At 32.7% G+C, this 144,179-nt stretch overlaps 5 protein-coding genes across 5 annotated transcripts in view; all 5 read right to left on the bottom strand.

Annotated features, from left to right (window-relative positions):
• The window catches only part of LOC115879494 (putative nuclease HARBI1), a 5,009-nt gene extending 1,840 nt beyond the window's left edge, over nt 1–3,169 (bottom strand). Inside the window, exons 1-2 of the mRNA XM_030896396.1 lie at nt 2,261–3,169; nt 1,692–2,207 (exon numbers count right to left, since the gene is read on the bottom strand). Of these exons, the coding sequence (XP_030752256.1) occupies nt 1,692–2,207; nt 2,261–2,860 (1,116 nt within the window). The 5' untranslated portion in view covers nt 2,861–3,169. The remainder of the gene's footprint in view (nt 1–1,691; nt 2,208–2,260) is intronic.
• A 28,736-nt stretch (nt 3,170–31,905) lies between these two features.
• On the bottom strand, nt 31,906–32,304 carry LOC115879493 (PHD finger protein ALFIN-LIKE 4-like). The gene has a single exon (XM_030896395.1). The coding sequence runs from the start codon at nt 32,302–32,304 to the stop codon at nt 31,906–31,908; it is 399 nt and encodes a 132-aa protein (XP_030752255.1).
• A 102-nt stretch (nt 32,305–32,406) lies between these two features.
• Nucleotides 32,407–33,030, bottom strand: LOC115879492. Its single transcript, XM_030896394.1, has one exon. The coding sequence runs from the start codon at nt 33,028–33,030 to the stop codon at nt 32,407–32,409; it is 624 nt and encodes a 207-aa protein (XP_030752254.1).
• Nucleotides 33,031–58,223: 25,193 nt separating this feature from the next.
• Nucleotides 58,224–120,447, bottom strand: LOC115879489. Its single transcript, XM_030896390.1, has 4 exons — nt 120,201–120,447; nt 83,424–84,427; nt 58,407–58,513; nt 58,224–58,347 (listed from the first exon to the last, which is right to left on the bottom strand). Exons 1-4 carry the CDS (start codon nt 120,445–120,447, stop codon nt 58,224–58,226), a joined length of 1,482 nt encoding a protein of 493 aa, XP_030752250.1.
• A 97-nt stretch (nt 120,448–120,544) lies between these two features.
• LOC115879488 lies at nt 120,545–120,988 on the bottom strand. Its single transcript, XM_030896389.1, has one exon. It carries the CDS (start codon nt 120,986–120,988, stop codon nt 120,545–120,547), a length of 444 nt encoding a protein of 147 aa, XP_030752249.1.
• Between the last annotated feature and the right edge of the window lie 23,191 nt (nt 120,989–144,179).

Below are 144,179 nucleotides of genomic sequence, written 5' to 3'. Positions count from 1 at the left end.
ACCTTGTAGTACGTGTCGCACGTGTGCGGTAAAGCTTTGTTGCCGCTATCTCCCCGGCTGTATTAACGCATTTTCTTAGCTTGTAGTCCTTAAGTGTTTATTTTATTAACTTTTTCTGTTCAAAAACTATAAAATATGGTTCGCCAGTGCCAAATTTGCAAGAAATTTGACTTAAATAGCCCATTTAAGTCTTGAAACGACTTTTAACCGGTAGGCAACTCTCAATTTACCCATTGGGAGTCAGTGGCGTTGTTGTAGAAAGGCGCTTATTTAGATAATAGGTTTGTTCCATCAAGAAATACAAGACTAGTTAGAGACAGGTAATGGACAAATTGTAATCTGTCAAAAGTGCGCATGCGTTAACATTGACTAGTTTTGGATCAATAAATTTTTTGTGATGGAACAAATGACAAATGACTATGCGCGAAATTTGACAAGTAAATATAACCTACTTTTTAAAGTGCCTGCTGTTGTAGTGCTGGCCTAAAATCAACGTTTGTTTTTGTTAGTAAACCGAAGAATATTGTTGTGTTAAAAGATTTGCTATGGAATCTAATAATTATAGTAAGTGATTTTACCAAATTCGCTTTAATTAGGTTCTCATTATATCAGTGTTTTAATAGGTTTGAACGAATTTATTTTAATAAATGTACCACCTACCGAGCCGCCTACATTGCCTGAAGAACAGGCAACAACTGCCCAAGAACAAATAGTACTAAGGGAAGAAAATAATAATTGTAACTGGACCACAAATAAGACTAAAATTTTCATTGAATTATACCAAAAGTATAGAAAGAAAGTGGGAACAATGGAAATCAGAACACAAGATAAATTATTTTCAGTTATTGCTACTGAATTAAATAAAATATTGAGCACTAGTTTTAGTGCCAATCATTGCAAGAATAAGTGGCGTGTTTTGGTTGTGATAAAAAAAGCGTATAAAAAATATAATGAAGACAAAAACAAAACAGGTCGCGGTAGAAAATTCTTTGAATTTAGTGACGAAATGGACAAAATATTTGAAAAGAAAAGAAATGTCAATCCACTTATTCTGCTAGATTCAAACAGTAGGACACCTCTTGAAGAAGTAAAAAAACATTTTATCTGCAGATAAAGGTGATAATACACCATACCGATTAGATGATACAGCTACTTCATCAGTAACCTGTGACGAAAGAAAAAAACAGAAATCAACGATAATTAATCGTAATAAAATACTGGACAAAATAAGGGAACAGAAAGAACACTATTACAAAGAACGAATACAAATTGAAAGGGGAAAAATGGAAATTCAAAAACAAAAATTGGCAGCAATTTTAGAAAGAAATCAGTTGTTAAAGCAACAAATGGTGTTCCACAGTGGTAAAAAATAATTATAATTTGTTATTTAATGTTATATATGTTATTTAATGTTTTATGTCGTTTATTTTTAAAGATACTAAAATAATAGAATTATATTAATTCAGTATGGAGTTAGTTTGATTGTAAAATAACACTCTGGTGATTACTAAACATTTATTAAATTGACTTAATACCTTATTAAATATGTATTACCTTAACATTTACTATTAAAAAATTATACATAATTCGAGAATAATGACAAGAATACTAGTTAAACTCGTAATCTACAAAATAGAAATTTTATCGAGTAGTCTCATATTATAGATTTACCTTATATTTAAAATATTTACAATATCATTTCTTTTTTGGACACCATTTCTATCATCAGGTATGTCATCAGGATCCTCATAATTATTATCCCAAAGGTCACCCAAAACAACTTCATTCTGGTGTCCAATATCATTTTGATTCAAAGGCACATCATCTTTCAGTGCTAAGTTATGCAAAACACAACAAGCTCGAATAAAATGAACTATATCACGTACATTTCTAAGTTTAAAATGATACAACTGCCTATACTTCTGCTTAAGCAGCCCAAAGCAGTGTTCAATTATATATCTGTTAGTAGCCAAAGCAACATTGTAGTTAGTCTGAGCTCTTGACAATTGTCCACGATCCCTAAATGGTGTTAGTAAATTGGTTAAAAGAGGATATCCACTATCTCCCAATAGATGAAAGTTGACACATTTTTGTTGTAGTGTGGCACATAATGGTGAATTTCGGAACACGCGGCTATCATGTACAGACCCTGGAAATCCAACATAGATATCCCGAATTAGTAAGTTGTGGTCACAGACTGCCTGAATCTTAAAAATACTAACTTAGCCTGCTAAAAACAAAATATTAGAGGTTTTCTTACCTGAATGGAATAAAAACTTTTTCTATTCATGTATGAATCTGGGTCATCTGAAGGTTTATCAATCTTTATATGCGATCCATCTATAGCTCCAATTACTCCAGGAAACCCCTTCCTATTAAAATGAGCTGCAATGTCCTCTTTTTCTAGTTGGGTTGGCCACGTTATCACTTCCGGAGAAAAATTGCTCAAAAAATATGTAACTCGTCTAATAATACGAAATATTGTGCTTATTGTCACATCAAAACGATCCCCTACATCTCGATAACTTGCAGTTTGATGTCCAGCAAACCAAAGAAATATGTAAATGACATCCTGAGCGCTCAATTTTCCGTAACGGCCTGAACGATTTACTGAGTAATAAATACTATTTGCAAATTTATCAGCTATAGACATTGCGACATGTCGGCTTACTCGAAAGTGCTCTAGAAATAGCTCATTGCTGTATTGTGGGATAGTTTGATCTAAATAATGTGCGTTTTTAGGGCGAAGATCAATGTCTAACAATAATTCTAAATTTTCATCATCATCACTAGAATGACTAGCTTCACTCTCTGTAGATATGTCAAAAATTTCATCATCAAAAATAACATTGTCATCCATTTCTATAAAAAAAAAGCTTAAGACTTAAATCGACGCTACAAAGAAATAATTCAATTCTTACTACTGATTTCTGGGTAATTTCACAAAAATATACAGAAATTATGTAAAAAAATGGTTCACAAATTAGTTCTGTTATCTGTGGTTCACAACGAAAATATATTTTGATTCTAACGTTAACAGCTGTTAAAACGCAGAGTGCGCAGCCGCATGACAATTAGTTTCTGCAGTAGTCCAGTAACACTTTTGACAGTTCCGAAACTGGTTCGGCATCGTGATGGAACAGAGAACAACAATCATTAATCTGTCAGTTTTTTTGTCCGCAAAGTTGATGGAACAGAAAAATTTTAGTGCGCATGCTCGAGACATCCGCTAACTGTCGGCGACCGCTGATGGAACAAACCTAATATTTTAGTAAAATGTAAAATCTGAATTTTTTCTTTTACATTACATTATTTACTTACTTACATTGTAACAAAATCATAATTATAACCCTGTTAATAATTAATAATGTTTTTATTAAAAATATATTCCGGTTTATTCTAAAATTATCTTCAGAATCTAAAATAACATACAAGAATTTTAAAATGATATTACATTATGAAACAATATTTTTTAATATACCGGGTCGTCTCAAAAGTGGCTCACCCTATAACTTTTTTTTTTTTCAGATAAAAAACAGATTTTATGTTAGTAGGTATATGACATAAATTAGGGATTTATTGGACGTATTCAATTGTTTTGGTCTCTTCCTGTTTCACCGAAATGATTACATCTTTTGATTTTTAAAGGCACCCTCGGTATATTGCTACTTTATTCGATAAAAAATGACACTCTGAATAGAATGACATATCATATGACTAACTTTTGACATTGTCGCTTAAAAACATATCCTATTTTAAATTTCAATCCAGTTTTTTTCAATCCACTTTTTTAATCAAGGAGCCTTGGAAAAATAGTTTTGATCGTCTAATAGGTTTCGTGTCTTGTCTAGGCCGGTTAAAAGATGTACAAATCGTATTTTTAATCATACATATGTCAATTTTTTCAAATGGAACAAGGGTGACTCATTAGCATATTTGGAAAAAGCATTTTTTTATGAATATATTGATACCACACACATATTGCTATTATTATTTCGAGTCAAATTGTCGTTATGAACCGCGTGTTACGCACGTGCGATGGCCGCATGGCCATCCTATATATCAATTTTTATGAAAATCGGTTGACTTTGAAATTTTGACATGTCATTAAACTGTCATTTTTTCAAGATGGCCGCCCATATATTTTTTTTCATATGTATATACCCACAATATACCTATACAGGTTGTTAAATTGTTCATTACTCGCGGCAAGAGTTTTATGGTTGAAATAACCTCGGCCCGCTCGTCGATAGACGACGCGACGGGACGAGTCGGCAGAAAAATCAATAATGCATACGTTCTCAATAGGCAGTGTTGCCATTCTGTTTCCCTATAAGTAACTGTCGAGTTAACAACCTGTATATATATAATAATATATAATAATAATAATATATATATATATATATATATATATATATATATATATATATATATATATATATATATATATATATATATATATTATATATATATATATATATATATATATATATATATATATATATATATATATATATATATATATATATATATATATATATATATATATATATATATATATATATATATATATATATATATATATATATATATATATATATATATATATATATATATATATATATATATATATATATAAATTTCAGCCCGATCCATTCATAAATAGAATTTTAAAAAATCAAAAACCTCAAAAATGCCGCCATTTTGACAGCTGTCAAAAATTCGGGTCATGCCTTGCAAAAAAATGTATTATCATCGGGACTGAACCTACATGCCAAATTTCAATCTCCTACAATAAAAGAAAGTGGTTTTAATTTAGCTTACAAGATTTGCCCCGAACAAACATACATACATACATAGATAGTTACATACAAAGCAAGTTAAATAAAAGCTTATAAAACTAGCCTCCAATGAGGAAACTAAATAAAAAAATGGTCACTTGGCATTAGCAAGCCTCCAAATAAGTAGTCTTCATCGTTTTGAAAAGCACTAAAGTGTGAATATACTTTTGAATTGAACATTAATTTTGAATTGAATTGAAAATTAAACAGACTATATTTTGAATTATTTCCATAATTATTTGTGCAACCAGCAGCCGCACATCCCGGAAAACCTTTTCCCATTCCATCAATAAAAATAAAATTGAAATAAAAGCACAAATACCTATGGTTAAATATAAGAAACAAAATCGAATTAAAATCTTCCGTAATACGGCCCTACGCGCCACCGGTGGAGACTGCATCGACTGAATGAGGCTGACTGTCGGTCGCTTAATTCAGTTAGCGCATCGTCGGAGTGGGGCGTTTTAAATTCGAGCGTGGGAAAAATTGACGAGTGTCAAAGCCACAAAACACATACACAAGAAGAAGTGCGAGCGCCTTGCTAAATATTGGAAAGTGAAATTGACGTTTAAATTTGACACTGTTGACAAGTCTACTGCTACTAGCGCCCCCAATTTCGCTTGTAGGAACTACGGACTAAATTGGCACGCATGGCGGGAAGTTTAAAAAAATAAACAATTTTTTTCTTCATTTATTTTTAATTATGACATACACAAAAACACAAAAAATACACCATTTTTTAAAAATATGTTTAATATCAATATCAAATATACAACAGAAATTAATTTCACCACAATAAATTAATAAAATTAAAAGAATAATGTTACAAGTAGATCAAGAGACAAAATTAATTATAACAAAACTGAAAAAAATGGCGTCATAGATGGCTTAGAAATAAAAGATATATCATAATTTTGAAAGTAAAATTATATGGGAAATGTCTTCGATCATCATTTTTAAGCCAACTGGACGATTATTTCAAACATACAAGCTGAGTTCGTTCATAGTGCTCTGAGAAATCTAGATAAACAAAGAATAATAAATTAAAAGTATTCCAGGGGAAAAGAGAGGAAAAACCTGTATCGTCTCTGATATCTGTCAGGGTATTGTTGAAAGTGTCATCTTTTTGCTCGAAGTTTTCAGGTCGATCAAAAAGATGACATTTACAACAATACTTTGCTGTAACTTTCACAAATATCAGAGAGAGTACATACAGGTATTGCCTCTCTTTTCCTCTGGGATGCTTTATATCTGTTGTTCTTTGTTTATCTATATTTCTCAGAGCATAATGCCGAACACGACTACAGTATATAATAATTTCAATATCCGAAGTGGAAAGAAAAAAGATCACCTTTCTGTTTTGTACTATGGTCCCTTTCTTCCGATGGCTCATCTCGTTGATATTTAGGAAGGATAAATAGGAAGGAAAATATAAAATTCAATTTGATTTGATGATCCTTTTCTGTCACCTAAAATCAGGAGAACGACAATGAGCATGTTAAGATGAAAAAAAAATTATCAACACTTACCTACACGTTAGTCCGAGGAGTTTTATTAAAAACCTATATATTTGCCTAAATAATTTATGTATTAAATTTGCAAAGCAAAATGCAGCGTGTAAACAAAAGAAATAAAATGGCGACAGGTCAACGTCAACGACCCGACAAGGAGAAAAGTGGTGTTCGAATAACAAATTATGGGTCACAAAAAATTGTTTTTGTCTCCTTTCAACGCACACTTTCGAAAGAAAAAGAGATGAACTGGAATACTGAAAGAACGTCAAGGCTTTATCTGTCACTCTTGTCAATAATTTATCGGTAAGGAAGATTCCTAGAAAATCGCTTGTAGTCAAGTTTTCAACCATTTCCAGTTCTCCCATAAGAAGTGTCATCCACCTGGTCAAAGCTATGCTATTCTGTAAGCTGTGGTTCAGGTGTACTTGAGAAACGAAAGACAGCGTTGTGTTTCTCGGCAGAGTCGTCAGGGAACGACCGTTACGACAGAGACAACCTATCTATCGCTCGTGTCGCACTCGTTATAACCTAAAACAATAACACAACAATAACAAGACAGTGTCTGACCGCATGTTCCAGCTATTTATGAATGAGATGCTCAGTCTATATTTTATTTTAAGTCTATGCATGGTAGGCTTTGGAAAAAAGTTGCTTTTCGCGTAATAATATAAACGTCAAATTGTTACTAGATCAACATTTTGATAGTCTTGGCAGCGTTTTTTTTATCTTTTAAATGCTTTTTCAAAATGCCTTTATTATTGGAAGTAGTTGAAGTTGTTGGCATTTTGAAAAAGCAATCAAAAGATAAAAAACGCTGCTAAGACAGACTATCAAAACGTTGATCTAATAACAATTTGACGTTTATACTATTATGTCAAAAGCAACTTTTTTTACAAAGCCTACCATGACTTCACTGAATCATCGTTTCTTGTTCACTATTATTAATATCTTAATTATACTCTTGACTTTAACTACTCTAACCTTCCCTTGTTGTAAAAGGAATTATTATGTTTTGGTATTTATTATGCTAATATCTTCGGTTTGAAAGAAGATATCAAGATGCGGTTTTCGCTGACTTTTTAATCTTTTACTACTCTTTACTATCAGTTAAAATTACATATGTACATATACTATTGCGTTTAATTTTTTTGAAAAAACGCGCAATGTTTGTTAAATTGTAAGACAACGCCCCCTAGCGTCTACGTTCAAAAGCTTATTATTATTGTTTATATGGCACAATATAGAGTAAGAAACGCTCTTTTAAACGAGCCATCGCTTGTTGGGTTCCGGTCATCCAGTCCAGAGTTATTAATATTCAAATAAAAACAGATCTAGCCTTCCCCCACCACTTTATTTTGGTAGATAGGGGAAAATGGCTCTAACAAAAAATGTTCAAAATTTACTGAATATTATGAAGCTGTTACTTATAGTACACCTTATCTAGGCAAAATTGTGTAAAAACTCTATTTTCTTATTTTTTGTTGCAGTTGCGCCCCCTAGCGGTCGTTCTACAAACTTGAAAATAATTTCCAGCAATTTCCCATAGCCTCTTGATAGTTATAAATATTTTTTTCCGCAGCCGCTGCGGCTAATACTTTCCGAGATACAGCCGAGAGCTATTCTTATTGAGACACCCTGTACGTATAAACTCAACATATCAAAACTTTATAATTTTTTTTTCTAAATATGCTAATATCAACGTACTATATCCACGTAAGTATATATGATCTAGGGTGGTAATAAGTCAGTTCGTGTCAGTTCTGAACTCCATCGAAACTGTGTTAAAAATGGAGGATTCGAAAGAAACAAAATATGCCATTATTTATTATTTAGGCATGTATATAATAACATATTACAGTTGAGGGTTGGAACCTTTGGTGTTACACAGCAAAATAAAAACACTAAATCACCACAATACACCAAAACACTTTTACTTTTACACTGGACGCGCGTTTCGCTAACCATGTTAGCATCATCAGCAGATGATTATAAACTGAAGTTTATAATCATCTGCTGATGATGCTAACATGGTTAGCGAAACGCGCGTCCAGTGTAAAAGTAAAAGTGTTTTGGTGTATTGTGGTGATTTAGTGTTTTTATTTTGCTATAATAACATAGCTTAGATAAAGCTGTGATAGCATTTGATTTGTGACACTTAGCTTATAGTTAATTAAAATACATAAATAAAAAAAATAATACTATTAGTCTTCAGCATTGATTTATTTTAATATTATAATAAATATTAGTTTTACTACTTATACCATTAACCTTTGCAACAAAATATATTTATATACCTACAGTTTCGACGATTGTATAAAAATGTAGCTGTAACTGAAAAGAGTTATGTAGGCACTTACATTAGTTGCGTAAATATGCATACATTTTATATTTAAATGGTCAATTTCAGATTATTTTGCTATATCATTTAACTTTATCTGCTTTTCTTATTTCTAGGGCATCAGAGATATTATTTTCTACACTAATAAATAAGTATCACTATAAATAAACATTACATTGTTGTAAATATATTTAATTTATTCTTATGCGCCATTCGCGTTCTATATGTATCTCTATTACAGCTTATTTAATTACATTTTAATAAATTTGCATTTTTACGAGATAAGAATAGCATTAAGTTCATTTAGAAAAGCATTAATTACAATATTTATGTTTATTTGATAATGGGTATCTAGTGTATTGAATAAAACAATATAAATCATTCTTTTTATAAAATAAATATTTAAGTGTTAAAAATGAAATTGAATTCTGAACTTTATTCTTTGTTTTTTTAAGCCTAAGTCTATTAAATATTACACTAAAATACATATAAATGCCTCATATTAACTCTTTTATTTAACATTATTATAAGAACAGTTATACAGCAACATCCAAGTGTACTTTGTCCAAGGACCATAAAGAAACTTGAAGCCTTTGAGATGCGGCTATACAAACAAATTGCCTAGTTGACACGGTTAAAGTAAACTTGGATCAAATACTTCTTAAGTTTAATCTTTGACGCTGTTTGGATCATACCAAAGATATTAGAGTTTAAGACAAAGAGTTTAAATACCTTTGGATCATACCGATTTTATCATACGAACCAATGTGCGGCAAGACGCGGACGCCAGACGTCGCGCGTCATGTCGCCAAAAAATCGCACTTTTGGTGAGACGCGCGCAGCGTCTAGGTTTATTTAATCCAAGTACACGTGTTGATCGTGTCAACTAAAACTTAAAGCTTAGTCGATACGGTCAAAGTATACTTGCATTAAATATACTTGGATGCTGCGCGCGTCTCAATTGGACGTCATTTGGATCGTATCAACCGATTTTAAATCAGTACGATTCAAACGAATTTGATCCAAGTGATTTGAAGAAGTGTATTTGATCCAAGTACACTTTGAACATGTGCTGACCTATGCTGGTATCTGGAAACCAATTTCTTTTTACTGGTCATATTTTGGTGAGGAGAATCATATAACCCAGATGGTGGTGTCTTTTCGCACAAAATGATATTCTAAAAATAAAAGACCTACATAATATATTTGCTAATTTTTAAAATAACAAAACACAATATAAACATAAACATTCATTCACTAAAGTTACGAAATTAATTTATGTGAAAACAAGCTATAAAGGAAAACTATTTGAATAAAATGATCATATTTCGTTAAACGAGCTCTACTCGCCAAACCCATTAAGAGGAAACCTTTGCACGAACGAATGAACCGGGTAGAGAAATAAATTACAGAAAAATGGCGGTCGGAGTATAGTAAAAAAACGTAAACAAACAAGTAGGAAAGGTCAGAGGGTTTTCGTGTCAGAAAACTTTATTTGGAGCTCTTGCGTCAGAAAGTATTTTTTCCTGGAGGGCTTTAGGAAAACTGATTGTACGTTTTGTTACACGCAGCCATGACATATACATGGTTTGACGTCATTTTTTTAAATAATTAATAATGGAATTAGAATCGTTATATGCACGTACTTTTGGTGCAACAGAATCTGGGCTATTCAGAACGTGCAGTTATATAGGTTTTGAGGATGAAATCAATTTTTTTAACGTTATAATCTTAATAATATTCTTAGTAGGTTTTAGCGATCGATGAAATTGTTAAAAAGACGATGTAGAAAAAATATTAAACCACAAAATAGTATATAATATATACTATTTTGTATTATTGTATATTTGTATTATTGTATATGTATATGTTACTTATATATTATATAAATAATAATTGTTATAAGTCAGAGAAATAAGGTAAATCCAAAGAAAAGATATGTGAATAGTATTCTGGAACTGCAGCATGTCTCGTTTGAAAGTTATGAGAAAAATACGAACTAGAACTAATTTTACCTCATCCTATAGATATACAGACATCAGCCTACTAAAGTTCATGGCACGAACGGTCGTCGTCTCGGCGCACTCAGTGATAATGTGTTCTGGTGTTTTTCCATTTTTCCCACAGAATCTGCATTCGCCGTTGTCTCTCAGCTTCAGTCTACTGAAGTGTTCGTTGAGGAGACAGTGTCCTGTTAGAAACCCCGTGACAATTCGAAGATTGTTTTTACTTAAATCAAGGAAATCTTTGACTTTTCTCGGTCGTAAGTTCTAAGGACTTTTTTCGAGTGTCTTAGACCGTTGGAGGACTCCCATTCCAAGTTATCCAGGTTACGGATGGAGTCTTCCAGGTTCATCAGTTCTGTCTTTAGTATGTTTCCGCTTGAAAAACAGAACGGTTCTGGTCCAGTTAGCGGAGTGTTCGCTCCTTTTCTAGCTAGATCATTTGCTGTTTCATTGCCTTCTATCCCTTGGTGAGCGGGCACCCAGAGTAGGAGGACTTTATTTTCTTTGCCTAATCTGTTCAGCTTCTCTACGCATTCTTTGACCAACCTTGAATTGAAGGTTACTGATTTGATCGCGTTTAGTGCTGCTTGACTATCGGATAAGATGGGTATTTCGAGTTTTTGATAGTTCCTACCTAAGATTCCTATCTAATTCTGAAACTTTAATGAACACATATTCATTATATTAATGTACTAAATTATGGATTAATGAGTTGTACATTGTCACAATGAACAATGTTATTAATACAAGGAACACACTACATTATATTAATGTACGTGGTTATTAATATCAGGAATAAAATATTAGGACTTAAATGGTGGCCATCTTGATCGGTTACTTTGGCACTTTAATAACGTCTGTGTGGTTGTGTTATTCAGTGAGGCTTTAGTTTCATTAGAGCGGTAAGTGTTCTCTTCAATAATTTAAATATTTTAAATAAAAGTTCTGTCGTTTTGTAGTTAATTTGTTGTGTCGTCAAATTCCGCTGTGTGAGATCTCTGGCGCGGGCGTATTCATTAAAACAGCGGTTTCCAAATATGTTTCAGTAGATAAAAAACAAAAAGAAGAAAAACATAGTAACAAGTCGAGGCATAAAACTGATTAAGGTAAATTCCAATGTTCTTTTAATATTTGGCATTTTAATTATTTTGATATACGTCGCTTTTAGAACCGGAACAAGATGCTGAGACCTGTCTTCAAGCCCTCAAATTCGACAATTTAACATCGGACCCACTTGATGCGACTTGGAAGGCCTGTTGCAAATTCGTCTACACGTTATCAAGTCTAACGATCCAGCTAATATATTGAAGAATTGGTCTTTTTATAGAAATCCCTCAGGATATCGACTGGTAAATTAATTTTCTTATTATAATTTGCCCTAAAATTAATAATAACATTACTATTCTGTTCGTCGATTCTATTTTTTTTTAATTTTTAACTTGTATATGCTATATCAAGTTTGAATAAATTATTATTAGTTTATTGCACTTGTTTTTTATTGCCCTAATGGAAAAATTTACTGTGCTCGTAAGTAAGTCACTATTGGTAATTTTTTTACCTTTGCAGCTAAGGGCTTGTTCAAATAGAAATCTATTTATAGTAAAATTATTTAGGTAGTTGGCTGAGAAATAACTATCAATGACAGCGATCTTCATCATCGATTATACGGTATAACAAGAGTAACTAATAGTGTCGACTTTTAAATATATAACTAAACAGGTTATGAAATTATTTCATTGTATTAATGATACGGTTCATTAATATAAGTATTTAGGTACATTATATTAATGAAATCTGTTCATTGTACCAATGAATGTGTTCTTCAAATTAATGAACACTGTTCATTGATTTAATGAACATAAAGTTCATAGAGTTAATGAATTACTTTTCATTGTGCCAATGAAATCGTTCATCGGCTCAAAATTAATGATTTAATTCATTATATTAATGAACGTTTTCATTATATTTATGTCGACTTTTGGTTCAGTGTACTACAGTGAGGCGTTTCTCAAAGTTATAATATATTAAAATATATTTTCGGTATGTCATCCACTGGGAGTTGGAGAAAAATGACCATTCTAATTTCTAATCATTGTCGCATTGACATAACTACCGACGACAATGTACAGTGGTGTTAGGTCTAGGATGACTTCCATTGCTGCTGTTGGGTATGTTCTCATGGCACCTGTGATGCAGATGCATGCCAGTCACATTACTACATAGTGCTTTCAGTTAGAAATCATCATAAATAAATAAATAAACAACGCCTTATTGTAAAAAAAGCCAAAATAGCTTCATCGACAAAGCATTTAGAAAACAAACAAAAGCACAAAAAATATACAAATAATAAAAAATATCATACAATACAAGTCAATTAAAAAAAATTACGTCATTAAAATTACAAATAAAACCTACATGCAGAACACAAAAAAAGGCGTATCAATAAAATTTTACAATAGGAAAATTGTTAATCGATATAATCATGTAAGAGTAATAAAATATTAAACATTATCATTAATTTACAGTAAATATTACAGTAAATATACAATAAATATTAAATATTATCATTAATTTACAGTTTTACAATTTTGAATTAGATTTAAACATGCGGAGAATTTAGTTTGATTATGACCATGTTCGAAAAAATTATCTTTAACATCATAATCTTATAGCAATTTACTGAATTTCCTACATAATTTATCTATCCAATACCAGGTATTTCTCAAAAGTCGCTCACCCCTATACCTTTTTTTATTTTTTTTTTCAGATAAAAGACGAGATTTGGTACATTAGTATATAGACATAAATCAAAATTGATGGACGTATCCAATTGTTTTTTGACAGTTCCTGTTTTACCGGAAATGACTACAACTTTTGATATTTAAATGACACCCTCGGTATTTTTGTACTTTATTCGATAGAAAATGATACTCTGAATAGAATGACATATCATATGTCTACTTTTGACATTTTCGCTTGGAAAAAAAATTTAAAATTTCAATCTACTTATAGTATGTCCCCCGATTGTCTTTACAAGAGAAAAAAAAAACTTTTTGATTATTGATACATATATTGAGAAAATGAGAAAAATGCTTTCAGTACAAAATTTTTTGCTTGTTCTAAAATGGATAATTCCGTTTATACTTTTCCAAATTTCCATAGCGTTCTAGAGAAAATTTCAAAAACATGAAAATGTAGATAGTTAAATTTCTACTAAGTCCTAAAAATCAAAACACGTTTCTATGATAATATAAATTTAGTTTTCATTCTTTGATAGATTGTTATTGATATCATTTTAATTAACGTCATATTTTAGTTCGGTGCTACGGAAAGGATGATAATAGTTATCGGAAAATGTAATACTTTAGCAACAGAAAAAAATATGACGAAATTTAAAATTAGTAATAACGATCTATACAAAGAATCAAATCGAAATTATATTACCATAGAAACGCCTTTTGATTTTTAGGATTCGGAAAAAATTTAACCATATTTTTATCTTTTTTTTTTAATTTTCTCTAAAACGGTATGGAAATGTTGAAAAGTATAAGCGGGATTAACCATTTCAGAACAAGCAAATTTTTTTATGGATAATGCATTTTTTTCAAAAGGTCAATAATAAAAAAGTTTTTCCTCTTGTAAAAACTTTTCGGAAACACACTGTAGAGTGCCATCGCTGTGTTAAAAACACTAATCTATACTAATATACAGGGTGTCCCAGGAATTAATGCAAATATTTTAAGGGGTGGTAGATCTCGATAAAAGAAACATATTTTCTCTCTATCGTTTTTCAAATAAGTCCAAAATAACGGAGTTATTTTACTTTGAAAATTTCCAAAAAAAAAAGATTTTTTGCTAAAATTTTGACAACCACTGGATCTTTTTTGGATTTTCTTTCTTGTAAATTTAATCTACTACCTATGTTGCCATATTATCAAGAAATTATGTTTTTTAACTAAAAACTAAAAAGATTTCCAAAATATTTTCCAAAAAATTTCGAATTTTCAAAATTTTTTTTTCGCGAAAAAAACTTTATAGGCGTGTTTCTGGGGGTGTCAGTTAAAATATTTGCGCTTATTTCTGGGACACCCTGTATAAAATCCTTAAATGACTGACATACTGATTAATCACGATCCTGCTCAAACCACTCAACGTAAGAAGCTCAATTTTGGCATACAGGTTGACTCTAGGATGTAGAGGTTCGATAAGAAGGGATTTTTCGAAATTCCAGTTCCAGGAGGCTGAAACCACCCCTCACAGATTACAATATTTTTTATTTAAAAGATGGTCAAGTTTCAGAAAAAACGCTTAAACACGTATATTTTATTTTGTTTTTTACATATTTTAAGATTTTTTAAAAATGTATACAGGGTGTTTCGAAAAATCTGGTCATTGATTAATCACGATCCTTCTTAAAGCGCTTGACGTAAAAAGCTGATTTTTGGAAAACTTGACTTTAGAGTGTAGAGGTTCGATAATAAGGGATTTTTCGAAACTCGAATTCTAAGGGGGTGAAACTATCCCCCATATATTAAAATATTTTTTATTTAAAAACCGGTGAGTTTTTCGGAAAAACTCTTAAACAAGTATATTTTATTTTGTTGTTTTACATATTTTAAAATTTTTTAAAAATTTATACAGGGTGTTTCATAAAATATGACCATTGAGTAATCACGATTCTGCTTAAACTGCTTGACGTTTAAAGCTGATTTTTGGCAAACGGATTGACTGTGGGGTGTAGAGGTTCGATAAGGAGGGGTTTCTCGAATCTCAAATTCCAAGAGGGTGAAAACGCCCCTCAAATATTACAATATTTGTTATTTAAAAAACGGTTAGTCTTTCGGGAAAACGCTTGGACAAGCGTTTATTTGGTTTTTTTACAAATTTTGATTTTTTTTTAAAAAATCATACAGGGTGTTCTAAAAAGTTGGGTAATTACTTAAACACGATTCTGCTTAAACTGTTTGACGTATAAAAAACATATTTTTGGCAAACGGATTTTTCAAAAGTCAAATTCCAACGAGATGAAACTACCCAAACCAAACCAAACCAAATCAAATATTACCAAGTTATATAATAATATCGCCATATTGTTTTCTCTCATGCTGGCATAAATGTGAGAAAATTTTATCCAGTTTGTATGTTAATAGAAATTCTTGCTTTGCTTTATCATCACCATTACAAACGATTAATTCAAAAACTTGAAAAAACAGATTTGATCATCTAATTTTTTAAACTTTTTCGTGTCTTGTCCTGGCAGGATAAAAGATACTCAAATCGTATTTTTAATGATATCTCAATTTTTTTCAAATAGAACAAGGGTGGAACATCAAATAAGGCAACAGCATACCATTAGCATATAAATCTTTTTAAACTAAGGTCTTGTGTAATATTCACAAATTTATTCAAATATTCCAGCTGCTAACGAGCTAGGTCAAAAATTTAGAGAAACGGGTAATTTTCAAAATTGCTGCGCTATACTTCCACACAAGGTATAATTAACTATAACCGTTTATCATAACCTAAAAAAGAGACAAAGAAGGTACCGGAATAAACACCGGGAAACCAACAATTCGTGTCTCTAAATCCTAATAAAAAGGCCCGTATAAAATGTTCTAGTTTTGTACGGCGGCGGCGTTGGAATTTAAGTTCGTACATTATTGTTACGAAGAAAATTAGAACAAAAGAAAACATAACCGTTTAGTTTTATTCCATAATAAATTTTAAAGATTATTACTTAGAAGAACATGTATAAACTGTTAGGAAATAAAGCGTTTGCGTTTTCAACTTTACCATTTTTGTTTGTAAAAGAACATACATTTGACATACAGGGTGGCGCCTCTCATACGCCTCGGACGCTCCAAGGAAAACGGTATATCGAAGTGAAATTTTGGTAGCATACGTAGGTTAACTGAAAGCATTTTATAAAAATATATAGAATTATACAGGGTGTCCCCAAAAAAAGTTACATATCAAAGTTGTGTTTTTTCTAATGGAACACCCTATATTTAATTGATTTTCGCATTCTAGGAAAAAAATAAAGGTGAGTTTTATTAAAGAAGCATATAACAAAAATCTAAGGATTTTGACATATTTCACATTTTGTGAAAATAAAGAGTAAATTTTAAATTTCGATAACAGCTACCTAAATTTTAGTTGACCTTGTATAGCCTGATATTTAATTACAGTAACCATTGTATGTTAAACCAAATTGAAATTTGACCCGAAAAGTTATACAGGGTGAGACAAAATTAATATGAAACATTAGCCACATTTCAAAGCTAGTTACTCCTTTATTTTAAATGGAACACCTAGTATATTATTCCGGTGTTCAATGAGGAATTCAAATATCTTTAAAATATTATTAAGGTTGCCTACCTCTCAGACAAAGATTTTCCTAGATATTTTAATTATTACGATTTTGTGTCAGTAGATTTTCATTATTTGAAAAAATCTTAGTGGCTGTGATATACCTTTTGTTAATTTAACAAAAAATAAAGAATGTAGAGTAAAATACTCAACGGTAATAGAAAGATACACGTTTAAAACATATTTAGAATTAAAACTAGATATGAACCTGTAATTTATGTGACAAAAATTAGCTAGTTGAAATCAAATGCTCAAAATGCTTCCTTTCCTGTTAACTGCATAAAATTCATTTTAGAAGGCATATGTTCTATCTCGAAAAGCAGCTATAATAATTTCTCTCATGTTGTCGACAATAATAGTTGGTCGAGTTTTGTAAACACTGTCTTTAACATATCCCCATAAAAAAACCCAGACTAGATAAAATCAGGAGCTTTTAAGTATTCTATTAATTGGTGAATGTATTGATGCACTAATGTACGAAATGTTTGCATTTTCGGCAAATTTCTGAGAATTTTTTTTTTGTTTTAACTGACACAAAATGATAACTAGTTGTTAAAGTTGGACTAATTAGACAGCTCTGTTGAAATAACGTCAGACGTATCACAGCCACCTAGATTTTATCAAATAATAAAGAGCTGCTCAGATCAAATCATGTAAATGAAAATATCTAGGAAAATCTTCGTTTGAGGGGTAGGAAACCTTAGTACTTTGAAGAGACGTGAATTCTCCATTGAATATCGGAATAATATACTGGGTGTTCTATTTAAAATAAAAGAGTAACATGCTTTTAAAGGTGACCAATGTTCAATATTAATTTTGTCTCACCCTGTATAACTTTTTGGATCAAGTTTTAATTTGATTTAAAGTACAATAGTTAATTTAACTACATATTAGGCTATACGGGGTAAATTAGATTTATATATAAATAGCTTTTATTGTAATTTAAAAAATTGTTCTTTATTTTTAGAAAATGTTAAATATATCAAAAACCTTACATTTTAGTCATATAATTCTCTGATAAAACTCACCTTTATTTTTCTGCGAGAATCCGAAAATTAATTAATATATAGGGTGTTCCATTACAAAAAACACAACTTTGATATGTAAATTTTTGGGGGGAAACTCTGTAGAGCTCTCTATATTTTTAAAAAATTCGCTGAATTAACCTACATATGCTCACAAAATTTCATTTCAATACAAACTGTCATTCTCCTTGGAGCCCCGCGGCGTATGAGAGGCGCCACCCTGTACACATACATGAAAATTTTATTTATTAACAACGGTTTTATTTTAATATTTATCTCAAAATATTTGATGACAATTTTTATTTTTACTTACTGCCCATTTTCGCTTTAAACATCCCAAGTAGCATTTTTGGACAGATTTTTTGGTAATGTTTCTAATAATTGTGTCTGTTTCTTTACACAAAATGGAAACGGTAGGTATGCCACAAATAAGAAACATTTTCGAAACCTATATATTTTATATGGTTTATTACGTGTGTTACCAATGTTGTGGCACTAGCCGTTTCCTGAAATGTTTCGATGCAGAATTTAGAGGAAATATTTCGAAACATTTTCTGTAATTTGTGTCCAAGATGTTTCCTTTTTCAGCTGCCACTCTTTCTAAATGTGATAAAACAAAATACCAAATTAAGATCGTCTATGTCTGTGTGTGGATTTCAAAATGAAAACAACCATCAACAATGTCGACCTCCTCCATAATTTTTTTTAAATCTTTATTTTTAGGTTTTCTAGCACAAAAAATGTCTGGCAAAAGGCAAATTCATCGTTGAATTTAACAATATACTTTGATATTTTAATGCCCCTTCTATATATCATTATTTGTTGCTACAAAATACCTATATATACGATATATATTTTTTTTTTGGAAATATAGATTTTTATTTCTATATCATGGTTCTGAGAATAAAAATATATAAATCAATGTAAATAGAACGCGTTCTTATGAGTTTAAAAGCTCAACATCCGATAAAAACATATATTTTTGGTTAAAAACGTTATAACTAGCCAACATGGCGGTATTTTAATTCATTATTTTATAAAATTGAGATATACTAGCGTGTACCCGCGACTTCGTTCGCTTCGAATTAATAATTTGTAATGGTGATGATAAAGCAAAGCAAGAATTTCCATTAACATACAAACTGGATAAAATTTTCTCACATTTATGTCTGCATGAGAAAAAACAATATGGCTATATTATTATATAACTTGGTAATATTTGAGGGGTAGTTTCATTTCGTTGGAATTTGACTTTCGAAAAATCCGTTTACCAAAATAAGCTTTTTAGGTACGTCAAGTAGTTTAAGCAGAATCGTGGTTAATCAATTACCCAACTTTTTGGAACACCCTGTATGATTTTTTTAAAAAATTCAAAATATGTAAAAAAACAAAATAAATTATACGTGTCCAAGCGTTTTCCCGAAAGACTAACCGCTTTTTAAATAACAAATATTGTAATATTTAAGGGGCGTTTTCACCCTCTTGGAATTTGAGATTCGAGAAACCCGTCCTTATCGAACCTCTACACCCCACAGTCAATCCGTTTGCCAAAAATCAGCTTTAAACGTCAAGCAGTTTAAGCAGAATCGTGATTACTCAATGATCATATTTTATAAAACACCCTGTATAAATTTTTAAAAAAATCTGAAAATATGTAAAACAACAAAATAAAATATACGTGTTTAAGAGTTTTTCCGAAAAACTCACCGGTTTTTAAATAAAATATATTCTAATATTTGAAGGTTGAAGGTTTCACCCCCTTAGAATTCGAATTTCGAAAAATCCCTTCTTATCGAACCTCTACACCCTAAAGTCAATCCGTTTTCCAAAAATCAGCTTTTTACGTGAAGTGCTTTAAGCAGGATCCTGATTAATCAATGACCAGATTTTTCGATACACCCTGTATACATTTTTAAAAAATCTTAAAATGTGTAAAAAACAAAATAAAATATACGTGTTTAAGCGTTTTTTCGGAAACTTGACCGTTTTTAAACAAAAAATATTGTAATATTTGAGGGGTGGTTTCACTCTCTTGGAACTGGAATTTCGAAAAATCCCTACTTATCGAACCTCTACACTGTATGCCAAAATTGAGCTTCTTACGTTGAGTGGTTTGAGCAGGATCGTGATTAATCAGTGAGTCAGTCACTTAAGGATTTTATAATACATTAGTATAAATTTATGTCTAAAAAGAGAGAAAGTCAATAAACCTGTCACAAGGTATAGATGTTACGGTTAAGGTTCGATGTTCGGTTAATGTCGACATTACCCAGTTAATCTCGAGAATAACACACAACAAAACCAAAAACATAACTTAACCCAAACATTAACGTGTTAATGTCGACATTAACCGAACATCGGACTTTAACCGTAACATATACATTGTGTACAGGGTGGGTCAAATTCGACGCTTTTAAATGGAAACACCCTTTTCTATAGGAGATAGACGAAAACTAATATCGGTGTCTGGAGCTCAATTTTCATCAAAAATATGATGGTGAAAACCGCATATCAATATCTGTTACCGTTTCGGAGTTACGGGGTGTTTTTCAAAAATGTGCATTTTTAACAAATCGCTGTAACTTTTTTGTTATGGAAAATTTTGTATTTCTATGAAAACATTTCCAAAGCACCTTTTTACGTAGAATTTAATGGTTTAAGTATAATTTTTTTAACATTAATAATTTAAGAGTTATCAACAGAAAAATTGATTTTTTATTTGGGACACCCTCTATATTTTTAATTAACTGAAAAGAATTTAAAATTACCTTTCAAAAATATAGCACACTTGATATTTTGTTATAATCCCCTTCGAAATACAGAATTTTTAAGTTCGCCACTTTTAATTAGTAGGCTTTGAACCCCTTATTGATGATATGCCCGTAATGGAACTCGAAAACATATTTTTCCAGCAGACGACGCACCGCCTCTGAACGCTGAAGTTATTAGCAAATGTTTGCAACCAATTTCAAGAATAATTGGATAGCTAACCAAAATCCCAGCCGTTGGCTGTCGAGGCCGCCTGACTTAGAGCCCATGGATCTAATCCTATGGATATATTTGCGAATAAAGGTTCCTTATTCTTCCGTATAATCTAGACAAGAATTAAAAATACTTTAGCAGTTATGAAAGGGTATCTTTCACCCCTACTGAGTTAATGAATTTCGCGAGAAATGTTCAAAAACTGTCCCGTCTGTCCATAACAGATATAAGGTCGATATGTCGAACACCTGTAGCAAAATCTCATGTCTTGGTTTGCTATTTATTTTTATTGTTATTAGATATAGTTTAAATGCGTTGATGTTGGTTAAATATATTTTAAATTGTTATGAAATTCTGCATCTCTCATAGCAAATATTATTTTCGTTTTAATTGATGCTCACAGCTAGAATTTTTTTGCATTACAGCCGGTGCCGTTCAAAGCCTACTTATTTAAAGCGGGCGAATTTTTATATACTCTATATCTCGAAGAGCAAAATATCAAGTGTGTTATATTTTTGGAAAGGTAATTTTAAATCCTTTTCAATAAATTAAAAATATACAGGGTGTCCCATATAAAAAATCAAATTTTCTGTTGATAATTCTTAAATTATTAATTTAAAAAAAATTATACTTAAACCATTAAATTCTACGTAAAAAGGTGCTTTGGAAATGTTTTATAAAAATACAAAATTTTCCATAGCAAAAAAATTACAGTGATTTGTTAAAAATGCATATTTTTGAAAAACACCCCGTAACTCCGAAACGGTAACAGATATCGATATGCGGTTTTCACCATCATGTTTTTGACAAAAATTGAGCTACAGACACCGATATTAGTTTTTGTCTATCTCCTATAGATAAGGGTGTTTCCATTTAAAAGCGTCGAATTTGACCCACCCTGTACATTTTAGTTGCTTAATTATCAAAGGCTAATGACTAGTTCTGCCTACACTGTTCTTGGCCATACACATAGATAGAATTCATATCAATCATAATTCAGAATTTAATTCGTTATTCATATATTGAATAGACAATTAATGAGTTATTAATTATTTTATTTAATAATATTTAGTTAACAGGTTATTTCTTTCCAAATTAGCCATTCTATGATTTAATCTACCTAATTTGTAACCCACCAAGTATGTTCAAGATAAAATATTGTACGAAAAAAAATATTTATGTATAGACATTGTACTAAATATAAAATATAATTATTTCCTAAAGCACATTTGAACTGTGAATATTACAGCTAAGGCAGATGATATAAAAACTAATGTACCAGGCCGCTAATGTTTTTTTTAAACAAAGGCGTTGTCGTAATGTGCAATGTTAACTATGAAGTTTTTTATTTTCTTTTGTTTGAAGCACATATCTCCTGTTACATCTCTGAATTAATTATTTTCTTTGTTTTTATTATATCCAACAAATGGTCCCGCATCTGTTTGAAATAATGTGGTTCTCTCAAATAATAAAAATTGATACCCCATTGGCGTAACAAGAATTAAATTTCCATTTAGTTTTTAAGTCGGTGCCAGAGAGCCAAATGTATTTTGTATCTCAGATTAATCTATACTTACACTTACAATTACTAAAAACTTTTGATTGATGTTTAAAGTTATGACAGAATTATCTAAAAAGAGAATTTTACTAATAAAAAGTTACATGAGAACCTTTTTCTTTTGTACATATCGACACTGAGATGCAAAAAAAACGCAACGGGAAATTTTAAAATGTAATATCTTTTTTATTTTTAGACCTATATCCAGGGGTGGATGGGGAAGTGGAAATCGACCCGGGAAGAACAGGCATCCGGCCCAACCCACAAAAACAAAATGACCATAATGAAGAAACATATTTTATTTATTAATATATAAGTAAGGGTGTTTTTCTTTCGTGGGAAAAAGTTTTTTGCCTTTCGCGAAAAAGCTCTTTCGGTTTAAAAAAAAAATAAATTACCTTGATCAAAATTTTCATAAAGATCATTATTGGGTCGGACATCTGACATTTTTACTACAAAATGGCTCAGTTTTACAGGGTTCTACTGTTTTATTTCCATTATCGATAACGGTAATTTGATTTTGAATAGGCTACGATTTTGAGTCACGATTTTGAGAAACTTTATAACTTTCTGATTCATTCAGTTCAGCTGACCCAATCCTCTGTAAAATACATTATTTTTAGCTGTTCAGGTATATACTTTCTTACAAATTGTAGAAAGAAATTCCCTCTTTTCTGGTACAGCAGCAGCCTCGTCATGTATACATGTTTTAATTTTGGTTATAATTTTCATCACGTAACTTTTCCTAGTTTCTACATTTGGCATCTTGTATGATAATGCCATGACTCAAACGAAAAAAACCTAGGCAATACCTAAGCAGTGGATATAATAAAAGAATAGTGGTAAAACTATACAGAATGAATCTTAAATAAGTGCAATTCGTAGCTGTTTCGTTCATTCAGTTAAAAACACGTATAGTTTTTAACTGAATGAACCGCGGTCGCCATTAAAACTGCAGCATATTTTAAGTTATTATATAGTTCTTATCACGAAATTTTTCCTCTTACTTTTCTACATTACTCAAACGAAACTAGGCAAAACCCTAGCTGGTATGTTACAGTCCATAATAAGAATATTTGGATTTTCGAGACATATTAATATTTTATTATCTAATCTAGTTTAAACCTTATTTATCATCTGCTGTCTCAGCAATTTTTAGTAAATTCATTTTAGCAAGATTTTAAACAACAATTTAGACTTGGCTTTTAGTTCGTTCCCAATTCAAACCAAGCATAGAGCCAAGCAATTCAAACCAAGCCTGTATATTGCCAGACTTTCCTGTATATTTTAGAAAACTTTTTAGAAGTTCCTGTTCACCGCAAATTTTCCCACGGTATAGTTTCTTAATCTCTGATATTACGGCACTAAAAGAGATGCAAATACCGAAAAATTGAGATGGCTCAAATTTTTTTAAAAATAAATCTATTTTTTTAATTTCCAAACTTTAATAACTCGATTGGGGACTTATTTGAAACTCGGTAAAGAGAATATATTATGTTTCTTTTATTGAGATCTACCAGCCCTGAAAATATTTGCACTTATAGACTCACCTTGAATAGTAAAAATTTTCAAACCGAACAGACAACAGATGTTTATTAAAATTATAAGTGTCCCAGGGAAAGACATCTTACAATAGTTATTTTTTACAAATTGGTGTTTATGTTTAAAGACAACTGACGATTATACTGATGCAAATTGATTAGTGAGTTATGGAGTCACTAAGAATCTTACGTCACTTTAGTTACAAGATTAACCATTTAATTTTCGCTAATCCAATCTTTTTTTGAGCTCTGCTCGGGACCAGCCTACCGGCCCATCTTCCCACCGGCCCACCGGGAATTTTCCCGTTTTCCCATATGGCCCATCCACCCCTGCCTATATCCTTGATTTTTTTAGCAAACTGTATATAAATATCTCAACATTAATTCGTAAACTCAGTTTATTATAAACTTTAGTATTTGATTTATTATACAGGGTTAATCGCAGACTGGTTTTTGTCCTATCTTTAAAACACCTTGTGCAATAATTTCGTGAGGAAAGTTTTCTAAAACATTTTTTTCGGTCAGAACCATGTCTCCTGAATATTTAGTTTTTTGACTCATGTCAACACATGCCTTGGTTAATTTTTAAGAGCAAAATAAACTTGCCACAAACATTTTCCAATTTTTTCAATTATCGTTACTTTTTGATCTTATTCTTCATAATGACGGGGTGGCTTTGCTGATTATTGTTTTGTACCGAGTGTCCCACTAAGAATAGCTCTTGGCTATGTCTCGGAAAGTATTGGCCGTAGAACCTGAAGAAAAAAATTTTTATATGAATATGCCATGAGAAATTGCTGGAAAATATTTTCAAGTTTGTAGAGTGGCCGCTAGAGGGCGCAACTGCTACGGCAAATAAGAAAATGCAATTTTTACAAAATTCTGCCTAGATAAGGGCTACTATGAATAATAGCTTCATAATCTTAAGAAAATTTCTGACTTTTTTTGTCAGAACCATTTTTCCCTATCTGCTAAAATAAAGTGGTGGGGGAAGGTTAGATCTGTTTTTATTTGAATATTAATAACTCTGGACTGGATGATCGGAACCCAACAAGCGATGGCTCGTTTAAAAGAGCGTTTTTACTCTATATTGTGCCATATAAACAATAATAATAAGCTTTTGAACGTAGACGCTAGTGGGCGTTGTCTTACAATTTAACAAACATTGCACGTTTTTTCAAAAAAATTAAACGCAATAGTATATGTAATTTTAACTGATAGTAAAGAGTAGTAAAAGATTAAAATTTTTTTTTTTAAGTTGTTTTTTTTTGTTTTATTAACAATTTATTTTACTTTCTGACGGTTCAGATGACACTTCGCAAGTTATACATTTAAAGTCTTTTTATACCCGGTACAACATATTAAAAAACGACTTAACAATGGCCTAGGAAATAGCAGTTAATGAAAAATTCTGTTAGGTCGACATCCTGAGAGTAAATTTTATTGATGGGGAGAAATTAATTACTTTAACCATATAGACCAATTGTGTCCCCTTTCTTTAGTTCTAAATCATTATACAATTTAGTGTTTTGATAAAAGCCAGTATCTGAGAGGATTTTACAGTGGTTCTCCATCTCCGATATCAGTCGTATCAATATTTATGGAACGAATGGTTGTCGTGTCGGCGTACTCAGTGATGAGGTGTTCTGGTGTGTCCCCATTTTCCTAACAGAATCCGCATGCGGCGTTGTTTCTTAGCTTCAATCTACTGAGGTTTTTATTGAGGAGACAGTGTCCTGTTACAAATCCCGTGACAATCCGAAGAATGTTCTTATTTAATTCAAGAAAAGTCCTAGTCAATTTGTTCCTAGAGCTTTAGACCTTTTGAGGTCTTAGACCATGTCAGGACCTTCCAGGTTCTTGGATCCTGCTTTAAGTTGGTTTCTACTTATTACAAAATCACATTGAAGCTTAAGAAGCAAAACGGTTCTGGCTCTGTCATAACCTTCTATCCCTTGGTGATTAGGTTAGGTTAGGCTTCTTTAGGCAATCTTCGTCGACACCTATATTTCGTCGCTTAGAAATTTACAAGGAAACTATTACTTTAGATTGATACACACTTAACTGATTTTAATATAACTGTACTTCTATTACTGAAAATAATGGTTTTCCTTTATTTTCTAATTATTTATAACAACGCAACCGACGAAGACATAAATATAGTATTCTTTCACCATCAAATTTGAGTTGAAGTTAAAAACCACTTAAACTTCTCTACGTAAAATTTTAACGCTCTTACTTTTACATAAAAATAAAACATAAATTTTATGTTAACGAAGCGCAATAAACCTGACAAAATGATATAGAAGCGCTTACTGAAAGACTATTTACAAAAACAGTAAAATATGTTTTAGAAATGTGAAGAATGGATATAAATTATGTAACCAAATAAATAAACGCTCATGCATACTCGAATTTATAAGTTTAACCACATGTTTTAGATAGTGACAAAATTAGCGCATACCAAAAAAGCAGATATCTCGGTACTATATATAAGTACTTTTAAGTAATGGGGCTTTTCACGACAAAAAGAAAGTACCTATGTAATTCTTAGAATAACTGAGATTATAATATCATAGATTTTCTGGATTATACAACTCTATGTATATTTTTCCTATATAGAAAGATGTGATTAATAAGTGATAATCATTTAAGTGATTATAGCTTGGTGGCCATATTGTAATTGTCATTTTTTGAAATATCAATTCAGAAGTCATTTCTGTCAGTTCCACAAAATATCCCGTCAATTCTTATAACAAAATGACAAAATAAGAGAATATATGTACTCTATGTCGTTGTATAATCTTTTGAATACAACTCGATGTTTCGGGATTGCCTAAAACTTTTGCCTGACACTCAATGCGATACCGGCAACATTACTCCTCCTTCGAAGAAGATGAACAGTGCTTTCCATAAAATCAATAAAATGAAAAATATACGAAATAATATACATGTACCGGCAAAAAAAGAAACAAGCCCTATAACATAGGATACAACATTTTAATGAACAGTGCTTTCCAGAAAATCAATAAAATGAAAAACACACAAAATAATATACATGTACTGATTTCTTTCGAAAATCGACAACTATGAAACTATGATCCCTTCCCGGGCACAAACGGTACATTGTGAGACAGGAAATTGTAGAAAGAAACATGGCCCTATAACATAGGATACAACATTTTAATGAACAGTGCTTTCCATAAAATCAATAAAATGAAAAATATAAGAAATATATATACATACGTGTACTGATTTCTTTCGAAAATCGACAACTATGAAACTATGATCCCTTCCCCGACACACGGTACATTGTGATACAGGAAATTGTAGAGAGAAACAAGGTCTATAACATAGGATACAACATTTTAATGAACAGTGCTTTCCATAAAATCAATAAAATGAAAACATACGAAATAATATATATGTACTGATTTCTTTCGAAAATCGACAAACCAAACCAAATCCAACCAACAGCAATTTTAAATAAAAAAATAATGGTATTTAAGATAATTACTAAACACCTAATTTTAAAAAGTTTTAACATCCTGTAACTCTAAAGCTACCCATTTCCATGTACATGTTTATAGGAACTTTTTTTCATATTTTTTAAATCAGGAATGAATGAGTACTTATTTAAGACTTTCGCAAGTTAATGATTTAAATTTTTTTTAAAGGTTGCTATTAGACATGGATTAAGTCAAATTAATAAAAGTGCGTTGATCTCATCAAGGAGGCCGAAATCCACAGAATATCTAAAGACAAGTTTTAATCGGCATTAAACTACTTACACTAACAAGAGGAAAAAGTCAGTGGCGTACATGCTTTTTTTAGAAAAAATATTCCAGTGATAACCCATATGCACGTCCCTGGTGAATATGCCGACACTTTTTTAGCTTTAAAATATGTCGCATTTATGGTAACTTTTACTCTCAAAATTCATTCGACCTCTGAAAGTACTTGGAAGAAAATTATAATAAATCGAAAAAATATTAAGAAAACATTAATTAAATTTAACATCCTGTAGCTACGAAACAAAGCAGAATCGGACCTATGTTGATACGAAAAATAAATCTTACTTTTTCGTGAGGAATCTCCCCACGAGAGATGGCACATGTTTTTTGAGACACCCTGTATATTTTTTCTGTCTTGACTCATTTCACATAGAGAAATATTTTACTTTAACCTTACGATATTTATAGACTGAAAATATATAATGTAATATATTCATTAATAAGCCTGCTTTATAATAATTAGTGATGGGATAAATCGAGCGAAAATTCGCTCGAGTACTCGATTATTGAAATAACCGGACATCGCTCGATTATGAACGAGCGATGCAAGTGAGTACCAAGAGACGAAGGCAAGCGATCCTAGAATGAAATAAATTGGAATCCGATTTTAATGTGACATACTCGATAAAAAGCCGAGCGAATTTTCTACATATATTATTGGTAGCAAATTTATACGCCGCGTATATGTATATATTTATCCGTTGTATCTGAGGGGACAAAAATTTACGACCTACATCGACAATGCTTTGAAATAAACTAAATCAAGCGATCAAGCGAATCGCTCGCCGCTTGCTACTTACCATTCATCACCGAAAGAATGTGTGCCCTGCGTACGCAACTTACTGCTTGGCGCTTGGCGTTAACGAGTACTTACCTTACAACAAGCGACGGACGGATGAAAAACCGTATTTTTAAATACGAGTGATATATATATATTTCGCTCGAGCGATCATTCGGTTATTGCAAACCCTTGAAACTGGAGTACTCGATTATTGAAGTTAATCGGTTTTTACCATTACTGCTTATATTATAAAATTAACAAATTATAGTAAAACATTTAATTAACCGGAAACATGGTGATACCGTAATATACCGTCCGTAGATTTTCTATTCCTAAATCGACTAAATGAATATATTACTGTGCCCAAATTGGGAAGTTAAATTAAACACAAGGTATTTCAATAGGTAAAGTTAAACTTAATTAACAAGATACTCTTATATGGGGAGAGGATATGAAAAGCCGAAATTTCAATTATTAGAACATGCTGGCGGGATTGTTTCAGCAGCAAAGTTCAGTGCATAGTCAGCAATTTATTTGAATTAATTAAATTTAATTTCTTTATTAATGAAATGTGTTTAATACTTTACAGGGATGCCACGTCAAATGGTATAGCAACATAAAAAATATAGGTATATTCCTGAGTACAACGATGGACCACACTTAATATTTCTTTTTTGTCATGGGTACTTTAACAACACTATTTATCAATAGCGGCTTAACCATGAGGTCAAATGGTCAATGTCCCCCCCCCCAAAAAAAATTAGGAGAAAATTTGAAAAACTTATTTAAATTATTATTAAAATTATAGTTTTATTTAAATTATAGTTTTTGTCACTTTTTTTCGTCCTAAAATATTCAAAACTATTCCCAATTTATCCAATTTTCGCTTGAAAACATTTTATTTTACCCATTTTCTCTACTGCCGGTCAAAATTTCATTTTGTCCTTCGTTTCCGCTATGTTTTACACGCATTAAACTCCAAGTGCCGCGGCTCGTGACGCTCACAAGGTAAGGTATACTACGTATAGAAAATACAATGGGTTAAGGTGCGATAGATATAGTTTATATTGGTCATTGACCGCGTCAAGCGTCATTCAGAAAAGGATTTGTAAGGTAGGCAACTTTATACTCTGCTGGCGTTATGACAATCTAGTAAGTCGGAGTGAGCAAAAATACGAAGTATTTGTTACGTAACTACTATAATTTGACGCTAGATTCCATGCGCTTGAGAAAATACTCGCCTTCTGTCTTTATTCAGTACATCTTATTTTACTAAGCGTGTTGACCGTACTCTTCGTAGACATGAAAACCGGCACCCAAGACCAGAGATGCCGACCCTTAGTATTATACACTTGTATTTGGTGGTTTACTGACAGACAATATAAAAAGTGGCGGTTTTTGTCTTTGTCTAGAAACCAGCGTGTTATTATTGTAATTTGTAATATTGTTTATTAGTTGAGAATCAATATAGTTGACTAAAGAATATCAAGTGCATTATTTCTATATAAATATATTACTGGGTGTTTATAAAAACTTAAATTATAAAACAACCTAGGTTTTTGTATCGTTTATCGCGTATCGCGTATAATGTTTGGTTTAGTCAATACAGGATGTCATTGAAATGGTGTAAAAAAAATCAGGGAGTGATAGTACTCCTAAAAATAGTAAAAAACGTTCCTATAAGTATAGGGCGGAAAATGCATATTAAGGGAGTTAGGGGCACTGAAAGGGTGGATTTAAAAAACGGTTGTTTTAAAATATAATATGATAAATTTCTAAAAAAAATGCTCTGCCATAAATTTTGACCCTAAATTAAATGGTGATACTGAAAAATTATTTGGAAAAGCGGAAAGGGTAGTTTTTGCAAGCATAGGGGGTTGTTTTTTGAATAACTTTTTTGAGGTTATCTTTTCTGCAACGTGGGTTCATTTTTTGAAAACTACATACTTTTTCCTACAAAAAAAATACTCTTGTTGTACAGCGCCCAGAGCGATGGTTTTCGAGAAAATTGAAGGCAAAAAGTCTGCTCTGATGGGTTGCTAACTGGTTAATCAACATAAACTTATGAAAGTTATGGCGGTTCAAAAGTAACCAAGTATTATCAAATAATTAATTGAAAAATCAAAATTTCCTGATTTTTAAAACATCTTATTGCTTTAAATAACGAAATAATCCACTAGATTTCTACTTCTGGGCTACTTGAAAGCTTTGGTTTACTGAGTGCCGATTAATACTGAAGAGCAACTACAGCAACGAATTATTGACTGTTCCAGTCAAATTTGGATAACACCAAGGATATTCCACAAGGTACGCAGATCTTGGAGCAGATGTCTGCATTGAAATGAATGGTGGTCACTTTAAACATTTACTATGAATGAATTGAGGAAGGCATTATCTTAATAAGGAATTTTCGTAATTGGTTTTTAAAGCAATAAGATGTTTTAAAAATCATGAAATTTTGATTTTCCAATTAATTATTTAATAACTACTTGGTTACTTTTGAACCGCCATAACATTTATAAGTTTATGTTGATTAACCAGTTAGCAAAACCCATCAGAGCAAACTCTTTGCCTTCAATTTTCTCGAAAACCATCGCTCTGGGCGATGTACATATGTACAACAAGAGTATGGGAGAGTGGGCGAAGATGACGCACTTAAGGGCAAAGACTTGTATTATTATCATATTAAAGATAGAAAAGCGAATTAGTGAGCAATAGAAAGTTCGGAGCGATGTTTATCATTGTACTTATTAAAATCAATTTAATACTTTATTAAAAAGGGGCAATTTCTAATTCCATAAAAAGTAACACTGCGTCATCTTATCCAGTAGGTAAGGGTAAGATGACGTATTTAATAACAAGAAACAAAATCAAATAATATATCATAATTTAATTAATGAAATATATTTATTATTAATAACAGCCTCAAATATTGCTTAATGGTATATGTATTTTATTTAAATTTCAAAACAAATATAATATAATGTAATTAAAATAACATCAGTTGAGTTAAAAAAGTAAGATGACATTAGAAACAAAATTAACGTCAAAACCAACATAAAAAACTTATTATCATAAATGGCATCTATAATGCAAATGATATAATCGAAATAAACAACACAAAATAACATAAAATCCGAGAAATTATTAAATAACTCAGGATCTGCAGCTATCGCAAACAAAGCCTTCGGCTGAATCGCAGTCAGTGCACGCCATGTGTGCCCAGTAACCGCAAATCGTGCATCTAAACCACATTTCTCTGTTCTTTCCGATATCTCCACAAATGACACATTTTTCGTGCTCCGAAACATCGCTCATATTATCTAGATCGTCATCGTCGCCAATTTCTTTTTCATCAAAACTGCTCGTCTCACTATCACTGTCCGGTAGCTTTGTTCTTTTTCTTTTGAGCTTCTTGTTTGTTTTCCTACTTTTTTTGGCAATATTTTTCTTTGCAGCATTTCTTGCTTTTTCATTCTTTTTTTGTTCTTTCTTTTCCAAATCATCTTTAAAGGGGGTGCTCGTTATTATCTGTGAATGTTGTTTTTCTCGCATATTCTTCCTAATAGTAGTTCCCTTTGCCTTTGGAATAGGCAAAACTTGTGCAACGGTGATAGGCTCTGGGTCGAAATATAATAATTGTTCTTCTGGGGGCGGTTATTGCCTACTAGTAGAGGGTTGGGGTGATTTTCTTTGCACTAGGGCTGCAGTAAAAGGTGTCCCATTACGTTGTAGTGAACCATACAGATTTTCTTCCTGAGAGCCAGAATTGAAGCTCTCAGCTAGAGTGAAGTCGTCTTCGGTGAATTTTTCTGGATTTAGTGGAAATATTCCAGCGGCAGAAAAACTGGAAACTCCCTTTTCCACGTTTGCAACCTGTTCATATGCTAGCCTGAAAATTTCGGCAACATCGTAAGGCGTCAATTTATTTTCTTTTTGCTCATCGCTAATTTTACTTTTCAAAAATAAGTTGCATTGCCTACTGTAAGCGTTCTTCAGAGGCGCAAAAAAAGTCAGATCGAGCGGCTGCCACTTGTGCGAAGTATGAGGTGGAATGCTGACCATAACTATCCCGTGACTTTTGCAAAATTCGCAAATAGATAAGGATATATGGCTCGTATGTTTGTCTAATACCAATAGAACTGGATTATCAACAGAAGATGATACTTTCGCCTGAAAGTGTTTAAACCACATCATGAAAACTTGTTCATTGCTCCATCCATTTTTTGTGCAGGTATAAATTGCTCCACATGGTCCATTCCTTTCCAACTGAGGGCTCATTCTTAACCTCGGGAAAATAAATAATGGCGGCACAAAACTACCTGTAGCATTCACGGCACAAATAACCGTAATATTTTTTCCGCGTTCCCAAGAACAAATAGAACCAAATTGTTTAATACCTTTAGGTGCTAGTCTTTTGCTTACTTACTTTGGGGTTGTAGAGCATCCTGTTTCATCGACGTTATACATTCGATCAGGACCAAAATGATATTTATTTTGAATTTGTTTCAAGTTGGCGAAAAAATTACTAACTTCTCTTTTATTAAAAGGTGATACTCTGTTTACACTTGTAGCCTCTGACTTCCTCAACGAAATATCTGGATTTCTCTTTAGAAAATTACTAAACCAATCTGGTCCAGCCATGGCTTGTTCACGGTTAAAGTTGTGTTTAATATTTTTCATCTCAGCATATTTATAAGCAGCTTGTCGGAGTTCTATAGCAGTTATTCCATAAAATAATTTACCAAGATGTTTAATACGATCAGCGATTTCTCGTTCTTGTGTTCTTGAAAATACTGGAGCTCGCCCAAGTGAGTCAGACTTGCTTTCTAAAATATTCTTCCTAATTTTAGCACGACGTCTTAGAGTTGCTTCGTGGATATCGAAACTTACAGCTACCTCACGAATTTTACAACCTTGTTCTATAGCATTAAGTGCAGAAGTAAGAGCTTCTTCAGTAAATGACCGTCTTTCAGTTTTTCGTTTGTATTTACCCATCTGAAAGAAATACCACTCATAACAAATCTTTAGTTATCAACAAAAAGCATTTGTAGGCAAAGATGACGCAAGTGAGGTAAAGATGACGCGCGTCATCTTTGCCACTTCGCCAAGCGTCATCTTAGCCAATTTGCAACGGACGAAAAAAATGGCCGAATCTACTTTTCATATAATTTATCACTAGTTCTAAGAGCTTAAGCTGATAGTCATGATCTAGACTACTCACGTTACTAAGAAAAAGTAAGTTTCTCTGACAGACAAAACGTTTACACCGAATAGTTTTTGAACTAATTTTTACAGCACCTGACGTCCTTCACACTTTGGCGGCCATATAAAGACTGATTGACATCCGACTCGCTGCTAACTTCATAGGCGCGGTTGTGTTTACCTAATAGGCACACATGGATGGAAAAATTAGTTTATAAACACGGCGTGACCGAAATGTTAACATGCGTCATCTTTCCAACTGCGTCATCTTAGCCGACTCTCCCCTACCTTTTTTGTAGGAAAAAGTATGAAGTTTTCAAAAAATGAACCCACGTTGCAAAAAAAATAACCTCAAAAAAGTTATTCACGAAATAACTCCCTACCCTTGCAAAAACTGCCCTTTTTGCTTTTCCAATAATTTTTTTAATCACCATTTGATTTAGGGTCAAAATATATGGCAGAGGATTTTTTTTTCGAAATTTTAACTCGTTTTTTAAGCCTGCAATTTCAAAACAACCGTTTTTGAAATTCACCCTTTCAGTGCCCCTAACTCCCTTAACATGCATTTTCCGCCCTATATTTATAGGAACTTTTTTTACTATTTTTAGGAGTACCTACTATCACCCCCTGAATTTTTTTACACCATTTCACTGACACCCTGTATAAATCAATGTTCAAATTTTTAATATCGAAAATAAAATTAGTTTTAGTTGCCGTAGCTTTGTCGTAGCCGAGAGTTTGAGATGCAAAGCAAAATTTGTGTAGGTAATAATTCATAATTTTCTGGTTCTGGATAAATGATGAACTCTTGTTGATTGATTCTGGAATAGACATTTTCAAATAGACAACAGATGGTGTTTCGTTTGTAAAATCGTGCGGTTAAAAGAAAACAATTGCTTACATTTCGAAAAACGTTTAGAGAAAGAATTGACTTAAAATATAAAAAAATGCGAAATAAAACTTTTAGAAATGTGTATGTGTATATATTATGTATTTATATTTCTGTGACATTATTATTTAAGTATCTTTTAAATCCTACCGTGGAAAATTTGTGTAAAGAACATTGACTGGATTTTTAGTGAAATGGCACTAGACCACCTGTTTAAAAATGTAAGGGTAGGTTTTATTTTAACATAATTTGTATTTATTTTTAGATTTTTTTTCCTTTAACGGAACATACAAATACCTTGTAAGAAACCAATCAAATTTGGTCGCGTCTTGAAAAAAATCGACGCAATATTTTTAGATATTGACGTCCCTATAATCTACAATAATAACCACGAGCCGCCACTGCTATTTATACTATGTAGTTTCAAGTCCGGCTCTGGATTTTTAAATTATTTAAGCACATTATATTCATCGTAACAATATTGATGAGCGCTAACTAACATTGAATAAGTAAAATAGAGCCAATTGAAAGATTCAAATAAATAATATCCTACTCGTATCAAATCATAATGAACGATCTGATAATATGAGTAATATTAATTTTATTATTGTAAATAAATCAACTTTTACAAACTAGTTTCTAATGTTCTACATGTTCGAAAGGATTACTATCCTCCCTAATGCAGAAATTTATTTTTCGTTCAATTTTGTTGTACGTTGTCGTTCGTATTATTTGTTGTATTTTGATGTTGTATTGTTGATTTTTATATTGTATTTGTTGTTGTATTTTGATATACTCTTTCGCCATTTCCAATCCATCCAGGAAAATGATGTGATTTTTTATATAATATTATATATTTTATATGGGTACGACCCTTTATTATTTATATTATTTATTTTAGGGGAGTATTATTTTTTATTATTTTATTTTATTTGATTTTCCGTATTCAGTGTTTTACCACACGTCATTGCTAAGTTTTAAAGCTCATCAATATTTTTAAGAAGAATAGATTAAATATTTTAAAAACCCAGAGCATGATTTGAAGTTGTTTTAAATAAATTGTGTTTAACTGTCTAAAACAAAAAAATAAGTGTAGTACGTCGTTGTACTCAGGAGACCGAATTCTTTCAAAATCCGAAATATAAAATGCAGGTCCGTATTTAAAAAAAAAGTTGGCCTATGTATCTCACAAATTATCAATTTAAAAATCTAAAAATACTATCAGGTAGGCTTCATAAAGTGGCTATGAGAATGTGCAATTAGTTTTTGGATTTTGTAGATATATGTATGGATTTGTAACGACAGAGAAAAATAAAATTGGTTTACAAAAAAATAACTCAGCAATCCTTGAAATGTTTGAAACTTTTTTGATAGCATCTTGGTGAACATCCCAAGGCGCAAGTCTGCTTCAATTTAATCTTGTTCGTATTTATTACGGTTTCCGAGATACCAGTGCTCGTAACCTGAATTTCTAGCACCCGGTATATTACCATATGACGTTTCATCTTTATAGTGTGACCAACGGATCTGTAGCTACGGGGTATCGGCAGGGGAACGCAGTTGTAAACAAGACACGCCCAATTTCATTCATAAAATAGGCATGGGCGTACGGTGTTTTATGAAAATAATGTGTATCATAAATATAAATTCTGATTAATAATTTTTTTTTCAAAAAACTTTATCCTATTTGAATCGTTACTGTTGAGTTAGCAGATAAACACACTAAAAGCTTTTATTAAAGCTCCCATAAATATTTTGAATAATTTTATTATTATGTGTTGTTAATATAATAGAAGAAATAATTACAGCTGGGGGTTGGAACCTTTGGTGTCACACAGCAAAATAAAACACTAAATCAGCACAATACACCAAAACACTTTTACTTTTACACTGGGCGCACGTTTCGCTAACCATGTTAACATCATCAGCAGATGATCAAGACTGAGTCTTGAGATATATTTATTTATATATCTGTACTAACTATATTTTTTTCTACAATACATAATTTTAGATATAACTATTTCCAGCAAAAAAAAAATTTGAAAATAGTTAACTTTGGAAGCGCAAACAAAACATAATTTTACTCACCAGTAGATCCAATATTGCCTATTACACCAGATATGGTATCGCTCCGCCAGCACTTTTTAAAGGTTAGGTCATTGTCTACCCATGTTTCATCCAAATAGATAATACTTGGCGATATTTTCGAATTTCGCGTATATATTTATATCTCTCTCTGCAATATAATGGGCCGCTCCATTAATATTTATCTGTTATTTTGACATTTACGCCAAAAAAATCCATTTGATTTTAATAACCCCTTAAGCGTTTCCCTGTCAAAGGAAAATTCGATTCTTCCTGCAATTTTTGCAAAAGCTTTCTAATTGTGGGGACGACTTTGAATTCGAGATAAAATCTATTTATCAAATTCCTGACCACTTGGAAATCAAAGTCGTCGAGCTCACGTAGCCGTTTCTTTCCAGGACTGCATATCATTTTATCGGGGTAAGTTTCCAGTCTTTTTTTATCTTCTGTGTGAATTTTTTTATAGCCGACACGCTAACTCCGGTATAAAGAGATATCCGCTCAAGTTTACGTTTAAGCGGCAACTTAAGCGAACTCTCTGTAGCTTCGTCGCAAACCCTGTTATGAACACAAGGAAATAAACCAAATGAGATTTCATCCACGTTTATTTACATTTATTTCAGTTTAGCTAAAATATTTAGGTAAAATGTGGTGCTTTTCATTTTAGCCAATATTTAATTTTAGTATTCTAATAATTACATTATTATTATTCTACTTGCCTATATAAATTAGCTATTATTTCTCTTGTCCTGACTATGTAGCGTCTTACCCTTAACAAATTTATTCATTTTAAAACACAAATATACGATCAAAATTAATATTAATAATTAAAAACTACGAACGAAAAACATTATAACAAGATAACAAAAAAACACATTTTAACTATTAAATATACGAAAAACATAGGAATAAAGTTTAGGATAACCGGTATAAAATAATGAAAGAAAGTAATAATGATCAAAAGAATGACACCGCCACTGGATATTTCAATAGTATTCAATATTTCTACTCTTTTCAGAAGTAACCGTGAAGTTGGGGATAAGGCTAGCGAATAGGAAAGGCGTAAAAGCCATGGCAACCGCGTGGTAACAAATCCTGTGACGTACTCTCGCCAATCATGTTCGATGAATAGACGGTCATGCGCGTCGATGCCGGTTTGCCAATGATATCGTTGAAATATCTTCACCTTTCGTAATAAGCAGATTATACAGAGTGAAAGAAATAAGTTATTAAATAAAACATATCCAACAATATGAACTACGTTAAAATTCCTTAGTAATATACGTCAGAATATATGCTAAACACATTATATATAATAAAAATATATTAAATTTATAGTTCATGTCTGGCAATTTTGCAATTTTATAGATAAACGTGGCAATATCGATTTTTTTTCTCGCATTCCTGCCGTAGCTTCAGATCCGCTGGTCAAACAGTACTTGGTGCACGTAATTTAGTCGTAGCGGTAGAACCCAAATACACGAAAAACGTTTCAAATAATGATAGAAGCAAACCACTTGGCATAGGTGGTATATACACATAAACAATCGATTTGACCCGCAGCACCTTATTGTAAGTGGAGGCAAATTCAAAATGGCGGCGTTTTTTTTAGAATTTCTGTTTTATTGCTTCTTTTTTGTTTTTTTTTAAGTTTTTAATCGATTAAATTAATTAGTGTAATTTGAATTCAAATGCTAATAATAATAGGATTAATACTACACTAAGTATATAAAATTCACCTACGCGCGAGATATGTTTTGGTTCAAATCAAAAATTTATTACAAGCAGCAGCGCACTAAGAAAGTAATTGTGAGAAGATCCCCTTCCGTCCCCCTTCCCCCCCAAACAAAAAAACAATCCAAAGAAAAAATATTTTACCAAGCGATACTGATCCAGAATCATGCGATGGTATTGTTTACGATGGTGCAACTCTTGTACACTTATTCAGGTGGAAAATATGGAATTCGCAGAGCGATAAGGCAACCAAAACTTTTCAAGCGATTTGAAGCCCATCACTGTCTTCCATTCCGGACGATGTCGTCAAAGTTCTTGCTAGCTTCACCGTTCAGATGTACAATCCACTTAGCACTACAACCAATACTGACACCACAAGAAAATAATTATTTTGTTTTTAAAACAAGCCAATTAATTTGATACCTCCGACTTCTGCAGCACTGTATCAACATATCCTAAGGGCTACTTACCAAGCTGGTCAAGTCTGGGGTCGTTCTTATGATATGGGTGACGTAACACCATCACCTGGATGAGGCTGGGTTGAAAAGAATTCAAAGTGGACTCCTCTATGGTCTGATCTTCCAAATGTATGGCAGACATTCCAAGAGCTAGCTAAATGCTCCTGTAATACTGGATGTAGCAGTAGTCGATGTAAATTCAAAAGAAGTGGTCTTCCATGTACACTGCAATGCACTTCCTGCAAAGACATGTGCACCAACAGTGTAATTCAAAAGTTGGTATTTTTAAATATTTTTATATTTTTCCGAGCTAGACTAACAAAAAGTTTCTGAGTAGACTTATTCTTTTTAATTTTTTATTTTAGTTTAGAAGATTCCGAAGACTAAGGAATGGTATCCGGCGCTATTTTGTAAAAAATCACGCCATTTTTTTTTTCTTAGAAACGCTGTACTTTTAATAAATTATAAAAGTTAACATTGCTTATCTATTAATTTCAACCCCATTAGTCTCATAAGAATTAAGTTAAGCTGCGCCATTTTGAATAATTCCGCCATTTTGAATCCTCTCGTAATAAGGTGCCTCCACTCGTAATAAGGTGCTGCGGGCCAAATCAACCTACTATATGTAAGTAAACTTTCTGCCAAGCGGTTTTATTCTGTCGCGATTTGAAACGTTTTTTGGTCTACCGCTACGACTAATTGTTCAAACTGAGATTAAGATTTATATTGGCATTTTGGTTCACCCAGTATAACAAAATAACTTTATAGGAAAATTTGTAACGAAAAAAATATCTATTAAAAATTAAAATCCTTATTTATTTTTTAAAAACGAATCTAATTTTTTCTTCAATTATTTTTGAAATAAATTACAAAATATGCGTTTTTTTTATTACAGTTCCATTTAATGACAGCTACAAAAACAAACTAACGCATTTAATTAGATCTTTAAATCGCTCGAGAGCAGCTGTAACTTTCCCTGTTTAATGGGCAATTCGGTGCATCGTTATTATTTATCATAAACCCCCGAAGTACAAGCAAGGCCTTAATACTCTAATCTAATCTCGCGCCGTCTCCCTTATTATTTCCTAAGATAACGCGAAACCTCATCTGCGAATAGGTTTATATGTCCGAAGTTCTCGGTTAATTTTATTGCTCGATGTTGCTCTCGCGACTTCCAGATAAGCCCCGTCGGTTACCGAGCGGATTAAACAGTTAAAACCGAGTCGTAAAACCCGACCCTAAACAAACAAGAACGCGCTTCGGATCCTATTTTGCCATATCTTCAAACTCTAACTTTCGCTTTTAAGATTGTAATAAGTTTGAGATACGCAACTAAATCTAAAATGAATATCAGTACATATATACAGGGTGTCCCAGTTCAAACGAAACAAGGCAATTTAAAGGCATTTCTGGTGCGAAAAGGACAAAACGGTGAAACACGTCAACTTTATTTTCGAAGGCGAAATAAGATGCGACTATTTTGACATCCACCCTTAAAATCTTAAATGTAATGCGGGGTCGAGTAGCACATCATTTGAAAGGTTATTAAAGCCTCTTTTCAGCGCCGTCTCATTTATGGAGTTTTTGTGGAAACATTTGGTGGAATCGGGCTGAAAAACAAACTTTTCATAAATTGATGATGCTTTGATATTTGATTAATTGTACAGGAATCGAAATGGGTCTAAAATAAGAAATTTAGATTAAATCAACAAAAGAGTTTGTTTAATGAATAATACACAAAAAGTAGTACCCTGCTTTGAAATAATTGTGGCGATTTACTGTTCCGTAGATGAAAAATGTACATTCATCCGAAAAGCACATGTTGAAAAGAAGACGTGGACTAGCCGATAAGAAACAAAAATGTAAACAAGTTTTTGGTAGGTAAAAAATTGTTTTTATTAATATCTTATCTTCTTTTGAGGCAGTACTGCTAAATCATTTTCATCTTGTCATTTAGTTCGGAAGTATTCTTAATATCCAACTTAATACCCAAACATCCACACTGTAAAAAGCAAAGCTACATGACCAGATTGAACGTACGGGGTTTAGAGAACAACGATACCGCCGACGCCCTCCGGGAAGCCATCAAAGAGTCCCTTCCACCGATAAATTCAATCTCAATCGTGGATGACCAAGGCTGGACACAACTAAGAGATGCGATTCATAAAACCAGCGAAGCAGTACTGGGAAAATCCAACAAAATGAAACAACCAGACTGGTTTAACGAAAATCAACCGCATATACAGGCTTTGTTGGAACAAAAGCATAGAGCACATCAAGCCGTCACTGCAAATCCACACAATCCAAGACTAGCAGACAACTTTAAGGCAGCCAGCAACACGCTCCGAAGAAACCTGCGCCAACTAAAGGATAACTGGTGGTCGCAAACAGCTAGATTCAGGAGTATGCCACGCATCACGACTATCGTAAATTCTTCGAGGCTGTAAAAGAAGTATACGGTCCAACTAAGAAGGCAAGATGCCCAATCATGGCACAAAATGGCGAACTTCTAAAAGAGGAAGAGCAAATCAGAAACCGATGGAAAGATCATTACAGCCATATCCTTAACCAAGAAAACAACCCCAATATGGAAGCACTCAACATAATACCTCAGTATAACAGCCTTGATGTATTAGACATTCCAATAACAGAACAGGAAATAAAGCACTCCATAAAACAGCTTAAAAACAACAAATCAGCTGGCTGTGACGCGATTCCGGCAGAAATATATAAGTGTACAACTAAAGAACTGATTGGTCGTCTTAAGGCTCTCTTCGATTTCATATGGAAAAGCGGAAAGGTACCTCAGGACTTTTGCAACGCGAATATAGTGAATATATTTAAGAACAAAGGAAGTGCATCAGACTGCGGAAACTACCGAGGAATTTCACTACTGGCTATCGGAGGAAAAATTCTTGCAAAAATTATGTCAAACCGCCTGCACCCACATATAGAAAAAATCCTCCCAGAATCGCAAACGGCTTTTCGCATCAACCGCGGTACCATCGATTCCATATTCTCCATCCGCCAACTACAGGAAAAAGTAAAAGAGCAGCAGTCTAAACTTTACGTGGCATTCATCGATCTAACAAAAGCCTTCGACTCTGTGAACAGAGATGCACTTTGGGCAATTATGAAAAAGTTCGGAGTACCCAACAAGTTTCTTACAGTGTGTAAAAGCCTCCATAATAACAACAAGTTGAGAGTGTCATATCATGGATCACTGTGCGATCCCTTCCTAACAAACACTGGAGTTAGGCAGGGATGTGTTTTAGCGCCTCTCCTATTCAATATATTCATGGCAGCGCTCGCCATTATAGTGGACAGCAAACTGCAGGAGAGAGGTTTGTGCATTAGATACAGATACGACGGCGGTCTGTTCAACATAAAAAGACTCAGGGCAAAAACACGTACAAAATTCATCACAGAACTTCAATACGCTGATGACTGTGCTCTAGTTGCAAATACGTTACAGCAATTGCAAGAAATGTTGAATACATATACATGGGCATACGAGGCTTTGGGACTTAAGCTGAACATGGATAAAACTAAAATCATATGCACTCCCCCGGAAGATCACAACAATGCTATAAAAATCGGAGAGGAGCTATTGGAAGATGTAGCGGAATTCAATTACCTTGGCAGTTTGATTTCGGAAAAGGCCAATATCGATTCTGAAATTCAGCACAGGATTAGCAGCACCTCAAGAGCATTCTGGAAATTAAAAGACAGGGTTTTCTACAATCATGACTTGAGCACAAAAACGAAACTTGCAGTGTACCGAGTAATAATAATTCCCACCATGTTATATGGAAGCGAAACCTGGGTGCCGTACCGCCGACACACGAACGCATTAAACAAGTTTCAACAGAGACATCTTAGACAACTATTAAGAATAAAATGGTTCCATCATGTCTCAAACGTGTCGGTCCTTGAAAAAGCTAACTGCGAGAGTATTGAAGTCATGATAACAAAGTCCCACTTAAGATGGGCTGGTCAAGTATGCAGAATGCAAGAAAACCGCATACCAAATTTTTGCTTTACGGTGAGCTTGTAGACGGTAAGAAGAGGCCGGGTGAACAACTCAAAAGGTACAAGGATATTTTCCACGAAAACTTAAAGGGAATTAACAAGCAGAATGAGTGGGAAGAAGCAGCTCACAATAGAACGGAATGGAGAAGAATTGTAAAGTCAGTTAACAGCGACAACCAAAAAGTAAAGAGGCCACAAAGCAATGAGATTTTTGAATGTCTGGAGTGCGGTAGACAGATAATATCACGTATCGGGCTTTTTAGTCACAGAAAAGCTCATGAAAGAAAACGCCTTGCGTGACCATCTTCTGGTGCGTGTCGAATACTCGTCAGCGAGTAATGGCAGTATGTGTATGTATGTATATGTATGTATGTATTCTTAATATTTTGTACGGCTTACTGTTCTTAGTATTATCGTAAGAGTATTTAGTATTATTGTGAATTGACGTGATGGTTTATTCTACTGCAGATAAAGTTGAGATAATTGAAATCTTCTTTAGTCATGACGGATGTGGCAATAGATAATAGACGTGCTGGAAATATTAGCTAAATTTAGAGAAATTGGAAGTGTTCTTACGAGAAGTTCCACCTGGTGTAGTTAACAATGAGGCGATGCAAATAGTAATTCTGGGACAAATCCATGCCGAACTAAGAATGAGTGTTAGACAATTGGCAACAGCCACAGGAATAAGTAAGAGTAGTGTTCACAGGGTACTAAAGTTCCACAAATTCCATCCTTACAAACTTCATCTGGTCCAAGAATTGAACGAAGATGATTACGACAGACGATTATAATTCTGTGAAGAACTAAGTGAAATGCTCATTGCTACTCCACGTCTTCTTTTTAACATGTGCTTTTCGGACGAATGTAAATTTTTCCTCAATGGAATTTCTGAACTACTCTGTAGGAGTTAAAATATTTTCCTTCAGTTAATAATTCAGTCAAATTCAGTTAATAACGACAACCAAAAAGTAATGAGGCAACAAAGTAATGAGATTTTTGAATGTCCGGAGTGCGGAAGATACATCACGTATCGGGCTTTTCAGTCACGGAAAAGCTCATGACAGGAAACGCCTTGCGTAACCATCTTGTTAGCGAGTAATGGCAGTAAGTAAAATATTTTCCCGATATATAAAATTTGCACTATTGCCGGACCCGTATGTATCTGATAACAAACTTTGATGATTGATATTCATATACCTTTTTTCATGTGATTATGCATCCGTTGTCCGACGATACGATGATACGATATTAATTTTATTGGTTGAATTTAAAGACTTCGATTGGTTAACCGTTTCTAACCAATTGAAGTCTTTAAAGTCAACCAATAAAATTAATATCGGACCATCATATCAACGGATAACGGACGCATGAAAATCAAGCTTAAATCATAGTGATTTTCAAAAACGGCTGAATAGATTAAATGTTAAATGCTTTCTGATTTGTTGGATTCGTCTCCACACCGAATAACAGAATAACTACTAAAGAATTTTACAGATATTTTTTAAATGCTTGGAACTCCGTAATCTTCCGTAATTGACAGCTCACGTCACGTACACTTTTAGCTTATTCTAATATCCCCAAGTTTGATGAAATGTACTAGACAATAGTGTAAATATACTAGACATTACCCAATAGCAATTCAAGGAAATATATTGGCCATAGTGAGAAAATATCATATTCAACACAATCATTTTTGGTAAACTCTGTCCCTAATAGTTTCTGAAAAATAAAATTAATTTTTTTAAAAAGGTCCGATTAAATGAATATCTCCGAAAGTAAAGTTCCGAAAAAATTCGTAATATATCTACAAATTCATTTACCCACTAGTAGTTACAAAAAGCATTTTAGGTAAACTCTGTCTCTAATAGTTTCTGAAAAATAAATATAATTTTTTTAAAAAGGTCCGATTAAATGAATATCTCCGAAACTAAAGTTCCAAAAAAAATCGTAATATATCTAGAAATTCATTTACCCACTAGTAGTTATAAAAATCATTTTTGGTAAACTCTGTCTCTAATAGTCTCTGAAAAATAAAATTAATTTTTTTAAAAATGTCCGATTAAATGAATATCTCCGAAACTAAAGTTCCAAAAAATTCGTAATATATCTACAAATTCATTTACCCACTAGTAGTTATAAAAAGCATTTTAGGTAAACTCTGTCTCTAATAGTTTCTGAAAAATATTTTTTTTTTTAAAAAGTCCGATTAAATTAATATCTCCGAAACTAAAGTTCCAAAAAAATTCGTAATATATCTACAAATTCATTTACCCGCTAGTAGTAATAAAAAGCATTTTTGGTAAACTCTGTCTCTAATAGTTTCTGAAAAATAAAATTAATTTTTTTAAAAAGGCCCGATTAAATTTATATCTCCGAAAGTTAAGTTCCGAAAAAATTCGTAAAGCCGGGTCCACATATGTAGCACTCTATTGTATCAGGATCATGTATCACGTATCAAGAGCTTGTAAGTATGGACGTTTATTTGGGCTGTGTCGAGTGAATATGCATATCGTGCCAAAGTAAGCGTCCATACTTATAAAATTCATATGTATCACCGTACAAGCGTGCGTATCAGTGTATGTGGACGGTACAACAAATCACCTTGTATCGTCGTATCATATTCATCAATTCTTGTCAGCGAACCCTCGATGTCCCTTTGATGATCGGAGAAAAACCGCCTCAAGACGGGTCACGGCGTATCAAGTCAATTATATCGTTATACTGTATCAAAACACGTCCAAATGACAGATCGTAAGACGTGTATCCGATACGCAGTGTTAAGATACGCGCCAAAATTCGGATTGGCATGTATCAGATACGGTATCACAAAGGTGTACCATATGATCGCGTTAATTCGGCGTCCAAACTAGTCATCATGATATATGTTGGTGCAACGAGACGGAGATATGATACACCAAGATGCTACATATGTGGACCCGGCTTAATATATCTACAAATTCATTTACCCACTAGTAGTTATAAAAAGCATTTTTGGTAAACTCTGTCCCTAATAGTTTCTGAAAAATAAAATTAGTTTTTTTAAAAAGGTCCGATTAAATGAATATCTCCGAAACTAAAGTTCCAAAAAAATTCGTAATATATCTTGACATTCTAGAAAGATATTGCAAAAGATAGGGAACAAATGATAACTGTGAAGTCGATTGGTCTCGATCATTCCAGATCATCCGTACCACAACATGCTCAATAAAAAACTCTCGCTTAACTTCGTCGCTATTAAGTGTAACAAAGTTAGCCACGTCAGCTAGTAAATTCATAAATATTATTATATCAAAACCGAAAAGACAGCTTTTTTTTTCAAAACCAAGTAAAAATAATAAAATGTTACAGGAATATAAAATTTACGCTCTTATAAACTTCTTGTTCGGTGTAGTTAATTTATAGCATTCTTTACCCCCTGACTTAAACATAAACCTCGTCGGTTACCCAAGGATTAAACAGATCAAACTGACATATAAAATTCACCCTTTATCAATTTAACTTGTAGAAGGCGCCCTGTTTATCTCGAATATTTTCAGTGGTTTAAGTCTTCCAACTAGGTCAAGGGTCAAAGTTCAAAATTGTGTGTATTTTTTTTTCATTCGTTCCTTAAGTCAATATTTTTTGTCTCTTTTGGCGTGAACCGTGAGACAATTCTGAGTATTTAGTATTTTCGTTTCTGTTGTACAAAGAACACTTTTTTGTTATCTGCACTTTTTCTAAGGCACATGTGAAATTTAAGTCTCACCTAGGGATCTAACACAAGTTTTGTAGAGATAACTTTTGTCTTTTTATTTATATCAAAATTATTCTAAATGATATCCCAAAGTACGCTTAATATTCGGTTAGTTTTGTTTATCTGTTTCTTATTTCGTTACATTAATGCGAAATAAGGCTATTTGTTTTAGTATCTGAATGAGTGGGCTCTTGAATAACAAAATTTGTTCTATTGATTAGTTTTCCACAACTAGTTTGTGTTCTTCCATGGGTTAAAAGACCCATGGGTATCTCAGTTGAGTAAAAAATGTATATGTAATACTGCCAAAATATCATTGTACTGCCTGCAACTGTCAATGACTGCGAAGAAGATTACATTATTTAGATAGACATTTGCATATTGAAAAATTTTATCTATTTTTCATAATGGGTGCGGAAGCTGTAAGTAAATCGTAGAGTAAAATTTACTCACTAGATTGAGATTTCTCACCATCTCCAATCTCCACTGATAGAGAATACAATAAACTAATTGAAACCCATGCGATTAGCACCGCAGTCGTCAAACCCAAAATCTGGCTTTGATATATTGAAGATATCTTTATAATTTGGAATGGAACCGATAGACAGTTGGAATAATTTCTCAGTTATCCAAATTCATAACATAATTCAACCAAATTTACGATTGAGAAAGACAAGAACTTGTATCTGCAATTTCTGGATGTTCTTGTTAGTAGAAGTAATGGATCCAATAGGACCTCTGTTTAGATTAGAGTCTTCGAGGTAACTATCGGCCTGTTTTACTGCTACCTTTTTAAATATATTATGGTCCTCTTCTGCACCTTAGGTTACATTCCCCTGTCCTATCATTTTCACAAAGTCTATCAACTTGGAGATGACTGAACCCTTCAAACCTTGTCAGGCTGTCATACCGACATAGAATGTGTGGAGTGTGTCGTTTCTTCTTCAGATTGACTGAACCTGCACATGCTTTGTCCGTCAATACCATCTGCTTTACATACCTATTTTATTTTATTATGTTTAATGGAACTTCACTCTCTGGAATTTCACTCTTACAATCATTAACCATACAAATCATTAAAACAACACTGAACCTAGTGTTGTTTTAATATGTAAGATGTGAACGTGTGTGGTGTGACCCTAACTGTATATTTGTCTGATGATTCTCGTATGAGCGAAACACGTGTAACAATTTTACTTGTCATAATAAATGTTGAGACCGAGACTTAGAGTCTTATTGCTTTGTCTTTTGTATTAATAAACCTTATGGGATTAATGAACGCCTTTTTTATATTCCACTCTTCACATTATTTCCTTTGTGTATATTACGCTCAATAGTCGAATTCGGGCAATGCCCCAGAAAAATACGCAAATCTAGTTTTGAGCAAGGAATATTTCCCAAACCCGAAAAATTAATTTTATTCTATTATTTATTTTTGCTTATAGTGTTATTTGATTGCATTGGTTTCACTCTTTTTGGTTGGATTGGTTTAGTTATTTGGCGAGTTGGTTAGCGTTGTTATTTGGAGAGTGTTAATTCATTAGTTAGTTGCTTTTTCGGGTTTGGGAAATATTCTTTGCTCAAAACTAGATTTGCGTATTTTTTGCGGGCATTGCCCGAATTCGACTATTGAGCGTAACATGCATAATACATAGCTTTTATTGGTTATTTGATTACCAGCGTAGTTATGAACCAGTCAAGGACAGCTAGCTGAAAAAAAAAAGTTTACATACTGTTTTCTCAAAATCTGATTATGTAACAGAACAAGTAACCCCCCATATATAAATTTAATAAAATATATTCAAATTTTCCGCCTCATTAATCTATCCGTGAATGTTAGAAGCCAGACTTAAATATATAAACCGTAAACTAAAAAATACATGGGAATTTGCGTTCTTATTAAGTGTGTTCTGTGATGTATGTGGGTGTATTTAAATATAGTTTGTTTATTACATATCTGTATATAATACCATCATATGTATTTGCTTTAAAAAATGGACAGCCAAAATGACCTACTGAAGTACCTACTACTACTACTGCCATTACTCGCTGACGAGTATTTAACACGCATCAGAAGATGGTTACGCAAGGCGTTTCCTGTCATAAGGTTTTCTGTGACTGAAAAGCCCAATACGTGATGTTATCTCTCTTCCGCACTCCGGACATTCAAAAATCTCATTACTTTGTTGCCTCTTTACATTTTGGTTGTCGTTATTAACTGAATTTACAATTCTCCTCCATTGCGTTCTATTGTGCGCTGCTTCCTCCCACTGATGCTGCATAGTTATCTCCTTTAAGTTTTCATGAAAAACATCCTTGTATCTTTTGAGTTGTCCACCCGGTTCTCCCTTACCCTTGTAACGTTTTTAGTTCGTTACATGCCTTTTTTATATATAATATATGATGTCTGGGCCTATCATCACCGGATTCCCTCTCGTTCAGGCCGGATAGATTATTTGACGCGTAATTTTTACGTTCCCTGGTCGCCAACCCTGTGATCGTTCGACACAACCCTGTTACTATTCTGTGAAGGCGCGCGCTGTCAACATCGCTTCTGTCAACTCTCCGTGCTTAACCTCACTTTGTTTTGACGCTCGGTTTTATCCCAGCTTTTAGAAATGGTGATTATTTAAATCTTGCTGTATAATCTGAATCAGCTGCTATTTCAAAGCAACAGAGTAGAGTTACGGATGTCCCAACTTGTATTTGTGTTTTGCTGACACGTTGGCGTCCCTTTTCTTTTGTCCTCCAGAATGTCACATGGAAGAAAGGACATGTTGTTTATTATTTATTGAGCTCTCGGAAGTATTTCGAGGGTCCAAGTACGGACTGTGTCCAAGATACGGACTGTGTCCAAGGTACGGACTATTTCCAAGGTACGGACTGTGTCCAAGGTACGGACTGTGTCCAAGGTACGGACTGTGTCCAAGGTACGGACTATTTCCAAGGTACGGGTAGTGCCTTATGTACAGACATTATCTTATGTACAGATGTCCTGTGGACGAGTGTCCCCAGTAAGAACGATTTTTTTCTTACATATAAGTGCCACAGCGTGGATGTAGCTTGAGTCCCATGCTGCTTCACTCCCATTTCTAAGCCTAGTCAGTAGCTACGGCTGAAGTGATTCACGGTGTCCTCAATCTGGCCCCTTCTGTTGTTTTGGCCAACAGGATGGTCGACAGACAGTACAGAGATGCTAGACCACCTCACGCTGCTACTGTTTGAAGCAAGGTTACATAAAAGAACAGCTAAGTGTATATTTAAGTTCTAGTTATACATTTAACATCTAAAACATTTTCAGTCTTAAACAATAACGTACATCTTAAGTAATATCGTACAGACTATGTTCAGTGGTTAGATTGTTAAGAACATTCATGTCGATATAATCTTTAAAATATAATTTAGATCTTAGGTTTCATTGCATTACGTCTTGTAATAGTATTACTTTTATAGATATTATTGCACTATTTTAATAGATGGATAATCAAACATAGATTCTAGAATCTACAGGTTGTAACATCTTCGATTTAGCATCATATGGAATATATCGAATTAATTAAGGTAATGCTACATTTCATATTTTCTCTTAAACTTTACATGTCGTGTATTTTATCGTAGTTGTTTTCATTGATATTTAGTACGACTCTTACCACCACTTTCTTTGACATATAACCACTATATATTTACTAGAACTCTACAATGTCATGTATCAGCAAAGAACGTCATGAATAAATATAGTCATTAGTTTTAAGTATTATACAACTGTGTTTTCTTTCTCTGTACATGCCTGGCGCCCAATATCTATTTTTTTGTTTATTGTTATTAATTAGTTTTCTTTCCAGTGAAATACCTTATCCACGACTGCTCTCCGATGAAAAGCTGCCGTTCGCAGTGGTAGTTGTTTAAAAAACGCTACACCCTCTACAAGTTCACCGTAAAGAAGAGATTTCGGTAGGCGGTTTTCTTGCATCCTGCATACGTGGCCAGCCCATCTTAAGCGAGATTTAGTAATCATGACTTCAGCGCTCTCGCAGCTTGTTTTTTCAAGGACTGATACGTTTGAGACGGTGGTACCATTTGATTCTTAACAGTTGTCTAAGGAGTCTCTGTTGCAACTTGTTTAATGCGCTCGTATGCCGAGGTAAGGCGCCAAGGTTTCGCTTCATATAACATGGTGGGATTATTACTGCTAGATACACTGCAAGTTGTGTTTTTGTGCTCAAGTCATGATTGTAGAAAACACTGTCTTTTAATTTCCAGAATGCTCTTGAGGCCCTGCTGATTCTGTGCTGAATTTCAGAGTCGATATTTGCCTTTTCAGAAATCAAACTGCCGAACTAATTAAATTCCGATACATATTCTAATAGTTCTACTCTGATTTTTATAGCGCCGTTATGATTTTCCGGGGGTGCACATGATCTTAGTTTTATATCGATGTTCAGTTTAAGGCCCAAAGTCTCGTATGCCCATGTATATGTGTTCTGTATTTCCTGTAATTGCTGTAACGTATTGCGCAGTCATCAGCGTATTGGAATTCTGTGATAAATTTTATACATGTTTTTGCCCTGAGTCTTTTTATGTTGCACAGATCGCCGTCATACCTGTATCTAACACCCATTCCTATTTCCTATGCAGTTTGCTTTATAATAGAGAGTGCTGCCATGAATATGTTGAATATAAGAGGAGCTAGGACACATTCCTGCCTAACTCCTGTATTTGTCAGGAAGGGATCGCTCAATGATCCATGATGTGACACTCTCAACTTGTTGTTATGGAGGCTTTTACACACAGTAAGAAATTTGTTGGGCACTCCCAACTTTTTGATAATTGCCCAAAGTGCATCTCTGTTTACAGAGTCGAAGGCTTTCGTTAGGTCGATGAAAGTTACTCTGCTGTTCCTTTACTTTTTCCTGTAGTTGGCGGACGGAGAATATGGAATCAACTATACCGCGGTTGGTGCGAAAGCCCGTTTACGACCCGTTTGCGACCTGTGTTATAGGAACTAAGTAAATATAACACAATGAGCAAAGTTTTTTCACATTTAGGGAACATTAGGGAACAGTTACGTATCTCCGTTTTATTGTTTCTTATTAGGCACAAGAAATGCCTGGTAACATCACCTAGATCATTTTCTTTAAAGGAATAAAATGCTCACTGGGAAGTACCTGGGAAGACTAAATACTCGATTTTACTTGTTTCATTTCTCTCATAACCAATCCGAGAGACAAAGCTCGATCTATGGCGACAAGAAACAGGAAGTAAAGAAAAGACGTGACTTTGAAGTCGCAGAGCACGAAACTGGGACGTCGCGAGACAAAGCGAAAAGTTTGTAAAACAATAATTGCTTACGAACGTGTTACGTTATTTCGATGTTCTAATTCTCTCAATCCCTTAATTTAACAGTCGACTTAGAAGACGTTAGGGATAAAACTTGCGAGTAATTATATTTAACAAAAACGAAATCTTTGTAGAACACAGCGGTTCCAATCAATAACATTTGAATTACAGCTGTTAGCAGGGTAAAATTTGTTGTTACGCAGTCCATCGATTTTATTAATCATGTACGACACTTTCCTATGTAGGCAAAAATAAAGAAGTAGGAAGAGCAATTTTAAAATTTGGAGGTATGAATGGACTGAAGGGTCAAGAGAAATGTATTGGAGAAGTAGCAAGAATGGTTCATTCTCTAGGTTTTCACAAACAAGCAGGCGATATGGAATATTATACTAGAGGAACATACTACCCCATTATTTTAGACGGAGAGTCAAATGAAAGTACTGACGATAAAACTATTTTTGATGCCTTAAGTCAATCAAAGATCACACTACAACAAACCGAAAGACAGAACTATCAGTTCCAGAACTTGAAGGTATAGAAGCTAACAGGATTACCAGAATGATGGAATACTTTTTTTTTTACTTTTCAGACACCTCTGTTCAAATCACAATTTACAAGTCGAATATGACAAATAATAATAGACTACAAAGTACTAAACCCCTAAAAAAGTACGTCAGCTGTTCCGAGAGGAGGCGAAGAAACGACCTCGACAGGAAGCTGTCTCAGATCATATGCTGACCTCTCGAAACTAATTAAAGGCTCTGTAAATCCTTCCGAAATTAGGGTAGAAGTTAAAAACATCAATAAAACCCGAAAGGGGAAAGTTTTAACCATTATTGGAAATGGAACGAATAAGGCTGAAGTTCTGAAAAATAAAATTAAGGAGAAAGTACCTCAAGCTAATATAACTAGACTGTCAAATAAAAAGGTTTTACATATTAAGGGGCTTGATGATGTTACCACAGAGGAGGATATAAGGGAAGCTGTGGCCAAAACAGTGCTTGTTAAGCCTGATAGTTTTAAGATAAGAACAGTCAGGCCAGCTAGAGGAAGCAGACAGAATGCAACTATAATAATTGGCGATAACCACGCAGAAAGACTAATAGCATTGGAGAAAGTAAAGGTCGGGTGGACAAACTGCAGAGTTGAAGAAAGGAAAGATGAGCAGAAATGTTATAGGTGCTGGGAGTATGTCCACATCAAATCACAATAAACATGCCAACTTATTTATTAAAATATTTAAACTCTTATTATGCAATAACGCTTGGCTTTAGCTCCAATGGCAGGGTTCAGATGAATCTTGATAAATTAATCAGGGTATAATGTGCGTAACTCGCCAATGAACTCAATGTACTTCCTTCAATTTTCTTATTCTAGTAGGTATTACTAAAACACTGATAAAAAATTACACACTGTGACTAAAACAAATCGATTATCCACCATCTGCCATAGACGCATCCTGCAATAGTTCGGTCATATCACTCGCAGAGGTGATGAAAACCTTGAAAAACTCATAGTACAAGGCAAAGTAGAAAGCCGAAGACCCAGAGGACGATCATCATCAAGATGGCTTGACCTAATAGCAAATATTACAGGTCATCCATGCATTTCAATCAAATCTCCGAGAGGCGGAAGATCGCCAACGATTGAAGATCAAATAGCCATGGTGTCACGATTCTTCAGACATGAAGAAACGACGAAGAAGAAGAAGATTACTAAAACACAAGTATTATTACTATATTACAAAGTACATAAGACGCCCATGAAGCACAAATATAAACACCCGCAGAAATTTAAAAGAAAAACTCATTGAATATCTTGCTGCATCCTAAAAACGATTTCAGTTTTGAAAAAAGAAACTAAATTAAATCCTCGACGGATTTCTTCACAAAACGAGCATCTTTTGCAGTGAAAAACAGACAAAAGCCGTCTTTGGCTGCAACAACAGCAGCGGTTGCAGTAACGACAGTAGCGACACTTGTGTCTAGCCCTAGCAGACAGCTATTAAGCCCGACCAATCACGTTAGAGTTTTTGACAAACACAAATGAATTAACACACTTCAAATAACCACGCTAACCAACCTGATTGGTCAAGCTTAAAAGTTGACTGCTGGGGCTAGACACTTCTGTAGCTACGAGCGCGATCTTGAAATCCCCCCTCGTGTCTTACGTTGGCAATCTCTCCTTCATCTCTTTCTCTCTCCCTTGCTTGGTCCCTTCTCCTTCTCACCCACCTCTTCTTGACACACGAGTAGCTTCTAAGCACAAAAGTACAAAAATATGTTATTAAACTGATATTAGGTGTCAAAATCAACGAGTGTACAAATTGTTTCTCGATTACTGTTTGTATTATTTGAAATGTTTGAAATTGATTAAAAAATTATTTGTATCTAGTGTTTTACAAAAATAGTGTTTTATTCGGAGTAAAAATGTACTTTTTGTGCCTCCTTGTAACGGCGGAATATGCTTTACGGTGGTCCTTCAAATGTACAGCGTCTTCAAAAAACTATAATTTGTACTCTTAATAAAACAATACACTATTGTTCGGAAATAGTCTTAGGTCGAGAATGGAATTAGTATTATCTAATGTCAAAGTGTAAAGTACTTACTGCAAATCAAAATGTCGGTAAGAATTTGGAAACATACCAACGTTTAAAAAAAATATAAAACAACATATTTTCTGACAACGATTATAGGTTTTCGGCAATGAAGTATAGTCTCTATATCAGAAGAACCTAGTTCTGGCACTAGTCTGCCTAATTTTTGTTAATTAGACATAAATTTTAAAATAAATCCCTGCGTTTAGCGGTCTTATGAATTCACACAAAATTAGTTCAAAAATCGGTTCAACATTTAAGTTGATGAATATAGATATTTTTATACGAGTATAGTTTAATAAAATTTATAATTATTTTTCGATTTATTATCTGTTATATCTGTTATAGAAATATTTTTTATAGTTTTCTAGGACAGATTTTTATAACTTTTACAGTTATTTTTTGATTTATTATAAAGTTTTAATAAAATTAATTTTTTGATTTAAATCACATGATTAAAATTAAAAAAAAAATCACTTGATTTAAATCACGATTTAAACCATGCCAACCCTGGTAGTAAGTAAAGTGACATTATTTTCCTCGATAGTAGTTATTTCTGCTTCTTCACTTCTTGGTATTTTTTGGGGTGGTTCATCACTCTACAAATTACAAAGAAATGTTACATCACGATTAATCAAAGTAAAGCAAATAAATTATTAAAATTATAAGCTTTGGTCACATTTTGAATTTTTTAATACGACGACTTGAAATTCTAAAATTTTTGTAATTATTTGCATAAAAAAATCGATACCTATATTCTTATTCTATCTATAGTCACACATGCATTATCTAAACAGGTGCATGCATTATCTAAACATAGGTAAATATCTCTTACCTTCAAATATAGCAAATAAATGCTCTAATTTCCATTTTTCCAGAAACTCCTTTAAAGAATCCATATATCCTAAAATTTGTCCATAAAAATGACAATGCATGTTAATAACGATCACTAATTTGTTATACGATATGCGTTTAAAAAGCAAATTATGCAAAATTCCAAGTGGAAAATTCCAAGCAACAAAACCCGTGCGTACTATGACTGCCGACTGATTATATACATGATTATCACAACCAAACCGTCCTTCGTCATCGTCTTTGCGTGTTGTTATTATTTTTCATCAAAAGAGTATTTAGCTATTGGAAAAATGACCATGTTTCTTGAATGAAGTACTTCCTAGCGTATTTTTCTTATTATCTTAAAACAAAGTAACTTGCACTTGGTTGAATGAAAATAGATTCAAGAGAAATTTTCGAATTTTTCAAGAGAACCAACCAAACCAGTTCGCAACCAAACCAAACCAGTTTTCTTGAGTTAAGAGAGTTTTTCTTCAGGCGAAATATTTTCTTTTACGCTAAAATAAATTCTCTTGCCACTAAATTTTTTTTTCAAGAACGATGACGACTTTAGTTCAAGTCTATCTTTTTTATCAGTGCAGGTCATCCATTTCAATCAAACCTTCGAGAGGCGGAAGATCGCCAACGATGGAAGATCAAATAGCCATGGTGTCACGATTCTTCAGACATGAAGAAACGACGACGAAGAAGGAGATTACTAAAACACAAGTATTATTACTATATTACAAAGTACATAAGACGCCCATGAAGCACCAATATAAAAAACCGCAGAAATTTAAAAGAAAAACTCATTGAATATCTTGCTGCATCCTAAAAACGATTTCAGTTTTGAAAAAAGAAACTAAATTAAATCCTTGACGGATTTCTTCACAAAACGAGAATCTCTTGCAGTGAAAAACAGACAAAAGCCGTATTTGGCTGCAGCAACTGCAGCGGTTGCAGTAACGACAGTAGCGACGAGCGCGATCTTGAAATCCCCCCTCGTGTCCTACGTTGGCAATCTCTCCTTCATCTCTTTCTCTCTCCCTTGCTTGGTCTCCTTCTCCTTCTCACCCACCTCTTCTTGACACACGAGTAGCTGTTTCTCCTTTCGGACTGACGATAAATTCGGTTCGTGATGAATAAGTAAGCGACCACTCCTCGTCGAGTGAAAGGTCGGAATTAGGGAGGCAATATTCAAACGGTAAGAGAAAAACACGCTAACGACATCGCTAAATGTCAGGTTTGCCGTTAACATAATAAATAGAGGAAGTGAGGGTATTATTTTGGAATAGTAGTTACAAAAAAAATTGCAAAAAATTATATATTGTATGCCATACCAAAGTTTCAAAGTATTTAAAGTAATTTAAATGAATTTTTTCACTCATGAGAAAAAGTGCAGAAAATCTCTGTAGATATGTAGAATGTTGAGGAGGGGAGTTAATCACCGCGACCTTATAGATCTAATGTGTGTTCCCCTTTCTAGAGTTATAACAAATTATAACTCATCATACGGTCCCAGGGTTTTAACAAAAGTCAGTATCTGAGACGGCTCCACAGAGGCCAGCTCTCCATCCTCGACATCAGACCTACCAAAGTTCATGGCACGAATGGTCGTCGTCTCGGCGCACTCAGTGATAAGGTGTTTCCCCATTTTCCCCACAGAATCTGCATTCGCCGTTGTTTCTCAGCTTCAGCCTACTGAGGTGTTCGTTGAGGAGACAGTGTCCTGTTAAAAACCCCGTGACAATCCGAAGATTATTTTTACTTAAATCAAGGAAAGCCTTTGATTTTTCTCGGTCGTAAGTTCTGAGGAACTTTTTCGAGTGTCTTAGACCGTTGTAGGAGACCCATTCCAAGTTACGGATGGAGTCTTCCAGATTCTTCAGTTCTGCTTTCAGTTGGTTCCCGTTTGGAAAACAGAACGGTTCTGGTCCAGTTAGTGGTGTGTCTGTCGACGTAACATGCAGGTAATTTGATATACCACCAAAATAGTATCAGATATATATTGTTTATATTAAAAAGGTAGATAAAACGTTGTTGACTTCTACCTAACACAATTATTATCCGGACATAGATACTTTGAAGCTTATTTTAAACGCTTTCACCTTAAGGATACGGATACTTATATATACGGAACTGGTTGACCCTGTCCAACATACATTTTACCATTGCGCAAGATGGAGCTTCATTAGACATGCTGTAGAAGAGAAAGTGGGTAAACTAACACCAAATAACCTAATCGACATCATGCTGAAGAACGAAATATTCTGGAAGTAAATAAGCAAAATGGCTAAGGAATTCTTATGGAACAAAGAAAAGAGAGAGAAAGTATGATCCGATAGGTCCAATCCAGCCACATAGAACAGAACATCTACATAGAACCCTCCTTCTGAAATAATGCTAACGCGGTCCCAGAAGGAGACATGTAAAGGGTATGAGGGTTGTTTTAGTTAGTAAGTCTGACACTACTTCGGTTATCTTACCAATTACCCATGATGGGTTTTTTCTCTCTCAAAAAAAATAAAACTTTGTTGAAAAGTATCCAAATATTTATTAAGAGAAAATTACCCAGAATATTTACAGTAGTCGCACACATCTACGGTTCCGGTGTCATATCCGACACAGAGTGCACCCAGGATTCGCATGTGAGGCACTGATCCCACTATTCTTCCCTTGACCTTTTCTTCGCTGAAAAAAAAACATAATAGCTTACTTTAAATAGATTTCTCTTATTACCAATTCTGAACCATCCTATAGGACGGTGTAGAATCAGTAATAACAAGAACTCGAACAAAGCTACAGTCTCTTCTGGCTCTCTATTTAAATCAAATTCTGGAGCGGATTCTGAGAAGGTCTAAATAATTCAGCTTGCATTAGATTCACTATTTGTTCTTGTCTTCTGATTTTTGCTTATGTTACCCTATATCTCTCCTACAACTAAGACCAAATTAAGACAAATCTATCGACACCTTATATGTTAAAATCTATCAATCACGTTGAGCTACAGTGGCTGCCGAAGAAATTAACATACATTCACAGAAACGAAAAGCAGATGAATATAATTTGGACTATTCCAAATTTGCATCAGTTATAGTATTCCAAATTAGCAACATGAACATAAGTACATAAGCCGCCCATGAAGCACCATTGTAAATATCCGCAGAAATTTAAAAGCAAACTCATTGAATATTTTGCTGCAATTATCCATTCTGGTTGTGATAATGAACGTCCCTATCGATAACGTAACGACAAACATCTTTACACTCATTAGTTCTATATGTTAATGCCTCTGCTCCGTAATCACAGGATGAACTTCTGGCACTTCTGGCACAAATTACCTATATTTACTATATATACTATATTGTAGTTAATTTGTGCTTCTGGTTATAAACTGTATTTGCTGACTATATGATGACTAAATAACATGACGTCAAGGAGAAATTCGATCTGTACAGTATTTTTAAACTACATCTTGATATTTTATTTGGTATTGGTTAAAAGCATTTAGTAAAAATGCCATAAAAGGAATGAGTGGAAGTCTAGATATTTCATTACACACACAGGGACGGTTATTAATTTACCTAAAAAGTAAATCAATAAGAAAACTTCAGAATATTATTAAATGTTACAATGCTAACGAAACATGTGTCTACGAAACTGACACAAATGATCATTTTAATCTCTCCAAATTTTATAAGTATATTCTATCGTCATATGAAAAACTCTCATCCTAACCCAAAATATATTTTTCTAGAAAATATTATTATAAAATAAAGAAAAATCTCGAATATATAGCGTTTACTGTTACACTCCGATATATTTAGCATTAAGTAATTTACTGCGTCTCTTGTTTCATGTGCTGTTTTTCCCGTCCAGTCTATTGTTTCATCTCCTGTAACACCTAACCTGTCCTTTTATCCAAAATAACACGTAGTCTGTTTCTCACGTTTCTACTATCATCTTATTCCGTTGTTTACTGAACTTGTAGATTCAATCGCCATCGCATTTTACTTTATTTTATCTTCAAAACAAAAGGTCACTTTTATAATATTATTTTGCGTTTTATGTAGACAACGTAGTTATAGGAAACACATAACTATAAAGAAAATATTTCAATAGAGATATTTTTATATCATGCTTTATACCCGTTCCTTATGTTATTCCCTTTCCTTACATTAAGTAATATTTATTATTGAAATGGAAGAGAAAAATACCTACATAATGTTTACTTGGGCTTGTACAGAAAAAAATTTAGAGCGCACATTGTTTATAATTTATATTCTCTATTATGGATCCAGGGCAACACCTGTATCAGGTCTATGGAGAATGGAGATACATACATATACATACTGCCATTACTCGCTGACGAGTATTTGACACGCATCAGAAGATGGTCACGCAAGGCGTTTTCTTTCATTAGCTTTTCTGTGACTGAAAAGCTCGATAGGTGATGTTATCTGTTTACCGCACTCCGAACATTCAAAAATCTCATTACATTGTTGCCTCTTTACTTTTTGGTTGTCGCTGTTAACTGAGTTTACAATTCTTCTCCAATGAGTTCTATTGTGAGATGCTTGTTCCCACACATTCTGCATGTTAATTCCCTTTAAGTTTTCGTGGAAAATGTCCTTGTACCTTTTGAGCTGTTCACCCGGCCTTCTCTTACCGTCTACAAGCTCACCGTAAAGCAGAGATTTTGGTATGCGACTTTCTTGCATTCTGCATACGTGACCAGCCCATCTTAAGCGGGATTTTGTAACCATGACTCCAATACTCTCTCAGTTAGCTTTTTCAAGGACCGATACGTTTGAGACATGATAGAACCATTTGATACTTAAGAGTTGTCTAAGGTTGCAACTTGTTTAATGCGTTCATGTGTCGGGGCGGCGGTACGGCACCCAGGTTTAGCTCCCATACAACATGGTAGGGATTATTATTGCTCGGTACACTGCAAGTGTCGTTTTGGTGCTCAAGTCATGGTTGTAGAAAATCCTGTCTTTTAATTACCAGAACGCTCTTGAGGCGCTGCTAATCCTGTGCTGAATTTATGGAAATACCAACTAAAGAAGTGGAGAAAAAGAAGACTGTACTAAAAAAGAGACAGGAATCTATCTTCACTTTTTAAGTACTGAAATATGTAACACTTACAGCGGTTTCAGATGGAGCGGCCCTGAACATCCGCGCGGACGTTTTTTCAAGATAGCTCATCCGGACGGAGCATACGCGACCCATGTGAAATTGTTCATATGCCAAGTGAAATCATTCATGGTACTTGTTCGAAGTCGCAGACAGTCCATCGCGGACACTCCGCTCCATCTGAAAGCGCTGTTATAATAACTTCTATAGAAGAGAATTATAATAGATCGAAAAAAAATTAAGACTTCAACTCCGTGTAGCTACGAAACTAAAACATTAAGCTATGCCGCCTTGAGGCTATCCCCTTTGCGGGACAGTCGCCCTGTGGGCTTAGCTACAAAACAACAACGCTATGTCGCCTTGTGGCCTTAGCTTCAGCTATAGCACCTTGTGGCCATCCCTTTTGTGGGACAGTCGCCTTGTGGGCTTAGCTACAAAACAACAACAGAACGCTATGTCGCTTTGTGGCCATCTCCTTTGTGGAACAGACGCCTTGTGGCCTTAGCAACGCAACAACAACAAAACGCGATGTCGCCTCGTGGCCATCCCCTTTGTGGAACAGACGCCTGCTGAATTGCGTCAAATAATATAAAAGAGTAAGAGTTCCGGCCAAGGTAAGTTTCTTTTATTTTTGTTTTTTTTAATCCTTCTCACAGTTGTACATCACATGTTTCGTTCTTCTTGATATTCTATCGCTCCAAAGAAGAGAGTTTAGTTCCCGAATTATTCTTTTTCCCTGTCCAATTTTATTGGATATATCCTCATTACTTTTGCTATCTGAGGAAAAAGTTACTCTACGATTTAAATTTGGACCAGTGTTTTATTGTTTTGTCCAAGGACCAAATCACTAAGATCGTCGTTTCCTACAGACATATAATCGGTCTTTTTCATATTTACAATCAATCCAAATTATTCCAACTCTGTCTCAAGCACCCTCGGCAAGTAGCTAGCATCATCTCGGTCTCCTGTTATCAAAACTTAGTCATCGGCGAAGAGAAGAGTATAGAGCATAAAGTCCTCGATTGGTAGGCCCATTCCACCACATCTTTTCCATTTTTTCAGAACCTCTTCGACATATATTTTAAAGAGTAGAGGGGCTAAGGAACATCCTTGTCTGAGTCCCTTGGAAACAATAAATTCCTCCAAAAAATCCTATATGTGTACTTCGCCACTGCAAAAAATCTACAAAATAAAATAGTTATAGTTTTTTGTAAACACTGCTGCGTTAATCCAATGGAAACTACTTGTGAGCAGTTAGGTTTACTGATAAACAAATTTGCCTAACGAACAAAAAAATTTCTTAACTTTTCGGAAAGTTTATCTCTTTCCGTCGCCGTCGTCGGAAGCAAAAAAAAACAAAGAATGAAGAGAAAAACTATTTAAAATATTTAAATGCAACTATTCGAGAACACTTTAGTTATAAGTCTACTAAACTTGTTGACATGTAGTTTCCGTTGGATTAACGCCAGCAGTGTTTATAAAAAATATAACTATTTTATTTTGTAGATTTTCTTGCAGTGGCGAAATACCCATATTGATTTTTTTTGGAGAGATGAATTCGCCACATAGGTATAGACATTTTTTAATAAATTCCTCTTTCCTAATAATTTCCTAAATTTTCCTTTCCATACTAGTTTTATTTGGTTTTTAATTTATCTATATATATATAAAAATAAATTATTTTTTATTGACCAACACAAAATAAGACAGAATAGTGAAAATAGACGACTCTGCTGCGATATGTCCCTAATCTTACCAATACTCAACTTCGTTGTTTAGGATAATAAATTGTGTATCTAGAATGATCTCGAAGTGAAACATCAATTCTGATAAATGTTCACGCCGAGAATATAGCCGAGGGGGTGATGTGACGGAATAAAAGTACGAATTTGATTGCCAGACGAAAGAAATGGAAATCGGGCGTCACTCTAACGCCCTTTAAAAAAGTCGAATTCCCGTTCCAACTCCCTAAATAGAAAAACAAATTACATTTCGATATTTTATGTTCCGTCTTAACAATAAATCTTCCTGTTTTTTATTTCCGTCTGTTATGTACAGGGTGGCGCCTCTCATGCCGCGGAAGCTCCAAGGAGAACGGTAATTTATATCGAAATGAAATTTTGGCAGTATTTGTAGGTTAACTGAAAGCATTTTATAAAAATATATTGAACTAGCGTGTACCCGCGACTTCGTTGGCGCCGAATTAATCATTTATAATGGTGATGATAAAGCAAAGCAAGAATGTCCATTAACATACAAACTGGATAAAATTTTCTCACATTTATGTCAACATGAGAAAAAACAATATAGAGATATTATTATATATCATATTTGAGGGGTAGTTTCATTTCGTTGGAATTTGACTTTCGAAAAATCCGTTTGCCCAAAATAAGCTTTTTACGTCAAACAGTTTAAGCAGAATCGTGGTTAATCAATTACCCAACCTTTTGGAACACCCTGTATGATTTTTTAAAAAAATTCAAAATATGTAAAAAACAAAATAAATTATGCGTGTCCAAGCATTTTCCCGAATGACTAACAGTTTTTTAAATAACAAATATTGTAATATTTGAGGGGCGTTTTCACCCTCTTGGAATTTGAGATTCGAGAAACCCCTCCTTATCGAACCTCTACACCCCACAGTCAATCCGTTTGCCAAAAATCAGCTTTAAACGTCAAGCAGTTTAAGCAGAATCGTGATTACTCAATGGTCATATTTTACGAAACACCCTGTATATTAAAAGATTTTAAAATATGTAAAACAACAAAATAAAATATACGTGTTTAAGAGTTTTTCCGAAAAACTGACCGGTTTTTAAATAAAAAATATTCTAATATTTGAGGGGTGGTGTGATTCGAGTTTCGAAAAATCCCTTCTTATCGAACCTCTACACTGTAAAGTCAATCCGTTTTCCAAAAACCAGCTTTTTACGTCAAGCGCTTTATAGTTCAGTCATTGGGGATTTTTGCTTGGAAAAAAGTCCGGAAACAACTTTTTGCAACTTTGCAGGTTTATAGGTTTTGGGGTCCCTAACTAAAATCCATAAAATGCACATTTCCAGACTTGCCGCCGGCACCGCCATCTTGCCAAAATGGCGCCCAAAATCGGTATTTTCTGAATATCTCGGAAACTATGCGTTTTTCGCGAAAATTTGAGGAGAGCAAAATTAAAGAAAATAAAATTTCATATAAAAAAGGTTATATGAAAATTTTCGCTAAAGTCAACTGTTTAGGCACAAAATCCCTGGAGATTTTACAATTTTGCATAACATATGATATATTATGTATAGTCGATTTTCCGAAATCAAATGTCGATTAGTGTTCACTAAAACTAGTTTTAGTTTAGTTTCTTCAATTATTTTATAAAACAGTGGCGTATAATTAATTCGGTCATTAATTTATGAATAATTAATTTTCATTATTGAAAATGTGTACTTGTTTCCACACCACCCAAGAGGTAAAGTATATGGCGCGTTTATTTTAACGTGGTCTCTCCGGAGGCCTACTCCACTAAATAAATTAAAAACTTTTACTTATCTACACAAGCCCGACGGATCTGGCTCATTGATGTCAAAGTCGATCGTGTCTGCTGGGCTGGGCTCATCAGGGTGGTCTCTCAATACGTCCAACTCTTCAGCTTCAGCGGCCAGAGGGATATCTACAGGCAAGTCCAACTCCTCTTCATCGGATTCGTCGAGTGACACTTCAGTGACGTTGTCACAGGATTTCCCATTGCAGTATGCACAAATCATTGAATATTTTAATCCTGCTTTTCTGCATCCGCGGGGTTTACCACAGTTGTTGGTTTTGCATTTACAGGATAAAAATGCCAACAGGGATTTTGGAGCTGGATCTTTCAACGTTGTGACTGGAGTAATGCCTGTTTTTGTTTTCTTTTAACCCCATTCTTCGGCATCTTTGGTACAACGCAACCAGACCAATGCTGAACCTGGTGGTAAGTTCGCAATGAATGCTGTCCAGCACAATTAATTATTCATAAATTAATGAGCGAATTAATGATACGCCACTGTTTCATGACAAAATTGAAGACACTAAACTAAAACTAGTTTTAGTGAACCCTAATCGACATTTGTTTTCGGAAAATCGACTATACAAAATATATCATATTTTACGCAAAATTGTAAAATTTCCAGAGATTTTGTGCCTAAACGGTTGACTTTAGGGAAAATTTTCATAAAACCCTTTTCATAGGAAATTTTATTCCCTTTAATTTTGCTCTCTACAAATTTTCACGAAAAACGCATAGTTTTCGAGATATTCACAAAATACCGATTTTGGGCGCCATCTTGGCCAGATGGCGGCGCGGGCGGCAAGTCTGAAAATGCGCATTTTATGGATTTTAGTTAGGGACCCCAAAATCTATAAACCTGCGAAGTTTCAAAACTTCCGGACTTTTTTCCAAGCAGGCCCCTTTTTTGATCCCCATATGACTGAACTAAGAAGCAGGATCGTAATTAATCAATGACCAGATTTTTCGGAACACTCTGTATACATTTTTAAAAAGTCTTAAAATATGTAAAAAGGATATACGTGTTTAAGCGTTTTTTCAGAAACTTGACCGTTTTTTAAATAAAAAATATTGTAATATTTGAGGGGTGGTTTCACCCCCTTGGAACTGGGATTTCGAAAAATCCCTTCTTATCGAACCTCTACAACCAAGAATCAACCTCTATGCCAAAATTGAGCTTCTTACGTTGAGTGGTTTGAGCAGGATCGTGATTAATCAGTGAGTCACTTAAGGGTTTTATATATTAGTATTGATTATACAGGGTATCCCCAAAAAAAGTTACACATCAAAGTTGTGTTTTTTCTAATACACCCTATATATTAATTGATTTTCGGATTCTAGGAAAAAAATAAAGTTGAGTTTTACTAATGAAACATATATCTAAAATCTAAGGATTTTGACATATTTCACATTTTGTGAAAATGAAGAGTAAATTTTAAATTTCGATAACAGCTACCTAAATTTTAGTTGACCTGATATTTAATTACAGTAACTATTGTATGTTAAACCAAATTGAAATTTAAACCGAAAAGTTATTCAGGGTGAGACAAAATTAATATGGAACACACTCCTTTATTTTAAAGGAAACATCCAGTACATTTTTCCGGTGTTCAATGAGGAATTTATATATCTTCAAAATATTATTAAGGTTGCCTACCCCTCAGACAAAGATTTTCCCAGATATTTTAATTTTTATGATTTTGCGTCAGTAAATCTTTATTATTTGAAGAAATCTAGGTGGCTGTGTGATATACCCTTTGTTAATTTCTTAATTTAACAAAAAATAAAAACTGTAGAGTAAAATACTCAAGGATAATAAATGAAGGTTTAAATTTTAAACCTTCATTTATTATCAATTAAAACATATTTTAATTATTACAAAATTAAAACTAGATATAAACCTATAATTATGCGATAAAAATTAGCTAGATGAAATGAAATGCTCAAAATGCTTCCCTTCCTGATATTAACTGCATAAAATGATTGTCTTTTCAAAAGGATCTTTTTATTTGAAAAGGCATTATGTGGAGTTCTACCTCGAAAAGCAGCTACAATCATTTTTCTCATGTTGTCGACAATAGTTGGTCGAGTTTTGTAAACACTGTCTTTAACATATCCCCATAAAAAAACCAGGCTAGATATAATCAGGAGCATTTAAGTATTCTATTAATTGGTGAATGCACACTGCATTCACCAACTAATAGAATCATATAAATTCTTTCTTATGTAGGATAAGTTTGCATTTTCGGCAAATTTCTGAGAATTTTTTTGTTTCAACTGACACAAAATGATAACTAGTTGTTAAAGTTGGACTAATTAGACAGCTATGTTGTCGTTCGACATATCACAGCTCACCGAGGGTTCCGTACAAATTTGTAGGTATACAGGGTGTCCCAATATTCCATGGACAGAACTACTACGTATTTTTGGAATCAAAATAAGTTCATTGGACACAATTTACCTCTCTACAAAAGTTCTTCGTTTGTCCCCCAGGGCGCATCAGACTTTAAAAAAGTAAATACAATTTTTTCAGATATTTTAAAAACCGTAATTCCGATTTGAATGAGATTTTGGGTGTCTATGTTTTGCTAAGTGCTTTAAATATCTTTCACAAATCAAGAAAAAGTACGGGGAGGGTGAAAACTACCCTTACATAAATTTTAGTATAATTATTTTCCAACTCTACCCACCACCGATTTTTTTTTTTCGTAAAATGATCTTTCAAGTATTTTCTACATTATTTGTCTCTTGTAAAAAACGCCCCTGCGCATACTTTTTGAGAAAAAAAATAATTTTTCCGAAGCTGAGTTCAAAAAAATATTTTTTGTCACATCAAGCTATGGAGGCGCATAAAATCTATTATGCTCTAATAATCTAGTTGGCGAAAATATGTAATTTTATGTTAGTATCATAAATTATATTTGACAATAAGCTTCATAAAAAGCTTAAAAAAAATCAATTTTAAATTAATTAACGTTGGGATTTATTTTTGATTGATACCCTCTAACGGATAAACGAAGCACTTAATTATATACAACTAACTCGTTTTGATTCAAAAAAATACGTACTTGTTCTATGTCCACGGAATATTGGAACACTCTGTATATTTTGTAGTGGAAAAATAAATTCTGCAAAAATTTTTTTTTCGAAAATTATCCGATGCGGCGTCTTTTTACAAGAGACAAAAAATATAGTAAATACTAATGGGACCATTTTACGAAAAAAAAATCGGTCGTCGCGTCGGTTGAGTTGGAAAATATATACAGGGTGGTCCGAACTGTATTCCGGCAGCATATTCCTCAGATTAAAATAAGTAAAAAAGTTTTTATAAATGTATGTTCTAAAATGCTTAGTTTCGGAGATACAGGGTGTAGAAATTTCATTTTTATTTCGATTTTTTCCAAATAATTTATGAAGTAACGTCAATATTTGGATGAAAATTGGTGTCTGGAAGTTTTTTGACATGAGAAATTTGATTTTCGTGTAAATATGACTTCTACTTGTAGAGGGCGCCACCGACTTTTTTTTACATAAAAAAAGGTCTCTTGGTATAAATCGCTACGAGTAATGGTTCTCGAGATATTTGGAATCAAAATTATCAATGCCTGTCATCGTTGACATAAATTAAATATGTTGACTAAATATAGTTATTAAACTGAAATCATAAATTTGAAACTTTTTGTACCAAAAGTTCAACAGAAACTGTTTAATCATCATTTTTTCGCAAAAAAATTATGTTTAATTTAAAAAAAATAAAAATTTATTATTTCAGTCAAACAACTATACTCAAATTGTGCTTATTTTTTTGTCAATAATGACATGTATTGACTAGTTCCCTTCTAAATATACTATTTCCATTTTAAATATCTTGAGAACGGTTGCTCGAAGCGATTTTTACCAAAAGACCTTTTTTATGTAAAAAAAGTCGTAAATGTATATTTTTTACTCAGTAGTTTTATACAGGTATGGACAAAAAGTTGTTACTATTCAAACAAGTTATAAAATATGTAGGTGGCGCCCTCCACAAGTAGGAGTCATATTGACATGAAAATCGAATTTCTCATGTCAAAAAACTCCCAGACACCCATTTTCATTCAAATATTGACGTTACTTCATAAATAATTTTCAAAAAATCGAAATAAAACGGAAACTTCTACACCCTATATCTCCGAAATTAAGCCATTTTAGGACATACATTTATACGATCTTTTTTACTTATTTTTATCTGCAGAATATGTTGCCGAAGTTTCCGGAATACAGTTCGGACCTCCCTGTATACTAAAATGCATGTTGGGGTGGGGGTAGTTTTCACATTTCCCGTACTTTTTCTTCATTTTTGTGAAAGTTCTTCTCCTGACCAGTTAAAAAATGCCCAAATCGTATTTTTAATCATGTCTCAATTTTTTCAAATGGAACACGGGTAGCTCATTAACATATTTGGAAAAATCATTTTTTACAAATAATTTGGTAACACCAAAGACATTATAAAGATAGACCGAACATCTCATTCGTAAATACTCGTTAGTAGTGTATCAAACATTCCAATGTGTCAAACAAGGACAGAAGAGACAGAGAAGTCTAAAATTTCCGACCCCGGCAACTAGGCGCATTTGGGATTGTTCTTCTGGCCAGTGGCGTATCGTTTTTTGGAACGAATTTAATTAGTAAAGTAAAAGTAAAGTAATTAGTAAAATTTTTACTCCATATTAATATACTACATTAACACTGTTTCGTCAGATGAGTTTTGTTATAAGGTCTAATATAATAATACAATTAATATCCCACATATACTTATTTTGAAACGTTATTAGTTTTCGAAAATCACTCCAACGTCGATTTTCAATTTAAACTTTCAGTTACTTCTATATAAACTTTCAGTTACTTTTGAATATTTACAGGGTGACTCAGGCTTCCGAAACAGTTCTATATTAGGTTTGTGGTTGGTGACTTTTCTTTCAATTTTTTTTCAGAATATGGAGGCATTTAGGCACATTTTAGACATTTTTGTAAACATAGGTGGCCGGAACATATTTTCAAACCAAAGTTGTAGATTTGCCATTAAATTTCCATTCCAGAAATACCTAGGGTTGCCACTTGTCCTTTTTTGAAAAGGACAGTCCTATTTTGGAATAACTTGTCCTTTTGACTTTTTTTGACTTAAAAGTCATTTTTATTTACGTATTTTCCTTGAGAAAATTACCTACAGCAAACAGAAATATTCTTTTCGCCCATTATAAATAAATTTTTCTTGTTTAGAATAGGCAACACTATTTAGAACTTCCCGTTTAATCTCAAATGATAGTTTAGGTTTTAGTTTTACCTTTTTTTATCTTAAAAAGAACTTTTCAAAATTAGTACCTAATTAGTAACGATTTAGTTAGTTCGCAATGGATAGCTTCCTGTGAAGTACTGTGTAATAGTTGTTTAATCTTGTATTATTAATAACTTTTCCTATACCTAAAATCAATATTTAATGAGAAAATTGTGTTTTTTTGAAAATATAAGACAAGATTTGACTATCGGTCTCCTTCTTGTATTATGATGGCTCTGATACGAGGCAATTGCCTTTTAGTCTGGCAATAGAAGGCATTTATCATTAAAAGTATAACATCTGTGTGCTACAGTATGGGATTTCTGTCGCATAATAATGAATACCTATTACGTTTATTTACAAATCCATTACTTTTACAGGTAGCTTCATCAGATAATCAAATTTTAGTTAAATGTCCTAATCTTCATGAACTGTATTAAGCATATGTATTGCGGTTTGAATCACCCTGTATATTGACAAGAATATTTTGAAAATGTGCGTTACAATGGCCCCCATCTTATGTAAAAAATTAAAATAAAAATCACAAACCAAAAACGTAATAGGTAAAAAGCTTTTTTGGAGGCCTGGGCCGCACTCTATATAGGTATGTATAAAACTAGTAGCCTAAGAATTATTTACAGTTCGTCCTATTCTAAAAAAAGTTAAACACACCGTACAAATAACTCTAGGAAGATGTAATTGTACGGTGGTAAAAAATTGTCAAAACAAGGCCGAAGGGGCATAAATAATAAAGCAATAAAATGTAAAAAAGGTCGGGTAACACCTTTGTTTATTTGTTGAACAAAATTCGTTTAGAAAATCGTATATAATGACCAGAAATGACGCAATTTTAAGAAAAAAAAAGTCACTTTCTGGCTTATAATAAAATTTCAAATGCAACGTTTATATTCAAATTTGTTATGATCTACAACAGTTAGGTAGTCATTGAGACGAATTATAATTCAATTACCGGCTACTACGTTCTTGTTTTAATAGATCAAAATTCAACAAATATAATTAGAAATTATTTTAATTGTGAGAGGCTCCCTTGTGGGACGCCTATGTACAATTACGGGTGAAAAGACAAATTCGGGTAATTTGTGCTTATTTGTCCACACATTTGACACTGTCGTACCATATTGAAAATTCGCAGATTCAAAAGTAGGTACATTAAACAAAAACAAAAACTACTGAAAAACACTGAAAAGTTCACTTCGGACTTGATTCCGACTTCAAACACACCGTAAGCTAAACGTAGTACGCTATAACGGACCAAGGGCCGTTGCGAGGGGTGGTGGGACGGACGGCTCATTTCATTCTGGAAGACTAGCAGCGACGTTGCCAGTAGTTCTAGACGTTTCAGCACATTAAACAGTAAACATGTCTTTTAATAGTAACGCATATATCCTCTGGTTAATAACCATATTATTACGCATGCTTCTTTAAAAATAAACTATTAATTTAATTAAGAAATTGAGATTTATTGATATCCGGTGAAGGTTTTAAAGTCACCTTTTCTGCAAATCAAACTAAGTAGATAGGCGCAAATTTGATATGTGCCAATGTCGCCTTCTCTATCTCAGTTGATTTTTACAGTACGTAGTCAACCTCCGAATGTTTGATCGGGTTAAAATGCATAATGTGATATCTGTTCTTCCTAAATCTATGGGTAACACATATAACACTTGGTATTTCGAATCAAATTGTCATTATAAACGGCATGTTACAGTTTCAAATAAACCATATGCCAAAATATGTCATTCTATTCAGAGTGTTATTTTCTATCGAATAAAGTAAAAAAATACCGAGGGCGTCATTTAAAAATCAAAAGTTGCAGTCATTTCCGGTGAAACAGGAAATGACAAAAAACAATTGAATACGTCAATCAATCCTAATTTATGTCATATATTACGTCAATCAATCCTAATTTATGTCATATACATACCAAATCTCGTTTTTTTATCTGAAAAAATAAAAAAGTTATAGGGGTGAGCCACTTTTGAGACGCACCCGGTATATCAATTAATATTTTCCTCATCATATTTTTCTCAAAATTACACTTATATTTATACATACATACGTAAAATCTACTGCACTACATAGTGTGTGGTTTGTACATACATTTAAAAAGATTGATAACATCCCATCCAACAATCTCACATCTGCTAATTTGTCTTGCTCTCCCCTCTTGTTGAGTCCCCTATCATCGACTCCACGCCACGTTAACGTTTCGTAATTGTTTGACGTGCTCAGTGTTTCTCAGTTGAAAGCGAATTAAAAATTTACAGTAAAACATTATTAATTTTATTTTAAGTTGAATTAGATAAACTAATAATTTAATACAGTCATACGGAAATATTCTTAATTGCTGAAATAGTTTCACGTCGAGAGTTTATTGTTGTTTTTATAAACCAACGTTAGGCACTGCGTAATATATAACTAGTTGCCATGTTTCTCGTATTAATTACTGTGTATTGACTAAATAGATATGTTCTGAATACAAATAATCTCATCGTAATATTCAAAGTATATTTGCTTAAATTTCAGTGTTTAATAGTTAGTTCTTTGTCACCTCATTATAATCATTTTATGAAAAATCTACAATTATAATAATTTTAATTGTAAAATTCATTTGTAGATTGTAGACAAGGTTGCCAGACCTTCGGGATTTTTTTCTGGAAATCCTGGATGTCTTACTGGATTTAGGTACTAAGTTGTCGCGGATCACAGAAAATCATTATACTAACCCAGAAAGTGTCAATCAAATTATAAATAATAATTATAAATTTCACAAAGTAAAAAAATACATACTACTTATGCTTAATATTTTTCCATCTCAATTTTTCTATTTATGTTAGGGATTTTTGCTCTTGCATATTTTTCCTCCCGGAATTTTTGTGGCTAAAAATTCAGAAGCAAATACTTTCATATATAAACAAACAACCTATGATTGTCTTCTTTTTGTTTGAGTAAGAAACCTGCCTTCAAATTATACAGGGTGGTCCGAACTGTATTCCGGAAACTTCGGCATCATATTCTGCAGATAATAAGTAAAAAAGTTCGAATAAATATATGTTCTAAAATGCTTAGTTTTGGAGATACAGGGTGTTAAAGTTTCATTTTTATTTCGATCTTTTTGAAATAATTTAAGAGAGAGTAAGAAAGTGAACATCAATATAGAAGTAACGTCAATATTTGGATGAAAATTGGTATCTGAGAGAGTATTTTGACATGAGAAATTTAATTTTTAGGTCAATATAACTCGTACTTGTAGAGGGCGCCATCTACATATTTTTTAACAGGTTTGAAGAGTAATTACTACTTACATCGGTATCTGTATAAAACTATGAGTAAAAAAACTACAAGTAGAAAAAAATATACATTTACGACGTTTTTTAAGTAAAAAAGGTCTCTTGGTAAAAATCGCTACGAGTAATGGTTCCCGAGATATTTGGAATTGAATTTATCAATACCTGTCATCATTGACATAAATTAAACGCGTTGACTAAATAGTTATTATGATGAAATCATAAATTTGAAATGTTTTTGTGCCTAAAGTTCAACAGAAACTGTTTTACCATCATTTTTTCGCAGTGAAATTTGTGATTAATTTAAAAAAATAAAAATTTCCCAAATTTATTATTTCAATCAAATACAACATAATTCTTTGCTCAACGTTTTTATTTTTTTGTCAATAATGACATGTATTGACTATTTCCATTCTAAATATCTTGAGAGCGATTTTTACCAAGAGATATCTTTTTACGTAAAAAGTCACGGAGATGTATATTTTCTTACTCGGTAGTTTTATACAGGTACGGACGAAAAGAAATTACTTTTCAAAACAGTTAAAACACATGTAGATGGCGCCCCTACAAATAGGAGTCATATTGACATATTGACGTCAAAATTAAATATTGACGTTACTTCAGTAATTATTTGGAAAAAATCGAAATAAAAATGAAATTTCTACACTTCCCTGTATCTCCGAAACTAAGCATTTTAGGACATACGTTTATATAAACTTTTTTGCTTATTTTTATCTGTAGAATAAGCTGCCAAAGTTTCCGGAATACAGTTCGGACCACCCTGTGTATAAGGAATAACAATATTAATTATTCTGGATACCGACACAAAGTTTCACCGCTAGAATCATATCTAATCACGAAATCAAATCGTTTACAAATTCGTCTTTTCCTCCTACTGTTTCTCACCCTCTTGTCACCGATTCCCATCAACCCCACTTTATTATTTAGTCATCTTTCAATGCGGCGCACAGTGGGCCAGCGTAGCCTTATTTTATTGAAAAATTATTGTTCGCGTAGAAATTGGTCTTGAACGTGATACAAAAGCTAATATTGATTAAAATGTGAAAAATATCTAAATTGGACAAGTAGAAACATAATTATATAGGGTATAGTAGGAACTGAATATAATACCGGGTGTACAGGCCAACCCTTCAGCCATGCGACGTTGCCAATTTTCAAGATTACTCATAGAATTCCAAATATTCAACAAGACACACACCGCACCGGCACGAAAAACTGGCACCTTCAAATGTTCATGTACCTACTTTAAAGTTTTCTGCGTTTCTGTGTTCTGTGATTTTGAACATTTTTTAAACAATTTTTAGCTATAAATTCCCCAAAAACTAAACTAAACTATTTAACTTTTTAGTACCTTTTTCTAAATTAAACATGAAAGTTGCCATATGTCAATTATACGAGGGAAATCAAAATGTTGATATTTTGGTGAAAGTTTGAAATACGAGGCATGTTTTTTAAGTAAGTACCGTTTTGCGATTCCGCCGCCGCAGCGCTACGGTTGGCGTTCCGCGCATGCGCGCTGGTTACCTACATCTCTTGTCTATGCACAGACGCCAGTACAGTCTGATTCTTCATTGTATACGTTGTTTATTGAGTGTTTAAGATGCCTCCGACAATCGTGAGCCCCGCCGATTGTGAAGTACGGGCTGTCATACGATTTCTTAGTGCTAAAGGCGTAAAACCGATCGATATTCATCGTGAGATCTGTGAAGTTTACGGACAAACCATTATGAGTGATGGAATGGTAAGGAAAAGGGTGAGAGCATTTAAAGATGGCCGCACAAATGTGCATGATGAAGAACGGAGTGGGCGTCCTTCGGTCGTTAATGAAGATTCGGTGCAGAAAGTGGACAAAGAGGTGAAAGAAAACAGACGCTTTACAATTTCATCATTGTGCGACTACTTTCCTCAATGTTCTCGTAGTGTTTTGTATCGCATTGTGACCGAGAACTTGAATTACCGGAAATTGTGTTCACGTTGGGTTCCGAAAATGTTGATGGATTTGCACAAAACCCAACGTTTAGGCAGTGCATTGACTTTCCTTGAGCAGTACCACAATGAAGGTGAAGATTTTTTAGACAAAATTGTTACTGGTGACGAAACATGGGTGGCCTACGAAACACCAGAATCGAAACAACAGTCCATGGAATGGCGACATTCATCATCACCCAAAACAGTGAAGTTTAAGCAAACAATTTCTGCCCGGAGAATCATGTGCAGTTTTTTGGGACAGAAAAGGAGTATTGCTAGTGGAGTTTCTGCCTCGTAATGAGACAGTCAAGGCAGCATCTTATTGTGAGACATTGAACAATCTGCGCCGTGCAATCCAAAACAAAAGACGTGGCAAGTTGAGTAAGGGTATTGTTTTGCTGCATGATAATGCCCGTCCACATGTGGCTAATCGGACCAAAGATCTCATCAAATCTTTTAAATGGGAAACTCTGATCATCCTCCATACAGCCCTGATCTGGCGCCCAGTGACTACCATTTATTCCTGCACTTGAAATAACACCTGGGCGGTCAGCGTCTTCAAGACGATAACGAAGTCAAAAGAGTTGTGATACAGTGGTTAACCAGTCAGGCGGCAGAATTTTATGAGGAGGGTATTGAAAAACTGGTGCCACTTTATGACAAGTGCCTCAATATTCACGGAAATTATGTAGAAAAGTAGATTAAGGTACAGGCTTTCATGTAAAAATAAAATTATTGCGATATCTTTGCACGTTTTTTTTTAATTCCAAAACGGTACTTACTTAAAAAACATGCCTCGTACTATTTGGAGTACGTTAACAAAGGCTGGAATTTAAAAATAATTTCATCACCTAGATGTTTCTTTTCTCTATAGTTAGTTTATTGCTTCATCTCAATAGCCTTATTAGGCGACTATACCAATAGGTATGGTAGGCTATTAAGATCGGCAAAAAAAAAGTTTTTTTAATTTCACTCAAAATGAGTTATTTGAGTCATAAATGACCTAAATACAAAATATTTTTATGTTGTCTGTCTGTCTATCTGTCCGTCTGTAATACGATAACTCAAAAACCGCTAAACCGATTTTAACCCAATTTGGCACAAAAATATATTGGCACCAGAGAAGCTGGCCATTAGATTTTGGTGGTGGTGGGGGGTTGGTAAGAGGGTATGGAAGGGGGTTAAAAATTTAAAAAAATCGTAACTCCAAAATTACAGTAGCTAGCGAAACGCGGTTTTCAATTTAAGATTAGGAATAATATTTGCAACAAAATTTGTAATAACATCAAAATCAGTCAAATTCTCAGTTTTTGAAATATTCCGTGTTTCCGTAGTCCGTTTTTGAGAAAATCCGTGTGGAGAACTCCAAACTCCCAACGGACGCGACCCCAGGTGGCGGATAGGGGAAATAATCGCGGACCAAAATTGGAAAAATTCTTTTACTTTGAAACTAAAAGAACTGTCTACCAACTTTTTATTAACATATTTTAGTATGGGCGGCTATTTTGGAGATATTCGCTTTTGAAAAAGGCACTAACATTTTTTCGTATTTTTTACATTAAAACCATGCCTTTGCTTTTGGTCCTAGTCAGCAGACCTACAAAATACTATAAATACCTATAAAATACTGTGTGTGATTTATGTAATGTTACTGTCTTTAAAAAATCGTATCATTATTATCTGTTGGGCAATTACTCTAGCTGATATGGTTTGAAGTCCAAAAGTTCATCATGATTAATTAAAGCAGCGATAGCCGATATTTCAGAACTTAAAATCATCTCTCCTATAGTAAACGTCAATAAACAATAATAATATGACTTTTCAACAACAGTGACATTAAAAAAACAATAAACACTATTTTGTAAGTGTGTTGATGAGGACCCAAAATCAATGCTAAAATTGGTATAAATTGTTACTGTCTCATTCAAAAACGAATATCTCCAACAAAAATAAAGCTATTGAGATGAATCAAAAAACAAACTATATATAAAGACATACCTAGATGACAAAATTATTTTTAAATTTCCTTGCTTTATTAACATTTTCCACAAGGTGTGTCTAACTATCAGTATTTTGTTTTCACTCGTGTAATTGAGAGATGGAAACTCATTTTTAATTTAGAAGGAGATATTAAAAAGTCAAATAATTTAGTTACAAATTGCTAAAAAATTATCAAAATCGACAAAATATATTAAATTTTAAAATACATCAAAATTTTAAGGTGTCCATTTTTCTTGCCGGTGAATATATATCCTGTTTATTAAAACATTGATATTTTTGTGTTGCATCCCGCAGACTAGTTCGATTAAAAAAATGTTTTCTGATCAATTGGGCTGTTGACTTTGACAGTTAGTAGACTGTAGATTATTTGAGAGGGGGAAGTTAATCACCACGAGCTTACAGATCTATTGTGTTCTCCTTTCTTGAGTTTATTCAGTTGAATTGAAACATGTTTTAAGTCATCTATCTATAAGTAAAACGTCAGTTTTTTTCGCCTTTCCACTCTTTCATAGTATCCATAGTATGGTCGTAATCATTGTATTATTATTTAACTTAATATTTACTATAAACATAGACATTAGGATTGGGTTTGGTGAAATATCATCATCTCAGTTTGTAATATCAATTATTATTATTATACTTACATATACAGGGTAGTCCAAACTGTATTCCGGAAACTTCGGCAGCATATTATGCAGATTAAAATAAGTAAAAAAGTTCGTATAAATGTACGTCCTAAAATTCTTAGTTTCGGAGATACAGGGTATAGAAGTTTTGTTTTTATTTCGATTTTTTTCAAATAATTTCTAAAGTAACGTCAATATTTCGATAAAAATTGATGTCTGATAGTTTTTTGACATGAGAAATTTGATTTTGATGTCAATATGACTCCTACTAGTAGAGGGTGCCACCTACATATTTGTTTACTGGTTTGAAGAGTAATAACGTTTTTTCCGCTTCAAAACAGTTAAAACACATGTAGGTGGCGCCCTCTACTAGTAGGAGCCATAGGTATTGATATCAAGATCAAATTTCTCTTGTCGAAAAACTCCCAGACACCAATTTTCATCCAAATATTGACTTAAGAAATTATTTGGAAAAAATCGAAATAAAAATGAAATAACTTCTACACCCTGTACCTCCGAAACTAAGCACTTTAGGACATACATTTATACGAACTTTTTACTTAGTTTTGTCTGCAGAATATGCTGCCGTAGTTTCCGGAATACAGTTCGGACCACCCTGTAGAACACTTTAGTGATGTATCCGCATTATGATTTGGCAACACTGTCACTTCCAACCCTGTTCTCGTAATTTCCTCACGGGATTGCAGCCGATGCATTTCAATAATCTGTATTTGATGGAAATACATAATACAATAATATAATACAATAATATTATGTTAGATGTGTGCTGCTCTACCCCACAATATACGAGGAAAGATACAAAGGGAAATATGAATAAGATATTGGGATCAGGGTTTGGAAAATTACATACAGTTACTCTTAAAAACTACATAAACTTCATTACATATTGTTAATCGACGTACATGGTTTATGTAAATCAAATATCAAAAGTTTGCGGCTGGTTTGAGTTTATATTCACTTGAAGCTTTAGAAAGGAGAAGAAATATGGCTATAAATTAGCACTGAAATCAAATTGTTTACACCTCTCATACAGAGGAAAATTATTAAATGATAACCATATTATAAATCAGGTTGAAAAATATACTTTCTATAAAGTCTTAACAAATATTACTGACTAGGTAGGTAATTAAAACATCTTATAAGATATTTTATATGTATACTTATACTATTATAAATCAAGTTTAAACATTTACTTTCTATACAGTCTTAACAAATATTACTGACTAGGTAGGTAACTAAGACATCTTATAAGATATTTTATATTTGTACTTTGGTTATGTTAAAAAGTTTTTTTGAATTTTCGTATTTTATAATAACTTTAACCAAACTCGGCATGTGGATAGAGGTACCCGAATGGAGTCCTCAGGCTGGCAGACGGAAGTGAAAAGAAGTTCAAATATGCGCACATAGTGCACACATTTTTTTTTTTAATTAAAAGCTAAAAGCTTTAATACAAAAAGATATAAAACTTGAGACAACTCAATCCAGCAATATTATAAGAAGTTGAAAATATTGAAACTAAATTGTGTACACACAATGTTGAGTTTAGTTATGCTTTTCGAATGAAATCTTTTCATCAAAATTTTGATTCGAATTAGTCTAATAGAAAAATTCACGTAACAGTGTAAGTTGTTAATTTATTATGTTAGGATGATTTCATATACAGGGTGGTCCAAACTATATTCCGGAAACTTCTACAGATAAAAATCAGTAAAAAAGTTCCTACAAACGTATGTTCTAAAATTCTTAGTTTCGGAGATACCGGTTGTTGAAATTTCATTTTATTTCGATTTGTTCCAAATAATTTCTGAAGTAACGTCAATATTTGGATGAAAATTGGTGCCTACAAATTTTTTGACATGAAAAATTTCATTTTGATATCAATATGACTCCTGTTTGTAGAAGGCGCCATCTAAGAGTAATAGCTTTTCGTCCGTACCTATATAAAACTACTGGGTAAAAAATATACATTTATGACGTTTTTTACGTAAAAAAGTCTCTTGATATTACTACGAGTAATGGTTTACGAGATATTTGGAATCGAAATTATCAATACCTGTCATCATTGACATAAATTAAACATGTTGATTGATTAGTTATTAGACTGAAATCATAAATTTCAAATGACTTTGTCCCAAAAGTTCAATAGAAACTGTTTTATCATCATTTTTTCTGTTCCCAAATTCATTATTTCAGTCAAATAACTATCTACTCAGCATGTTTATTTTGTGTCAATAATAAGATATATTGACTGCTAAATATCTTGAGAACGGTTGCTCGTAACAATTTTTATCAAAAGACATTTTTTACGTAAAAAATCATGGAAATGTATATTTTTCACTCCCTAGTTTTATACAGGTACGGACAAAATGTTATTATTCTTCAAAACAGTTAAAACACATGTAGGTAGTGCCCCCTACAAATAGGAGTCATATTGACATGAAATTCAATTTTATCATGTCAAAAAACTCCCAGACACTAATTTTCATCCAAATATTGACATTACTTGAGAAATTATTTGGAAAAAATCGAAATAAAAATGAAACTTTTAAACTCTGTATCTCCGAAACTAAGCGTTTTAAGACGTACATTTATACGAACTTTTTTACTTATTTTTATCTGCAGAATATGCTGCCGAAGTATCCGGAATACAGTTTTAGCACTTAACGATAGTTCGTTTAAATCTTAAAAACTTTTCCTCGAAGTCAAAAATTGTTGATTAAAATCGGGACTTAAGTAGGACATTTTAAGCATTTTATGGTTGTTTAAAATCTGCGAAAATAATTAAGCACTTAACAAATTACATTTGTACCGATGGTATGGTAGGTAAATACATCTTAACACCGATCGAAATAATCGTCTTCGAGGCAATCGTAGTGCCCGAACCTGAAACAAAAGAAGACCGGTTCTGGCCTTGGCCACTGGAGTTACTCGGAGGAGAGAAGTAAGCCGAGCCGCTGCCTCTTTGTTCTTTTTTTTTTGACAGCCCCCGGGGTCGCGTTCGCCCGATCGTGATTATTTCGAGTGAACGGAAGGGGGAGCGGCGAGGGGACGCCTGATGTGCCTCTTGCTGTGCAGAGCAAGGTTGCCGAATTTCCGCCAACGTTGCAAAGTTTACCAATAATGCACATTATAAATAATAAAAAATATATTATCCCATCAAAAACACAGAACGTAAAAAATGCCAAGTCTCGCAACACAATTCTTCCACTATAAAAAGTTGCGAGATCTCATGTATAACCAATTCCGAACTGCCGTACAATCTTTTTCTCGAAGATATTAGCGGCACTTTTCACCACCCTGTAACGTCGTGGTGGATAAAGCAAAAATATTAATTTTCACTACACCCCAAGCAACACACAATGGTATATTATACGTTTAAACTGATCTAATACCGTCCGTCTTATCTAGGTATACGACAAAGAATGTTAAACGTATAATAAACTGCAAAATGTCCGCGACTTCAACGTATATATTTAAGGTTTCTATATTCCTTTTATAATCGTATATACATATACCAATATTATGCAAGATGGTAAACGTATATTAGCAATTTATGATATACTAGGATTACACGTAGACCCAATACGTGTATTAAATGTTATTTTTCTTTATAAATTTATACGTGAAACAGAACCGTTTATTAAATGTTATATTTACATACAAATTTATACGTATCCAGGAAATGAAATTTAGCAATATAACCACCTAGCATTATTGTTTTTCATTAATATGAAAGATTCTTGAACCAGTATAAACAAACCTTAGGTTACTCAAGAAATGCTACCCCCACAATGGTGACATAAATTATACCCTATAACCCCTTTATATAACATAATATTGCAATCTTTAAGTAACCTAAAATTAAAAAGTTTGTTTTTACTACTTCAAAAATTCTTCCTATTAATAAAAACAATAATGCTAGGTGGTTAAATTACTAAATTTAATTTCCTAATACATTTTTTATGGTTAATGGTAGGATTTGTTGTAATGAATAAGTATAAAAAAAATTAATTGGAAATCTTCTTTAATAACATCTTAAAAATTGGAGACATATACCATTGAGTGGTGTAAATACACCAGTCGTTTAGTCCGGAAACCTATGCTGTGTCGTATTCGCTTGCTGGAATGACATAGTGCGTGGTTATATGTTTCTTTTTAAAAACGGGTGTAGGATTTTTGTTGAACTTTTGAACTGTTATTTCTAAGTTTTGGTAATTTGTATATCTTATTTAAAATGGGATACAAATGTGTTTATTTATAAGGAAAAAAAAGATATTTATAGTATAAAAAATTAATTTATTTAACAAAATTTAATTAAAAATGTGACAAAATAGTACCTTTCTATTGGTTCTATCGGACTTTTTTCTTCTTCTTCTTCTTCTTCTTTTAGAAGGCGTATCGCCTGTTTAGTTCCGGTTTCCTCCTCGTCTAAGCAACTCTTGCGAGGTTGACTGCCAACTGTCTTGCCAACGTTTAGGTGGTCGTCCAGTAGGTCTTCTGCCATGGGGTACGTTGTTGCGAATTATTATGGCCATTCTGTCGGGGCCCATTCTATTGACATGCTGGTTCCATTCTCTTCTTCTCTGCCTTATCCATCTGACAACGTCGTTTGTTTGGCACTTTTCTCTTATGTCTACATTTCTCTGTCTGTCCCTCAATGCGTATCCAGTTATCATTCTTAAGGTCTTCATTTCAGTAGTTCGTAGGATTCTCTTTGTTACTGAAGTTTCAGCTCTGGTTTCCGCACCATATGTCATCACTGGTCGTATGCAGGTTTTGTATATTCTTGACTTACATTCTGTACTCAAATGTTTGTTTTTCCATATGGGATATTTAAGATGTCCTGATATTGCGGCAGCTTTATTGGCTTGTTTCCTTACTTCTTCTTCCAGGAATCCTGAGCTTGTAATTTTGCATCCGAGTGACATTATCTGATCAATAGTTTTGTTTTTTATTACCAATTTGCACCGTAGAGGCTCCTTTGTAGTGGTCATGCATTTGGTGTTATTTGTGGAAATTTTAAGTAAGTAAATAATAAGTTTTAATAAGTTTTTCTGACTGTCTGTTAAAAGCTTGTAGCATTCTTTGGAGGTCGTCCTCTGACTCTGCAATAAGTTCTGCGTCATCGGCATAGCATAATATGTTTACTTTATGCATTCCCATTCGATATCCTAATCCAGTATTCTTGACGGTTTTTATTACCTGATCCATGATTGTGTTGAATAACAGAGGGCCGAGGTTGTCGCCTTGGCGAATACCAGTTGTAGTTCGAAGATGCTGCGTTAAGGTAAAATTTGTTCTTATTTGGGTTGTTGTGTTTGTGTTTAAGTCCTTGATAAGTTCTGTGAGTTCTTTCGAGACATTACTGCTTTCCAAGATGGTGATGATGTCTTTTAGTTGGACTCTATCAAAGGCCTTTGTTAAATCTATAAAACATAGATAGGCTGGAGAGTTATATTCTAACGACTTTTGAACTAGTTGCCTGAGTATGAATAGTGCATCGGTAGTTGATCGGTTTCTTCGGAATCCTTGTTGTTCCTCGCTTATTGGCACTATTGAGGAGATTTTGTCCGCAATGATCTTAGTCAGAAGTTTTAGCGAGGTGCTCAGTAATGTTATTCCTCTATAGTTTGCTGGGTCTGTTTTATCTCCTTTTTAAAAATGGGTATTGTTATACTTTGTTTCCATTCTTCTGGTATTTTCTTATGTTGTAATATAATGTTAAACAGTTTTGTGTATTCCTCTATGATAGCCATGCCTGCGTTTTTTATTAGCTCGTTTGGTATTTTATCTTGATTAGGAGATTTTCTATTTTTAAGTTTCCTTATTGTCTCTTCTACTTGCTTGTAAGTGATTTGCGCATGATCTTCTGTATTATCTCTTTGGCTTGTCTCTTGTGCTTCCATTGGTTCATCAGTTTCTGCGTATAAGTCTCTGAAATATTTTTCCCACGTATCTTCTGCAATTGTTCTTAGTTGCATTGTTTCATTTGTTTCTTGTTTCAAACCCCTCAACATCTTCCAAATACGTTTTTGTGCTCCATCCGACTCCATTTCACTACTAAATCGCTGCCAATATTCTTCTTTAATTTCTCGTACTCTATTATTAGTCCTGCTCCTTATTTCGGTATAGATATTTCGGCTCTCCGGTGTTGGAGATTTCTTGTATTGTAAGTATTTTTCCTTATTTTCCCTTGTAATGTTCTTGACTTCTAATGTAAACCAAGGTTTAATGTTCGGTCTTCTATTGTGTGATACAGTACGTGTTCCTAAAGCTTCTTTAGCACCTTTGCAGATGTTTTCTTTCAGTTTGTTCCAAGCTGTGTTAGGAGTATCAAACTGTACTATGGAGTTAAGAGTGACATGTGTTTGGCATCTGTTTGAATAAAGTTGTTGAGTGCTTTCGTGGTTGAGGGATTCTATATTGAATTTTTCAGTTTTTATCGATGGTCTTTTTTTGGATAGCGGCGCACCTATTCGTATCTTTCCTAGCACAAGTTTGTGATCTGTTCCAATGTTGGCTGAGGATAAGATTCTTATGTCTATTATTTGTTGAGGTAAGAAACTTCGATTGGTGATGACATAATCGATTATTGATTTATTGTTTCTATTGTCATAGAAGGTGTATTTGTGTTGTTCTTTATGGGGAAAATATGTCTTGTTTATTCTCAGTTCGTTCTGTCCACAGAATTCGGTCAAAATTTCGCCATTTCTATTAGTTATATTCTCGTTATATTTTTGTTTTATTCCATCCACTACCTCGTTTCCAATTCTTGCGTTTAAATCCCCTAACAGAATTATCTTTTCATGTCTTGGTATTTTGTCTATCGCAGGACTTTTTTCGACTATATAAATCTTTATTTGTAAACTTTAATACATCAAATATTTTCTATCTAATAAATCATTTAATGATGTAAATAAGAGGAAATTTCTCACATGGGTGGTCAAATTCTATAGTTTTCATTATATCAAACAGCCTCTGAGAAATGTTTTCAACTCAAAATGCCTTTAATTATGTTTGACTACATCAATTAAAAGGGTCTTCAAATACATCAATGTGATATTTGTCTAAAATTTGCAAAAGAATCCGAATCTCTGGATAACTCGAAATTATTTACCCATTTAAAAGCCTTTGATCATGAAAGTGGAAAAATTTGTTCATTTTATTTACTGGAAATGGAAAAATTATTTATATTAAATTTTGATGAGTTTTGCACTGAAGAAAACATTCAGAGGCTGTTTGATATAATGAAAACTATAGAATTTGACCACCCATGTGAGAAATTTCCTCTTATTTACATCATTAAATTATTTATTAGATTGAAAATATTTTATGCATTAAAGTTTACAAAAAATAAAGATTTATATAGTCGAAAAAGCCCGATAGAACCAATAGAAAAGTAACTATTTTGTCACATCTTTAATTAAATTTTGTTAAATAAATTAATTTTTTATACTATAAATATCTTTTTTTTCCTAATCTCCTACGAACTGATATAATATGACGAGCAATCTATTAAATTACTGTGAGATTATATGCCTCGATAACATATTGGTGCAGATTATTTTCACCCAAACAAATAATAACTCAAACTATACATTGATGCGGATTGTCTATAAACTCTTTCTGAAGGTCACAGAAACCTGAACGCGTAATTCGGTGTTCTTTCGCATCTGTTGTAGTTAATTTGTGACAGGGGCATGTAAACGGTATACAGTATACGTTTACAAAACCTATGCTCAGCACTGCAAAAACTTGTCATTGAACATGAACATATTCATGCAATATAAAAATATACATAAATACCTACATGTGAAGTTAAATAAAAGCTTATAATTGATAAATTTAAAACTTACCCTCAATTCTGTTTCCAAAGGAAAAAAATGACGGAAAAAAAATCCTAAAAACACTACAACGCGTAATACGTAAGTAACAGAGCCTAAGTGTACTTTCTCTTTCTTCTGCAATTAAACTTGAACTATAAATTGTGTAAAAGGAGTAGCTGGATATACCATATTTATGTCTTTAGGAAAAGTATTATATTAAATAACGCACCTTATATTGATATCAAACATCAATGTGTGGAGACAATGGCGTCTTTACCCTTGATCACGCTTATGAATACCCTGAGCCGAGATGTTTCATAGAAGACGCAACGTGATTGGATAGATTTGATCATGTGACAATATTTTGTAGTGTCGAGTATAAGTTTCATATACGTATACCATATTCCATTTAGATTCCATCTGCTGTAAAAAGTCTAACGATATGATTGGTAGATCTAATCACGTGACTAGATTTTATAGTGTCTAATAAACGTTTCGTATATGTAGTCTATATACCATTTCTGTATAATTTATTGATACTGGTTATATACGTTTTTGAAATTCAGTTCTTTTCAATATTTTTATATTGGAGTTCAAATTTATCAAAGAATCACAAAAAACAGTCTGATAATGACTTACTATGCCCTTTGTGTCTGAACTTTTCAAAAACTACGAATATAACTGACTTGGTGCCAAAATCGAAATATTATATACCTACTTTATATAATATTTCTTTCGAATATACGTTAAAAAGCAGTATAATAATGTTCAGTATAATAAACGTATATAGTAAGATTAACGGAAAATAAAGACCTTTAATATGCGTATATTATACGTTGCATATAAAAAAGTAATATGAAATACGTATATTATTTATACCTTTAAAAAAATATACGTTATTTATTCGGATGGTACGTTTATTAAACGTATATACTCTTGAACGGTGTTGCTTGGGACATGAGGACATACTATAGCTGGCTAGATTACAACAATAGCTAGTAATCTAGTAACTGGTAGCACTCTAGTTATTTTAAGTGCGATTTTAGATGATCCAGCGACTGGTAGCATCTTTGTTATTTTAAATGGAACACTCAGTATATTATTACATTTTTGGAAACTACTCTCTTATAGTTTAGTTTTACTATCTCGTATAGTTTTTGAGATAAAAAATAAAATATATTATGTGTAAAATTGACAAAAAAATAATTTTTAATAATCATTGGTAAAAACATTTAAACATTTTTAAAGTTGAAATCTGAATGTCTAATATTGATTCCAACAATTTATAACAAAACTGTTGCATATTAAAGAGAAACTAAATAAAATAAACTGATTTGGTTTTACACGAGATCTCACAACATTTTGTAGTGGAAGAATTATATTCTTGCTTATATATAAGACTTGGCATTTTTTTACATTTTATGTTTTTGGTGGGATCTTATTTCTTTTTGTAGATTATCCTCCTCGGATAATATATAATTCAAAATAATATTAAAGAAGTTTGACTAGCAATAATTCATAAACTTTGAATTATTGTATAAAGTCAGATGATATCAAATAAATGAATTAATTCTAGTTTTCTAACGGCTTGTGTTTCCGACTTTCGTTGTAACCCAAATTTCAGCTTTAAAAATGTTTTCAAAAAAAATTTCTCAAAAAACAATCCCGAATTTTATTTTATATAACACCGTTTATTTTATATAACACGAAAAGCATTATTTAAATGAAAAATTATAAATAATACGATGGCATTAGAAATTGCTTAAAAAATAGGAAATATAGAAAAAATTGAGACGAATTGGGTACTCAGAACCTTGACAAAGGCACTGTGTTTAATTATCGTCGTTTATTTGGTTTGTACCATCGTCGATGGAAAGTCGGGGGTCAGACAGAATGCATCGATGGAACATTGTTTCTTCAAAGAATCTTATTCACCAACAAAAAATCAGGATAGAATAGAAAAAAAATACGCTAATATGAATATGAATATGAAAATGAATATAATCGTCATCAATAGGCCTTCTTTTTTTATCTAAAGTATAAACAAAAAATAATTAACATTAATAACAATAATTATTACATTACTCTTGGATTTTTTTTACCTGACCTTACTTCAACATAGCTATCAAATTAGTTCCACTTTAAAACCTCGTTATCATTTTCTATCTGTTAAAACAAAAAAAAACCTCAGAAATTGCCGAATTATCCTTCGTCGGAGAGATTTGATATGATTCTATTATAGTAGGTGACTGCAGTATGCATTCACCAATTAACAGAATACTTTAAATTTTTCTAATTTATCTAGTATGGTCTTTTACGGAAATGTAAAAGACCGTGTTTACAAAACTCAACCAACCATTGTCGAAAACATGAGAGAAATGAGTGTAGCTGCTTTTCGAAGTAGAACTCTACATATACCTTTTAACAAGAATAGTTTTTTTTGACAATTTTATGCAGTGAACAGGATAGAAAACATTTGAGCATTTGATTTCATTATGGGGTTATGGCCTTTTTATGCTTGTGTATACTAAGTATGTTATATTTTAAAGTGTCTTGGTGTATTGTGGTGAATTAGTGTTCTATTTTGCCAAAAAATGTTCATTTTAAAATAATTAAATAAACTAATAAAGCCAATTATGCAGATTATACAGCTGAAACTTTTGATTTTGCTTAGATTTTGTTCTAGTTGTTTTAGATTTAATTGATTATTTACTAATTTTGTTTTCACTTTTTATTTTTACTTACTTTTTATTTTATTTTAAACTTTTCACTTTTTATTTTTACATTATTATTGCTAAATTGGAATAGTTTTTTTAAGTTAACGCAATGATGGGCATATAATATTTTACATAAGATAAAACGTTGCACTAGCGATATCCCGATTTTTTAAATACAAAAGGTGGCAAACCCTGGCCCGGCCACAACAATAATTCGTTGAAACCAGTGGAAACTCTATATGACCGTTCGTGCAAGCCTTACTGACCCTATAGCTCTAAACTCACTTGGCAACAAGTTAACCATCCGAATTAAACTCAAAAACAATAGCAGTATTTTTCAGCCCGGCCCCTCCCCCGCCATCGTCCCTCTCTATTCCTGCCCGGCACTGCCCCCGGGGGGCATGGAAATAATGGGTTATGTATATAATACGGCCGGTCGCGGTGGTGGACAGTGGGGTACGGTAAACAATGGACAGTAAATACGGCTTCGGGTTTTTGTTGCGATAATTTCTTTTTTATTTTGGTCGACGATGATGGTTGCAAGTTTATATTTTTGCGTGCAGGGGAAGTTAATTAAAAAAGGCGTTTGATGTAATTTTATTTGATGTTGATATTGTTTAAAGGAAAATATGCTTTCATGAATATTTTATTAAGTGGAAATGTGTGTAATCTAACTCTTTTCAGGTTATTTTTTTACAAAATTTTAGCTAGCATGGAATTTTTGTTGCGTTTCTTTTTCTTATTGCCAGGTTCAAACCTATCAGCTTTGAATGCCTTATTGAGATTTTAATATTCCTGAGTCTACTTCTAGCCTTGTATACAGGGTAGTCCGAACTGTATTCCGGAAACTTCGCCAGCATATTCTGCAGATTAAAATAAGTAATAAAGTTCGTATAAATGTATGTCCTAAAATGCCTAGTTTCGGAGATACAGGATGTAAAATTACCTTTTTTATTTCGATTTTTGCCAAATAATTTCTGAAGTAACGTCAATTTTTGGATGAAAATTGGTGTCTGGGAGTTTTTTGACATGAGGAATTTGATTTTCATATCAATATGACTCCTATTTATAGAGGATGTCAGCTACATATTATTTAACTGGTTTGAAGAGTAATAACTTTTTGTCCCTACCTGTATAAAACTAGTGAGTTAAAAAATGTACATTTACGACTTTTTTTACATAAAAAAGGCCTCTTGGTAAAAATCGCTACGAGCCATGATTCTCAAGATATTTGGAATCGAAATTGTCAATACCTGTCATCATTGACATAAATTAAACATGTTGACTAAATAGTTATTAGACTGAAATCATAAATTTGAAATCTTTTTGTGCCAAAATTCAACAGAAACTCTTTAATCATAATTTTTTTTGCAGAAAAATGTATGATTAATTTAAAAAAAAATAAAAATTTATTATTTCAGTCAAATAACTATACTCAACGTGTGCTTATTTTTTGTCATTAATGACATATATTGACTATTTCCATTCTAAATATCTTGAGAACCGTTGCTCGTAGCGATTTTCACCAAGAGACATTTTTTACGTGGAAAGTTATGAAAATGTATATTTTTTCAGTCAGTAGTTTTATACAGGTACGGACGAAACTAAGCATTTTAGGGCATACATTTATATGAACTTTTTTACTTATTTTTATCTGGAGAATATGTTCCCGAAGTTTCCGGAATACAGTTTGGACCACCCTGTATATAAAAATACATATTAGGCTTCTGGTTACCGTATACAGGGTGTTTCAAAAAACATGTGTCATCTCTCGTCGGGGATCCTCACATTAAACTAAGATTTATTTCTTATATCAATATAGGTCCTATTCTGCTTTGTTTCGTAGCTACAGGGTCTTAATATTTTTTCGATTTAATATAATTTTCTTCCAAGTACTTTTAGCGTTTCGACTGAAATTTTGAGGGGAAAATATACTACAAATTCGACATACTTTAAAGCTAAAAAAGTGTCGACATATTCACCAGGGACGTGCATTCATCTGGAATATAGAATCACTCGAATATTTTTCTAAAAAAAGCATGCACGCCTCTGACATTTTACTTTTTGTAACGAAATAATGTAAGCAGTTTAATGCCGATTAAAAGTTGTCTCTTGATATTTTACCGATTTCGGCCTCCTTGATGAGATAAATGCAATTTTATTAATTTGCCTTGGTCCAAGTCTAATAGCAACCTTTAAAAAATTTTAATATCATTAATTTGCAAAAGTTTTAAATAAGTACTCCTTGATACCTTTTCAAAAAATTAAAAAAAATCCTATAAAAAATGAGTATGGAAATGGATATTTTTAGAGTTACAGGATGATAAAACTTTTTAAAAATAGGTTTTTTGCGATTATCTTAATTTTCTTTATTTTTTTTATTTGAAATTTCTCTATTAATAATATTTAATAATAAATTAAAAGATATAATTTATTAATTTTATTTTTATTTTAATTTGATTACTTGTGATTAATAAAATTGCGTTTATCTCATCAAGGAGGCCGAATTCGACAAAATATCAAGAGATAACTTTTAATTGACATAAAACTGCCTACACAATTTTGATATCAAAAGAAAAAAGTCAGTGGCGCACATTCTTTTTTTTTAATATTCCAGTGATAACCCATATGCACGTCCCTGAATGAATTTGTCGACACTTTTTTAGCATTATAATATGTAACAGTTATAGTAACTTTTACCCTCAAAATTTCATTCGAATCACGAAAAGTTTTGGGAGAAAATTATAATAAATCGAAAGATTACTAAGATTTTAACACCCTGTAGCTAGGAAACAAAGCAGAATCAGACCTATGTTAATAAAAAAAATAAATCTTAATTTTACGTGAGGAATCTCCCCACGCACATGTTTTTCGAAACACCCTGAATATCGCATATTCTAGAAGCCATCACGTTTCAGTTACAGGGAGTATGCCTACCTAGTTCTGCTTCCTTTTTACAGATAACAGTGAATGTTTCGATTAAATAAGATAATTTTACATAGGTACATATGTCCCCCCCCCCGTCCACCATCTACTAGTAAAAAATATATAAACCAAGCAGTTTTATCAGCTTTTTCTCGCATGGCTGAAAAAATTCCGTACAGTAATAATTAATTAATAATTTACATGAATATTAAATTATACTTGCTAATATTTGTTAGAGAAGTACAAATAAAATACTTCCTCTATAAAAATGAACATGTATGATAGAGATGAGCAAAACTGCGATTTTCCAATGGCAATTGAAACTGCGATTGCGATTTTAATATTTACCAAACCAAATTATTCGTAAAAAATGCCTAAATATGCCAATGAGCCACCGTCGCGTCGTTCCATTTGGAAAAATTGAGATTTATTTAAAACTACGATTTGGGCACCTTTTTAACTGGCTGCGAGATGCGAAAAACAATAGATTAGACAATCAAATCTATTTTTCCAAGGTATCTCTATTAAAATTAGTGTTTTTAACACAGCCATAACATTGTAACGTTTTTAGTTCGTTACATGTCTTTTTTACATATGATATATGATGTCTAGCCTATCATCACCGGATTCCCTCTCGTTCAGGCCGGATAGTTTATTTGACACGTAATTTTTACGTTCCCTAGTCGCCAACCCTGTTATCGTTCGACACAACCCTGTTACTATTCTGTGGAGGCGCGCGCTGTCAACGTCGCTTCTGTCAACTCTCTCCGTGCTTAACCTCACTTTGTTTTGACGCTCTGTTGTATCCCAGCTTTTAGAAATGGTGATTATTTAAATCTTGCTGTATAATTTGAATCAGCTGCTATTTCGAAGCAACAGGTAAAGATGAAAGATTATCCTTTTAGATTCGATATTATTATTGAATATTTTTAGGGTAGAGTTACGGATGTCCCAACTTGTATTTGTATTTTGCTGGCACGTTGGCGTCCCTTTTCTTTTGTCCTCCAGAATGTCACATGGAAGAAAGGACATGTTGTTTATTATTTATTGAGCCCTCGGAAGTATTTCGAGGTAGGTTTATTTTGTTTATTAGACCTTGTTTGGTTTTAAACAAGAGTTTCATATTTTTAGGGTCCAAGGTACGGACTGTGTCTAAGGTACGGACTGTGTCCAAAGTACGGACTGTGTCCAAGGTACGGACTATGTCCAAGGTACGGACTGTGTCCAAGGTACGGGTAGTGTCTTATGTACGGATGTCCTGTGGACGAGTGTCCCCAGTAAGAACGATTTTTTCTTACATATAAGTGCCACAGCGTGGATGTAGCTTGAGTCCCATGCTGCTTCGTTCCCAGCTGGTAAGCTAGTTAGTTACGGCTGTACCAATTTATGGTGTCTCATTCTGGCCCCTTTGGTTGTGTTGGATGGCTGAGTACAGAGATGCGAGACCACCTCACGCTGCTACTGTTTGAAGCAAGATTACATAAAGAACAGCTAAGTGTAGATTTACGTTCTAGTTTTTATGTTTTAGATTTTCTATATTTTCAGTCTTAAACAGTAACGTACATTTTAAATAATATCGTACAGACTATATTTAGTGGTTAGATTAATAAGAACGTTTATGTCGATGCAGTAGTTACAATGTGATTTAGATTTTAGGTTTCATTATATTACGCCTTGTAATAGTATTACTTTCTATAGATATTATTATTGCGCTATATTAACAGATGAATAACGAGACATAGATTCTAGAATCTACAGGTTGCAACATATCAGATTCAACACCGCATAAAATTTAACAATTTAAATAAAGTAATGCTACTTTTCTTATATTTTCTATAACATTACACGCATTGTATTTTTTCATAGTCTTTTCATAGAACATATTTAATATTATTTACATACATAGTTTTACTCAACAAATAACCACTATAATAATTATTAAAATTGTACAATGCTATTTACCATCAGAATTCATCATGAATAAATATAGTCATTAGTTTTAAATAATATACAACTGTGTTTTCTTTCTTTGTACATGCCTGGCACCCAATATCTATTTTTTTGTTTATTGTTCTTAATTAGTTTTCTTTCCAGTGAAATACCTTATCCAGGACTACAACATTCTAGATTGAAATTTAAAATAAGATTTTTTAAGCGAAAATGTCAAAAGTTACCATATGATGAGGGTGTCATCAGTGGCGTAACAACAGACTCACGGGCCTGTGTGCAAAAATTTTACCGGGCCCCCTATTACACCTACATATTTCAATACTTATATATACTAATCTGAATAATATGCACTCATATTTTAGGTTAGAAATAACATTATCAAATTAATTTTTATATAATATTATTTATTACTGCAACACAGAATATGTAACCCAAAACATATAAAATATCAAATGAATAAAAACAACAACAAAATTAACTAAATTAAAATAAACAATGTAAATAGAAACATGAACATGTTAAGAAAGAAGTATTGGGAATTGCCGTCATAACCAGCACAGGTAATCGCGATATTATTTGAAGCAAGGACAAATTGAATTTAAGTGCTATAGCAATTTTTTATGCCCTTCAGGGTGCGATAATAAGATATTTTTTTTACGAATGGAATACCTTGTACCTACAGGGTATCCCATTTTCATGTGTTTTGTTAATGATCGCCCTTATGAATAGGTTTTCACAATAGTCGGCTACTTTTTGACAAAATGAGAGATGCCCTAATAGCATTTGTCATGGCCCTCTTAGTTACTGAGCTACACGGTGATTTTAAAAACGTGGCAGTTTCTGGCACCTCTCGTAACTCAGCTGTCTTATCGTCCCCTTAATACAACCATTAGGTAACTAGAGTTTTTGTGATTTTGTATATAGTAAGTATAGTGATTTTGTATATAGTAATTATAGTATAATTTTTCATGCTCTTTTTGATGCTACAACTAGCTTAGTTCTATTTCTATTCCATGGTACAGAAATCCAGTGACAATACAGCAAATTTCCTTTTTGTTAAATTTAATGCTGCTAATGAAAAATCACATATTTCCAGTTATTTTTATTTTGCAAAATAAAAAGGAAAACACAGCTAGAAAATTGTATAAGAACAAGTGTAAAGTAATAGGTTATTTTCGCGATAGCGTGTGCTAGTTAAGTAGTTAAGAGGACATGTGATAGATAAGAACTTAATTCGGGATCGCCCGATTCTGCTTGATTCGCGATAGCATGCGATAGATATGGAAATGCGGCCCGGGCCCTCCGAGGGACCGGGCCCGTGTGCTTCGCACACACGGCGCATCGGTAGTTACGCTACTGGGTGTCATTTAAAAATCAAAAGTTGTAGTCATTCCGGTAAAACAGGAAGTGACTAAAAACAATTAAATACTTCAATCAATCCTAATTTATGTCATATATAATATATACCTACTAACACACCAAATCTGTTTTTTTTATTAGAAAAAATAATAAAGTTATAGGGATTGAGAAACACCCGGTATATTATGATCGTAGCCCTAGAAAATAATATCAGAGAGAAAATTCAATCGCAGTTTACTATAAAATGCTTCAATAGACACACAATTGCATTCGCAACAATATCGCAAATCGCAACTCCAAAAAAAGAAATCGCAATCGCAGTTTCCTATGAGAGCCAATCGCAGGTTGCAATTGCAGTTTTAAAATAGTTGGCAATTTCTTGCTCATCTCTAATGTATGATATTAATTGTATGTATTTTAAGGGCATATTACATCGTATATTTAGAAGCTTTTTGATGTAATGTTAACCCATTCCCGTCTTTCATCTGATTTTACCCGATAACTTTTAAGGTTAAACTTAAATAAAAAATAAAGTATCTAACACCTCCCCTTTCAAATTCCCTTCAAAAATAAAGAACACCATAATATTAATTTCAATTTTCGTTTTTAATTTTCTTTATTACAAGAAATTTTGTTAAAATTATGTGGAAAAATATTAAGATCTATCCCAAGTAGCAAATTTTATTTTATAAAGGCTGTATAAACAGTTATGTGATCATTTTTATAGGATACCTCAATTCATATAACGTGCTATAAGACCGTAATATGATAGCTTTACAACCAAAAAAGGCCCATTTTTATACAACCGTTTAGTAGTATAGAAGTTCTATAAAAAGGGTATACAACTCTTATGCAACTATTTAACACAGCGTTATATAACTATTATAAAACTAGTTTTATTGTGTATTACGTGGTCACATCTAAGAAACAGAACATTTGATCATTTAGCGAGGTAAAAGAGTATTTTATTTTTTACCGAAGAATATTAGAAGCAAATTATATTTTAAGCGTGTCATAAAATGAATCTAGAGGATGTGGATTGTTAAAAAGGAGACTTTACTCGACGGTGAAAATGGCGGGTAGAGCCAGAAGGTACAGCAAATATGTAATACAAAAAATCATTAATAGGGTTTGAAAAGTAGGGACAATTTTTGTTGCGCCGAAAATTTTACAGGTAGATTATAGGTATCTATTTGGCAAAAAATTAAAGCGCTTTAATTTCGATTAAGGTTTACGTATAAATTTAAACAATAAAATAAAATAAAATTTTCAAAAATTCTTGTTTTTAATTTAATTAAACAGTTTATTACTGTATGTGGGAATCTTATGACAAAATAGTTCTCAAAAATAACATTTTACAATTTATTTTGATGTTTTTAATTTTGCTTCATATAATGGCGGCCATAGGCCATACAAAAATTCTGCCTTAAACATGGCGAATTATAATGCAACCATTTTATTATAAATGAATCCCTTAAATAAGTCTTTGTTGTAAAATAAAACGGTATAGGATAAATATCTATCATTACGCAGAATTTCCAGGCACTATAAAACTATTTTTGACATATTGAGATTTGTGACAAATAGATGTTGCCAAATCTCATTGGATTAGTATTTAAACTAACAAACATGATCAGGTTTTCATGGATTCATGCATGCCCGACGAGTGAGCGGCAACCTAAGGACTTGGAAAAACAACAATAAATCAATACAAACATTACTACAGTAAAACTTTTACATCAACGTGGCAACAATGCTTTGAAGAAGCCACACAACCCGAGAGATTTTGGCTTTTGGGAACCCAGGGAATTCTCGGGATTATTTGCCGTAATTTCGATGAGTTTTTTCTTACATGCTCTTTATAACTACCACTGCGTTTGTTAGCTTTTTTCCAACTTTGTCCAGAATTCATAATAGCTGTGATTGATTATACTCGTACGTAGATATTACTTTTGCAACAACAACAATAACAAAATAAATAACTAGGTATACCATTTAATTTAAAATGAGGTTATATTATACATTACCAGTTTTATAATGCAGATATTACAGCGAATTAATTTTGTTAATCACAATTTTATCATATAAGGATTATAAGGCTATATAACTAGTGTTATATACAGCACCGTAGTTTAACGCAATAAATCATTCTATCATACAACGTAATACAACTTTAATAAGACAAGTTTAAGTAACTATTATATGAGCTTGTGACTACTAGTTATATGAATATAATAGAACTCTTACATGGTGGGTATAAGAGTCTAACAAAATAATATGTTTGTTATCATATAGCATTGTCTTATTAAGTGTTATATCATACTAAAAGAAATTATCGTTTAATGCGTTATAGGATACGTTGTAAAAACCACTAGAAAATAGTTTAATATGACAACTTTTATTAAAAAACAGAATGGTGGAAACCAACCGCTTAATAAAATCAAGCAGTCCTTAAGGCAACGCTATTCGACTGTTATAAAATAACTCAATCCTTTTAGAACTTCTTTTTGCTACTTGGGATTCTATTAAAATAATAATGGATAATCTAACAAAAATAATAAGCAATTTAATACGTTAATATGTAAATACTTTCCAGTACACATTATAATACTGCACTGTTGGAATAATGTTCCCTCAGCTGTTTACTGAATATACGTTGTCAAAAGCGTACAGATGTAAGTAAATAAAACGCTCCTGCTGTTACTGACAACGTGCCCAACTTTAAATATATACATATGTTGGTGACTCATTTTTATCATTGTTGGTTGTTTAATTAGCCAACAATATTTTCGAAAATAGAATCATAATAACTGTATATAATTATTTAGTATGTCTCGTTTGAAAACATTTACGATTTGTTATTACTGAGGAAAAGGAAAGCAACAATGTAATTGCATTTTTATTAATGAAATATATTTAATTTAGTTAGTTATTTACTTCGTATTGTAATCGGGAGATTAATATATTTAACAGAAATTGATATTTTAAAATATAATTCTAACTAGCTTGACAAACAATGTCCTCTCTGGGCCGAAATCAACAAACTCTGACATTCAACTGTTTCCAACGCCTACTACTCCGCTACTCGCCAACATCAGCGGACACGGGGTGCAGGCACGGCGTGAAAATGACTGCCTATGATAAGGATCACAGGCGTCGATAACATTCGGCCATTCCTGACTTTTGAGTGTCCTCACTCCTCTGAATCACACTAAAAGGACATAAATAATCAGAACCTTTTAAATGGCATTTTTAAATGCTGAAATAAAAATATTTATTAGTTTTTTTGCTGCTGAGCCATATCTTTATCAGCTAATTGCTACCATTGTTACATCACACTAAAAGGACAAAAATAATCAGAATCGTTTAAAGGACATTTTTAAATGCTGAAATAAAAATATATTATGTTAGATTGTTTGCTGTTGATACTAGACAATTGATACAAAACCAACTGACAAAACTTTATCAGCTAATTGTTACCATTATTACAACACACTAAAAGGAGAAACATAATCAGAATCGTTTAAAGGACATTTTTAAAAGCTGAAATAAAATGTATGTTAGATTGTTTGCTGCTGATACTGGACAATTGATACAAAACCAATTGACAAAACCTTATCAGCTAATTGTTACTATTGTTACATCACTCTAAAAGGAGAAACATAATCACAGAACCATTTAAAGGACATTTTTAAAAGCTGAAATAAAAATATCGTCAGATTGTTCACTGCTCATACTGGAGCTACGTCTTATTTGCTACTTAAATAAATAAAAATAAAATAACGTAACTCACTCAGAAACAATACTCAAAAACTCATGATGGACAAATAAATTATTCAGGGACTAAAGAAAATTTCAAAAAGTAAAATAAACGAATTACTTATTATATATTGGTGTTACACGCAATCTGCAGCTTGCGTGCAACAAAATAAAGTCAAATATCAACTCTAAAATCTTAAACCTAAATTCTAAAATATAAATCTAACTATGGGCCCACGCCTATTCCAGCCACTGGAAAAGAGAGCAATCCGGGTCGAACTAACCAGACCGAATACCGGGACTCATCCCTATTCGCAAGTCTTGTCCGCCCTACTCACAAAGCGCCCAGGTGGTAAACTCATACCTTAGCAACCACCACACGCCTTTTCCAGCTATCATACTAACGTATACCTTGAAAAGAGAGTACCGGGTAGAACTAACCCTACTCCTTTTTCCAATCCTAATTCCCGTTTGAATCTACCATAACCAAAATCCATAGCTTGCCAAACCTAGCTATTCCACAGTACTTGTTCTTTGACCGTGCATATCATCCTAGGCATTCTAACTTCATATCAACCAATCCTCAGCTGCTTAGAAATTCAAATGAACCTGTCTACCTTGGATATTGATTGGATCCTATTAGCTGTGTCGAAGTGATCCTTAGTAGATCTAACGCTAAATATAGTAGTATAGTAACGCTAAATATAATAATATATATTCTACGCATCCAATTTTTCTTTTATTCCCCTTGATATTTCGCATAATTCGCTACTAATTTACGCCAAAACTCGCTAACGCCGACTTTATCATTTACGCCCGGAGGGATAAACGCAACTTGTCCAGATACGCTCATTTTGCTCCTAGTGCTTAGTTCCAAGCAATCCAAACTGAATGTTTGAAACATTTTCAACCTAGATATCGTAATGCAACTTGTTACACTTACTAGAGATTATGCCTCTCTATCTACTTGTCCCATTCCACGTGGATGTCCAACAGTATTCAGGTAGTGAGATATGGCTAGTTTATATTGAAAGTACTCGTTTTTTTAGGTAAAAGGGTACCCCTAGATAATTACTTTATTCGGGGTTGTAAAACTCATATATTTACGCATAAAGATTTAAGTACATACCTAGGTAGCTTAGTTTATGTATTTTGAATTAAAATAATATTACCGCTTTATTTATTTTTGTTTACGCATAATATGAAAAGTGTATGCATTTTATATAAGATTAAGATAATCGGATTTGCTAGTTGTATATTAACTATTAAACATTTTTGTTAAACACTATTTAAACATGTTTTACCGAAACAATATGTTATTTCCGAGAATATTTATTTTATGTCGTCCTTTAGTAGTTTGTTTTCGAAATATCTACAGCGTGTTGTGAAATCTACTACATAATAGTACTCTGGCGCCTAGAATTTGACTCATCTGGACATTTACTTTTATTTCTAATTAAAAGAAATTACGCTTTTATTAAAAAGTAGCCCTGTGTACTTTAATAAACGTTTCGTTCTCATCTTCTACAAAATTTTACACAACTATTTTAACACTCACAATGTGTCAATTTATTACAACACTATTCGAAGGGTTATTTGCTATTAATTACGGCATATACAAAGATAAAGTTCCTGAAATACTGGCGAAATACCTGAATTAAACTGAAAAACTCTGAAATATAATGAGGTGGTTAAAATTAATTATAATAATTGAAAAACTAATGTAATACTTATAAATTATGTGAATTTTTGATATAATTCTCAAGTGAATTTGCAAAACCTGAAGTTCGAACATATTAACTATTCTACAACCATGTATTTATTCAACTACATAAATAGGTACAAAACAAAATAACTTTCTTAAAGACTACGTTAAAAACAGCATCTTAAAATGAATTTTCAAATATTAGATCGAAAATGCGTGTATACTAGGAGGATTATGAGTCTATAATGAATTAATATTAGATATGCCTTGATAAACGTTTGATTTCATAAATATTCAACTTTAAATTTTACATATCTACTATTTCTCTCTTGTATTTCTAATCACTAAAGATAATTACCCAGTACATTCATGTAATACCTAGTATATTACTGATATACCTAGCAATACATACTAGACTACCTAAAGTTGAAAGTTTCAGTAAATTAAAAATATAGCTGAAATATTAATAACATCTATAACTAAACTTAAAGTAATGAAATAAGTAATAAGTAAAATGGGGTATAATTAAAAATGTATATATGAAAAATATAAATTATACATTTATGAAACAATCGATAGTAGGTACTTCTGAAAAACTGAAAAACTTTTGAAGACTTTTTTTACCTTTCCACATAAAATGTCTTGAATATACCTGTATATACTTGATATATTTTTTATTTACCTAATAAACAATGAAAATATTAAATTAGTGTTCGACTTTTGTTTAATATTTTTAATTAAAAAGAGCAACAAAATATTTCTACGCACAAAAATAAAAATCATGTTTGAAAACCACCGTTCCACGTTTCGGCTTGATCAAGAAGTTTAATGAGAATAAAATAACACATACTCAACATAACTAAATACTAAATAACACATAACTCTAGAAATTTTATTCCTCAGGAGGACCATAGATAGATATTTATTTAACTGTTAATTTTAACAATAAAATTTTACTTTTTACGTGAAAAACTGTCTGTTTATGCCGAGGTTCGCATCCATCTTCTTTCGCAAGCAAAATCGACACTTATCAACCGACTACGGTAGCGCCCTCTCTTCGAGACCTCTTGAACCACGAGGCGATTCATATCACCGAAATCCGAAATCGAAAAATCCGAACAATTACTTTAAACTCAAATCTGTCTCCATGGCAACAATTTTTACTGTATAAAAATACTACCTTAGAATTTTAATTACCTTAGAATTTATCTCGATTTTTTTCTAGCCATTTTTAAAATACCTTTCAAAAGAGATTTGTTCAGATAATGTGTTGGCTCACTACCTTTTCCTGTTATTCTTCTGGGGTCTGTAACTTGTAGGGGTGATTTGACGCTTCTTTTCAGCACTGCTTTTTTTTCGCTATTACCTTCGAGCACTAGAGCTAGCAGAATGATCCCTCCGGTTTTCTTTTCGCGCTTCGCCGATCCGACGCCGACGGGTACCCGTATCTGAGACAACCGAATAGATCCTCGAAACCGACGCGACGCGATGCCTTTACAAAACGATAGTCTCAAAGGTCAAAGTCAAGTCAATAGTCGTCAGTAAGTCAGAAATACGCCGTTACGGCCTAAGAACGCTGGATTAAACTCATCGCCACTTCTGATGTAATCGGGAGATTAATATATTTAACAGAAATTGATATTTTAAAATATAATTCTAACTAGCTTGACAAACAATGTCCTCTCTGGGCCGAAATCAACAAACTCTGACATTCAACTGTTTCCAACGCCTACTACTCCGCTACTCGCCAACATCAGCGGACACGGGGTGCAGGCACGGCGTGAAAATGACTGCCTATGATAAGGATCACAGGCGTCGATAACAGTATTTTCTAAGATTTTTTAAGAATACATATATTTGGGACAACTAACACACGGCTCGGGATCTCTACTACCAGAAATCAACAGAAGAATTAAGTTAGCATGGAGTAAATAAATTTACATTATTTTTTCACAGACAGTTTAGAGTTTTTTTACATAAAAATAATTAGGAAGGTATTTCTACATATGAGTAATTGAATATTTACAAAATGCATGGTAAAAATACATTTTATGTGTATTTTTACAAGGCTGCATGTAATATTTCTTCTATTATATGTAAATTTACATGAAAAGTACAGGCTACTATATAGAATCACAAAATACAATGTAAATATTCGTCCAAATTGTAAATTTACAATGTATTAAGTTTCTTCAATCAATTATAATATGTATCGGATCACGTGCTTGATTACGCAATAGTAGACCACGCTATGAAGCCGTCCACTGTCTATAGAGAGTGAATTGTATTAGGTCTGCCATCACTACAGCACTACTTGTCATTTTGGGTGATACAACTACACCATTTAACTTATATTGGACAAATCTACATTATTTGAATTAGTAGTCTAGTGAAAATGAAAGGTAAGTTGGCTATTAATAAGTTTAATACAAAATGTTTAAAACTCTGTAACCAAAAATAATATTTAGAAGTTATAGGGCTGCGTGTATATATAGTATTGGAAGAGAGATATGAAAGATAATTGAATATAGGTCAGAAAGGAAATGTTGATATCATCTTTATGGCAAATAACAAAATAGAAACGAGCAAAAAACGAAACTAACAAACAAGGAAAATGTGGAAATTTCAATGGACAAAATTTATCGAATTCAGTTTTAATAAGGTATGTATGACAAATACGTTTACAAAATAATATTATACAATACTTGTTTGTAGTAGATCCAAGAGTAATTATCTCGGCTTATTCCTTTTCTAGTCACTTTCATACTGCAAATATGTGCAAATATGTAAGTATTACAAAAACTTTGTTCTAAAGCATTATATTTTTACAAGTATTGTTAAATTTCCTAAATATATTTTTTTAGATATATGAGGATTCATTTTTTATTGAAACATATTGGCGTGTTTAGGCCTCCAGTTAAGAATTGGACATTTTTCTAGGAAGCTGTAGTAACCCTGGATATGATTCAAAAGCTTAATGCAAAACTCGTAAAAGCAAAATGTATCTCAGACGGTAAGTTTTTAATACGAAATATACCATTCATTCACAGATTAGGTACATTGTAGGACATAAAATCTTGAACTAATTCTGTTTAAATTGTTTTATATTCAATAATATAAAATATTTAATGTTTTTTTAAGTATGTAATCTATTCTCAATATTTTTGATTTGTGTTTAAATATCTTTTTATGGAACTATAACACTGAAAGTTAATAGATATTTAAATAATCGAATGAGTTTCTCTTATAAACACCTTTTGGATGCAATTTACCAATTCCTAGGTCCTGGTCATATTCATTCATCTATAGTGTAGTAATACATGGTAAATACACATTAAATCGGACAGAGCAAAAAAAAGTTACATGCCCATATAATGTAAAAATACACGCTAATGTAATAAAAATACATAATCTGAAGTGGACTAAGTAGTATAATTACGACACTAAAGAAGTATAAGTACATTGTAAGATTAAATACCAACTGCATTTCTACATTTTAATTTTACACACCACAAATGTAAAATTACATGATAAATGTAAAATTCTAGACAAGATGGAATTTTACACATATTTGTGTGGCATAAAAGTCACCATTGATCTAATGTGTATTTTTACATATTTTTTTTATCAGTGTACTTATGGAAGAAACTCAATAATATTCAAATCTAGAATGCCACTTTATCTAAAGAAGAAAACATTCGACCAATGTCTACTACCAATCATGACCTATGCATGCGAAACCTGGACACTTAAACGGACACTATAAGGAAACTGCAGGTCGCACAACGCTCAATGGAATGAAATATGCTGGGAATAACCAAGAAAGGCCATTAAGGGTAGAGTGGATACGAAATAAAACCCAGGTAATAGATGTCATCCGCAGAATCAAATACGTCAAGTGGTAATGGGCAAAGAGGAAGAGCAAATCTGAGATGGGACCATGATATTAGAAAATTAGTAGAGATAACTTGGACCCGCACAGCCAACAATAGACAACAATGGGCTCAACTACAAAGACAATATCTAAAAATTTGAGGGAGGCTACACCATAATTTGGAAATGGCTGAATAAGCTGAGAATGATGATGATGAAGTTGATGATTTTCTAAGATTAAAGTTTAACCATATATTCATCCCTCCCATACAATCGGCAATCTATTGTCAATTGTCAAGTTAATAAATTTTTAACTGAAGCTTTACAAGCTTGTTTAAATGTTTAATGTTTTTGTATTTGGAGATATGAACGAAGGCATTACTCAAACTAAAATTTAGCGTTGGATTGAACCATGAATTTACTATCTATGAAACTAACCTGTGAATGGAAAATTTTATTGTTGAATATAATTTTTACGTTTAGTTGATGGCTGTTGTCAAGAGGCGAATTTTTATCACATTTAACCGGCCATTGATTTTGTACTTACTGCTGCTGTTAAAATTGGGTGTGATTTAACTATATTTCCTATAAAAAATGTAATGTCTATACCTCTGTGGCGGATTTACCTCTTCCAAAAATGTCCTATGGATATTTCGCTACTGTAAGAAAATCTACACAATAAAATAATAACTTTTGTAAACATTTCTGCGATAGATCATTTATTAGTAAACAAATTTGCCTAACGGACAAAAAAATACTTAACGTTTCGGGAAGTAGGTGCTTATAATATCTCTTCTCGTCGCGTCGCGCGTCGTCGGAAGCAAAAAAAAACACACAAAGGGCAAAGAAAAAGCTATTTAAAATGTCTAAATACAACTATTCGAGGACACTTTAGTTTTTTTTTTGTTTAAAACCGTTGACCTTCTGTTAAAATGACATTATTTCAAATTAAACTTCAAAATTAACATTTACTACCTGATAACAAATACTAATTAATGAGGTAAAACCGAGGGTAAAACCAAAAAACTTCAAACTTTCTGTATGATTATTGTTTAATTTGTTTTTAATTTTTACCTATGTTTATTAATATCGTCCGTCTAGAGTCTAGAAAGTATCCGGAAAAAAGAAAGCAAAATTACAATTATCGATATATATTTTTTGGACTTGAGTTAAAAAATTATAACAAATTAATTATTTACTTATACAACCTCCATTTAACTCCAAACACTTAACTAAACGTCCAGGTACACCCGAAACTAGGACCACACCATAATATTATTTCATTTTCATTATTTCAGTGGCGGTAGTCCAGGCCTGTAAAACTGAGCGAATCAAATCTTGTTTATTTCGTGGAGCTGCTCGTTCCAGTTCAATCTTCATTAGACCCCATATGTTTTCAATGGGATTAAGGTCTGGTGAAGTTGCTGGCTATGGAATTGTTGCCAAATAGTGTTCTTGCATCCAAGATTGAGTATAGGCAGACGTATGGCATGTTGCATTACCCTACTGAAAACGCCACTCCTCTGGATGTAAAACATGAGCCGTTTCAAGAAGAAAACCATTTAAAATATCACAATATTTTGCACTATTAACAGTTCCATCAACTATACACAGAGGTGTAGCACCACGCTGAGATATTGCTCCCCAAACCATTATTTTAGTGGGAAATTTTGAAACTTGAACGGTAACATTTTGAAAACGTTAACAAAAATCCATTCTTCGCTGCCTTAGTAGAGGTGTTATTGCAGGGATTTTTTTAGCTTCCTTGATATGTATGACGGTTTCCGGACACCCTTTTAATTTTCGCTGACTTCCAAATCTGTTTGCCAATTTGCGAAACCCTAGGCGCGGATTCTGTAGTCCTAATGCCACTAAAGCGTTTAAATTGTTTTCGCGAATCTTACGCGGTCTTCCTGAAACTGGTCCATGCTTCATATCTGTGCCATTTTTTATCCCCTTTATTGTCTCATATACTGCACTTTTTCCGAGTTCAGTCAATTGCACTAATTTTTTAACGTTTCGAACACCTTTTCTATACATATATTCCACCAATTCCCCTTTTTTTTTACTTGCGACATTATTTCTCAAATCTTAAGCCGGTTTACAATCAACAATATTTGACAGATGGTGTTGCCATGCGATTTTGGTCATAGCCTACTATCGGCACAACCTACGTGATGGATTGGTGTTGTCTTAGAGTGTTACAGAAAAATATAAAATTCCGGATACTTTCTAGACGGACTGTAATATTATGTTCTGTAAAAAATCAAAGAAGCGATTGCCATACAACTTCTACAAATGCATGAGCAATACATTTAATTTTATTACAGTGTATTTTAAAAAGCCTCTTATTTTTCTTTTATAGAAGCTATCACTTCTTTCATAATTATATAAAGAAATATAATTATAATGAGATATATTTTAATGATATATCCTCCAACGGTCTAAGATACTCGAGGAAATTTTTCAGTATTTACGACCGTCAAAAAAAAGAGTTTTCTTGATTTAAGTAAGAACAATTTTCGGATCGTCACGAGTTTTCTGGACACTGCCTGCTCAATGGACACCGCAGTAGAATGAAGCTAAAAAACAACGGCGAATGCAGATTCTGTGCAACATCTCATCATTGAGTGCTTTTGTCGAAGCCCTGAGACTGTATGCACTGTATAACTCAAAAAACAAAAGAAGGGGACAAAATAAATCTATGGTCACGGTGACTACAACTCCCCTCCTTCTATACAAGCTACAAACTACAATCTTTAGCGCTCTAAGTAATTCTGTTTTAAGAGTTCTTATTGAACATAACCGTCACATAACAAAAATTAATATTATTTTTTTAAAAGTATTATGCAGTTTATTTATATTATTTTTACACATTTTTAGTTAAATATAATTAATTATAAAATTATTTATTTTAAAATTAAGAAATATTTGGTGTTGTTAAGTTATTTTTCGACATATTTTTTCATTGTCTTTCTTTAACCATAAATTAATTACTTGTCTTGTTTTCTTTAATACAGTTTATATTAGGAAGGGTATAAAATAACTTTATCTTCAGAAAATGAAATATTTTCAAAGACACTTCCTTTACTTTGAACGCATTATTAAAATACGAGGACTCACTCTGTGTATAAAGATCCATATTTGCGTCTTTCCTTTATTTGACGGTGTCCTTTTTTCCTAACCATACCTAATTAATTAAATTTCTCTTTTAAATGTTCCACGTCTTGTCCTCTCATCTTCGTAAGCATCTTATTTTCGTTCGTTTATTTGTAATTTGTTTCGCCCACACCGAACACCGAGTACCCTTGCAAGCCTATTTGTTCATTTTTATCTGCTGTTTCTTTTACCTGACTCGTCGTCTTTTTCTTTATTTCTTTCGTTGCTCTTCTTGTGATATAAAGGACCAACTTACGATTTCTGTCACGTCTCCACAATAATATCTGGCCCAAAAGAAACCTTGTAATATTTTTTTCATTATAAGTTGCTTCTTTCTTTTGGACATTATGGATTTGACTATGTTTACTTCGTGATACTTTAACATTATTCACCATATTCATTTACTATAAATATTAACCAGAGCTGCAAGCTCAGAGAAATCTTAAGTCTTTTTTTGGCTTAAATCATTTGAAGTCATATTTCGAAAGTCGACTTAAGTTAAGACTTAAAATTTAAGTCTTTATTCCGAAATAGAAAAATATTTAAGTTTTTTTTTAAGAAAGGATTTAGGTAACTCATTAAAATACATTAAATCTGTTTTTAATGACTTATATTTATGTTATATCGTATTTATTACTATTATTTTATTTATTACTGTTAGAGTTGGGGGTTGGGACCTTTGGTGTTACACAGCAAAATAAAACACTAAAGCACCACAATACACCAAAACACTTTTACTTTTACACTGGACGCGCGTTTGCCTAACCATGTCAGTCTTGATCATCTGCTGATGATGATTTTTTTAAAGTCTTTACAAAAATGACTTGACTTGAAAGAAAATGATTTAAGTCAAAGGCTTAAAACTTAAGTCATTTGAACTTCATATTGAACTTGACTTAAATCATTTTGATTTTAGAAATGACTTAAGACTTAAGTCTTTTTAAAACTAACTTGTGGCAGCTCTAGTATTAATTTTTTGCTACCGAAATTAATTCAACTGGTGTCAGTACGACACAAACTGAGCATCGGTGTATATCGGGCCAAAAATATCCGTTAAGTCTCTGTTCGATTCGTCTGTATGTGTCTTAGTGTTAGTGGTTGGAATCGCCATGAATGTTTGTAGGCATAATGTGGATTAATATATGTTTTGGGTAAGTGGTCAGTTAATTTTATTTTGATATTTTAAAAAAAAAACTGCTTCTCCTATAGTGCCTGAAGAAGCGACAATAAAGTCGCGAAACGTCGCAAAAACATTGTTTCCTTTCAAGCCTTCCCAAACACCCACGATTTTTTTTCTGTGACGAGTATTAACCTAACAAAGCGTTCTATTAAAAATTCAGTAGAGGAAGTGAGGGAGTAGTTTAAAAATTAAAAATTGCAAAAAAATTAAATGTTGATTATTGCGAATAAAATAAATAGATTGCCTTCCAGCGCTTTCAGATGAAGCGGAGCGTCCGCGCGAACCGTCCGCGCTGTTCGTCCGGGTGTTTTTCAAGATAGCCGTCGGACGAAATTAGGGATCGGCAAGACAAAAAATCTTGTCTTGACAAGCAATTCCTTGTCTTGTCTTGAAATATTTTCAAGAATTACAAAAAAATCTCATCTTGACTATTTCTTGAGAGTTGATTTCTTGTCGTGATTCAAGAAATCTTGAAATTTCTTCATATCTTGACTAAAGGGGAACCCCCGTTTAAAATTCGTTTATTAAAGGGGAACCCCCTGTTTAAAAGTCGCGGTGAGATTGGTTAATATGATGTTTATGCTTTATGCGTAAAATCGAGGGTCAGGCATCTAATTTTCAAAAAATTCAAAAACTTTGGGCTCATTATACTATAGTAGCCAAAATTATCAGATTTACATAATTTTGTTAATTATTATTATTATAATCTAACATTAAAATTAGTGATTGTGATGGTTCGTTGAGCAGCAAATCTGAGCCATTCGTAATTGAATCTGTTTCAGAATACCTACCACCACAGATACCTGGAGGTAGAAGTTTAATTAGTGACTTTGACAGTAGTGACGGTGATAATAATACTACTACTGATAAAAACAGGCAAAACAACAATGAGAAAGCTACACGCACACTGGTGCGATCACGGCCGCAATCACGATCACGATCCGGGCAGCGATAACATGAGCGATCATTCTAGCACACACTAACGCATTCACGTTCACCGCCGTACCTATTGTAGTGAGCTATCCTGTAGGTATACATAGGTACAAATTAAAAATGTGAATTATGTATACCAAAAAAAAACATTCTTAAATATTGTTACGGATTCCGTGGGTCCACTATTTAAACTCACGATAAAATACTTAACGAATTTATTTGTTTCACTCTGTACACACAACTTATACTATTTACAACACAACTTATGCAACTACTATTACTCTAACTTTCGCGGTATTTTCAAACTTCAGACTATCTTCAGACTTTAGACTTCAAACTTTTTTAACTTCTTAAACTTGTCCAACTGTCAAAGCGCGGGCCTTATATACCCCTGGCGGTTGTTTCCAGATTTTTCTAAAGAATTCTATAATTTTCTTTACTTTCTGGCGAATGCGCCAGGATTTTTAGCAGTATGCAGTTATGCAACCAGTAATACACCTTGACAATATTTACCTACAATATTTAAACTTAAACAATAAAAGTGTATACAGATGTACTATCCAATCCAATTGCAACTCCAATTTTGTCTTAAACTTTTTATTTTTAATTCTATTGTTTTTGTAACTTGGATCGGATAAATCATATAGAATTTTGTGTTTCTTTACAGCCTTAATTAGCTGCTCTGTTAACTCCATTTCTAAATTGCAACAAGAAAAAACACACAAAATAACGGAAAATTCCTATCAGTTGGGTCGCGATCACGCGATCAAACTCGACAAGTTGAATCTGATCGCCACCGCAGAATAGACCACTGCCAGGCCGCTGCGTCTCCAAAACTCGATCGCGCCAATGTGAAACGGCTCATATGTATTCTTCAGCAACTTTTGGCCGCGGCCGCGTGGAAATCGTGATCGCGGCCGTGATCGCACCAGTGTGCGTACAGCTTAAAAGCTACTCTACTTCAGTGGCGTATATTAAAATGTATTTTTTTTTATTTTAAAAGTTTTACCTTAATTCAAAAACTCTGTATGCCACTGAAGTAGACCCGCTTTGCAATTTTTTTTATTCTAACATCGTAGGCCATAACATAAAATAATAAAAAAAACATTTAAAAATTAAAAAATTATTAGGCATTAAAAAAGGTTCCAATTTAATTTGGCCCACAGTATGCCAACTATGGACATCCGACTTTGGACGTATTTTATGTCAACTTTGGACATTGGATACCGACAAAGTGCCGCTTCGTACAAATATTTTTTACTTAATAATTTTTCTATCCATCATTAATTAATGGATATTCATATAATATACAAATACCTAAGTAAATGAGTATTTCTTTTTTATTTTATATTTTCAAGAAATTTCAGTATTTTCTTGATTTCTTGTCAAGAAATCTTGATCTTGAGAAGTAATTTCTTGTCTTGTCTTGAAAACCAAAAATAATTTCTTGTCTTGAAATCAAGACAAGATCAAGAAGTTGCCAAGAAAATGACGACCCCTAGACAAAATCATCCGGACGGAGCATGTGAAATTGTTCATATAAACTAATGGTACTTGCTCGAAGTCGCGGACGGTCCGCTCCATCTCAAAGCGCCGTTAGGGCCCGTCCAGACGAGCGACTCAGTAGCGCCACACGGTGGCGCTAGAAATCGATCTGTGTCGAAAGCCATTTTTTATTGAATAATGTATATCCAGTAGTGAAGCGGGATGCTGACTAATGTGAAAGTGGCCCGTCTGGATAAGAATACGCGACCGGTGGTCGCGATTCGTGGCGGGGACCGGCGACCGATCGCCACTGACGCGCCACCTCGCGACACAAAATCGCTCGTCTGAACGCCTTCTTAAAGATATGTGGGATATAATGGCAAAACAATGTGAGCCACTCTGTGGCGCCACGCAGTAGCGCTACTGAGTCGCTCGTCTGGACGGGCCTTTAGTGGCACATATGTAGTATGCCATAAGAAAGCTTAAAAAATGCTAAAATCTCTGTCGACGTAATATGTCCTTGTAATATGTAGTTAATTTGGAATATCACCAAAATATCAGCAAATATGTTGTTTATATATCGGGTAAATCAATAATTATTAAAAATTCAGAGTCCTTTACAAAGATGCAACCGGAGGGCATTGAAAATGATGAATAAAAACGTAAAAATATGATTAGTGTTAATATGAGTGTATTACATACATATGTTTAAATAACGAACTTAACAAAAAACAACAGATTTAAAGATTCACTGAAAAAGTAGTAATGTTAAAATTAAATAAAACATTATCAATAATAATTATGCGATCGCACCTATCCGTAAAACAAGCAAGCAAAAAAGAATTCTTACGGAAAGTTACACTTTACGATATAATTTTTTAACTGTTAAAGGCAAACCCCATTTAAACACAAAACTTTTTAATACCTACTACTGTATCTAAAAGATTTTTTTTAAATTACTAAATTCTTAGCCACGCTTCTGTTTTTCTTGGCTGTTGTGCGTCACGTCACAGATTAACAGGCCAACGTTTGCACCACAAGGCGATGCTGCAGACCACTAGGTAGACCGGTCGTAGAAATTTATGTTATACAACTTGTAGTCAATCTACACAAATATTATCAAAAACTTTTTCTTTTAAAATGTGTTCAGATTTTGTAAAAGTATAAGTCAAAATCGCAAAACTTAAATTTGATATGAATTTCTTAGTTTTTAACTAATATAGTGGCGAATTACAAAAATTCCTTTTCAATGAAAATTAATGAGTTAAATAAAATAATTTAATAAATGACTAGCTTTTTCTCGCGACTACGTTCGCGTTACACCTCGAATCATTCATGCATTGATTTAAATGATTTTTTACTTCTTTATAGAGAGCTAGTGAGCATAGATGTTTTTTTATTTTTCATCTTTTTTTTTATTTATTAAGAGCACTAATACTCTCTTTATAGGTTATTTTTTATTCTTTGAAGGATAATTGAGGAAGATATATTTCGTTATGATGTCACTAAATATACCCTTGTATAAAATTTTATACTGTCTGGTTTATAATGTTATAATATTGCATTTTCGTTAATTCCCAATTTCATTCCCTATTCTACTCCCTAAGGGTATAAATTTCATAAATTCGCTTTACCTTTGTGCCCATTTTTATGTGTATAATCCAGAGGTCACCAAGTTTTATATAAATTTTTACTAACTTTACCCATTTGGTTGATGAATTTCAAAAATTTCTTCTAATTCTTTTTGTAGGATTTCATTCTTCTAGACCAAATAGTAAGGAATTTTCATACAACAAACTGTTCCGAGATAATTTTACCCTCTAAGGGGATGAATTTCCTAAAATCGCTTTGTGTAGCTAATTCACTAATGTCGTTTAAACGAACCTTTGTGCTAATATTTATGTATGTAAAGCTGGCGGCATGAATTCACTCTAAAATATCTAAAAACGTAATATATAATCTAACTGACACACCACTGACAATGACAAATAATTTATTTCTGGAGGTATTGTGTGTAGGTGTTTTTCAGGTATGTTTTAGTATTTAGTCGTTTTACACAAAGAAATAGCCATTAAGCACTATAAAAATACTTCATAACAAATCTACACATATACCTTTCATTTTAAAAAAGAATCATCAAGATTGGTAAAGCGGTTTCGGCGGGATGGATGCAACAAAAAACCCTTTGAGCTTTTATATATATATGGATTAATTATTTTTCCAACATATTTTACTTTGCAAATTTTTATAAATATTCAGACTCGCCAATATCGTACTCCACCGTGTCCAGCCTGTTTAGCCAAACGTAGGCCGATTCCTCTTCGGCGGCGTCGTGACCCTGGCCGAAGGAAGAGTCTTGAAGACGCTCATCCGCGCATAGGAATAAGTTGACTGCGTAGCGTATTGCGTATTAATCGATTCTGAAACTTTCTATCTCGTGTATAACATGTTACGCAAGTTTATTATTTTAATCTCGATTTTAATAGATAAATGTGTGAAATGCCACCTGAATATCTTCCGCCATGACATGTTTTTACTTTTTTGTTATGGTAAAGTGATTTGTATAAACTTTATTCAATAACGTATATTTTCCTCCATTTGTGATTTTTTAATTTTAAGCGAAAATTAAGTATAACATTTTAGGAAAAAGAAACACTGTAATATTTAAAAGAATAAGAAGAAATTAGTCTTATTACCAATAAGAAGAAATTAGTATGGTGCCCGGTGACGTAGAGGTACAGGCTCTCGTCTACCAATCTCAAGGTGTGGGTTCGATTCTCACACCCGGCATTTCATCAGCCGACTATTTTTTATTAAAATAAAAATAGTTTGGGTACCTAGGTCGACTCAGCGTTAAATGAGTACTTGGGATTCACAATCCTGAGGTAATAATAGGCGGTTGAAGCGTAGTGCTAGCCACATTACCTTCCTTGTATACCGAAGGGCTCTAGTATAGCAAGCTGTACCTGGCTACTCCCAAGGCGTTAAACGCTAAATACGGGAGCTATTATTATATATTATAAGAAATTAGTCTTATTATCAAACCAAACCAAACTACTTATCGGATAACAAATTAATTACTACTGTCAGCTAGCTCAGCTACTGTCTAGGTAGAATATACCTAGAGTACCTACACCTACCTATGATGTAGGCAGATTAAAGCTTATTTTGACGTTACCTCTCACTTCGGTGTCAGAAGCTGAATTTTTCAGGGATGGAAGTACAGTACATGATATGGGGACCCTTATTCCGAAAGTAGTACAAAATTAGACCGGGTAAAAGGGCACTATCATCAAAAATCGATATATTAATACCACCGTATAGAAAACAAATACTTATTTTTGATCCAGTACACAATAAAGTCTTCGTAGGGAGTATTTTTTATAATTATTTACGAAAAAACATTTCCATTAGCGCTTATGACCAAAAAAATTTAAACATGAATAATCATTTCAATCATGCGAAAATTTGGTTTAAAATAGATTTTTTTAATATAACTTTCATTTAACGAAAACGAAGGCCTAAATGAAAAAAAAGAAACAATTTAAAAGTTTCGCTTATGTCTTGACAAGGTATCAAAAGCAAACCCCATTTTTTGCTTTTAAACTAATAAAGATATATCAATAAACAATTAGCGATGTAATGGTTTTTGCGCGCGCTGGCCGACTGCCGCCGCTGCGCCGAGATTTCCTATACCCTTGTATATATGACGTCATGGTGTGGCAAATGTAGCATTTTAATTCGATTTGGGCTCCCTTATATAGGATAACAGAAACATTTTCAATGTTAAAAAGTATCCCAATATTAATTAAAAGAGTAAATTAGATAGACTATTTTCAGTAGTCGCACACTCATTAAAGATCGCGCACACTATACCTACACGGACCAGTACGGACCAGCACAGCACAAACCTGCATCCTGCATGACGTCGCACACTTTACCGCCACAGACCAGCAACATAAGCGAGAGTTTCGAAAAAAGTACAGTTGTCAAGGCTCAACTACTAGAGCGTGCAACATAGAAGTATTGAAAATGAGTAGTTCAGACGAAGAAATTATTATTTTAGCCATGGTGTGTGAAGAAGAGGAGGAAGAGAAGGAAGCTAAGAAAAAAAGAAGATTTTGGGTTCACCCTATAAATCAAAAGAGAAAGCAATATGGCGAATTTCATCATTTGTTTCCTGAATTAAAAAGATTCGAAAAAAAGTTTTTCCAATATTTTCGAATGTCACAAATCAAATTTGATTATTTTTTAACATTGAAAATGTTTCTGTTATCCTATATAAGGGAGCCCAAATCGAATTAAAATGCTACATTTGCCACACCATGACGTCATATATACAAGGGTATAGGAAATCTCGGCGCAGCGGCGGCAGTCGGCCAGCGCGCGCAAAAACCATTACATCGCTAATTGTTTATTGATATATCTTTAATAGTTTAAAAGCAAAAAATATGGGGTTTGCTTTGATACCTTGTCAAGACATAAGCGAAACTTTTAAATTGTTCTTTTTTTTCATTTAGGCCTTCGTTTTCGTTAAATGAAAGTTATATTAAAAAATATATTTTTAAACCAAATTTTCGCATGATTGAAATGATTATTCATGTTTAAAGTTTTTTTTGGTCATAAGCGCTAATGGAAATGTTTTTTCGTAAATAATTATAAAAAATTACTCCCTACGAAGACTTTATTGTGTACTGGATCAAAAAATAAGTATTTGTTTTCTCTATACGGTGGTATTAATATATCGATTTTTGATGATAGTGCCCTTTTACCCGGTCTAATTTTGTACTTTCGGAATAAGGGTCCCCACATCATGTACTGTACTTCCATCCCTGAAAAATTCAGCTTGTGACACCGAAGTGAGAGGTAACGTCAAAATAAGCTTTAATCTACCTACATCATAGGTAGGTGTAGGTACTCTAGGTATATTCTACCTAGACAGTAGCTGAACTAGCTGACAGTAGTAATTAATTTGTTATCCGATAAGTAGTTGTCATTATATAAGTTTAATCATCTTATACCTCCTATAACGGTAGGTTTTGGATTTTTCCTGATTGGTTTGTTAAACAAAAATATACTGGGCATATAAATGTCTGTTACAGATTAATTCGTTAAAGCAATATGTTACACACATATTATTTTGATAATAATAGTATAATAGTAATGGCTATATTATGTTATAACATACATATGTAATGAATGTACTTATTTTAACCAATGCATTGTTTTGTTTTTTTAATCTCACAAATAAGAAATGTTTTATAGTTTTTATTATAAAAAACAGTGATTATACAATTTATTTACACCCCTTACACTGTTTTCTGTAAGGGGTGTAACCAGGAGTATATTTCGTAACCTCTTACGATATAAGAGGGCACAAAGTGTTTTATTACTTAATGCTTAAAATTTAATAATATATTTGTACATAAAATAAAATAGACTAGAAATTCAATTAATTAATATTTACGTAATTACTAAATAAGTACAAAATTTTTCTTCTAATTATTTTAGTGTATTTTTAGTCACCTAATTATAAAGGAGAGATATCCAACCATTGCATTATTTTACTTTTTTTACTTTAAAACATTTTACTTATAAATGTTTTATGGTTTTTATTATAAAACAACGATTAATTTATTATACACCCCTTAACCCAAACATTCCAAGGAGGATATTTCGTGACCCCTTATTTAAAGTCGACAAGCTTTATTAGTCAATGTTTTAATTACCCAGCGTCTTTAATAAAAATCTAATGTAATTTTTCATAGAAATGATCTGACATAAAAAGCAAATTTTATCAAAAACTTTTTGATTATCTACAAGGAGTAAACCGCTGACAAATGTCTGTATACTAATGCCAAAGTAATGCCAAAAATACAAATTAAATACCAAAATTTCTCATATAATGCCCCACTAATGCCAAGCTGATTCCAATATAATACCACAAACAAGGATACCACTAATACTACGAATAATATGTAACACATTTGTTTCACGCATTAACCTGTAACAATACTGGTAAGTACGTGCACAGATTTTTTCCTAGGTAACTTAAAAGTCGTTAAAAAGTCTAATTATATTTAAAGAAGATATAATTCCAACAAATTACATTATAAGGCCAATAATGCACAAGTAATACCATTAAAATTTTAGCGTTTTTTAACTTGTGTAACATATTTCTTTAACGAATTAACCTGTAACAATAGTGGTAGGTACGCGCACAGATTTTTTCGCTAGGTAACTTATTAAGTCGTTAAACAGGCCTATAAAAGCTATAACAACATAGGTAACTAATATTTATAATTTAATTCGAGTTTTAATCTCAAATAATAAATGTTTTTACTGGTGTATTTCTGAAGTGTTTATTATTAAAAGTAGATATTCTTCAAGTTATGCGAAGTAATAAGTAATGTTTCCGGTGAGACCGCGTATATGTCACCGGATTCTGGTTAGTATAAAGACTTTTTCTATAGAAAGAGTTTTTCTTTTAAATATTACAGTGTTTCTTTTTCCTAAAATGTTATACTTAATTTTCGCTTAAAATTAAAAAATCACAAATGGAGGAAAATATACGTTATTGAATAAAGTTTATACAAATCACTTTACCATAACAAAAAAGTAAAAACATGTCATGGCGGAAGATATTCAGGTGGCATTTCACAAATTTATCTATTAAAATCGAGATTAAAATAATAAACTTGCGTAACATGTTATACATGAGATAGAAAGTTTCAGAATCCATTAAAACGCAATACGCTACGCAGTCAACTTATTCCTATGCGCGGATGAGCGTCTTCAAGACTCTTCCTTCGGCCAGGGTCACGACGCCGCCGAAGAGGACTCGGCCTACGTTTGGCTAAACAGGCTGGACACGGTGGAGTACGATATTGGCGAGTCTGAATATTTATAAAAATTTGCAAAGTAAAATATGTTGGAAAAATAATTAATCCATACATATATAAAAGCTCAAAGGGTTTTTTTGTTGCATCCATCCCGCCGAAACCGCTTTGCCAATCTTGATGATTCTTTCTTTAAATGAAAGGTATATATGTGTAGATTTGTTATGAAGTATTTTTATAGTGCTTAATGGCTATTTCTTTGTGTAAAACGACTAAATACTAAAACATGCCTGAAAAACACCTACACACAATACCTCCAGATATAAATTATTTGTCTTTGTCAGTGGTGTGTCAGTTAGATTATATATTACGTTTTTAGATATTTTAGAGTAAGTTCATGCCGCCAGCTTTACATACATAAATATTAGCACAAAGGTTCGTTTAAACGACATTAGTGAATTAGCTACACAAAGCGATTTTAGGAAATTCATCCTCTTAGAGAGTAAAATTATCTCGGAACAGTTTGTTGTAAGAAAATTCCTTACTATTTGGTCTAGAAGAATGAAATCCTACAAAAAGAATTAGAAGAATTTTTTTAAATTCATCAACCAAATGGGTAAAGTTAGTAAAAATTTATATAAAACTTGGTGACCTCTGGATTATACACATAAAAATGGGCACAAAGGTAAAGCGAATTTATGAAATTTATACCCTTAGAGAGTAGAATAGGGAATGAAAGTTTGCTGTACGAAAATGCAATATTATAACATTATAAACCAGACAGTATAAAATTTTATACAAGGGTTTATTTAGTGACATCATAACGAAATATATCTTCCTCAATTATCCTTCAAAGAATAAAAAATAACCTATAAAGACAGTATTAGTGCTCTTAATAAATAAAAAAAAAAGATGAAAAATAAAAAACATCTATGCTCACTAGCTCTCTATAAATAAAAAAATAATATATAAGTAAAAAATCATTTAAATCAATGCATGAACGCATTACACGAGGTGTAACGCGAACGTAGTCGCGAGAAAAAGCTAGTAATTTAAGTTTTGCGATTTTGACTTATACTTTTTACAAAATCTGAACACATTTTAAAAGAAAAAAAGTTTTTGATAACATTTGTGTAGATTGGCTACAAGTTGTATAACATAAATTTCTACGACCGGTCTACCTAGTGGTCTGCAGCATCGCCTTGTGGTGCAAACGTGGGCCTGTTAATCTGTGACGTGACGCACAACAGCCAAGAAAAACAGAAGCGTGGCTAAGAATTTAGCAATTTAAAAAAAATCTTTTAGATACAGTAGTAGGTATTAAAAAGTTTTGTGTTTAAATGGGGTTTGTCTTTAACAGTTAAAAAATTATATCGTAAAGTGTAACTTTCCGTAAGAATTCTTTTTTTGCTTGCTTGTTTTACGGATATGTGCGATCGCATAATTATTATTGATAATGTTTTATTTAATTTTAACATTACTACTTTTTCAGTGAATCTTTAAATCTGTTGTTTTTTGTTAAGTTCGTTATTTAAACATATGTATGTAATACACTCATATTAACACTAATCATATTTTTACGTTTTTATTCATCATTTTCAATGCCCCCCGGTTGCATCTTTGTAAAGGACTGTGAATTTTTTTTTGCTATCGACTCCCATATTGCATCTTTTCTTTCTTGGTGTGTATATATAAAATGCTTGGCTCGTATCGCACAGCTCTGGATACTTTTGTACCAGTAAAATAAGCTTTTCTTCATTCATATTTAAAACGATTTAAATGTTCGAACAAAAATAAACGAAATCTAACCTACATCATGCGACTTGAGCCAGCTAGCGTACTCGAAATACTGACGAACCCTTCAATATTTGCATGTTTGTGGAGGTGTGCTGGTTCGCCGGTGCGCACATTAGGTCGGACCAGCACGACCAGGCATAAATATTGCCGGTCATATTTGTCCCTGACCGACACGACGTGTTTTGACGGTCGTGGCTTGTGGCGGTACGTGCTGGTACTGGTCTAGTGTGCTCTACTCTATTAAATAACACGGTCACCTTCACCGGTAGATTTTACTGGTCTGGTCCGTGCTGGTCCGTGTAGGTATAGTGTGCGCGATCTTTTTTATACGTTCCGGTGTTATATCCGGCACAATCAGAGTGCACTCATGATTCACATGTAGGGTTTCATCGAGACGAGAAATCTCGTCTCGAAGGCAATTTCTCGTCTCGATCATCGAGATATTAACAAACTCTCGTCTCGATGTTTTTCTCGAAGTCAATTTCTCGATCTCGATTTGGAATTCTCGAAATTTCGAGAGTCTCGAAAATAAATAACTGATTTATTATTAAAAAATTGGCGCCGCGAGGCACGTATAGCCGCCCATACTAAAATATGTTAATAAAAGTTGGTAGGCAGTTCTTTTAGTTTCAAAGTAAGGAATTTTTCCATTTTTTTTTATCTCAAAAACTGCGACTTTGACTGATCTTGATGATATTACAAATTTTGTTGCAAATATTATTCCTAATCTTAAGTTGAAAACCGTGTTTCGCTAGCTACTGTAATTTTGGAGTTACGATTTTTTTAAATTTTTAATCCCCTCCCATACCCCCTTACCAACCCCCACCCCCACCAAAAACTAATGGCCAGATTCTCGGATGCCACAGTATTTTTGAGCCAAATTTGGTTAAAATTGGTTTAGCGGTTTTTGAGTTATCGTTTTACAGACAGACAGACATACAGACAGACAGACAGACACCATGAAAATATTTTGTATTTAGGTAATTTATGACCTAAATAACTCATTTTGAGTGAAATTAAAAAAAAATTTGCCGATCTTAATAGCCTACCAAACCTATTGATATGGTCGGCTAAAATTATATTATGTACTCGTATATAACGGATTTCTACAGCTATTGCCGTCTCTCCGTCCAATTTCCATCCTTTTATCAAAAACCTCGTCTTCATCTAAGTTTCTCGCGGCCATCGCCTGATTGATGTCATCCCGCCAACTCCTTCTGGGCCGTCCCCTCTTTCTTCTTTCTAAAGGCGTCCATTCTAATATCTTTCTGGGCCATCTGTCAACGTTCATTCTCTTCACATGTCCAAACCATGTTAGTTGTCTTTTTTCTATGTCTTCGTGTATGTGTCTATCCATTTGCATCTGCATTCGTATGTCGTCATTCCTTATTCTTTCTAGTTTTGATCGTCCGCAGCTTCTTAAAAAATCCATTTCAGTTGCCATACGTTTATTTTTATTGGCTTTTGTAACATCCCATATTTCCGAACCGTAGGGTTACACTTTGGACTAGGCTACTATAAATGCGCTTTTTTGTGGATCTTTTAATTTGTTTATTCCAGAGAAGGGAGTTCAATGTTCTGGTTACTGTTCTACCCTTATTTACTCTTTCTTGTATTTCATTTTCGCTGTTTCGTTTTTTATTAAATATTATTCCAAGGTATTTATTCGATTTAACTCCTTTTATCGTGCCAGTGTCTAAGATTAGGTCATTTATCTCTTCATTGCCTACTATAAGGTATTCACATTTCGAGAGATTCATCTGAAGACCTGCGGCTTCGTATTCTTCTTGTAGTTTTCTGATCATATAACTGAGATCTTCTTCGTCTTCAGAAATAACTATCTGATCATCTGCGAAGAACAATGTAAATAATGTGTCATCCCCCACTCTTAGCCCCATATTTTTGCATTTTCTCACCCAATTCAGCAGAGCTCTGTGCAAGTAGATTTTGAACAGTGTAGGAGATAAGCAGCATCCTTGTCTTAATCCTTTTGTTGTATTAAAAGAGTTGGTAACCTCATTTCCTATCTTAATTCTTGCAGAGTTATTTTTATAATAGGTCTGTGTAGCCCGAATCAACACGGGATTGGTCTCTAAATTTTCTCCACAACCTTGAGATAGGTATACTATTGTAAGCTTTCTCCAAATCTATGAAAGCGACATGGGTCTCTCTGCTACGCTGTATTCTTTTCTCAGAGTGATTTTGAGAGTAAAAGCATTGTCCACAGTCGATCGTCCAGCTCGAAAACCCGCCTGTTCTTCTGGCTGTTTCTCGATTATCTCCTCTTCGATTTTGTTTTTAAGTACCCTTGAGTAGATTTTGCCTATGGTTGGTATTACTGCGATTCCTCTGTAATTTTTTGGGTCGTTTTTTTCACCTTTTTTGTGGATAGGCGATATATACGCTTGTCTCCATTCTGTAGGTATCGTTTCCCCATTTAGACATCTCTCAAATAGTTCTCTAAGCATTTCGAAGAGTTTTGGTGGGCCATATTTGATCAGCTCTGCATGTATTCCATCTGGTCCAGGAGATTTTTTGAGTTTGGTTCCTTTGACTGCTTCTATTACTTGTTCGATAGATAGCTGGATTCCCTCTAAAAACAGTGCATTTTTCTTCTTCTAGAAAATTTGTTCTGGTTTCCGTCAAAAGTTCTTGGAAATATTGTAGCCATTGGTGATCTGATATATTATTTAGCACGATGTTTGATTTATTTGTTGTTCTAATTGATTTTATTGTTTTCCAGGCTTCGGAGCATCTTGCGCCTCCTATTTGTCTGTCAATATATTCACATTTGTTTTCCCAGGCTTTATTCTTTTATATTCTGTTTTGGTATCTTCGTCTTTCTGTTGCAGTAATTTTTGATACGTTTCCTTCTTTTGTTTTATTTTTTCTTCAATTTCTCTGTCCCACCAATATGCCTTTTGTATCTTCCGATCTTCTAGTCCGAGTGCTTCTTCTGCAGCTTCTCTAATGCACCGTTTTATATGTTCATATTCTTCCTCTGTTGTCCTTTTTGTTTCAGTTAATTTCTGTTCCAATCTCCAGGAGTACAATATACGGGTACTCTCATGTTCTAAGCTGTCTAGATTGTATTTGGTGTCATCGATTCTAGATCTATTATTTTGCATTTGTCCCTTGTTCGTTCCCGCAAATGGGATGTAGAATTTGGCCATAACTAAACAATGGTCAGATCCACAGTCTGCTCCTCTGCTCACTTTAACATCCTGTATTCTCAAGGTAGTCTGTTGTTTTATTATTAAATAATCTATTATTGATTTTAGTCCTCTCGTGTGTTGATACCAGGACTATTTCTGGATCTCCTTATGGGCAAAAAAACCATTCATTATTTTTAGGTCGTATTGTTGGCACATATTTATTAATCGTCGGCCAAAAATAATATGTTATAAAATCTGCACCAGAATATAGGGTAAATTATTTCTGTTAAGAAAGCACGTTATAGCATACAGAGCTATTATAGTTATGGTATGAACTAAAAGCCATGTGTAACAAAAAAAAAAACGCAGACTGGCCCAAAATCTGAAAAAAAAATGGTACCATAAGAACAACAATATATTATTTTTACGGCATTTCTTTATTCTGAAAAGACCGACTGATCGAACAGTTTTGGGGAAGTTATCTTTTGATTATTTGTAATAATTGTAAATAAAGAAATGTAGATTAGCATTGTACGAGAAAATATTTCCCAAAATAGTTTTTATTTCCATTTTTTTAGCCTTTTATGAGCTGTTGAGTTATTGCAGCATCTAAAGTTTTTCGAGATCGAGAAATCTCGAAAAAATTTCTCCATCTTGAAAAATCTCGAAGTCATTTTCTCGATCTCGTCTCGAAAAAAAATTCTCAGTCTCGTCTCGAAATCGAGTGTTGTGTTCGTCCACTGTGATAGGCAGACGCAGTCTCTAGAGGCTCTCTATTTAAATAAAATTCTGGAGCGAGTTCTGAAGAGGTTTCTCTTGCTACCAAATAGACCACATCCTAATTTTGTCTTATACCAGTTTTTCACTAGTAAGAAACATGTTAGTATACGCGCCCAATTTGTATCAAGCAGTCCTTTGGCATTGTTGGGAAACGCAAAACGCATTTATTACCATAATCTTGCCCAAGTATTTTTGTCTAGTACCGTTGTGCAGGATTTGTATCCAATCTTTAATATGGCTCGCGAGTCATAAATAAGATAGGGTATGTATTACCTATATAACTAAATAATATTACTCGGTGTAAACGGAGTCGAGTGTGACAAAACTTCTAGAGAAAGACTATTTTTTCGACGGTTTAGCACAATCTAAATCATCTGACAAGCCTCCTATGATATATTGTTTTGTAAAACAGAAGAAAGTCAGTCCCCATCATGATTTGAATTATTTGTAGAATATAAAAACTCACATTTTGTAAGTATTAAAGTTTAAATATTCAGTAGTATCTGAGATAATTGCATTTTTTTGTTTTTTCTTCTCTGTTAGTTCTTTTGCATATTCTTACGAATGTAAGTGTATTTTGGGATTTGTTTTCAACTAAAGTTGAAGCAAGTTGAGTTTTAATTTACTAGTGAAACTATTGCCGTTCATCTGTAGTGAGGAGTGGAGATGAGTCTAGGTATTGATCTTGCACAAAAGATAAGCCCCAGACAAATATCAAGACTAGCATTTGATCTAGAAGACAAGATCAAGACCAATCATGCAAGAGTCTTGCGGTCCTGCATTTTTTTCAGGTTATATCATATTACTTCTTTTTTCAAAATTATTGTTTTAATTTATTACAAGTAGTGTTTTCCGGCTATTACATAAAATTTTAAAAAAAGAAATGCTGATTCAATATAATATACAGGGTGCTACAAATTTATGACAATGTGCAATTAGTTTTTCGATTTCTTAAAAAGAACCAACAGGAAAAAATAAAACTGATTTTCAAAAACTCAGTTCAATTTGAAATAACTCAGCAATCCTTGAAATTTTTGAAATTTTTTGATGGCATCTTAATACTAAGACCAAGGTAGTCTTGATCTGGCATTTGCTCATCACTATTCATCTGAAACTATTTAAGGTTAAAATTTTAATCACTTTGAATTATACTTCAGCTCTTTGCTACTCGTAATATAGACAGTATTATTACAATATTGTAGCTAATAGTATTTTTTTATGCGAAGATATATTAATGACCTTTTTGTGTTTTGTATACAAATCTGTTTTATAATTTGGGGACAAATCTCCTTTTTTTGATATGTTACCTTGGCAAAACCTTTCAATTACAATATAAAATCCTAAATGGTTTTATGTTATTATGTTATTTCTTAAAAGAATTATCATAAAAATAAAAAAAGCAATTTGAACACGGTACACTGAATGTTAAATTACCTTAAACTTGCCACAGTAAACAATATGGTTAACAAATAACATCTCATTAAATTTCACGACAAAACGAGAAAATTTCCTTTACAAAGTTTATGTAGAGGTAGGTAAGCAAACTGTTAATTCCTACCCATGTCACAAACTATTTTTATAGGCTAAAATAAACATTTACGCTGGTTATTATCACATCACAACCAGAGAAAATAACGTAATTTATTCCGCCAAGGTTACGCTAAAAACGAACTACTTTTTTAGGCTTTTAGTCATCACTTCAGAGCAATAAAAAGATACAGGTGCAGTTCATATAGTCATTGCAAGAAAATACAAATCCAACATTAACGAGACAACCAGTGCATTTGCGGTTTGCATAAAACTCAATTTTATTTTAGTTCTTGCGAGACTTTTTTTAAGTAAAGTCTAGCTTTATTTTTACTTTTGACTTACTTAAAAATTACATTTTTAGTTATGATCTGATCTGCTTAGTGGTGGGTGGGCAATACAAAAAGACTTACAACACAAAAAAGATTTACTGCACTTAGACACATACTGGACCATTATATGGACCACTTTTGATGATTGGCGATCCAACTGGCTATGATGATGCGTGAAACTGCACCCCTAAAAATTTCGATAGATGTTCTTCCGAACCAACGACGCACATCCTTTAGCCAGGAGTATTGCTTTCTTTCTACTGATCTCCTGCCTTCAATTTTATCTTCACCAACGTAGGTCCGATTCCTTCAATGACCAGTCTGAGTACCTCGTATCTTTCACCCCTTATGATGTGACCGACGTATTGTAACTTCCTTTTCTTAACTGTTGATAGGAGCTCTGTATATTTGCCCATCCGCCTGAGCACCTCTTCATTTGTTACTCAGTCCATCCAGGATACACGCAGCATACGACGATACAAGTACATCTCAAAAGGTTAATGCGGTTTTTCAATGTCTGATGGAGTGTCCAACTCTCAGAGTCAGGGGTCCCCGCTACCATATGTGCAAAGTGTGCAATACACACGGGCGCTATCTTTTAGGGACGCCAAAACCCAGGGTCACCAGGGTCCAAAAAAAATTGCAAAAAAATTAAATAGGATTAGGTATAAACAACAATGTAACGTTTCTGAAATAGAAATTTTTTTGGATTACCTATATAAATGCTCGCGAACCTACCATAAGATTTACTTTAGAAGTAGAGAGAGGTAATCGTTTGCCATTTCTGGATGTTTTAGTATCAAAGTTTCAACATAAACTAATTTTAGATGTTTACAGAAAACCCACAAACACAGATAGATACTTAAATTTTATATCTAATCACACTATAAGTGTAAAAAAAGTGTTATAAAAAGTTTATATGATAGGGCAAAAATAATATGTTCAGACGACATTTCACTAAACAGAGATATAAACACGACTATCGACCAAAAAACGACTATCCACCAAACATTGACAAAACATTAAACGAAATACAAACCCCAAATCATAGACACAATGGTAACAATACATAATATATACAACTTACAATTCCATATACATACGAGGCGTTTCGGAAAAAATAAGAAGGATAGGAAAACAATATAACATAGGAACATCTTTCAAAACACAAAATACACTTAGATCCATTTTATCACATACTAAACCAATGAATACAGAACAACAAACAAAAAATGTAATATACCAAATACCATGTGAATGCGATAACTTTTACATTGGTGAAACATCTAGACCCTTAAATGTTAGAATTAAAGAACATAAAGATTATTTAAGAAAGGGAGATTTTCACAAATCTAAAATTTGTCAGCATTCATGGGACACAGGGCACAGAATAAATTTTAATAACACCAAAATTATAATGAAAGAAGCGATAACCTCTAAAAAAAATAAAAGAGGCTTTTTAATACAATCTAATAAAAATAGATGTATTGCTCATGCAGCTGTAGATGTTAGTAATGTATGGCAATCGCTTCTTTGATTTTAAAGAACATAACATAAATAAACATAACATACGTAAAATTTAAAAATAATCATACAGAAAGTTTGGTGCTTTTTGGTTTTACCTTATTCAGTAATTGTTATCCGGTAGTAATTGTTAATTTTGAAGTTTAACTTGATATAATGTCATTTTAACAGAACGTCAACGGTTTCTGGTAGACGTATCTGCTTTAAAAAACTAAAGTGTTCTCATAATAGTTTGAATTTAAATATTTTAAATAGTTTTTTTCTTTATTCTTTGTATTTTTTTGCTTCCGACGACGGAAAGAGATAGGCTTTCCGAAACGTTAAGCATTTTTTTCTTTGCTAGGCAAATTTGTATAACTGTAAACATAACTTCTGACAAGCAGTTTCCGTTTAGGTTTAACGCAGAAGTATTTACAACAAATAACTATTTTATTTTGTAGATTTTCTTGCAGTGCAGTGGCGAAATACCCATATAGGATTTTCAAAGAGATCAAAAAAATGATTTTCTTGTTTTTAGTGCATTTAATAAAAGATTGTGCTTAAAACGTTTTTTTTTCTAAAAATTATTTATCCATAACTCGCTTAGTTTTTATACTATCGATCTTTTTAAAACCCATTTTGTTGGTATTTTAAGGGCTCTAAGATCAAATTAGTTAAATATTTTTTCTGCCTTTATTTTTGAAAGGGTTTAAGCTGAAAGGGCTCGAACAAATTGCTTTTTACTCAAATATGCAAACTTGGTGCTTCTTATTGTGCTTACTTTAGAAGTTAATTCCTAATTCTCATGAGTACTAATTATTTATTTGTTTTTTCAGGATAAAAGAAAGAGACCTTCGGATGCGCAGTTTCACGAGCAAAAGAAACTGAGACTACAAGAAAGGAAAAATGGCTGGATCTTCAAAGCTGGATAAGCAACGTGTCTGTATCCCATTAGTTAAGTAAATGCTTTAAAGTCGATGTGAACAAGAATTTATTTCAATTTATTTTGTTATGATTATATTCTGTTTGTTTCATTTTGATAATTTAGTCTACAAATAAATATGACTAAAGTTCACTTTTTTGCTTTATTTCAAGCACCTACCTAGATAGGTAGGTGTAAGTAGATTTACCTACCTTCAAAAAAAATGAATAAAAAAACATGATCGAAAATGCCTTAAGGGGCGCCAAAATACTTTTTTTGCACACAAGCGCCAATAGCCCTGACGGGGGTCATGCTCAGAGCCGTAGAGAAATATTGGAAAGATGGCAGCAACGTATGCGTAGTTCGAGGCTTAGATCTCAGCTGGAGAAGAGGGTTTTCATGGAAGCCAAAGAACGTCTGGCCTGACGATACTTGTTCTACCACCTTCTTATTAATTCTGAGGACAGCCTTTTTTGGTGATTTGGAAAATACAACAAGTTTAGTTTTGCTAACATTGATGTGCAATTCGTAGTGCATGGTATGGGCAACGATGATGTCCATCATGTTCTGAAGGTGTAGAATGTTGCCAACTAGTATAACCGTATCGTCCACGAAATAAATATTGCTGATTAATTAAATATCTTAAAGGTTAGTATTGACTACTAATTGTTTCCATGTTTACAGAGTGACAATTTATTAAAATAATTATTTAAAACCGAGGTTAAAACCCTCTACTGAGGGGCAGAAGACTCAAACTCACAGTCTTGTATAAAAAATGTTTGATTTAAAACTTCTACTTTTTAAAAAATCTAGGCAACATGTTTCGGGAATAACAATCGCATTTTCAGGTCCGGAAGCTAAAATGTTATAAATAAAAAGCAATCAAAGTAAGTCAAACAAAGTCAGGTAAAAAACAATACAATACTAGAAAACTCATAAAAGTTAAAATTATCCAAATTATTTGTATGTACAAAGAAATGTTACAAAATGCCAAGATGAGATTTTAACAAATAAATTACAATTACCATGCATTTCAAAATGTTTAACGGTTTCCCAGATACACGCAGTATGATTTCATATGGCCCTCTCTACGGTAAAATACGAGAGAAATATCATTTGGTGGCTTTGATAAAAATTTACTGTGGAAAATTCCATATGAAATATAAAACAATATGTAAATTGCAAAAAAATATCTGCGAAATCATTAGAAATTTTGAAATACTCTAAATAAAAAAAAATGTTCATTTTTTAATTCTCCATCTATTGCAAAAATAATATACAGGGTGTCCCATTTAAAAAAAGGAAGATAAATTATTTTATATTTTTGATTGTTTGGCGTAGAATTTTGAACGTCCGGTATGATTTTCGATTACAATATTTACAGTAAAGTAAGTACAGACCATCTAAAGTAAATACCTAATATAGTTTTTATTTCATGACAGTTCTTGTATTTCTAATATTTTTTTTAAGAGAGTATGAAAAATATATATTTTTATTTATTTATTAATATCTCTGAAACTATAAAAATATGTTTACTCATATCTTGGTAATCGTGTTCCATTTAAAAAATAATTCCGATCCACTCAACTTTTTTGAGCCACCCTGTAGAACTTATTTAACTTATTTTCCTGAAATACATCCTAACACATATTTTAGATCTGCATTTATAAAAATTTCCTCAGTGTTTTTATTATAGGAGATATTGATGCCCGACGCACTTATTGCCGGACCCTGCAGTTAGTGATGGGAAAAACCGATTAATTTCAATAATCGAGTACTCGATTTTTTTAATTAATTTAAAAATACGGTCTTTCGCCCGTCGCTTGTTGTACTCCTAACGCCAAGCAGTAAGTTGCGTGCGCAAAGCACTTATTCCTTCGGTGATGAATGGCAAGTAGCAAGCGACGAGCGATTCGCTTGATCGCTTGATTTACTTTATTTCAAAGCATTTATCGATGTAGGTCGTAAAATTTTGTCACTCAGATATGTAACGGATAAGGTCGTATAAATTTGCTATCTGCAATGTATGTAGAAAATTCGCTCGACTTTTTATCGAGTATGTCACATTAAAATTCTTCTTCTTCTTTCTCAGCCTGGTTCCATCCAGTGTTGAATATAGGCCTCTTCTAGGTTTTTCCATACTTCGCGATCTCTAGCCAATCTTATCCATTGTCTTCCCGCCACTGCCCTGACGTCATCGACCCATCTCTTTTTTAGTCGGCCCACACTTCTTGTTGTTCCCCTAGGTCTCCATAGGATTACTTTTTGGGGCCATCGGTCTGGACCCTGTCTTACCACATGTCCTATCCATTGCCACTTCAGACTTGCCACTCTTTTAACGACATCTATTAATTTTGTTTTTTGACGTGTGTGGGTATTCCGTATTTTTCCCTAATGGTGATTCCCAACATGATTCTTTCCATGGCTCTTTGTGCTACTCGTAGTTGTTCTGCTGTTTTTCGAGTAACTGCCATAGTCTCTAAGCCATACGTAAGCACAGGTAGAATGCAGCTGTCGTAAGCCTTTTTCTTTAGGTTACATTAAAATTGGATTGTATTACATACATACATTACATACATTGTGTACATGTAAATTGGAATTTATTTCATTCTAGGATCGCTTGCGTTCGTCGCTCGTAAGTCGTCACTTGCATCGCTCGTTCATAATCGAGAGATGTCGGTTATTTCGATAATCTATATATATAGGATCACTACTGGATACCTACATGTAAATCAACTTTATAAAGTTATTGAATATAAATCAAGGAAAACCAATGATACCCCTCTAATTCCCCGATATGTATTTGATTTTTACTATATTATTTTTTGTCTAAGAGTTTACCCCTTTGACTACTTTTCAAATTGTCACCTTACGTATTCGATTATAATATAATAAATGGTTCTTTAATAGAGGTATAATAACAGAAAAAAAACTGGAAAGAATTCTACATCAATGCCTTAATCAGTGGCAGGTTCTTACGCTATTAGAAACAATTCTCAGTAAACTAGACTTAAAAAGGCAGAAAAAAAGAATGCGGTCGGCGAAGCGATTAGCGAAACCGCATGACAAATAAATTTTAGAAAGATTTAAGATGAGTGTTTTTATTTGCTCATTTCTGAAATTGTGTTACGATTACAAGGATTGTTTATCGATAATTATATAAAAAAGATTGAGAAATACAGTGACGGAGAATTTTTTTTTTAAAAAATCCTTTTTTAATTAGAATCAGCAGTAAATAAGCTTTTTGTCATCTATTTTTAATTAAAAATAATACAGCTACAGTACTAATACGAATAATGATTTTTTCAACAAAATATTTTATTTCAAGACATCAAAAATTACAAAATAAAACACCAAAACAAAAGAATAAATTAAAATAGTTTATAAATAAAAAAAATAATGAATAATTAAAAATGATTATTATTCAGCATTAGAAAGTAACACAAAAAAATTAAAAAAATAACAAAACGTAAATATATAAGAATTCAGATTATTTAGACATGAAATTTTGGTTTTATTTATGTTACAACCACCAAATTGTAATAATTATATAGTATGATAATTAATATGTATTAAACATATACATATGTCTGGAGGCCACAAGTAATATGCATTTTGCTCACAATACCAGTAGAATTAGTGATGAGCGGGACTAGGTTTAGCAATACCAAGCCTAGTGTTAGATTTGCAAATCCAACGAAGAATTGTTCAAGTAATAAACGTAGTGAATATAGCACATATTCCTATAATAAGGAAAGTTAAAATACGATATTTTAGTGTTGAATATTGCATTCGAAAAATTGCCACATACCACTTTCATTATATTAGTCTATTTATTTATTCATTACTTTTTTAATTAATATAACTATTTTTTATCTATTATATAATTTATCTTTTGAAACCGCCAGAAAGATATAAACAGCATTTTCCAGATATACGAATCCAAGTTCAAAATATCGTAAAATATTAATGATATATTTTATTGTTATTAAGGTTTAAAATTTCAAATATAACAGCGCTAGAATATAATCATAAATTTACTACCGAACCTATAATTATGTAGAAAGTACGTTTGGCAATTTATTTATAATTATAATCTAACTAGACAGTGCTCAACGGAAATTCTCTGTTTTATACTAATCACATTAGTCTATTACTTATGATAAAACAATATTTGTATATATATTTTTTGTCAATTAAGTATTTTATATAACATATGGGCCGTCCTGATAATAGAAACTGACCTTGCTGTGCCTGCTCACCAAGGGATAGAAGCGAGGGGTGTCTCACTCGGGTAAAAAATGTACACGTACTGCCAAAATATCATTCTACTGCCAAGCGACTGGTCAATGATTACGAAGAAGACTGCCTATGACTGCCATATAATTATTATAGGCGACTGCCATAAGACTGCCAATGACTGCCAGCGACTGCCAAGAAAATGTACATGTAATTCCAATAGTGAGACACCCCTCGGATAGAAGGCAATGAAAAAGCAAATGATCTAGCTAGAAAAGGAGCGAACACTCCACTAACTGGACCAGAACAGTTCTTTTTTCCAAGCGGGAACCAACTGAAAGCGCAACTGAAGAATCTGGAAGACTCCATAAAGACACCTGGAATGGGTGTCCTCCAACGGTCTAAGACACTCGAAAAAGTTCCTCAGAACTTACGACCGAGAAAAATCAAAGGTTTTCCTTAATTTAAGTAAAAACAATCTTCGGATTGTCACGGGGTTTCTAACAGGACACTGTCTCCTCAACGAACACCTCAGTAGGCTGAAGCTGAGAAACAACGGCGAATGCAGATTCTGTGGGGAAAATGTATTTTATATAACATATGGGCCGTACTGACAATAGAAACTTCGATTTTTGTTTTCTTTAACTCTCTCCCACACTGGTTTGTCTCGATATTGCTTTTCTCCCTCCCCTAATTTTATTATACTATCTTTCAAAATTTGTATTTTGAATTTAAATTCGTTGAATTTATTTAAAAAACACAATTTTCTTTATTATTTCTATTCTATTAGACTAGTAAAGACTACTATTTAATATTATTTAGATAGTAATCTAAACTCACAGTGATAACATAAATAATTCTTAAATGAGAACTACTAAAATTAATAGGGAACATTCATTCTAATTCAGTCCGTGGATACTAATGCAGGACCTCTCAAGAGCGACTCTTGGTACTAACAAATACATATGATTTTCAGTAAAATCATCTGCTACTTCACCTTTGCTCTGATTCAGAAATTCTTAAACTCTTACTTACGCACAGAAGTTCAGTTAGCTCGTCTCGAGAAATTTAAAGTACGCGTCATAATTTTTCAACCAATAAGGTATCAGAACCCTATTTACATTACATATATTCATGGACTTTAATATACTTAAAAATTGTGTCAGATCACTACATTATTCTGATGTTCTCACATTTTTAAACTATTGTTTGCCCGAAAAAATTACGTGATATTTGCCAAAACCCCTTTTTTCCCCCACTTGAGGTTTAGTGAGATTTGACTTAATCCCCTTCTCCCCTTGAGCCCCTCAATGGACGCCCTTTTACACAAACCTTATGGTTTAATGAATATAAAAATTCATAAAATGTAATACATAAATTTGCTTATAAACTCCAGGCCCTCATAAAAAAAAACAACCACCACCCTATGTAATAGTCTAAGAGCTAGCAACGTTTTCGAGAAAGTATTTTAAGACGTCTGGCCCTTTGATATATCTTTTACTATGCTCTCTGGAACAGCATGCGGCCCGTCTGGCTGCCGATACCCGTTGCCTTCACTACTGCGCATCGGAATAAGATCCTAATATTTTTTTTATTTTAATTTAGTCCCATAAATTCTAGTATTGAATATAAATCGAACATGTCTCCATAGCGCAGTGCGTAAAATTTCCGACCACGAACCGATGATTCAGAGTTCGAATCCGGGTCAGGTCAAAGACTTTTATATTTTATTTTCGTTTATATTTTGATAGTAAAGTATTAAATAATTCTGGTAATTAAAAAGAAACAAATATTTAATACTTTACTATCAGAATATAAACAAAAAAACATAAAAAAGTATTTGACCTGAGCCGGATTCGAACTCTGAATCATCGGTTCGTGGTCGGAAACTCTACGCACTGCGCTATGGAGACGTGTTCGATTTATATTCAATACTAGAATTTAAAGGATTAATAAAAATATAGGATCTTCTTTCAATGCGCAGTAGGGAACGCAACGCTTACCGGCAGTCAGACGGGCCGCATGCTGTTCTAGAGAGCATAGTAAAAGATATATCAAAGAGCCAGACGTCTTAAAATACTTGTTTCTCTGACGTTGCTAAGTCTGGTACTATAATAACAATAATTAAAGGATAAATTAAAACAATTATTATCAAATTGCGGTGCTTATTCTGGAAATCTAATCGTACATTCTTAATTAAGATTTTATTTTGTATGCATATTTTTTATTATTCTTTGTTTTATTTTTTTGCATTGTATCGCAATTCCTAAATTTTGCAGATAAAAATAAGTAAAAAGGTTCGCATAAATGTATGTCCTAAAATGCTTAGTTTTGGAGATCCAGGGTGTAGAAGTTTCATTTTTATTTCGATTATTTCCAAATAATTTCTAAAGTAAAGTCAATATTTGGATAAAAATTAGTATCTGAGAAATTTTTGACCTGAGAAATTTGATTTTGATGTCAATATGGCTCCTACTTGTAGGGGGCGCCACCTACATATTTTTTAACTGGCATGAAGAGTAATAACTTTTTGTCCGTACCTGTATAAAACTACTCAGTAAAAAAATATACATTTACGACTGTTTTTGCGTAAAAATGTATCTTGGTAAAAACGGTTAGGAGTAATGGTTCTCGAAATATTTGGAATCTAAAATATCAATACCTGTCATCATTGACATAAATTAAACATGTTGACTAAATAGTTATTACACTGAAATCATAAATTTGAAATGTTTTTGTACCAAAAGTTCAACAGGATCTGTTTTATCATTTTTTTGAAGAAAAATTTATGATTAATTTAGAAAAATAAAAAATTGTCAAATTTATCATTTCAGTCAAATAACTAGGTATATCTACTCAACATGTTTATTTTTTGTCAATAATTGCCAGTAGCGATTTTTAACAAAAGACATTTTTTACATAAAAAATCACGGAAATGTATATTTTTTCACTCACTAGTTTTATACGGGTACGAACGAAAAGTTATTAATCTTCAAAACAGTTAAAATACATGTAGGTGACGCCCCCTACAAATAGGAATCATATTGACGTGAAAATCAAATTTCTCATGTCAGAAACTCACCAGCACCAATTTTCATCCAAATATTGACGTTACTTCAGAAGTTATTTGAAAAAAAAAATAGAAATAAAAATGAAACTTCTACACCCTGTATCTTCGAAACTAAATATTCAGGACATAGATTTATATGAACCTTTTTACTTATGTTTATCTGCAGAATATGCTGCCGAAGTTTCCGGAATACAGTTCGGAGCACCCTGTATGTAGTTTAACCCGGAAATATTTGTTATTATTAACAGAAATTTTAAAGAAAGCATTTACTCCACCTTAACAACGCCACTGATTTGAAAACCATACAAAATCCCCCTATCCTTCCCCTCTCTCCCTTCGCGCGAGTCATCATCACCGCCTAAAAAAATATACGTAGAAGAAAGAACCGAAACCCGGGAGCTAAAAGTGATATTACGTCACCGCCCTTGAATCAAGGGCACGCGATCGGTTGCCAAGGCCAAGGTTAACTAGGGGGGCCAGCGGCGCGCGTGCGCCTTTTATCGATCTCGCGAGGGAGCGGAAGGTGGATTAGGCAGGGGCGGGCAGGGGAACGAGTAAGGAGGTCTATTCATGGATCTCATTCAAAAATAGGCACGTGTATATAATATGTCCTCTGCGTTTTGTAGTTGTTTGTTTCTTTTGCAGGTTTATAACAAAGGAAAAAGATCTTTTATTACTTTGAAATTTTCTGAAATAAAAATTCAACTTCAATATGATGGGTTAGTTTATATGGTAAACTTATAAAAGTTATTTATGAGAAAGATTGTTTGAAAGTTTTTTGTTCCTTTAACGCGTTCTTAACTTAGTCACGGTCAGGGTTGGGAAAAATCATGATTTTTTTAAAAAAATTTAATTTTTTAATTGATTTTATAATATATTATTTTCTGAAGATATTTCTATTCAGAATTATATTCTGAATAGAATTACATATCACATGTCAACTTCTGACATTTTCTCTTAAAAAAAATATTTTAAATCTCAATCTGGTAATTAATAATTTCAATCTATCTTTATTTTTATTTTCTATTCTTGTAAGGATTGGCACGACAACCGACACGACATACCAGGTGCGTCTGAAAAATGGCTCACCCCTATAAATTTGTTATTTTTTCATATAAAAAAAAACGAGAGTTGGTATGTTAGTGTATGACATAAAATAGGATTGATTGACGTATTCAGTCACTTTATCCGGTCACTTCCTGTTTCACCGGATATGACTACAACTTTTGATTTTTAAATGACACCCTTTGTACATTGTATATTTCTACTTTATTCGATAGAAAATCATACTCTGAATAGAATGACATTTCATAGGTCAACTTTTGACATTTTCGCATATGGTTTATTTGAAATTGTAAAACATACATGCGGTTCATAACGACAACTTGCCTCGAAATACCAAGTGAGTGGTACCAAATTGTTCATAAAAAAAATGGTTTCTCCAAATATGTTATGAACCAGCCTCGTTCCATTTGAAAAAATTGAGATATGATTAAAAATACAATTTTGGCATCTCTGAACCGACCAGGATAAACGAAAAACATTAGACGGTCAAAATTATTTTTCCAAGGCTCCTTGATTAAAAATTAGTATTTTTGGCACAGCTATGACACTCTAGAATAATATTTAAAATACGATAATTTTTAAAGCGAAAATGTCAAAACTTGACATATATGATATGTCATTCTATTCAGTGTGTCATTTTCTATGGAATAAAATAAAAAAATACGGAGGGTGTTATTTAAAAATCAAAAGTTGTAGCTATTTTTGTTGAAACAGGAAGTATACAAAAACTTTTGAATACATCAATCAATCCTAATTTATGTCGTATACTAACATACCAAATCTCGTTTTCTTATGTGAACAAACAAAAAAGTTATAGGAGTGAGCCATTTTTGAGACGCACCCGGTATAAAAAAATGTTTTTTGAAAATAAAAAAGTTGAGTTGGTACCAGAGATATATGTATAGACACTAAACTTTAAAAAATATGCCCTAATTATCTTTAATACCCGTTAACTATGTATTCTCGATCTTTTTTATTATGGTATATAATATCCATAACATCTGTCTCCTTTGTTTTGAAGTATCTAGTTTATTTCTTTTCCATGTTGACAACAACAAAGAAAAAACTTTTCTTTACTTACGGAACTCTTGACTGTTTAAAAATATTCTAGGAACTTCCAATTCCAACATAGTTTAGTTTATGATGTTACAAACTTGTAAAAAGTTGTTTAGAAGGAAGATTGTTTAGAAGTTGGAAAATAAGTTCTTATTTTCTTTGTTCCCTTAAGGTTCTTATAATAAAATGCTGACTGTATTCAAATGAGAAATTCGCCTAACTTTATAAGGTTAACTACCCAGATAGCACAAAAGGAACATTTACGTTCTAAGAATATTCCTCCTAAGTTCTTATAAGTATATTCTTTTTTTAATAAGTATGGCATATGAATAGTACATTCTACTATGAATGTGATTTAAAGGTAGATTATCAGCATGACCTTAGAATGTCTTCTTAAATTATGGTTTACAATAAATTTTAAGTACAGTGGTGGCCAAAAGTATGGAAACTTTTTACTTTTTAAAATATCACAGAAAATATTGCTATGCTTAAACTCTCAGGAATATAAATGAACAGCTTATCAGCAAATAAAAGTATTCCAAAAATTACACAGCGAAAAAAATCTGTTTAGCAGTTTTTGTAGGAGAACAATAGATTTCTTCTAACCAAAAGTATGGAAACCATAAATAAATACATTAAGATTATTTAGTTTAAGCTGATAAATGGTACGATTTGCTTCAGATAAATATAAACATCATGCCCAAGTCTAAATATTTCTCTACGGATTTAAAAAATAAAATAGTTGAATTATACAAGAGCGGTTATAAACAAATTCAAATAAGTAAAAATTTAAACATTTTAAAAGGCACCGTTTCGAAAATAATTCGTAAATTTAATAAAACAGGGAACGTTTCAACAGCTTTTAAGTCAGGAAGACCAAGAAAGTTGTGCAACAGGACAATGAAAGTAATGAAGAGAATATCAATGGGAGATCCAAGAAAAACATCCACAGACATTTCTCGAGAAATGGGTGAAAGGGGAAGAAGGTTGGATGACATGGGACTTTTTGGAAGAGTTGCGGTGAAGAAACCACTAATATCAAAGAAAAATAGGATGGCCGGCTTTAAATTTGCTCAAGATCATCTCACCTGGTCTTATCAGAAATGGAATACTGTACTGTTTAGCGACGAAAGGAAGTTTCAACTGTTTGGTAGTGACAGGAGACGTTATGTCCGAAGACCAAAAGGTACACGGTACAGCCATAAGTACCAGATGCCCACAGTAAAACATGGGGGGTGGGAGTATAATGGTATGGGGGTGTTTTTCTCGCTCAGGTGTTGGTCCTCTTGTTAAAATTGATGGGATAATGGACCGTTTTTGTACAAAGACATATTGGAGAATAATATGCTGCTTCATGCTGATGAAGAAATGCCACTCAGATGGTTGGTCCAGCAAGACAATGATCCCAAGCACAAATCTCGGTTTGTTCAAAATTGGTTAAATGAACATAATGTTCCACTAATGGATTGGCCCTCGCAGTCTCCGGATCTTAACCCCTAGAAAATGTATGGGACCATTTGGATAGCAAAATTCGAAGCCATTCTATTTCAAATAAAAATGAATTATGGGAAGTGCTAAAAACTGAATGGGCGGCCATTTCCAGTAAAGATTGTACGAGATTGATCGATTCGATGCCACGAAGATGTAGAGAAGTAATTAATTCAAAGGGATATTCCACTAAATATTAGTAATTTTTATATTATCTTGAATTTTAATAAACAACCTTCTTAAGTTTCCATACTTTTGACCAAGAAAATATTCATAATTTTTTATATATTTTTTGATAGCTGTAATTTTTTATTTAAATGTATTAGGTTTTGTAGGAAATTATTTGTAGGTCACGATTATATAAATCGTTTTATTTCATATTTTAATTTCTCAGCATAAATGACAAATTAAAAAAGTTTCCATACTTTTGGCCACCACTGTATCTGCTATTCACGTTCTAAACATATCAATATCTGAATAAAAATAAAGGAGAATAAAAATGATTTCGGAATGAAAAAATGAATACAATACATTATATTTGTATATTTTCTTGCTATTAATTTTTTGTGTATTAAATAATTAGGGATTTTATATATTAGCACAGATATTAGTGTATATATAGATGCACTGTAATCAAATATTCAAGCAAAAATACAGTGTTTCTTATTCTAATACATAAATAAACCTGTAAAACTGTATAAATAAAAACGATCATCCATTATGAAATAAAAAGATCGATTATACCAAAAGATAGTTTGATAAAACTCGAGATTTTAATCGATTTTTGGGGTAAAAAGATCGATCTTCGATTGAAATCGATTCGAATCGTACATCCATAACATAACCTAACAAAAAAACAACTAACTATAAACGTAAACGTGCTTCATCCAAACTATTTTAATAATTAAAACACTGAGATAACGTAAAGGGAAGTGATGCAAATAATTATTTTAAGGATAGAATCGGTAAAATAGTTCTTGTTATGTTTGTGTTTTCAGTATCTATTTTAAGGGGAATGAATTTAATGTTCTAAAACCATGAGACCTCGAAAAAAAAATAGGTTATACTAAAAAATATTTTAAAATTCAACCAAAAAAAAGGAGCCAAAATCTTATTAAGTCAATGTTACGCAAATATGACTTCAATATTGTACATTAAACTGGATTCAGACCAAAGTGATTCTTTATTATCCTCTGTACATCTCTGTATCATCAAAGTAGCAGTATCTCTGGTAGTATCATTGAAGATTTCTGTTCTAATAAGTGTAGTTCTAGTGCTGAAATTTCCTACAATTTAGTATTTATATAGGTATTTATGTAGGCTCTTCTATAATCATTTATTGTGTATTTTTTAAGAGAAAGGTATTTTTTAGAATTATTAGGTTCGATAATTATCTAGACTTGGTGGTTCAGGAGTAGCACAAAGTACAAGGAAAGTGCTTTATAAGGTTCTTGGCAATGAAATTGCACAAAAATATTCTTGTGATGGGGCCAAACAGAAGATAAGTTTGAAATCATTGTTAGTGGCCAAAGGCAATTTTAGGTATCTGAACTTAAAGATATTTGGTGTTGCAAAGACTGTAATAACATATATTTTAGACTCCATGAAAGGTCAATTTCAAGAGTCAAAAGAAACCGAAATTATCAATATAATTAAAATATGGCTTGTAAAAACAAAAGAAAGATTAAAAAATACAAAAGTAAGTTGTGCAAATTTATTTCAACAGTATAATTCTGCTGATATTATTTCAGAAAGGTAGACAAGAGAATATAGAAACATAGACATAGAAGATAATATCAATGTATATTGTTATATTAAAATATTTTTAATTAATAAACATATATTACTCAAGTTCGTCTTTATCCTTACCTATTTTTTTTTTAACCGTTCTATTTATTAGTTAATTTTTGATTATTACACACCAAATTATTTAATTTCAGCAAATTGTTTGTAGTGTATCCCAGATATGAATGTACTGTATAGGTATCCTATAGATTTTAAGAGATAAAAAAATTGCTAAATATGAAAAAAATTGTATCTATCTATAGTTTATCGGATATTGGTACAGTGCATTATACAGGACACCCTGTAGATACAGAGTTGGAATCTTTGGTGTTACAACAGCAAAATAAAACACTAATTCACCACAATATACCAAAACACTTTACTTTTGAACTGGACGCTTGTTTGGTTAATCATGTTAGCGTCATCAGCAGATGATTAAAACTTAAATTTGGACCATCTGCTGATGATGCTAACACGGTTAGCGAAACGCGCGTCCTGTGCAAAAGTAAAGTGTTTTGGTGTATTGTGGTAAATTAGTGTTTTATTTTGCCTCTGTAGATAATAAAAAAATATGAAAAACATATGAAAAGCATAAATATAGAATATTAAAAACATGAATATCATATAATTGGAATATTATTTTTAAATACATTCTTTTACGAACATATAATTCACGTTCATACAATATATCTTGGAATGTGAAACGCACTTCTATATCACTTGAATAGGGTGGAACGTAATTTCTGCTATTCATGTGCCATATATGTTCCCAAGGAAAAAAAGGAATGTGAATAGAACATTGTTGTTCTCCAAAGTCACTTGCTTCGCATATGAAAAGAATGTAAATGTGCTATCTGGGTAGTGTTTCATTTATTTCTGTTAAATTAAATATAATAATAAGAAATATTTTAATAACAGTAAGTGTTTACCTGAAAATGCAAAGCGATTTTTAGCAGAAATTTATTACTGCTTAGAGTTAGCTCAGAAAATAAAACAACAAAAGAACATTTACAATTTGTAAATAAATTAATATTACTAGAAATATATTACAAATAGAATACAACAAAAATGTCTTTCTCGCTCGCCAAATTTGCATAAATCCCATTCAACTAAAAAAATCTGTGGTAAAATTACTTGTCAAAAAAGTTATTAATCAAAGCATTATTAAACACAAAAGCAAAACGTAATTAAACAGAAAAAAACTATACTGCATAGAGATGCATAACACGATCGTGCAAAACTTACAAGGTATAAATGTGTGTTTTTAGGAGAAAATGCGGCACAAAGCCCTGGAAGATTTATAGCGACATGTCATGCGAAATAGTGTGTAAATTACGCATAATTATGCGTGTTTTTGTTAGGTTTGTGAAGGGACCAGTTGCTAGAAAATGAGAAAGATCGAAAACTGGCACAGTTTTACGACACGCGATTTTTTTTATTAACTTTTTAACTTTTGATTATAATGTTTGAAACTATATATTTGCTTGCACTTTTTTATGGCGACGGCATCATTATCCCTGGTTTGTAGGTTTATGTATTTCTTTAAAAACAAAACACATAAATAATTGGATCAAAAATAGTCATTGTCGCGATAATCCTTTGATATTTATCGACAAAGTGACGCAAACGAAAAAGACCGCCGCACAGTGCTTCGAACATATGGCTCTAGAGGACAAAAATGCAAAACTTCTCTTTTATTGTAGGCAATTTATTCAAACTAGGTTTATTTGACACAAATGATGAGTACTCTTATTGTACTAAATGATGATGTTCTTAGTCCCACGTTTATGAAAAAATAATTTATAAATCAAAAAATGTTGGAGCTGTGTTCCATCTAAGGAAATTATAATTTATAGTATGAAAACGGTGTAAGTATTAAATAAATCCCTGTGATAAAAAAGAATTGAAATAATATTAGAACATGATTCCTACAATATAAGCCTAATATAAGATAAAAATGTTTTTCTTTAATGAAAAAGAAACATTAATGATATAAAATTTAATTAAAAAAAAACTTAAGATACTATAAATTTACTTTAGGACAACAAAATGCATAGATCGTAACTACTCTGATTCAGAAGAATCACTGCTGACAGAATCTTCCAAATTTATAGTATCCAAATCACAGGTAGATGAAATATCCTCACATATAAGATATTTGTGTACATCATTTTCTAATATGTTACTTTTTCGCGTTGTTACTGTTCTTTTTGTTGGTATGAGGGGTTCAGATGTTAATAGTTACCTCTTTAATAGACCATATCCATATATTATTTTTTCCTTTTCTTGGGTATGAGGTTTTATAATAAATTGAAAGATGGAAACTTTTTTTATGCGACGCTTCGCTCCAACATAGTGGGCTTTTTCAGGCACAAGTGGTGTCTCATTTGACTGGAAGGTTCATCAATATCTAATAAGGAACACATTTTTTGAAATACAAATAATTTTGAGTTCCTGTGCTTATGATCAAGCCAAGTATTAACCAGATCGGCATTGCTTATCAATTTTACTCTATCTGAAAAGTATTATAAAATAAAGTTCGTCGCAAGCAGACGCAGGTGAACTATACAAAATTTAAAAGTGTATGAATATGACAACAAAAATATTCAATAAATACGATATGTTTTGATATGTTTTTTTTAAATGCCTTTTTGAAGTTTGAAAACGTAAATTTTTTATACCCATTTAAGAATCGTCTTAAAAAATAAATAAAAACTAAACAATCACGAACTTGTTTAGAAATAAATTTAAAGTACATACCTTGTTTAACAATATCCATAGTGGCTTTCAATTAAGTACGTACCGTTTAACTCCATATACAGAACTACTATGAATGTTATTCTTTTCACTGATTTAAGATAATGATCGCAAAATTTATTTTTAGTGTAAATATTTGCTAACAAAAAACGCTGGTTATGGAAAATAATATATATGATGATATTCAGATATTAGTAAATTTTAACTTTTTTTTTCGATTTTTGTCCATGGGACGAAGCACTGTGCGCCGGCGCCATAGTGGAGTATTCTTCATATTTACGAAATAATAATTAGGAAAATCAACCCTTATAGATTACTTTAATTTAACTGAATCTTTGTTGGTAAGGTTATAACAAAAAAATTGGTGTGAATTAATTCATAGTCAGCGCCCAAATTTGTCAATACAAGTCACAGAATCATACCAACAATCTGTTTATGAAATTTGTGGTGTATCAGTTATTTTCAATTGTTATTATTAAAAGTGCCGTAGTAATATTCAGGTTTGCTGATATATATTTCAAATATGTGGACATCTTAGTACAGAATATAAGATGTATTTTAGCATAAACTTATTTGTAGTTTTGACATTTTTTCCGGTCAAATATTACTCGTACAATTTTGACATGGTGCGCGACTTTTAATTTTCTTTTCAACACTGTAGTAGCTAAAAACTGATATTCGACCTGATTCGGGTTGACTTAGTTTTTTTCTTATTAAACAGTTCCTCTGTATTATTTTCCATTGAAATTTAACTGCCAAGAACTGCCAGTAGCTAATATACCGGGACTTTTGAGGTGTCATGTCTTTAAAAAAGACAGCATTTTTTTAAGCCTGGTGGTACGAAAAAGACGCCAAAACGAAAAACTTGGCTGTCTTTCAGTATGTTGTTAAAAAACAGACATGTACATTATTACATTACATTAGACTATGGTTGGTTTGGGCATTATGGCGAGGTTTAGCTCGCATATAACTATTATTATATTACAGGTCTAGAATACGGTAATAAATTTTACTAGCTAAACCAGTTAAAAGCTATTTACTAGAACACAACTAATATACTAAATATTTAGTAGCCAAACGCGAGAAAATAAGAAAGTCTATTTCCAATTAGTTGTGATTAAATTGACCTTAGTCAGTACCTAACAACCAACGTCAAATATGTTCTCCATTACAAGCCAAATGGAAGAGAAATTTAATAAATTCATCGCTCACGCCAGCATTCGGATCGCAATATATCAATCAAATTAAGCACGTTCGCCGAGGAGTTGTTTTGACGTACGTAATAGGATACATAAGAGAAATGAGCCAAAGAATTTGCTTATTTGCTTTCGGACGATACACTTATAAACATATCTGTTCATTTCACTTTATAATTATCTCTAGGAGCATCTATCTATGATACAGGTCTGC

Source organism: Sitophilus oryzae, unplaced genomic scaffold (genome assembly GCF_002938485.1).
Source record: "Sitophilus oryzae breed Bouriz unplaced genomic scaffold, Soryzae_2.0 scaffold_1576_pilon_pilon, whole genome shotgun sequence".
NCBI classification, from domain to species: Eukaryota; Metazoa; Arthropoda; class Insecta; order Coleoptera; family Curculionidae; genus Sitophilus; species Sitophilus oryzae.
Note: the sequence above shows the minus strand (reverse complement) of the source record. Positions and strands in the feature narration are given on the sequence as shown.

What these genes read in the sequence shown, in the direction of transcription:
- LOC115879488 (XM_030896389.1), bottom strand. Translation starts at nt 120,988, where the DNA reads ATGGGGCTAAGAGTGGGGGATGACACATTATTTACATTGTTCTTCGCA.
- LOC115879493 (XM_030896395.1), bottom strand. Translation starts at nt 32,304, where the DNA reads ATGCGAGAAAAACAACATTCACAGATAATAACGAGCACCCCCTTTAAA.
- LOC115879492 (XM_030896394.1), bottom strand. Translation starts at nt 33,030, where the DNA reads ATGAGCCCTCAGTTGGAAAGGAATGGACCATGTGGAGCAATTTATACC.
- LOC115879489 (XM_030896390.1), bottom strand. Translation starts at nt 120,447, where the DNA reads ATGGATAGACACATACACGAAGACATAGAAAAAAGACAACTAACATGG. An exon ending in ACGGAGAGACGGCAATAGCT is followed by an intron (nt 84,428 to 120,200) that starts GTAGAAATCCGT and finishes AGATTTATATAG; the next exon opens with TCGAAAAAAGTCCTGCGATA. An exon ending in CGCAAATCACTTACAAGCAA is followed by an intron (nt 58,514 to 83,423) that starts GTAGAAGAGACA and finishes TGAATTATTTAG; the next exon opens with ACCTTCTCAGAATCCGCTCC.